Raw genomic sequence first — 136,618 nt, 5'->3', positions numbered from 1 at the left:
TGTCCCTCTCCTCTCTTGTCTCTCAGTCTCCTCACCTTTCTTTCTGTGTCCTGAGTCTCTGTCCCATCTCCCCACACAGATGTGGGAAGGCTCCCCATGGGCAGGGATTGGCCTGATCGCTTGTTCTGTGGTGGTCCCCTCCGCCCTGAAGGCAGTGCCTTCTTCCTGAGAGGGTGTTTATTGACAGACCTGCTAGAGTAGAAGCTCAGCCTTGATACTGCTCCTATCTTCTTTCTTAATTAATTTGATGTGTTTGGCATCAGCTCTGCTGCTAGAGTGGTATTTTCTAAGAAGCAGAGGAGTGTTGGAGGCCTTGCTCCTGTTCTTTCCCTTCCCAAATAGACTAGTATTTCAACCTGACAGCTCCCAGCCGGTCCTCTGGCTATGGAACATTGAATGTTTATTTTCCTGATGTTTTTATTCCAAAGTCTTTGCTAAGGTCATGTTGTTGAAGTCTACCAAATGACAGCAGCCCCTGACCCTGCTACTCAATCTGACACATTTTACAGGTACAGCTGTTGTCAGAAAATTATAGAAGCCAAAGGCAAAAGATGGTTTCAAGAGGTCATCTTGGACACGCCCCTGTCTCTGGCCTAGTACCTATACATTTCTGCACAGGTGAATCAGAAAGATCTGGGATTCAGAGGGTAATAGATGTCATACTCTTCAATTCTCATTCCATTATCTAACAGACTTCACTGTCATTTTCATTATATGGACCCACAGACTCTCCTTTCCAATGTCAGGCCTTTCCTACTTCGACTGCTCCCAGGAAGTGGGTGATGGTGAGCATAACCTGCTGTACACTTGAAAAACTGAGTTAGAAGATGGGGCATAATCCAGAGAAAGTGGACCAAGTTATCACCCTTGATGAATAATTCAATCTTTAACACAATCTACATTCCTTGCAAAAACCAGAGTAATTTTCACACTGATTTAGCTGTTGACTAAATGCAGACATCTGAAATCGTTCCTAGATCAACCATGGTAAGCAGGTTTCCAAGTTTAGATTAGCCTCACCCACAGATTTCAATGCTTTTTGTCTACCCACATCCCAGTCTACAGCCCTTCCCACAGCTTAGGCTCACAGAATGCTGGTGTCAGCCAATAACTCACACACGCACTTACCACAGACCTATGTAATATCAGGAAACTGGTTGTAAGCATGAGGAAAATGTCATCTAGTTAATCCATCCACTCATCTCCATTTATCTAGGTATTTAGAACTGACCAAATGAAGGAATAACCCATTGAACTTTTCCTTCATCAGCAGGTCGATAGCCATAAAATTCTGTAGTCAGGCAGTGCCCATGGACAAAGTTAGTTGCACCATTAATATTTCTTTTCTCCACTTGGCATGTTGTGGCTGGACAGGCTTACTCCCCACTTGGTGACACCAAGGCTGGCCTGAGTGGCTTGGCAGTGGTAATCAAGAGGGATGCCAGTATCTCAAATGTGCGAGAGTCTGGCAGGCATCCTCACTATCAGACAGCTGCTGTCATTTCCATAAAAGAAGAAGTAGAAGGCAAAATAGAACTGCAGGAAGGATACTGTCCAGTTCCTAGTGTTGGAAGGGGACAAAAATTGGGAACTTATTTCTTTTTTGGGGGGAGGTACTTATTTCTTGAGGGTGAGTCTAGTCTATATATTTTGGGAAGATAATGGGGGTAGGGGGATTTGGGTGAACCAATTCAAAGCAATATATTCTCATTACCTTTGGAGAAAATGGTTCATACTAGCCACCTTTGCAAGAGACTGATTGGGGTCAATTCTACACAGTCTAGTGAAGCAAACAGTGATTCTAAATTTAGATATGGAAATATATGAAACCAAATAATTCATAAAATCTACTTAAAATCTTAAATCATCTAGATCTACACTCTCTTGTCTATGTCAGATTAACTAATTGCCAAAGTTCTGCTTCATTTGGTGATATGTAGTTTCTGCTACAATATCCCTGAACTATTTGGTTTATTTCCACAACTCCAAGTCACAAAAACATAGCTTGAGCCCATCCTGCACTCTCTCCATGTCTCGAACTGCTAACAGCAGCTGAGGATACAGAAAGAGAAACTCAAGGTTAAGACATAGAGAATGTTGGGGTAGCTGGGTGGCTCAGTTGGTTGGGTGCCTGACTTTGGCTTAGGTCATAATCTTGGGGTCCTGGAATCCAAGCTTGAGCTCCATCACTGGGGCTCCACGCTCAGCAGGGAGTCTGCTTCTCCTCTTCCTCTGCCCCTTCCCCTGCTCCTGCATTCTCTCTCTCAAATAAATAAGTAAAATATTTTTTAAAAAATATTTATATATTTATTTGACAGAGAGAGACAGTGAGAGAGGGAACACAAGCTGGGGGAGTAGGAGAAGAAGAAGCAGGCTTCCCGCAGAGCAAGGAGCCTGACTCGGGGCTGATCCCAGTGGGATCATGACCTGAGCTGAAGGCAGACGCTTAATGACTGAGCCACCCAGGAGCCCCTAAATAACTAAAATCTTAAGAAGGAAGGAAGAAAGAAAGAAAAGAAAGAAAGAAATAGAGAAGGCAAGGGACACCTCACTGGCTCAGTCTGTGGAACATGAGACTCTTGGTCTCAGGGATGTGAGTATGAGCCCCACATTGGGTGCAGAGATTATTTAAAAATAAAAATCTTTGAAAAAAAAAAGAGGGGCACCTGGGTGGCTCAATTGGTTGAGCAACTGCATTCAGCTTAGATCATGATCCTGGAGTCCCAGGATTGAGTCCTGCATCCAACTCCCTACTGAGCCAGGCAGTCTTCCTCTCCCTCTGACCCTCCCCCTTCTCATGCCCCCTCTCTTTCATTCTCTCTCTCAAAAAAATAAACAAAATCTTAAAAAAAAAAACTCTTCTGCATTAAAAAGGAGGGAAAAAAAGAGAGAGGAGACCAAATCATCTTCCTTCCCCCTCTACATGTATCTGGGCTAAAGCAAACCTGAGTTAGGGAGGGGAGAAGATTTCACATTAAATCAAACTCAGAATCTTGAAGATAAATTGGACTGGACATTCTAATTACAGATTTGAAATTGTGTATATGACTTGAAGTTGTTATAGAACTATCTGTTACCTAAGAATGAGCAGAAGAGTCTTGGAGGCTCCTAGGGTTTTAATCCGAGGGTCAAAAAGAATTACCTAACAACCATTGACATTTATAATGAGTGATGGAAGATAAAAATCAAGTTGCATTTTGTCTGTTAAAGGGTATGTTAGTTAAGGATGGACTGGGTGGCCATAATATACTTCAAAATGTACAGTGGCTCAAACACAATAGAAGGTTATTTCTCCCTTAAGTAAAGTCCTAGGCAAATGCTTCTTGTCAGTGGAAAGCTCTTCTCTACATGTGGTTCAGGGGTTCAGGCTCTTCCTGTATGAATGTCCACTTTTCCTCGGACCTAAAGCCTGGTGTCCAAACTGAAGAAGGAGACACAGAGCATGGGAGAGGAGGATGGGGACGCATCCACTTGTTAAAACCTTTAGCCAGGAATTGGGATATATATCCCATTGACCAGAACTCAGTCACATGGCCACATCAAACTGCAAAGGAAGCTGGGGAATGTAGTCCAGCTATGAACCCAGGAGAAGAACGCCCAGGTTTGGAGCAGTTGCTATAGAGACCCACCTGGAAGATCCTCATGGAGAATCAATGGTTCAACCACAATAGAGAGCATAACTGTGAGAATATTTTTTCCTTCAAAAAGATCATCGCTCCCCAAAAAGATTTTTCTCCAGATGATGTGCATTGATGCATGGGGGAGGGTAAATATGGAACGGGGGAGAAATTGAGAGGACTTTCCTGAAAGAACAGAAACAAACGCAATCAGGTGTCATGAAGATGGAGGAGTTGGTGTAGCTTGACTACTGAGACCTTCCACCTCAGGAGACTTGTTCCTTCCCCACCCCCACTCCCATGGAACTTCTGGCCTCCTGTGTAGTGAAGAAGTGCATGAAATCCCCAGATCTTGAGAAGCCTGGAAGTAGAGAGTCCTCTTAAAAGAAAACAATGATACCCTTATTGCTACTGAAAAGAATCTCAGGTAAAATTTGCCGGCGAATACAGAAGTCAGTAAAACCCAGTGAAGGCAGTACTGCCTGGCCCTTCAACCTTAAACAAAATCACATTTTACATTAGATTAATCATAAAACCGAATTTAATTTTTTAAAGTGCCTCATTTTGGTGAGATCAGAAGGCACATCTAGCAGGGATGAGGTCATCAGAAGAAGAATTTGAATATTTGCAATAAAAAAAACCCAAAAACACCCGCCTCTTTTGGAGTCTCAGTCGAGGTGGGAACAAACAGCTTCGCAGGACCCATCGCTAAAGACCAAGTTTCCCGAAACTCAATCTTCTCTGTTATCTATATTCCGGGCCTCTAGCCCGCTATTAAAAATAAAGGGCATCTCCTTTCTAGCTCAGATGCACGGTTCTGCAGCGAGGCTCACTACCGTATTCATACCTGTGTGAAGTTTCACTGGATTTATACATTAAGTACCCTCCCCTGCCCGGTTTCTTGAGATGAGCTGGAACACACGCTAGAAAAACAAAACGGGGGAGAGGAGGAAGTCTGTCTAATCCCAAAGCCAAGAGCAGCCAAAGCTTCCTAAGGAAAGGCGAAGAACTTGAGGAAGAAATTATCCGTTAGCGTGGGTACCGCGGGGTTGAAATTACTCCCCCTCCCTCCAATGCCACCATTAAGAAGGACCCAGTCCTCGCCTTTAGGAGTGAGCAGCTCTGGGGGGTTACAAAGCTGCAAAGATTGGTCTTTGGAGGCTCGGGGAGTCAGCAATCCCTCAATTTCCCAACCCCCTCCTCCTCGCGGGTCCACGCGAAAGCCGGGTCGGAAGGCTTGCACTGTCCGGAGCCCAGCGTCCCGGGCTCGACCGCTGGGCTGCACCCCTGCGCCCCCGTCGCCTGCAGCCCGCCGCGGCCGCAGCTGCGACTCTGCCTGCAGAGGGGGCCGCCCCTCTCGAAAAGCGGCTTTGGGGAGTTCTGCGTTCCTGACTGAGTACCCTCAACATGCAGACGCTGCCGACGGACCCAGTTCCTGGAAGGCGCGAGGAGGCTCTGGGCGGCTGCCCGGCCCTAGTGCGGCGCCAACGCATAGAAGTTCTGCTAGGAATGTTTGAAAATCAAGTTTCTCCCCGTTCGGGTTTTTTTTTTTTTTACCCCCTCTAAGTCTATTCCCTTCAAAAAACCAAAGACGTGGACGTGCAGGCGCCACCCGGTCTGGGCACTGAGGTTCTGGCTGGGGCAGATTTCGTTTGGTTCAGATTGAGAAAATAAGGGTCGCCCTGTCCCAGGCTGGAACGTGGGCCCTCTGTCTCCAAGCGGTGCAGACCTTCGCAGCTCCCTCAAAGAGGAGTGCTCTCCCAGCTGCCCAAAGCCTCGGAAAGTTCCGTGGAGACCATGCGCACCCCTGGACCCCAGCTCCCTGCGGGGGTGCGCCAAGGGGAAAGCACTGAGCGCCGTTGCTTGTACCCCTCGGAAGCCGTCGGCCTGAAAGCGCGGTCCGACGCACGCGGCTGCGAGGCGAGAAGGCGGCGAGAGTCCTCAGCCTAGGCTCGTTGCTCGGCTTCTGCTAGGCCCTCCGCCTGATTTCGGTTGGAGGAGGTGGTCTGTTTTCGAGGGCAGAATACGAAGCTGCTGGGGAATTAGACGAGAAGGCAATATTCCTGAGCTCCTTGAACGGCCCTGGAAAGAAGAAAAACAAAGAAGCTACTGATCTTGAAAATAAAGATCTGGAGCGTGATTATGATCCCACTGGCTTTTCCGCTGAGGCTCGCCCCCCAACCTTCCGCCGTGCACGTCCGAGCTGGCTCCTTACGGGATACCACGGGATAGCAGGAGCTCGAAAAGATGCCTTTTGGGCCTTGAGAAGGGGCCCTCTCCTCCCCCTCCCCCAGCTTTGGATCCTTAAAACTGAAGCTGTTAAATAATGGTTGAGGAAATGGGGGAGAAGGAAGCGTTGAGGGGGGTTTCTTCACTATCCTAGGGGTTTGTAACAAAGTAGATTTTGAACTTATTACAAACAGGTTCCCTGTTCACATTAGCATAGACCTCATTCTTCAGGTCCACTGTGCGGGGCGGGTCGCAGCCGCAAGGTTCTCCGTTCCAGCATTCTAAAAAAACATCATCACAGCGAAATCGTGGGAATATTCAGGCAACTCTTCCTCTCACTTACCTTTTGATTAGTTGAGTAATTCAGGAAAAGGAGAATTTTGGTTGCTTGTAGAGACCCATCATCGCTGGAGAGGAGAGAGAGAGGGAGAGAGGGAAAGGAAAATAGAATAGAGAACTGTGGAGTGTGCGCTGAGATGGTGAAATGGGTCCTCTGTACATATTTTCTGGTCAGAGTCTGCCTTTCCTGGGCATCAGTTTCTGGAAGGATATTGCTTCCATTGTGGTAAAAGGCATTGTACTAGATAAAGTTTCTAAAATGTGCGGGTGTGTATGTGTATGGAAGCAAGAGGTTTCTACGTATATCACTGGAAAACATCTTTCTTGGTGGGAATAACATTTGGGCTCTAGTTTTTTCCCACGGTGATTGAAGCTGGGTCGGACCAGCCTCCTCCACATAATCCTTAGGCTGAGTGAATCTGGGTTATAACTCTGCCTGACTTGAACCGGCAGATTCAGATCCATATTCCAAGCTGGGCAGCATTCCCTGCTGAGGCCAGAGCGGGAGGAGTGAGCCCTGACAGGCCAGCATGAAAACCAAGAAGAGAGTTTCTCTGGACCTAGCAAGGAGCTGGGCTCTAATGGCTGCACCCAGGGAGCCGGCACCCTGAGACCAAGAGAGCAGTTACTTTGGGGAAGGGGGGGGTTGGGGTGGGGCTTTCTTCTCCCTTGGATAAATCACTTTTGGGAAATTTTTTTCTCAAGGGTGGGGCTAAGTTTTGACCGTTGTGAGCCCACTTTTCTTACTGGCAATGTTTGAAGAGAGAAATTCACCCTGCTTGTGATCCTACTATTTAAAGTATAAAGTGTTCTAAAGACAAGATTTAGTAGGAAATTTGTAGACCCACAGTGCCCCAGATTTAGAAGTACATTTGAAATATGCCCAACCGGGTTGCCATTCTGGGTTTCTACACAAAACATGACCATGCCACATGTAGCAAATAACAATAAATACGTAGCCACACCAGAATTAATGCTGAGGTTTCTATCATGTGAATAATTTGCCATTTCTCCTTAACACTTATGGCAGCTAAGATTTGCCCAGCTTTGCAGAAGTCTTTTCCCATGGCTTCTCTGCCTCTGTCCTCTTCTCATCCACTCCCCCTCCACTTTTTTTTTTTTTTTTGAGCCAAGAATTCTCTCACAAATTTTCTTAGTAGGTGCATGATCAAAAAAAAAAAAAACAACACTTCCCTATCCCACGACTGGAGATAAGGAAAACAGCTTTTCTTTTCTTTTCTTTTCTTTTCTTTTCTTTTCTTTTCTTTTCTTTTCCTTTCTTTTCTTTTTCCTTTTCCTCTCGCATTTGGGAGGTGCCCTCTTCCACAGGAACAAGCGGACAGGCAGTGAGAAAGAAGGAAAAGCTAGCTGATTCTTGGTCTTGGCAGTGGTGGTGGTCAACAGAAATCTGCAGTCGAGATGTGACCCTATAGATCAGCATAGGAGTCCCCAGAAGCTCAAGGATCTGACTCCCAACCCCCCACCGAGGCTCACAGGAGCACACCCAAGAATGCCCGGGCAGTCGGGTAAACCCCCGCCTCCCCCCACACCCAAAGCTCCCAGGGACCTCGTAGATCTTCTCTACCCCACAAATGAACATACCCACCTGTGCGCTCAGCTATAGGTGCCCAGCGAGTGCACACAAGCGCATCGTCCAGGATCCCGGGAGCGACCGGGAGCGGGGCTCGAGGACTCTGCCGAGCGGCCTTGGGGATTGGATCAGGCGCCTCCCGATGCGGGCGCTCATCCCGCTGTCCTCCCCTGTCGGCCATTTATTGTCTCATGTGGAAGCGGCTTTCGCCCAGCTTAAGCTCGGTCGGAGTTAGTGAAATCAAATACTCAATAATTACTACATGTAAAACAACAACAACAACCCCCAAATCAGCCTATTAAAATAAACGAAGGACCTCTCCAAGTCTTGGGAGCAATCCAGAGAGAAAAGGGAAAGGAGTCAAACAGAGGCTGGCGCCGAGTTTTCGGCGGTAGCAGGAGGTGGTGACTGCTCCGGCTGGGGGTGGGGGGGACTCGCCATCCAGGCTCCGGAAGTGACCCGAATCTCCTAAAATTCGTGCCCAGAAAAAAATTGCGCGGAAAGAACGGTGTCAACGCCAGGATTCCTCCAAGTTTGGCGAGAGGGCAATTTGGTTTCCCGCAGGCGCTCGATTCCGCTAAGCGGTATCTGGGGAGGGGTGGGGGGATGGATCTGAGAATTACACACCGCGAGTTACTCCTGCATATTCTCAGACCTGGTGTCTTTATTCTTTCTTAAAAATAAAATTGTAACGAGCATTTCTGCTTTGTTTATGATTGAATACCATTTCCACGTCACAGCTCACTGCGTCAGAGAAAACACCGGTGGAGGTGAATTAATGAACATGTCCATCCAACGTGTATCTTCATCCACACAACTGTAAGTCCCCCCGCCCCCCACACACATGTCGGCATGGGCATAAAGACAGTGAGAGGCTTTACATTTTAAAAGTTAAACATGACTGTGTTTCATATTCAAGGAAAGTGTTTTTAAAGTTTTTTTTTAAAGATTACCTAATTATCTGAATATGTGTATCCGAGGGCACATATCTTCTGTTAATATTTATCTAAAGTTCCCTTAACAACCAGCAAAGCATATATTATACACTTATTTGTCTAGAGATGATAGGTTGTAGAATAGATGAGAGAGAAATAAATCTGTATTGCTTCTTTGGAGGGAAATTCATTAATAAGCCAAGCACTGAAAAGAGAGTTACAAGTATTTTAAATCACAATGTAGATTCTGGCAGAAAAGGATTTTCCTAAGAGTTAGAGCAGGCGAGGAATTGCACAAGGTCCCTTCTCCCCATGCCTTAAGAGTAGCAAGTCTGTAACGCTCGAGGATGGTCTTTTCTCACATCCATTTGCTTAGAGTGGCTTTGTGGAAGAGAAGGCCACCTCTGGAGACAGCTGGAATTGGCGGGTTCACAGAGTCTCCCCAAGCTCCCATTCTAAAAGTGTCTCCTTTCCTTTCATCCCTATCCATTCTATCAGCCTGCCTCAACCAGCACCCCTGTCATGACCAACCCATAAATGTCTCCCAGCTATACAAGCACAATGCATACCCATCGCAACATGTGTTCCCCAGCATGGGCACTAACTCTCCAGGAGTGTCCAAAAGCCAGGACTCAGCGATTATGCTCTCTAGAAATGCAGAAGTCCATCAAGTGTGAGGAGCCTGGGGTGGTCTCTATGCCTTGAAAGATACTTCTTATCTGAATTCGATTTTCTCTATGTAAGTGAGTGTGGTAATCTTTGGGAAGAGAAAAAAAAAGGATGTCCCCCCTCCTTTCTTCTAGTTCTTCAGATTTCATCTACTTTGCTGCATGTACAAGGCAATATCACAACGGAGAGAAAAAAAGTGTTCCTAAATAACTCCCTAGAGAAGGGGAATTTGGGTGAGAGGAAGGAGGCAGTGAGGGAAGGAAAGTCTAACACCCCGTCCCCCAGGGTATCATAGGGATAATTTCCCACCAGTCACTAAAACTGCACCAAATTATATCTTTTAAGGAAGATTGAGTTAATTACCAAACAAACTCCCTCCTGCCTTTTTGTTCCACAGATCCCAAGCCAGTTTGGCTGTTTTCACAAAGAGGGGTTTATCTGCCACTCCGCAGTTTTAGTTGAGTCTTGGGTCTTTGCTTCCCTCTTTTTTTGGAGATAGGGAAATTAAATTTTCTTTCTTCTGATAAAGCATCTTCTGATGGTCCTTCAGTTACTTGTGTCCTGCTTGGTTATTTTCAAACTAGAATAATTAGACTGTACCTTCTTCTGTGACTTCTGAGGGTGTCTGGTCATCTGGAGAGCTAGGCTGTGTCATTTCCCCCCTTCCTCATGATGAAATGTACATATATCCTCCACCATCTGCCTCTTGGGGTTCTACAAAATTCCAGTTCCCAGCACCACGGGGGCATTAAAGGGGTCTCTCATCTAGTTAGAAATGGAATGTCTAGCCCTTCAACTTTTTTCTATTTTGCCATTCTTTGGGACAGGTTAAACAGTCCTCTTTGATACAGAAGAATGATGTATTGGGGTCCACAACCCCTCCTTTTCCTGAGAAAAATGTTACTCCTCATACCCTCCTTTAAAGTAACTGGAAATCTGAAAGAGCAAGAGAGAGAGAGAGAGATTGGTCAGCCTTCTTCCTAGGAGCCCCAAATCTAAACTTTAAAAGATAGAGGAAATGATCGAAAGTGATAAATGCCTTTTCTGAGCATTCAGTTTGTTGGCTTTCTGACCAAAAGGGGCCCTTGTCAGATCTCTGCGAGAAAGCCAAAACCAGCTCCCAGCAAACACTCCTCCACCTCTTCCCCACCCCCCTCACTCTCTTGTCTAACTTGAAAATGAACTTGGACTTCCCTCTCAGACAAGCCCTAAAACCAGGAGAGATTTTATTTGTCTGTTTCTGAAGGGCTTCCTAAAAGGGGGAGGTGTTTTGGGGGGAGGGGACAGAGGGCTCTCACCCATAGCAGAAGATGGGGTAGGGGTAGGGGCTCCAGCGAGGCAAGAAGCCGGAGGATGTACTTGTTAATTTCCAAACTCAGTGTTAATTCTCTGAATTTCTTTTGTCAGTGGAGGGTGAGGAAAGGGCAAGTGACAGGCTGAGATGTTGCCAAGAGAAAGAGAGTAGGAGGGATGTGATTAGAAAAGGATGGCGCTGGGGAAGGAGAAGATGAGGAAGCTGGGAATGGTTCTGTCAGGAGCTTGGCCAGGTCCCAAAGCAGTGGAAGAAAGAGGGCTGGGGTAGGGACCCTGGAAGCCAATGGAGGAGGCTTCCTGAGAGTTCCCATGGCAGGGGCTGATCTCTCGCCAACCCAGGGCACCACCAGGCAGGGCCTGTGATTATGGGCAACCTGGAGGAGAATCCACGAAACGATTGGTGCTCACAGCCTAAACCTGAACCCTTCTGAACCCCCGTGTGGATCCCTGCAGAAGCAGAAAGGAGAGTTTGATGTGGCTCCCCAAACTCTCAGCCAGCACCGCAAGTCCTAAGTTGGCAGCAGAAGGGAGTAGATTTCCCTGATATCTAAAAGAGGGAAGTGAATGGGGTCTGGAGGAAGGCAAGTTTGGGTTTGAGAGTGGGAAACTCTGAAACTAGGAGCAAAGTGCTGCATCAGCCATCCTGGTCGCAACTTCCCTCAAGCTGGGGACACGGGGAGGGAGAACAATAAAGGTGGAAGATGCCAAGAAGGCAGCCGCTGTCCAGGAGGTGAGTTCCAAGGCTGGGAGGAGAGGTCTGGATGACCCTTTTCTGAGGCCAGGCGGGGGGGGGGGGGGTATAAAGTAGAGCAGGTTCCAGAAGGTTCAGGTGCCTGGGAGGGGGCATCTGTGTCATCTGTGTCTCCACACTCCTTGGGTCATCCCCAACCTTCCAGAGCCCAGAGAGGGAGAGGGAAAGAGGAGAAGGGGAGACTGGGCTAGGTCAGGGAGTCCCATGGTCAGTCACTTTTCTTTACTTCTTTCCCTAGGTCACCTTTGCAGTCCAAGAATTGGCACTTAGTGTGTGGGAGGCTCTCTCACTCAGACACACTCTCAGGCATGCCCTCTCCTAGGCCTTCCCTGAACCCCCAAACCCTTCCTGTATGTGGCCTCTCCATCCAAAACATCCCTTTCTTTCCTGGATAGCTCAAGCCCTACTCCTCTGTAATCCACAAATCTCCTTTTCCATTCTGCAGCCCTTGCCCCGGACAGGAAAGGGCCCCCCAAACTATGCCCGCCCACCAAGGTCCCAAGTCTGGGCCAGAATCCAGACCCCATGGTGGTGAGGCTCTTTGTTCTCTAGCAGCCTCAACCCACCCCCTCCTTTTTTTTTTTTAAACTGGAATTTCTCCCATAAAAAAGGGGGGGGCAGGAGCTTAAGAGCTTCAAGCTTTCTCTTTTTTTCTTTTCTTTTTTTTAATCCTGGGAAATTTGAAGGAAGAAGAAGAAATTGTGGGGAAAAGAAAGGGAAATCAACTGATTCTTAATTTCCAGAGAGAAGAATCTGGGAATGGGGGACACACCAACTTCATTCCTCTTCTTTCATAGCCTGGTGTTTAAGGTACACCCAGCCCTCAGACCCGGCTCATCAGGCTTGCATCCTCCTGCTGCAGGCGCTGCTAACTTACACCTCTGAGTTTGTCTTTAATACCATGGGCCAGGAATTCCAGCCCTTGCCTTCAGAAAGGTGCAGACAGCTGCCTCTTCATTTTCTTAGTATTTTCCTGGGGGAAGTGTAGGTAGATAAGCTGAGTATGTAAATTAAGAGTGTACACAAAGAGATAAAGAGACAAAAAGACAAGCAGAAATCTTTATTTGCAAAGAGAGGATGTCAGCCTAGAACCAGGTATCTTCAGGAACACACTGGGCTGTGTCCACAAGGGTATGTGTTGGGACAGTGCAGGCAGCCTGCACACCATCCCAAATCCACAGGCTAGGAGCCAACACACACACACACACACACACACACACACACACACTTTCAGTGAGAAGGCAAGCTGAATATCTCCTTTGTATGTTGGACACTCACAAAAGAAGAATTTCAGAGTTGAACTTAGCCTGGAACTCGTTCCGGAGAGGAAGCTAAGGACAGAGAGGCTCCGCCGCCTAGCCTTTGCAAGTACCCTTTTGAGAAAGGAGCCCAGAGCCCAGAGCAGAGCCCGGTCTTCCCGAGGTGGCTGAGGGGTTATTTTCCATTTTCCTTTGATATAATGAAATGCTGCGTCTTCACTCCCACACCAGCAGCTCAGCTAGAGACCAAGGAGTCACAATCCTTTTCCTTTCTCTTGATTTTCTCTAAACTTCCCCCACAGTCAAGCTTCAGCGCCCCATCCGCGAAGCCCGGCCGTTGAGGTGTGGCGGGTTGGTGGGGGGCGAGCGCTGGGCCGCGGGTTTCAGCGCCCAGCTTCCTAGGGCGGGTTCGCCTCGGAGATGTAATTGCTACGTTTCCAGTGGTGCATATTCTCCTGGATGTTTAATTTGGTTTTGTGTCTCAGCGAGATCCACATTTTTTCGGGGGAGGAGAGAGAAGCGACCCCAGGCTTAAAGTTAATTAACTAACCAGGCTTTACTTTCGGCCGCCCACCCGCCAAAGGCTCTTGCACTGCCACCTCCTTCCCGGCTCCCGGCGCGCCCCTGTGGTGGAGCCGGTTTCAGGCGCGTAATGTCTCGGGAAACCCAGCGAAAGGACCGGGAATCGTTCAGAGTATGCGGACACGTCTCCAGATGCTTTCAACGCCCTTAGCCCTGAACTTTCCCCTCCTCCAGCCTTCCCACACCCCCAAGTCGGGGGTGGGGGCGCTACATCTTTGCTGGCTGGTCTTCTTGATGAAGGAGACTTTGGTTCCCTCTCCTCTCGTTGCTAAATTTTGGCCGCATCATGCCCCTAATAAATGGAATTGTAAAATTGCCGGGTTAATTAAATCTATATCTCATTGCAATAGGAATAGTTAATGTCCTTACATAAACCTGGAAAAGAACATACTATTAATTTTATTTATTGCTGGGTCGTCCTGCACCCAGATCCTTCCCGCGGCTGTGCCCCCTACTCCCAAAGGCTGGGGGAAGCGTGTCTTTGGGTTCGGGTCCGCGGTAGACGCGTCTGGCGTTGAGCTCCAGCGTTCTGGGCCTGGGGAGGGAACCCCAGGAATGGGGTGGGCTGTTCAGGCCCTTTGTTTCTCCCGGCGGCCCCACAGAGCCGGGTCCACGTAGCCCTGGGTTCTCCATGGAGACCCAGCACTTCACAGTGGGGGAAGTCAGGGCCGGGCAGCTCCTTACACCTGCGGCTGGAAAACCTCAGACCTTCTCACCACCTAACCCCGCCAGCCAGACGGCAGGCAGATGGGGGCCAAGGTCACACCATCCAGTCTAGACTGGCCAGCCCCTGTTTGTTCTCCCTGTTTTACCTTGACCTTGGACTCTGAGGCAAGGAAGCCAGTTTCCTAGCCAAAATCCTCCTCCAAGCAAGCAATACCCCCACCAGCCGCCCCCCCCATCTTATCTCTTCTCCCTCCACCATCTTCGCCCTAACACACTTTCATGCTAAGTCGGCTTATGTTTTAAACCTTTCTGTTGTATTTTCTTCCTACCGCCAGCTGCCCAAAGCCTGCTTTACAGATTCTGAGGTGACCCTTCCAGATGAATATCACACTAATAAAGATGACTCGTTTTTTATCCTAACTCACCAACACCAGGATGCTCTCCATCGTCAAATACCATCGTCTCCATATCTGGAGAAGGGAGGTGGCCAGTGGGCCACATCTCAGTACAGACTTGGCATTTGCTCTCAGGTTTGAGGGATCCAGTGGGTCCGTAGCCTGGTGCTACTGCGTGGCCACCGCCTGCGTGCTGTCTGGACAGGAGCACCCAGCATTTAAAATCTGCGACAGTGGCAGGAAAGAGGGAGAGGCTGCAGCCCCTCTCCCCTCTTTTTTTCCCCTCTCTCTTTATTACCTCTTCTCCTCAGGGAGGCCCTGTGCTGAAAGGGAACTTGGCTCAATTCCATGGAGATGTGCTCTGGAAAGGGGTGACTCTGGTGACTCTATTAATGAGGTCAACTGGGCATAGAAACCCATGTCTGGAGATCGGTAAGGAAGAGGGGGACTTTTTCCAAAAATCAGTTAATTGGTGTTAATTTTTTCTTTGACATATGCGGCAATTTTACGCTCCACACTAAAAGGGAGTGACCCCAAGAAAGCCCCCGGAGCTAAACTTAAAGAACCGTGCTGATTCTGGCTCTGCCCCTGGGCCCTCTTAGGCCAGATAAGCCCAGGCTGCAGAGGGCAGAGGTAGGCCCACGAGGCTTAGGTCGGTCTTTCTGGGGTCTTACAGGGTTGCACCTGGGAAAGGTCCCTCCAAAGGGACAGATCGGGCGGACTCTCATTCCACGATTCCTTTTGTACACGGATCTGAGAGCGCTTGCTCTTGTTTGCATCAAGGGCTTTTTAGCTTCCCTACACCAAATTCTTTCCCCATCTCCCGCCCTTTCCTTTGAAAATCTTGCTCCGAGGCTTTTTATTTCTATTGTACATTGAAATATCAGTCTATTCTATTGCCCTCATTTTCCTCCTTTTATTCTTTCTCCATTTTTCACAGAGCATAACTCCACCCCCTCCATGTATTGGTGTGTGTGTGTGTGCGTGTGTGTTTGGGGGCTATCACATCCTTTCAGCCCTCTTTGCCCTGCGGTGGAGGTGGAGGAGCCGAAAGGGTCCCTGTCAGACAACTGGTGCTTTGGAGAAAGTGGCCGAAAGTCTGAAATGGAAATGCAATCCGGACATCAAAGTGTCTCGCTGCGCGGCTTCAGGTTCTTTCCATCCACGAGCTCTAGGGGATTATGCCAGGGCCAGAACCAGGGCTCCCGACGCGTTGCCAGCACGTTTCCGCCTGCTTTCTAGTTTATTTATTAGGAGATAAAACAATCCAGTTTCTCCCCCCCCTTAGCCCCAACTCCAATCCAGTCACAGCGATCGTTTTTTGGGTAAGGATCTGACTCCCCCATAGCCAATCTAAACCCAAACCTAGAGGGAGGCGCCCAGGAACAATCTTAGTCTCTCTAGACCCCTTTGCGTCGGCCAAATTCAGCCTCCCCCTCCTCCCTTTGCCTCCCTCGGGCCTGTTGGGGGGGCGTTGCCCTGTCCCTTTAAATCTCCCAGCTCCCTCCTCTTTGCCCCTCCTGAGAGCCAATCAGCAGAGATCTGTTTCCTTTTGCCCCGCCCCCACGGCAAGGGGTGGGAAGCCCAGGAGACCGGGCCTCAGAGTCACGTGAGTTGGCTCGTCACGTGGGCGTGGGAGGGGTGTGGAGGGGAGCCAGGCGGGAGACCGCGGATTTCTTAATGAAGTGTCCCCGCATGCGTAGAGGGAATGTAGGGAGGGAGGTGGAAGCACCCGGAGGAGGAGGGGAGGGGAGGAGAGGGAAGGGAGGAGGGATGGGGGAGGGGTAAAGGGAGCGAGGTGTCTCCCTAGCTCGCTGCCTCTGGCAAGTGGAGTTTTTAAAAAGCTCGAGCAGATCATGTCATGACGACTTCGCTGCTCTTGCATCCGCGCTGGCCGGAGAGCCTTATGTACGTCTATGAGGACAGCGCGGCGGAGAGCGGCAGCGGAGGCGGCGGCGGGGGAGGCGGCGGCGCGGGCGGCGCGGGGGTCGGCTGCAGCGGAGCGAGCCCCAGCAAAGCCCCTAGCATGGACGGGCTGGGCAGCAGCTGCCCGGCCAGCCACTGCCGCGACCTGCTTCCACACCCGGTGCTGGGCCGCCCGCCGGCTCCCCTGGGCGCCCCACAGGGCGCCGTCTACACGGACATCGCGGCCCCGGAGGCGGCGCGCCAGTGCGCCCCGCCGCCGGCGCCCCCCACCTCGTCCAGCGCCACCCTGGGCTACGGCTACCCGTTCGGTGGCAGCTACTACGGCTGCCGCCTGTCGCACAACGTGAACCTGCAGCAAAAGCCTTGCGCCTACCACCCGGGCGATAAATACCCGGAGCCGTCGGGCGCCCTGCCCGGTGACGACCTGTCCTCCAGAGCCAAGGAGTTCGCCTTCTACCCCAGCTTCGCCAGCTCCTACCAGGCGATGCCCAGCTACCTGGACGTGTCGGTGGTGCCTGGGATCAGCGGGCACCCGGAGCCGCGTCACGATGCGCTCATCCCCGTCGAAGGCTACCAGCACTGGGCTCTCTCCAACGGCTGGGACAGTCAGGTGTATTGCTCCAAGGAGCAGTCGCAGTCCGCCCACCTCTGGAAGTCTCCCTTTCCAGGTAAGGAAGGGGCCCGAGCGCCGCCGCCGCAGCAGCAGCAGCAGCTGCAGGAGCAGCCAGGGACCCCTCCCCGCCCCGCCTGCCCCGGGGCTCCGCGCCTCAGCCACCCCCGCCGTCTGGCCCCGGCGCGCCGGCTCTGCTGGGCTGCCGATGGAGCCGGCCGGGCGAGCTGAGCTGAGGAATGCGCCGGGGAAGAAATCTGCTCCGACACGTTCCCCGGAGCTGCCCGGCCGAGAGTGAAGCAATCACAGGCGCCCGAGCGCCGGGCTGCGGGCTCCGCTCGAGTCGGGAGCTCGCCTCCTCCTCCCCCAGCCCGTTCCAGTCTCACGCGCGGCTCTTGGCACCCCCAAGCCCGATTCCAGCCAGGAATGGGGGTGGGGTGGGCCTTGGGTGCTTTGGAATCCGAAACCACGAGGACAAAACCCTCAACCCACCGATAATTGAAGAAAAAAATAAGAACTGTCTTGCCTGAATTTTCAGGATCGTTGAAGCACTAGATAGTTTTTTTGGTTTTGTTTTTTGAATAGAGGTCTAATTTGCCGGGTCCAAAGAAATGCAGAATATTTTCTTTTCTTGATTTATTTTAAGAATTCGGCCACGAATTTCCTGATCGTTAAAGGAGCAGAACTAAAATCTCTGAAAAGGATGTGGTAAGAAGGGAGTTTGCATCCCTCTCCTGGGTATAAAATTTTATTTGCTTGAGCTCAAATCCTGTGGGTGTTCCCACTGCCAACTTCCCCAAATCTCGGGGAGAGGGAGAGTTTTCTATGTATCCAACACAGAAAAAGGGGTATGAGAATGAGAAGTGAGGGACTGAAGACCTGTTCTGGATACATCTAGGATCCCGGCCCAGGCTAGGGACCCTCAAATATTTGCCTATGTGTGGGGGGAAGCGGAATTCACGGATGTCCTGTTCCTTTTCCAACTGAGGCTGTTTCTGAACCAGAGGGGATCCTGCAATCCCACCATTCTCCAGAGGAGAAAGATCAGTCCCAGGTTTGTCAAAATCACATCAGGAGCTTTGGATTCAGCACAGGGCTGAGAAATTACGAAGCCAAACCCTGAGTCTGCTTTGGTTGTAAGCAGAACTCGGTGGGAGAGGGCTGACTGGCTCCATTCTAATGCCTACAGGAATCCTGGGGAGGGGGCATGGAAGCCACAGATGTCTCCCCATACTACCCAGCGAGCCCCCAGCTCTACATGTGAGCCCAGGGACATTTTCACTGGGAATTAGAGATGTGAAGACCTCCTAAGGGTGGGCCTGAAATTCCTCTGCATCCGGGACTGAGGCAAAGGCAGATGGTGAAAAAAATCACTGAATGATGTTAGAAAGTGCAGAAGATAACATTCTTGCAAATATGAGATTACTTAGTATAACACAACTGAATATCAGGGTGGGAGCCACACTAGGCACCCTATTTCTGGCTGCCAGAAGATTCCAGGATGATAGAATTGTAGTACATGGTATCATGTGTTACCTGTTCTGAATTGGCAATAATATTTTTATATAATAATTTGTTATCAACTACCTAATATGAAACACATGATAATACATTTCTAGAAGATAGGCAATTCACATGTAAGTATACAGTAATGTATTATAGACAGATGGCTCTTTAATTCACCATCTCACCCAAATGGAAAACTCGTTTGGAGACAGGGGTCCAGCAGGAATTCCTGGAACAGGGGGAGGTGTTAGGCCATGCTGCTGGGCCGAAAGGCAGGGGAGCAGATGCCCACCTCACCCACTGTGGGCGGAGGCACAGTTCTAGAGCAATGGGCAATGGGTTTAGTGTGGAGAGGTGAAGAAAAGGAGTTGCTTTGGCACCCCTGTGTATGCATGTAGAGCAAAGTGGCGGGGAAGGATTGGAAAGAAGCTCAGAAATATCTTTGAGCAAAATGAACATCTTAAAGTTTCCCAGAAAAAAAAAAACCTGCTAAAAATAAACACTTTTGGATCATAGCCTCCTAGAGAAAAATAACTTTAACATAAAGAAAATATAGCCCAATTGAGATTTAATACACTTGCAAATTACGGCATGGAGATGGATATAAAACCCACTAGGTCTCAGCAGCTATGCGCTCACACACTCCCTGTGTGGAAACAGACTCGGGCTGGTAAATCTCAGTGAGTGCAGATGTCCAGGCAAAAGAGCAGATGAAAAAGAAATTATCTTCAGACACCCTGCGTCTTTCTACCCACACAGAGATCTTTTAGAAGTAGTGAGATTTCCAGATAACTCTGTCTATGCACTTGTGGTTTGTTCGGCAGCATCTGGGCATAAACACTCCTGTCTCTCTTTAGCGCCTCTGGCTCTAAGAAACCTCACTATGGCAGTCTGGGCTGGTGTGGGATATGGAGGCAATTGTTCAGAAAGATCCAGATAATTAGGGCCAAGATGTGTTGTGGCTTCTTCCTTCCCCCAATTATACAGACCCTTGTTTCATTGCTCTTTTTTTTTTTTTCCATCCTATGATGAGTGTAGGCACCTTTTTTTTTTTTTTTAACAGAGAGAGACAAAAATTCTGAGAGAGAATCAGCAGAAATTCTAGGAGAGAGAATCAGAGCATGGGGGTGGGGAATGGGCAGGGTAAGACAGCATCAGATAGGCTTGGGGGAGAGCAATAGAATGAAATAGTGGGTTCTTTGGGCCATACTGGAAGTCCCTACCGACAAATCTTTGGATTATGGCTGAGAAGAACAGCTAGGATTTCTAACTGGACAAAGTCCTCTTCCGAACACAGAGCCCTGTTGTAGGAGCAGATGGATGGTCATGAGCAAGTGGGCAGTGCGAACCTGTGCACAGAACCCCAAGAGAAGGCTACAGCTGATCATTGATCTGATTTTTCTTCACTTCTCAAAGGTGTCTATTAGGTCCCCAGGTATGAAGTGGTTTGTGTGTGTATGTGCTCTGGAGGGATGTTAGGGAAGGCTTGATTGTAAAATCAATAAGCAAGTCCCCTACTTACTTTAGGCAGTATAGACACTACTCAAGGTCTAAGCTTCCAGATGTTTCTATAACTGTAGATCCCAATTCCTTTCCTGGCAAGACAGCAGGCAATGAAGGGGGACTTCTTTGAGAAGGCAAGACTAAAGGTATTTTCCCAAGAGGCCAAAACAACCAACACTTTGGTCAGATCCATTAAAAACTTTGGCAAATCAATCCTTGGCATCCTATAGAGAAAAATAACCAGTTTAGACCAGGTATCTGCTTTTTAAAACCGAATTTTAAGGATTTAAAACCAATTTTTAAGAACTTCTAAATTCATTGGGAATTTAGAGTTGAAGTTTAGAAAATCCAAAATTTGGTAGATAACTGTAGCATTTCCAGAAAATGAGATAAAAATCAGGGACAATTAGCTGGTGAATTCAGGAACCAACCCCTTTATCTCTTTTTGCTTTCCAGGGAAAAGGAGGTATTTTGTACCAGATAGCCTATTTCCATTTTAGAACTTACTGTGTCATTATGTTGAGTCAGAAAAATCTCGTTTTAAAATCTGGCTCTGCCACATAAGTTATTTTACCCACTCTGAGCTTCAGATTCCTCATCTTATAAATTGGGTTTAATAAAATAAGCCTGAAACAATGTTATGAAGATTTAAATTAAAAAAAAAAACAGCAAACAACAATGACAACAACAAATACCTCATGGTATTACTACTTACCCTCTTTTACTCTTGTCCTGGAATCCTCAATCTCCTGAATCATACCTAAGTCTATAACAGTAAAACAAATTTGAGAACTGAAAGATTTTTTTAAAAATTGTCTTGTACAAAAAAACTCTTCTTAAGCTAAAGGATCTTTCTTCTCTGTGAAAGTGAAGCTGTTTTGTTTTTCAAATTAAAAACAAACAAAACAAAACAAAACAAAACAACCTTGGCCTATTCCTACACAGACAGAGAAAAGTGACAAGTTCAGTAATTTTCCTGAGAAATTGTCATCATGAAGACAACCAAACCAGGCCATTGGAACCCTCTCCTTCACATATTCTTCCTGAGCACTTTATTTCCTACTGGCATTTGATTGTGACCTCTTCTCTTTCCAGCCTGTATAGACAAGTATTCCTGGGTGAGAGCAGACCCAATGGGAATGGTGTCGGGAAGGTGTTTTTTGAGGGTGGAGTGAGAACAAGCACTTCAGGAAGAGCTTCGTGTCTGTGTTCTGGGCTGCCTCTTCATTTCCAAAGGGCAGTGAGAATGAAAGGGGAACCCCAGACATTCTGTCCTCATCATTAGCTTCTGCCTGAAGAAGTCTAACAATTACATTTTTTTAAACTGAGGGGTGAATTATTCAGCTAATCTCCCTAATTCCCCACTTCCCCCTTGAAGGCATCACAATGAGTGATCTTTGTTTTAACAAAGGCGAGGGTGAAATGGAAGGGGGATATGAGTGACATATATTGTTCTTAGTTCCTGTGAAATTCACAGAGCTTAAAGAAATTGACCTAGTAGTAGTTGGGTTAACAAGGTATTTAGGGTGGCTAGGGTTCCTATATGCGATGGAGACAGTTTCTCTCAGCTTTGAAGGAATGAAGAGGAGAGGGGGTGGGAGCAGCATTTGCTCTGTTTTGGTGAGTGGACACTTGGTTGGGGGCGGGGAGGAGAGGCACTGAATTCTTTTCCTAGAAGACTTATGTCAACAGCTGGTTTTAACCCAAGAAGGGTTCTCCTAGAGCTTCCTTTGGTGAGCAGACCCTGGAGCATGGACTCTACCTCCAGGGGTCTGACTCCCTATATCTCCCATCCAGGACCCCTCAACTTGGATGTTGTTAAGTGGCTCACAGCACTGGACACTTAGAGTGATTGGCTCCCAAGCAGGCTGGCTTCACCTGGACACTTTTCTTCTGTAGCTGTTGGTACAGGTCTCAGATTCCTAGGGCAGAGTCAGTGACCGAAGGCATGAGGCCCCACTCAGTGGCCAGTGCCCACCGAAGTTCTCTCCCTTCCTGCCATGCCTTCCCTGAAACATAAAAGAGAACACCTTCCCCTGATAATGGGACACAGTTTGTGCTAATGGATGCCCGAGTGATCTAAGCGTAGGAAGGAGGAATTTTCCTGAATACCTACAATCCTTTAGGTCCTCAGACCAGGGCAAAATTTGTAGGGATCCTTTTACGGGTGCAGGATTCTAATAATGAATGCTGTGCAGAACTATATTGGAACCTGAGGCAAAAAGAAAAATCAGTACTACTTGCCCCATGTTTATTTTAAAATGTTTTGTTTATCATGCATTTTTTGGCATTCATTTCGATTTTTTAAACATTGTATTAAAATATTATTTACCTCCATTCCCAGGTATCAAGGTCCCCCCCACACACACTTTTTAAGTTTTCACCAGAGGCAACAGATCTGCGGCCTCACCTTAGTCGTGGCCTTGATAATAACAGAGGCGCAAGGGACTAGGGGGCAATTGGTCTGTGTCCCTGCCGGAATCTGGCTCCTACAACGTGGTGCCGCCTGGGGCGCACAGCACGGTTGGTCCAGGCTCCAGGCATGCTACTCACTTCGTGCTGCCCGGCTTCTTTCTCCCCCCAGACGTGGTTCCCCTACAGCCCGAGGTGAGCAGCTACCGGCGCGGGCGCAAGAAGCGTGTGCCCTACACCAAGGTGCAGCTGAAGGAGCTAGAGAAGGAGTACGCTGCCAGCAAGTTCATCACCAAAGAGAAGCGCCGGCGCATCTCTGCCACCACGAACCTCTCCGAGCGCCAGGTCACCATCTGGTTCCAGAACCGACGGGTCAAAGAGAAGAAGGTGGTCAGCAAATCGAAAGCGCCTCACCTCCACTCCACCTGACCGCCCATCCGCCACCCACCCCGTCTATTTATGTCGTCGCTTTGTACCATTACCGAACCCAACGAAGGACGCTTTGCCAGTGCAGAGGAATATTTAATGTTAACAAGAAAGAGGGACTGCGCCGCGGGAGGCGGAGAGGATTGGAGGGCGCGCTCTGCAGCCCCCTACTCCCCACCCCATCCTCAACCCCCAACCGCCATGCAGATGGGAACTCGCAGGCCTCAGCAGCTTTGGAGGTGGGTTGGGGTGGGCTGTGGGAGGTAGGTTCACGGCCTCTACTGTCCTTTGCCCTCATCCCTCACCCTGCCAGAAAGCTGACTGGTAGGGGGCAAAGATCCCGATCATTCCAACCAAAGCAGGGTTGGGGAACCCTATTCTTGCCTCATCCTTTGCCCAGGTAGGTTGATGACCCTCCTGAGGGTGGGGCCCCTGTGCAGGACCTGGCAAGCTCATACTGTCCTTCCAGTTCCTCCTCCTGTTCCCTGTCCCTCCCGCACTCCTTAGTTAGCCAAGATTTCCCAGGTAAGATTTTCTGTGCATATTTTAAAAGTCACGTTAATATTAATGATAACTGTTAGGGATCTGGCATCGTGATTGGAGTACAGACAGCGCATAGGTTTTCTTTCTTTCCTGTTTCAACAAAAGCTGGAATTGGTGGAGGAGCTGCCTACCCTCACCTCAATCAGGAAACTGAATATCTCCAGAGCCGACTTTGCCCCTACTGCCTCCTCTGTTCTGCTCTCTCAGTCAATGTGCAGAAATCCATGGAGGATGGAAACTCCAACCACGCTGCTAAATGTCTGTCTACTGTCTGTCTCTCTCTCTCTCTCTCCCCCCGTCTCCCTCCCTGCCCTTCTCTCTCTCTGCTGGGGATCAGGCCAGGCACAGAGGCAGAACGTTTTTCTAAGGAAAGGACAAACTTCTCTTCTATGGGGATGGAGAGTGGGTCCCCCAGCAGAGCCCCTCTCCAGTTGCTTCTCCATGGAGGCGGTCACTGAAGAGAGAGCCTCACACTTTCACTTTTACTGATTGTTCGGAGGAAAGCAGTTTTCTTCCAGGAGGCCAAAATACCCAGCCCCCAATTAACCAGCTAATGTAGACGTTGCCTAACATATCCCTCCTCAAAGGCCGACTTGCTGCTGAGGGGGGAGGTCCCTCACCTTCTCCCTTCCCACTGGTGCATTACAAAACAGTGTTCTTTTGAAATGTTCATCAGAAATAGGCTTTTTTAAAATGTTGTGTATCTGTATATAGTATTGTGATGTCTGAATGACAATGTACTGAATGCAAAAAGGAAAAAAAAACACAAACCTGTTTTTAAAATAAAATCTTTTTTTTTTTTGCCTTGATTTTATTACTCAGATTCCTTCTGCAGACCCTTCTGTCCACTGGCTTATCAGGGCCATCTTTGCTGCCCAGACTCAGCCAGAATGGGCAAGGGGAAGAGTGTAGACATCACCCCCAGCTGCATAAATTTCAAACTCATATTTTGTTTCACTCACGTTCTTAAAGTGAATTATTTGCATTATTGTGATGATCTAACTACGAGAAAACTCCTTTAGAATAGAGGAGTGTATGTTGGGGAGAGAAGGATGTAATCTGCGAATGGGAAGGCCTGGAAGCAGGTGAGTGAGAAAGTACGTTGCCTGTGGACTTCAGTTACCGGTTGGGACTCACATCCAAATTTCGGAGCTAAGAAGGCAGCACCCAGCCAGCTGGAACTGGACACTGTGGTGGTAGCAGTAAGGCCCCAGGAGTCCAAGATTAGCCATGTGGGGAGCTAATCTTGGACTCCTGGGGCCTTACTGCCCCCAGATGGTCTGCAGTCGCTCAGGCCAGCGCAGGGCTAGGACTGGGGCAGGGAAGGCGTCGGCACAGCCTGTCCTGCTGGGTGGCAGCCGCAAACTCAGCACTCCTAGGCTGTTCTCTTTTCTTCTCCATCAATTTATGCAGAGATATCCAGCAGCTAGGACCCCTTGCCTGCCCCCTGCCCTGTTCATAAGCCAAGCCCACCTTTATTTTCCAGCATTCCTGGGGACCACAGACTTCTAGGCCGCCAGGAGCCATGTAGACTCTGCCATTAATTTGTTTTCCCTGTCGCGTCGGTCGTGCCTATCTCCCTATCTGGCTGAGTTAATGAGATCGTTAAGTTGTCAGGTTAAGAGACTTTTAAAAAGCAATATAGCCTAAAACAATGTTATCTCAGATTAAATCTTTACTGCAGCAATTTTTATTTATATATAATATTTTTCCTCTCCTGAGACACAGAAAGACTGGAGGCATTGGGTTGGAAATCAGAGCTCTCCGGTCCCACTTTGCCTGATGGCTGAAGTTCTTACAAGCTTATTTAAATAAACATTTCTGGGGGTGAAACACACACACACACACACACACACACACACACACACACGCACACCGTGCAGTCTGAAAGAGAGACAACCTGAAGAATTTATCCTCCATAGAGATTCTGCTACTGTTGTGCCTGCCAGTCCCGGTTTACTCCATTTCAACTCTATTAACTATCAGAGAATCACAGGCTGGGAAGTGAGGGGTTAGGGGGTATAGGTGAACCTCCCAGGAATAAGGTTCATTCTTAATTCCATCTTCCCTTCTCTCACCACCTGCCAGCTTCACCTCTTCCCAAAACCCTGAGTCTCTCCTAGGATGGAAAGAGTTGAAAATTAACTATGTGTGTCAGAAAAAGAAACTGAGCAGAGCAGAAGCCTGGGGCTCTCTTGATATGGGCCCCCATCTCTCTTCACTCGCGGGTACATTGGCTTTGTCCCATGACAGCTGTCGATAAAGAGGAAGTTGGAGACTGTAGGGAAAGACAAGTCTAGAGTTCTCCAAGGGATGGGCTCTCTCTACTTCTTCACACAAACTCACAGAGAGTCTAATGAGCGAGTCTTCCCATACAGAAAGACCCTCCCTAAGGCCCCAGAAGGGGGCGATGGAAAAAAGGAGAAGGCTCATGCAGGCTCCTTGGAGTTGCACTGGGACACTGAAAACCCAGGCAAAGACGGCAGTCCCTTTGAAGTCCCTGGGAGCCCTGGTGTGCCAGGGGTGTTTAGGACCATCTCTTACATTGGATTAAGTATGTCTGAATGGTTTTTGGAGGATTATCATGTCTGGATCAATTCTGGAGATTCCTCTCCCATAAGAGTAAGCAAGCACAAGAATCAAACTCTTGTATGAGACAGGTAGTGGGCGAGTGTGTATTCTGGGGAGGCAAAGATGGGAAAATGTATTATTCTCATTCCTGGTTGTGTTGGTCCCTTACCTTTCCTTCCTCCAAGAGCTGGCATTCTCTTTGGGGACTCTGAGACATTCCTGTGATGGTTTATCTGTGCACGTGCACACCCATGTGCGTGTGTGTGTGTGTGTGTGGAGAGAGCTTTCGACCAGTGGAGATTTTCCCATGTGTGTGTAAGCATGTAAGTAGGAACGTTGTCATCTCAGGGTATAGAGCGTATTTACTTTTCTTCATTCAAATATGTGAGAAGATTTTCTCTCCAAGGTCAATCTTCGAGCACTGATCTGAGAGCAAGACTCCACTGTATACAATGGGGTAGGGGGACATAAGAGGTGTGAAGGGCTAAGAGCAGAGGCCCTGGAAACAGATGGTCTTTCTCCTCTGGGACTGGGGCTCCAGTGATATTTCTCACAATCCAGGTCACTCCCCACACCCCATGGCTACCCCCACCCACCCCAGGCCAGGACTGAGGGACCTGGCTGGGCTGGAGACTCATAGGACTCTCCATCTGGAGGTCACTCTACCAAGCTGCCAGGGAGAGCTCAGATCCTTTCCTGGACTTGGGGGAAAATCCCTTCCCCACCCACATCTTAGTCCCCAGACCTAGGGCAGGCAGAATGGGCTTTTCAGCCTGTAGTCCCACGGCTAAGAACCCACCTGAGGGAGCAAGGCCAGCAGTTCTCGGGGAGATCCCTCCAGGACTGTCTCCAGACCGTCTGCTCCTGAGGCTGATCCACAGGCCAGGGGATCAGCAGGCCAGTGTGGGTGTGAGGCAGGGGCAGGCCCTGGGACATTCTCCATCTCTCGGAGGACTGGACCTGGGAATCCTGCGGCAGGTTCCCCAATTCAAAACCGAGCTCCCCACCCTAGGATCCACCTGTGCGGAACTTGGATGGTGCCGGGAGCCCACCCCTCAAAAAACTCCAAGTGCTGGTTCAGGCAGATGTGTATCCAGACCTGCGCTGGTGGAAGATTGAGGGGCCTTGGGGAGCGAGGGGCTTCTGGGAGGAGGAGGGGGCCAGAGTCTTTTCGCAACCAACCAGGCTCTTCCTCTTTTAGCCTTGACCGTGACTAGGTCTTTCTGACCTTGACATCACAGGGAGCACAGGGAAGGGGGGCAGGGTGGAAAAGGCCTTGATCTTCCGGTGGCCAGAGAAGGGGAGGGCCGCTCGCCCCCTCGACGCGCCATCCCCCTTCCCGCCAGAGCCCGCCGCCTCTGTTTACACACAGAGGAGGTGTCGTCTCCAGTCTAGACAGGGGCGCTAATAACGCCCATAAAAGGCGGCCTCTCCAGAGATGTTCTGTAACTCGGCTCCCGCGCGCCTACCGCTGGCGGCTCCCTCCGCCTCCTCCGCCCCGCCCTCCTCGGATACCGAGGCTGGGCCTGCCGCGGCCCTGGGGAGGGGGCACCCAGAGGGTTTCTAGAGGCTAAGAAACCCCGCCCCGCACCCTTCTGAGCCTCTTCTGTCTCCAAAGGTAAGTAGACCCCCGCTCTTCCAACCCAGCCTCAAGGTTAGCCGCACATCCTCCCACCTCCACCCGCCAGGCCGATTGCCCCCACTTCAGTCCACCCGCGCCCCGCCTCCCCGGGAATGGGGGCTTGGATTTGGGATTTGTAGAGGCTGGGGAGAGTAGACCCCAAATAGATCTCAGCCTCTCCCCAGTGCTAGGCCTGGCGACAGGCCATGGTCACAGCGAGCCTCTGGCTGTGGGGCAGAGGGCACTTGGGCAGTCTCCCCCCATACCGAGCTTCGAGGTCGCAGAGACCAGGCCCGGGGCTCCCGGATACGGTGCAGGCGGCTGTGGGTGTGGCGTTTGATGTGTGTGTGTGTGTGTGTGTGTATGTGTGTGCGCGCGTGTGTTTTAACTCGGTCCCCACACCTTTCCTGACACTCAGTAATTCACTAGGCGGAGGAGATCCTCTGCTGGCGGAGGGGGAAAATGTCAGAGTCGGGAAACTATTTAACTATTAACGCGCTGAAAGGACAGAGAAACTGGGGGGAGTGGGCCCATTTAGGGATGCTCAGGTGGTCTCCCAGATGTTCCCGCCTGGGACCCCCAACCCCACTCCCTTCCGGAGTGGCAATCAGGCTGGGGTCTTATGGAGGGAGGGCCCCAGAGATGCCGCAGAAAGTTTGGAGGTAAGGACGCTGCAGACCCCAGGCAGATTGTGTGAGCCTGAAAGCCTGACTAGACCCCCCACCCCAGGTTCTTCTGACGCACCCCCTCCCCACTCCAGGCTGCAGATGCCTAGAAGGCAGCACCTGGAGCAGGGATCTCCCATGCTTCCTCTGAAATCCCCGGACACCCGGAGGGGTGGCTGGCAGCCAGGTGGGCTCCAACCCCTGGAGGAGTTAGCAAAGGAAAGAAAAAGGTGGCGGAGCACCCCTTCCCACCCCTCAGCCTTGTCTGAACCCAACAAAGAGGCTGTACCAAGCCTGAGCTGCCTCAAAAGAACGAAACAGAGAAGACTGTAGGGTCGGGCGGGGTGGGGGGGGCAGTCCTTCCTCATCTGCCGCCCTTCATCTCCCCTCTCAACGTCTGCTCAGTTCCTACTCACACTCCGTCAGTGTCCCAGGCCCTGCCTCATTTGCATACGGGGCAGAACCGCTTTCTGCAAACTAGGCAGTGACCTTGAACTGGGCCGCTGTGGCCTCTCCACTGACCATGGAGAAGGCAGCACCGTGTGGAGTACTTCTGACCTGGGGTCCTCGGGGGAGCCAACTCCCGGCAGTTCACAGCCTCTCCATGGTGGCCTGAGCCTCCCGCAGCCGCCTTGCCCCTGCCACCAGAGCGGGCATGGATGTTATAATAACTCCTGCCGCCGGGCTGGGCTTGGCAGGGACTCGAGGCCTCTCGCAGAGGCCGCGAAGATGCGGGAGGGATGAAGGCACAGACAGAAGGTGCAGGAGAGGCGGTGGGACAGCCAGCTGGTGGGTGTGCAGGAGCAGGAGGGCTGCCTCGGGTCTTCAAGGAAAGCCTGGGGCCACATCCTAGCCTTCAGTTTTAATTAACCCCTGAGTTAATGAGCGGGGCATGGTTGAGCCAGGCCAGCTGCAGCAGGAGCTGGAGGCTCAATGGCCAGCAGGCAGGCCGCCTCTTCAAACCTTGGGATTTGACGAATGTGCGGGAGAGCAGACGCACAGAGCTCTCAGCAGTTCCAGAGCCTGGATCTGGCCAATTATAGTTTTGCGTGTGGGCTGCGAAGTGCCGGTGGATAAAACTCGGCTAGACGCGGCTGCCCAGCGCTTTGGGTTGCGAGTCCCTCCCAGATCCCCTTCCTGAGCCCCAGTAGGTTCTTGGCAGGCGGCTCCCGCCGTGGCCGGATTTAAATTTGAAGCTTTGCACCCGAGCCTCCCGCCGGCCCCGGGGACCCAGGCTGGGCGCCGCGCTCGGGGGCCCGCTTGTGGGCGCCCGGGTTAAAGAGGGGGCTGAGCGGCGTGTGCGGTGCGGTGCCTTAAAGGTGGACAGATCCGCGGTGGTGCACTTAGATTGCCTGTGTCCGCGCCGGGATTCTGGAAACCCCTAGGCTCACAATGGATCTCGAGGAGCAGAACACTGGGGATGTGAACGTTGCTGAAGGTTCCCCGCAGCTCTCACTGAGCGGAAATCAGGGTCAGCTGCACGCTGCGAAGAGGGGTTTGTGCGTGTGCCATTGTCCACAGAGTGGCAACCCCTGGGGGAAAATGCCCTTTTCGGATGGGGCCAAATCGGAGGGGGAGAAACTGTGTTCCTGGAAGAAGAAAGCCCTCCCTCTGTTCTCAGTTTCCCGGGCATTGCCTCTGCCGCCCGGTGGCCGCTGCTCTGTGTGCTCCGGGGCCTGGCTGGAGGGCAGTGTGCTGGGCTGTGGGCTGAAGGTTCTCTGGCTAGAAAGGGACAAGGAGAGTCAGGGACCTTCCTCCTGGGGTCCCCTTTCTGGGAGACTGGAGTCATCTGGAAGGGTAAAAGAGGATGGGGAGAAGCCTCTACCCCACGAGGACTAGGGATGACTGTGCACAGCCCAGCTCCGCGACCCTCATACCAACAATAGCCGCGGAGCACAGAGGCCTGGAGGCCCGGATACCTTGCAGCCGGTGCAGTGTTCTGATAGAAAACAGCAACAATATTCAAGTCACACCCTGTTTATCTTTATTACCAAAATAACCCCCAAATAAAATTTTTAAAAATTAAATTTTCAGTGGTGCTCATTAATGCATCTGGAAACGGGGGCATGCATAAGATGCTAGAGATGCTGTGACGTGGAATTTGCAGCTCAGGGATGCTCCTTTCTGCAGCCGCGCAGCCCCTTAATCAATTAAGCACAAAAAGGCCAGTCCAGGCGGTCTCCTGCCCGCCGCTCGGCGCCCTGGCTCGCGCCGTTCTGACTGGAGGTGACTGCGCGGGGCTAGCATCTCACCGTTCGGACTCGGTTCCGGCAAGTTGGCCCGGCGAGTGCCTGGCGCGGATCGGGCTCCCAGGGGCGGGGGCGCCCTGGCCGGACCGCCCGGAGGTCCGGGCAGGGAAGGGGAAGTGGAAGAGGGGCGGGCGCCGCGCTGCGAGCCCTGAGCTGCGCCGGGCTGGGCGACGCTCGCTCGTGCGGACACATTTCTGTCCGAGGGAGCAGTTCTGGTTGGGGATATGAAATCGCCCGGCGAGCTGTGGAATTTAAAGAATCTGCTTTTCTCTCTGCCGCGTTCTGCAGAGGAGAGAGAGAAAAAGGGAGATGAGAATCTTCGGCTTCGGTTTGCTTTTGTAGCTTCGGCTCATTCTCAGATACTTAACTTTCACCTACATGGGTTTCTTTCTGCCATATTCTTGCGGAGACTCTCGGTTTCTCCAAATTTCTCTAGGTTTTCTGGTGTTTTCCGCATTTAGACGTTTGCTGAACTATCTACTTTACCCTATATTACTCAAAGCCATGCATTGTATAGGAGCTTGGAACAAGCAAATAGAAATCTGAGTATTTTGCCTACCAGACACCAATAGAATACATCTAGTTTTGAAGGCTTTGTTTTGGTTTTCACTTTAATCTCCTTATCTGTGTTCTGTGGACTTGCTTGGGATGGGTTTGTGGTTTCCAGGTGTCGATTAATCTCATCAACGGCCAGCGTTGAATTCTCAACCTTGTCCGGAAGGAGCTGCTGAGGTTAGCACCATAAATATAATTTTAAACCCCAACAAGGTAATTCTCCGGAGTCCTCTCCCTCACTCCCAGCATACCTACAGGGATTGGCACTGCTATCTGATGGTCCCAGCAGCAGGCGGGGCTGGTTCTGGTGTGTGGGGGTGTCTTCTGCTGTGGGAGTCCTGAGCCTCTCAGGCCAGCCAAGCCCTAATGAGGTCCCAGAGCCTCTTGCTGCAAAGACTCTGGAAGACCCCCAGAAGCCCATCTGACCCACAGAAGTCAAAGGCAAGAGTAGTTCAGGCCCCCAGATTTTCAGGAGCAGGTAGTCAGGTCCACCTAGAGTCAGGCACCTCCTTTTTTTGGCTTCTTCTGCCTCCTTTCTGCGTCCCTCCTCTAAGGGTGAGTGAAAGTGTGAGGCTGGAGTGGCTCCCAGCTCCAGGGGCGAGGAATACCCAGCATTAATAATTCTCTCATAGTCCTTCCTAGAGGAGAGGACCCCAAGTGCCTCCCAAAATTCCTGAGGAGAAAGAGCTGAGGAAGAGGAGCACAGCAGCGGCAGGGCTGGGAAAGACAGTGGCAGGAAAATCTGTCCTTACCCCCACTTTGCCTCTACTGTAAATAAACCCAGAGCCAAAGGGCTCATCCGTCTCCTTAAACAGCCAGTAAACTTTATATGACACAATATCTAATAGTAATTTATTGGGGAGATATTGTAAATTCCAACGGTTTTAGTTAATAAAGGAGCTAATTAAAGAGGGACAGGCTGTGCTTGGCCAGCTGTTGGCGAGAAGATAATACATCTGGGGGGGGGGGAGTGCATGGTGCAGAAGTGCAGATGTGTGGGTATTTTTGGTGTGGCTTTTTCCCTCTTGCCCCGTGTCCGGCGATTGCCTCACTCTCTGCATTAGGTTTTATATGATATTTTTAAAAACCAGAATCCAGCGAATAAATCTGCCCCAGCATTTTGTCCCCCCCACCCCGAGTGGGGAAGGGGAAGTTGGAGTTGGTGCGGGGTGTGGGGGATTCGCTGTCCCCACCCATCCCCCTGGCGGCGGGGCCCACGTGAGCTGGATGGCCAATGGGTGGCTGGTGCAGGTTTAACTATGTTTAATGTCAGATAGCAATAAAGTAGAAGCTGCCGGTCGGGCCCCGCGGAAATGGGCGAGCATAATCTCCTGAATCCCGGGTTTGTGGGGCCGCTGGTGAACATCCACACGGGAGACACGTTCTACTTCCCCAACTTCCGCGCGTCCGGGGCGCAGCTGCCAGGGCTGCCTTCGCTGTCCTACCCGCGCCGCGACAATGTGTGCTCGCTGCCCTGGCCGTCGGCGGAGCCCTGCAATGGCTACCCGCAGCCCTATCTCGGCAGCCCGGTGTCGCTCAACCCGCCCTTTGGCCGCACGTGCGAGCTGGCGCGAGTGGAGGACAGCAAGGGTTACTACCGCGAGCCCTGCGCGGAGGGCGGCGGCGGGGGCCTGAAGCGTGAGGAGCGCGGGCGCGAGCCGGGCCCGGGAGTCGGGCCGGGGGCAGCGTTGCTGCAGCTGGAGCCGTCGGGGCCGCCCGCGCTCGGTTTCAAGTACGACTACGCGGCCGGCGGCGGCGGTGGCGACGGTGGCGCGGGACCCCCTCACGACCCACCCTCGTGCCAGTCACTGGAATCCGACTCCAGTTCGTCCCTGCTCAACGAGGGCAACAAGGGCGCCGGCGCGGGCGACCCGGGCAGCTTGGTATCTCCTTTAAACCCCGGCGGCGGGCTCTCGGCCAGCGGTAAGGACCCCAGCCCACTCGTGAGGCGTACTCAGGACCGGACAGCTCTCCGGGGGCGGGCAGTGTAGGACTGAGCTAGGGCCGCCTGGGGTGACAGAATGTGTGGTGAGGAAGGGCTTCCTTTAAAAAGAAGTACGGGGTGGGGGGGCGCCTATAAACATGTAAATATCCCCATAAAAGAACTGCACAGAGTCCCCTTTTCGCCGACCTGCGGCTGGAGGGGGCAGGGAACTCCGGAGAAGGGGACTCTGACCGACATTTCCCCATGCCTGGGGTGGGGACTGAGACCTTGGTCCCTCTCTTTAGGGCCTCTCCCTCCGCCTTCACACAGGCTCCGTTACCTACATTTTTCTTTTCAAGAAACGCCAGTGGACCCGGTTTACTCTGGCCACTTGCTCCTATCTGTTCTAGCTGATCAGGGACCCCATCCTGGAGATTGTGAAAAGAAGGGGCCAGGATATCCGAGAGAAGAAGAGGTTTGGGGAGAAATGAGGGGATCGGAACCCAGAAGGGTCAGAGATACTACAGTGGGAGGTAGGGTTGAGGAGGCAAGGATGAGTGAAAGGGGAAAAAGAGAATGATGAAGGTGGGGGAGTTGATGGGGATGAGGATCTGTGTACAAGTGAGGGGATGAGACAGAAGAGCCAGGGCCTAGGGGTGGGCTGTAGGCCAAGGTGAAAAGGGCTGGGGAAGGACCGAGGGCACTGGGCTTGTCACCTCTTGGTCCTCTGGCCAACGCTGCCGGTTCGTCTCCACCCAGGCGCGCCCTGGTACCCGATCCACAGCCGCTCCCGGAAGAAGCGCAAGCCCTATTCGAAGTTGCAGCTGGCGGAGCTGGAGGGGGAATTTCTGGTGAACGAGTTCATCACACGGCAGCGCCGGAGGGAACTCTCAGACCGCTTGAATCTTAGTGACCAGCAGGTCAAGATCTGGTTTCAGAACCGGAGAATGAAAAAGAAAAGACTTCTGTTGAGGGAGCAAGCTCTCTCCTTCTTTTAGGGGGCAAGACACGGGCACCGGCCCCGGACTGAGCCTGTCTCTGACAGAGAGCAAGAGGGGGCGCTGCCTGGGACACAGTCCCCGCTTAGAACGCCAGGCATCTCTGGCAGGCGCTCCTTGGACATCCTCTTGTCTGTTTTGTTTGTGGTTCCCTCCCACACACCCCTCAGCAGGCCCTGCCAGGTCCCAGAGAGAAGGGAAGAACCCAACCAGGGAGAGAGGAGCTGCAGGCTGGGGATAGGGACAGGGAAGGCTGAGGTGCTGGGGAGGGGCTGGTTTGCAGTGGAACTGGGGCATTTGGCCTCCGTCTGAGGATCTGGGGGAAAGGTAATCTGCCCCCCAACCCCTCTCCCCCGATCTCCTTCCTTGGTCTTAAGCCAGCCTGCGGTAGGCAAAAGTGGAGACAGTGAAACCAAGTCTCCCCAAAGTCCCAGTAGCTGGGGTTAGGAGAGGGAGAGAGGAGGCAGCAAGAGTGGAGGGTCGGTGGAGAGATTGGAAGGGGTTAGGGTAGCTCTGGGAGGGTAGGAGGAAGTGCAGTTTGGGAGAACAGAGTGATCAGTAATGCTCAAGTCCACTGGGGTCTGGTCCTCTAGGCCTGGAAATGGAACAGGCAGAGGTGCAAGCACGTTTGGCAGACCTGGCTGCGGACAGGGAGATCATCAGCCTTATGTCCCCTCTAGGGCAGCCTGCTGGAAAAGTCTCCTGGTTCCTTCTCCCGATGGCCCTGCCCTCCCATTCGCTCACAGGTGTGCAGCCATCCACTCTTCCTGCCGCCTAGGCGGCTGCGGACCGGAAGCCGCAAGCACGGGATTGCGAGCTGAGCGGATGCAGCCTCAGGGTTAGTAACCACCCCAGGGACCCCCACCTGGCCCACCAGGAAGCCCAAGAGGCTGTGAAAGAGGCTTGCGAACCTAGCACTGATTGGCCGGGAGAGTTTCTGGCAGCCACGGCTACCGCGGCTGATTCTCCCTTCCCCGCTGGCGTTCACGGTCACGGCCGGCCAGAGGCTGGACCGGCATAATTTACGAGGCAGGAGGAGAATCTGCCCCTAAAGCGGCTACCGGCCACGGAGGCCCCAGCTCAGCCCGGGTTTCCCAGGCCGGTGACAATGAAGGAGGGGGCGCTGCTGCCCCCCACACAACTCCTTTCTCTCTTTTACCCACCCCCACTCCACCCGGCCCCAGCGTTGCCCTTTGTCTCAGGATCCGCTGCCTGGGCCTCACCCTAGATGGCGAGCCTCCTAGTAGGAGGACCAGAGCAGGAGGGGCACATCCCCAGAACTGGTTGGAAGCCAGAGTGGCTTCTTCAGCCCAGGACATTTTATTCATAGCCCCCTTCAGGCCCCAGCCCCAGTCCAATAGATCTAGGCTAGCTTAGGAGAGAGAGGCAGTGAAGAAGCCCCGCCGCACCTTCCTGCACTCTTGGTGAGAGCCCCTGGACGTCCCCCTCTGCTGACTCACCCTTGCCAGGAGTAAGAAGGTGAGAAGAGGGGACTGATGGGAGTTAAGCCCAGCATGCACAGTGTGAACTGGCCTGCTAGCTTGGAATTCTTCCTGCCTGGGAAGAGTGTCCCCTAACCCACCCTCAAAAGGCAATCCCCAGAGCCTCCCACTCTCCCACCAGCACACAGCTTCAGGTCCCCCATACAGGATTGTGCAGAGGCATGGGCAAACACAGGCACAGCTGAGCCCAGCACTCCCACGGGGCCTATGCCACTTTCCTGACTGTACTTGTAAGCAGGCAGCCTCATGTCCCCAAATACAGCCCTGCAGAGTGGCCATACAATCACTTGCCCTCATCCCCCGCTGGGCACCTGACACACTTCCCTACTGACGGTAAACTTGTTTCACCTATGTACCAGTTTGCAGAAATCAGCATCATTCCAGCTGTCTGCACAATCCCTTCTGGGTTGACCCTGGGTACGTGGCACTCTACCCTTTGCCTGGTCACCCATTACCCCTTCATGCAGCGCCCCCCCCCCACATTGTGGGCTCTGGGGTGCTGGATTCAAGCTTCACCACTCCAGCCTGATTCCTACAGCCTGGTAGAAAAAAGAGACCAGAACACTCCAAAAGGGGTGGGGGTACAAAGATATGCAATATTCTCTTCCTGTCGCTTTAAACTTGACTTCTGTGAGCTTCTCTGTCAATCTGTGTCCTGTTCTCTGTATCCGTTGCTAGTACCTAGTGTAGTCTCTGTGGGTAGATGCCCTTCCCAGCTCTCTGTAGTGTGCCCTCCTATTCAAACGTCTGTCTCTAGCACGTTTTCCCTTTATATAGTCCTTGTACAGAGTTGCTTCATCATATTAATATTAATAATAATAATTAAAACATGACCGAATGATGATGTGATTTTTTTGAGAAATAATTTTAAACTGAGTCCCCACACATGGTCTCCTCTGCCCAGAAAGAAAAGAATGGGATCCCCATTCCTAGCAGCTCTCCCATTTGATTGTCTCCAGCTCAGGTGAATAATAAAAATAATAAATGTATAATGATAAAGGAAGAATGGTGCAAGGGCAACAAAAATATACGAGCAACAAAGATCTGTTGATGAGCTGCCATCTCTGGTCCCAAGCAATTACTAGCAGAGAGAAAATTGGGGGATAGAAGATTAGGGGGGAGGAGAGGGATATCTGAGGAGTCATGGGGCCATAAAAATAACATAGACAGCCCAGAGGAGGCTGAAACCACCTTCAGGGCCTGAAAGAGGAAGTCTGAGCTGCAGGATCTCCAGGAAGTGAAACCAGGGTAGGGGCTCAAGCAGGTTGGGGCAAGGATGGCAAGAATGCCCTGGGATATGGGGCAGGGGCTGGTGAAAGCACACTTCTAACCCCATGGCTTAACCCCGAGAGCACATTCTGAGCACAGCAAAATGACTAGATATGGGACTAAAGGCCCCTTGGAGCTGGCGAAATAGACTTCCTCTCTCTCGGCCAGATTGCCTCTGGGCCTACCTTGCCAGAGAGAGGCCCAGGTGGAAGCCAGAGTCTGGGTTCCAGCAAAGCCCATGGGCCCTCTGCACCTCCACTTCACCCTTTCATTCTGGGTGTGACATCCTCCCTCTGCCTCTACCCTTGTGCATCTGGCCCCTGAATTTCCCTTTCTCACAGCCTGGTTCCAACCAGGGAGTCTCCACCAGATTCCCTCTCCACCCTCCTGGGCCTGCTTTGGAAAAGCAGAGTCCAAGCCACAACACCTGGCTGGAAATCTTTCTCTCTCTCCCTTTCTTTCCTTACTCCTGCAACTAGAAAAACTAACAAATTTAAATTGAATCCCACTCTCCTTTTGCTCCTAACACACAGCTTATCTGGTGAAGTTGAAGGGTTTGGGCAAGAAGGAAGATCCCAAGCTTTGGGGGGCTCACCATACAAAGGTCCCCACAGAGTATAGGCAAAGCTGGGAACAGAATAGCTTCTGGCAGCCATGAGCTGGGGAGGGACTGGGTGGGGGCTGTGCCTAGGTCTGAATTAATTTGGCGGGGGGGGGGGCGGGGGCAGGAGTTGAATCCCAATGAACCCAGGCATGAGACTACTCTATTCTTAGGACACATCTATATAGGAAGAATTAACAGTGAAGGCATTTCTGGCTAAAAAGAAAGGAGGGAATTTAAGGAGGTCGGAAATAACTGGCCTTTAATTTATTCCCTTGATTTATTCCTGAGACACTCTGGATCTGAGAGAGGAGGTACTTTGCTGGGTCGTGTCTACACAGGTCCCCAAACTCAATAACTGGGGAGACTGTCAGAGAAGGAATGACACTATAACTTCCTCCTAAGGGTTGAAAAACTTATTGTTGGGTATCTGGGCCAAAGAGAATGTCATGGTTGGAGCCTCCATCCAAATACTCAGGGCAAGGCTGTATTCAGCATCTCGGCAAGGATTGCATGTATTTTGCAACTATTTTTCTGGCTTAAACCCTCAAACTACAATTTACTCCATGGACTTTAAGACAAAGAATCTCGTGTCTCTAATTGGGTCTTGAAGAGCAAGAAACGGAGACAATTATCTGGATAATTCAGGTAGAAAATATTTCTGCTGTTGTGTATTTGTAAGCTTGTATCATCTCTGGCCCCTGTTGTCCACCCAGTTCTACTCCACTCTGACCTGCATAGACACAGCTACGGTATTTAAAGCCGCTATCGAGCGGGCGGGAGATGGGTCCGGCAGCCGGGGTTCTGTGGATGCTAATGCAGCCGGAAACCCGGCGCGCGATCGATGGCTCAGACCCGGAGCCGAGCAGGGACCGCCAGCCCCATCTACGAACAAAGCAAACCCCCCGGGGCCTTGGGTTCCGGACAGGCCGGAGCTCCTGCCCACCATCCTCCCCGCCATTACCAGGAAAGTAGGAGCGGTTTTTAGGCCCCGGGCCGGCGCGGGAAACACACCCCAGAGCCCCCAACCCTCTCTGCGCGGCGGGCACATGGAGGCGCCGGAGGGTCGGGTGTAATTCATCGCGCGGCGGGCTGCAGGCGCCGGATCCCGCAGCCGCGCGCCTGCCGAGCCTTAGGCCGGCGTGGCCGCCTTCCGGCGTCTGCCTCGGTCGAGACAGAGCTGCGGGTTTTCCGTCAAGCGTGCGGCCGGCACCCGCCGCCCCGAACGCCCCCCACCGCTGTGGCCCGGCGCAGCGCTCGCGGTCGCCGCTCAGGAGGAGGCTCCGAAACAAAGGCGCGGCGGCTGCTGGTGAGGACACGGGCGCCTGGAGCCCTCCGTGGCCTGGCCGGGTGGAAAGGGCTCTGGGAGGTCGATCCGCGTCCCCGGCCGGCCCCAGCCCCGGCTCCCGTCCGCTGCAGGGCCCCCGGGAGGGGAGACCCGGCGCGCCTCTCAGCCCTCGGCTGCCCCGCGCAGCTCTCCGCCCAACAGCCGCCAGCCGCTCGGGTCGTCGCCCGAGGGCCGCGGGGCCCCCGCGAAGGACGGGATGACCCCTGCTGGCGGGAGCAGTGGAGGCTGGCGAGCGCCGCCCCGCCCAGCCGCTCTGCCCCGAGCACCCCGGGCCTGGGCGGGAGTGCTCCCAGTTTGTGGGAGCCCTGGAAAACAGCCCGAGTCTCTGGCGCTGCCGGGCTGCTAAGCGCCCTCCCTCTGCTGGGCACGCGGCGTCCCCACAGCGGCGGTCCGCTCTCCCCAGCTGGGCTTCTCACCGCCGGCGGCGGAGGCTCCTAAAGCCTGTGCCGCCTCCAGGAGCCTGGCACCGGAGACGAGGAACTGGTCTCAGATGAGACCAAACACAGCCGGACCTTTAGCCAATGTGACCCAGCCGGCTGCGGGTGGGTGATCCCTCCTCTCAGAGCCAGAGGCACTTCCTGGAGACTAGGAGATCAGCCTTCACTATGTCAGTTTCCACGTCTCGGAGTGCAGAACTTCCTTCGAGGGCAGATCTGCGCGGATGGAACTCTCCGGCAGTTCTTGCTAAGAAAGCTCCTGTGAAAGATGCATAGTCCGTATGCGGAGCACGGGAAAGATGTTTCAGAAAACGCACACTTGGCGGGAATGCCAACATAACCGATATATTGAAACTGTCTAAAATGCACAGATAGCTCTATTACATGTACATACTGGGCATGGAAAATATATTTCTCTATAAAACATACATACAAAGGCACTTTCATTTGTATGGGAAAGCAACGTTCTGGGAAAAGGTTACACACAGCATGGATAGACACCACACGTAATTTACATAAACAGTACACTTGCATGTATATCCTACACAGGAAATATACAGTCCTCATCTGTTTAGCTACATAAATGTATACATTCCATAGGGCGTATAAAATCATGCATGGAAAATGCATCCAGATATTAACTGTCCACATAAAAAGCACATGGAAAATACATCATATTATTATACACACATAAATTGAGTATCTATCCAATGTATGAAAAATATGTTCTGTAAATTAGTTTGTTTACATGGTGTGTGCATACCAAATACATTGCAGTACATTCTTTGAGCTCACATAGTATTGCATTTATAATACACATTTATTTGGCTGTCTTACAGACAGAAGCGGGAGGAAGCTCAGGCATTGGCATTGACAGTCTCCAACAGCTGAGCCTCTTTTCTGTCTTTCTGTTTTTCTATTATTTCTGTCTTTTAAAACCCCTTCTATGTCTAATGGATTATTTATATAAGTGGTCTCCTATCTCGATTTCCTTAGTCCCTCTCTTGCCGAAATCAGCATCTATATTTAGAATCCCAAGTCCTGTTTGCAGCAGGGTCTGACTGCGTAAACACAGCCTATATGGAATGAGCATTATATAATTAAGTTACCTTGTGTCTCAGGACTTGTTCTTCTAGACCTAAGATAAATATATTAGAACATTACTCTAGGCTGTGAGTTAAGAAGGGAGGGGAGGAGAGGGAAGTGCAGTGACTTGGCAAAGTTGTGTAAGAGGCAGGTTGGGGTAAAGGCAACTTCCAGGTGTATGCTGGGCACTCAGAGTTCCTGAAAGCCAAAGTTTGTTTAAATTTTTTAAAATTTATTTTTAAGATCTCCAGTGGAGAAAGATGGCATGAAGTAAGGGCTGGACCTGGTCTTCTACCTCCTTCTTATACCCCAAAGCTGCTCCACTCCCTCTCAGCCAACCCAGGAGAGGATTCTGGCCCACCCAGTTCTTTAGCAGCGGGTTAGCATCCTTCATGCTGGCCAGGTCTACACAGGCAGCAGGGAAAGTTTATTCTGGAACCCAAGTTTTTCTCAACAAGATCCACTCCTAACGCTTTCAGAGAGGGAATCATAGCTTGAAGCATTTTCGGACACAGAGCTAACTGTTTCAGCCCCGGAAAAAATGAATCCCAGTTGGGTCTTTCTTTAGTAGCTAAAAATCCGAGACTACCTGACACACCCTATGGAAAAATTCTTTAAAAGACAATGCACTCATACCCTGCACAGATATTGTTCATGGGTTCCGTGTAGACACTGCCATATTTTACTGTCCAAAGGAATCAATTAATTAGTGCCTCGCCAGTCCCAGAGCCGGCCGCTGCTTGGCTAAGCGAGAGCGGCTGAGATAGATGCGCGTGGCCAGATCGCTGGTCTTGTTAACAAGCCTCATCATAAAGATGGAGATGATAAGGAGAGCGAGGAAGCCCTGGCGGCCACGAGGGGGGGCTTCGAGGGCCAGCTCACAGCGTGTGGGGCAGCGGCAGCCCGGAGTCGGAGCCGGAATTCGGCTCTGGCATCGCTCCTCGCTCGCGTTTATCCAGTCTTCTCCCCTTCTGGAGCGTTCATGCTGGAACTCGGATAATTCCCTCCCCTCTCCGCTCCTCTGAATTTTCCCTTTTCTTCATTGAGCCCCAAATTAAAAAAAAATTGTAAATAAAAATGTATAAACCTGTCTGTGAGTGCCTGTCTTGCTCTCTGCCACATTTGCTCGTTCTGAGACCTGCTGCCTCCTCCTTTCTCTGCATTACTCCGCATCGTTCCTTTTCATCTCTGTCTGGAGCTCTCTTCCCTCTCTGGCTTCATGGTTGCTTTTTCTACTGGGTTGGTGCTGGCTCAGGCCCCAATGAGCTTGTAAAAAAAAATAATAATACAAATAACCCTTGGTTATCTTGCGGCAGAGTGAACATCCCCTGATAAGCCAGACCCCATGGAAAAAAAAAAACAACAACAACAACCTTGAATGTAATTGCTGGTTTGGGTTGCAACACTTAATTCTGTTTATTCTCACCAATGTGCATACTTAACGAAGAGATATTGATATTAAAGGGCAGGGGGGAATTAATTTTACTTTTATAGTCATCTATTAAGAGCACAAGATGATCTGAGTCTCCTTTAAAGGGACCAAAAAGGGGGGAGGGAGAGAGAAAGAAAGGGAGGGGGAAGGGAGAAATATGACTGAAGGCAAACAAAGATCTTTGCCTGAAGAAACAATGTAACACTAGACAGAACTATAAAGTCTGGGAATGTAACAACGCAGGACCCTCTCAACTTCCCCCATTTGGAATCCTGTCCCCTGCACTTCCTGCTGAAATCCCAATCCCAACTACACAGCAGTATTCAAGGAAAAATTCATGCAATTATCTGGATAATTGTAGGGAGAGGGAGAGAGAAAGCATTTCCTTTTTATTGTCTGATCCTCTCTGGTGTCAGTGCAAGGAGAGGGGTGGCTATATGGGATATGGAGGAAAAGGAGGTAGTAGGGTCTCCCAATGTCACTCTGTGACCTACAAGATGGCTACTCCTGAACCAAGAAGGTCCTAGGCAGGAGCTCAGATATTCTTAAGAGATTTTGAAAGCCTCAGTGATCCAGTTTCATTTTTCAAAATATTTGTTTGGTTTTACTTTGTCTGTATAGACCTGCCTCATCTAGTATTGTAATTATCACAAGTAAGCGAATAATAGATAATTATAGGGGTGTCGATAATATCATTTATTTTACAGCTGTGCAAGATATGATTAGAGTTAATGTCGGAGGCTCTGTTGCAGCCTGGAAGGCAGCAAGAGGCAAGGTAGAGAGAGAGTCCTGATTGTCTTTCTCTTTCCTATTTTATGTGTGTGTGAATCTCCAGAAATCCCCAATTCTTTAAATTCCCTCCCCAGATGTCTTAAGGGAAATCTCTACAATTTTAGGGGTTGGGAGCTCAGAGAAGGGCAAACAACAATTTGGTACTTAAATCTCCCCCCTTAGTCTCAGGACCAGTAGTCTCTGTTCTCCCCATGTCCCCCCACAGTGAAAGACTTCAACCTTATTTCAAGACTCCTAAGGTCACAGAGATTTGGCAATTTAGGCCAGTGAGAAGAAGGCAGGGTCTTACCAAAACCAAGTTCATTGTCATCCCCAAGTGGGCTCTAGGTTCTCAGTGAAGCCCCCTTTGATCCCAGTTTGGCCTTCCTTCTTGGACCTCTTCCCTAGGGACACCTGGATGGGGGTAGAGGTCAGGCTAGGACTGTGGAGGTTGGTTGGGATGGGGATGGGTAAAAAAACTGAAAATATGCTTTCTTGTTTCTGGGATTCGGAAGACCAGAAGCCAGAAGCCTGGGGGGAGGGGAGAGGAAAGAGGGAGGGAGACCCAGGCAAGAGAGTCAAGAGAAACCATGAAACAGGAAGACAAGAATAAAAGGAACAAGTGAAAGAAAAGGGGCAGGAGGAGAAACCACAATAAATAAAGGAAGGAAATAAAAAGGAAAAGGTAGAAAGGAAATAAAAAGACAGAAGGAAAAAAAGGAGGGGCATTTAAAAAGAAAGATTTGAAAGCAAAAGAGAGGAAGGAGGGAGACAGAGGCCAGGGTCCCACCGGCCGCAAGATCTGCCAGGCAGCCTGCAGCAGTCTGGGTGGGCGGGGGTCGCCATGACAAAGTGAAGGTCAAGTTAGCATCGTACCTTATAAGGAAGGCTTCGGTCCTCCATTTCAGCCTTTCTTTCTGCCAGGACATGGCCGTAGCATTTCTAGTCTTGTAAACACTGGATTCTTTGGGGCCTTAAAAAAAAAAAAATAAAGACCCCCTTCCTTCCTTTATTGGGGGTGAGCTCCGCCGGCTGGGGGAAGCAGTGGACAGAGAAGTCAACTAATGAAGACTCCGGGAAACTTTTCTCTCCTTTTCTCTCCCTCTCTGGCTCCGCTCCCGCCAGCTGGGACTCCCTCCCTCCCTCCTTTTCTCCCTCCCTCCCTCCCTCCCTCTCACCCTCCTCTTCCCAACCCAACGCCTCTTTTGCTCTCTCTATCTCTTGGTCTTCCGTGTTTCTCATCACAGTCTGGGCTCCGTCTCTCCACACTCCCCTCCCCTACTGCAGACTTCTAAATCCGTTCCACTCCACCAGGAAAAGGAGCAGGACTTAAGAACTGGAAAGAAAATTAGCCATCACAAAGAAAAGTTCATTTACAGCCTAAATGTCTAATAAGATTTCCTTCTGAAAACAAGGCGGTGCACTCCGTAAGGAGGAGGAGAAGTGAGGCAGCGCCAGTGGGGAGGGCTGACGAGGTAGGAGGCTTGGATTTATTTATTTCGCAGATCCAGAGGCGGAGAGAAAGGAGGAGAAGCAGGAAAGCGAGAGAGAAGCGCTTTAACCCGGCAACTAGCAAAGGAAGCTGCAGCGGGCGGGACTGGGAGCCAAGCGCGCGGACTGGGAGCCAAGCGCGCGGGCCTAGGACCCGGACCTGCAGCCGCTCTCCTAGAGCACGGAGCGGGCTCAGCCTAGGCCTGAGGTGCGGAGAAGCGAGCATACCCAAAATCGGTTGGCCTGAGAAGTGTGGGAGACTCAAGGACGGAGGGAGGCAGGGAGAGACAGAGGAAGGCGGCGCCCCAACGGGCCAGCCAGAGGGAAAGTGAGTTCTGGACCCTGGGGGCAGTGGCGGTGACCCGGCTGGCTGCGGGCTGGGGGCAGCGGGCGGCTCAGCCGAAAGCCAAGGCGCCAGAGAAAGAAACCTGAAGTGGAATCTTAGATCTTTTCCCTGCAAGATGGCACTGTGGGGAGAGAGGGAGGGAGAGAGAGAATATAGCATAGGGGTGTCTGTGCAGGGTTCACCTCCTTTTTCCTGGCCCTGTCAGCGGATTTCCTCTTGCTCGGTGCCCATAGAGCCCTTTTTAGGCCTATCTGTTACTTTTAAAATGGGAACTCTAATGGCGAGGGAAGGGAGAAATGCTCGGAAAGCAATTCTGGGGACTTCTGGTTCAATGTGATACTCATCAAAGGCCTAATTTTGTCACATCCGCCCTTCTCAACAGGAAACCAGCCTCTAGGATCAGTACCCTCCCACTTTACCTACCTGGCTAAAGTGCCTAAGGGCTGCTAGGGACCCAAAGTAGGACCTGACACCCAGGTGGGAGTAGCCGGGAGCACTGGGGGTGGTCAGTAGAGCTCCCAGGCCTCAGGGCCTAGAGCCCTCCCACCCTGCTTCCTGATAATGAAAAACAAAGAGGGAGGACTTGATTATTTCTGATGGTGTTAAAGGATCCAAGCTTAGATAAACAGCACCTGACCCGGAGATCTAAGGTGATAGGTGTCTCTCCCACAGACATTTAATCTGGGCAAATGTCCTACTGCTTGAGCTCCAGGGGCTGAGGAGGTGAGCAGGGTGAGGACATTTGCTACCAGAAAGTCCCAGGGAGGGCACGACAGGCCCGCTTTCATATTATCTCCAGTGGTGTGGAGAGTGTTTTAAAAGGTTGGAATGAACTGGGGAGGCCCTTTCTGATGTCCCTCTCAGCTCTGGGAAGGGGAGCCCCAGGAAGTGAGGGAGTTTATGAGCTGGGACATTTCCCCCTAATGTGGGAAAGACAGAGATAGCCAGACCTCATCCTGCAAAAATGTGTTTCATGCCTGTGACAGAAAATTGGTAGCTGCTTGGAAGATTTCCGGACTTTTAGGGAGTAGAGCAGGGCCAGACACTTGGGGGAAGGCAGAGGCTGAGGTGTGATTTAGAGTAAGTAGAGGAATCTGAGGGAGCAAGACTAGAAAGGTATCACCCAAATCCATTTTCTCAGAGAAGCCAAACACACACACACACACACACACACACACACTCACACACTGGGCTCCAATATTGAAAAACACCAGATGATCTCCTTCGAAGGGACATAAACAGGCCAAGCGGATGCAGGTTCATAAAACCTGCAAAAACCCAGACAGGAACACTTAAAATGCCCCCAGAAACAAAGCGCACCGTGACAAATTCTCACCCAACACACAAGTCCATGCACCAGAATGTTCCCAGGCACAAAGAGACCCTCCTCACCCTGGGCCTCCCCACCGGGACACTCAGGTGTACCTGCCCAGCTCCAGAAGCACACACAAATTTGTGCACTTTCCTAAACCTACCCACAGCAACCTTTGGGGGGGCAAGGGGCAAGCGCTGGGTGGCACACACACTCCCCCCACAGAGCCAGACCCGTGTCCCCTGAGCCTCAGTAATGCAGGATCCATACCCGGAGATAAAAGTCTAGACAATAGACGGCTGTTATTGGCAACGGGGCTCTCCAAGTTTGGAGCCAGGCGATAAATCTCTGGTGAATCTTCCTGTAACTCAACTTCTGGCTGTAGAGACAAGAGAACCACGGAGACCGCAGAGAAAGGAGGAGCAAAACGGGAGAGACTTTGAAATCCTGAGCAGAAGGCGACTTCCCCACTGGGGCAGGAGAGTGCAGGCGGCCACGCTCGCCTCACATGGCACATCCACACTGTGGAAGCTTTCGGATCAAGCTCCAGCACACAGGCGAGTCAGGTTTCCCGGCCCCCCGGAAATCGGGGCAAAGTGTACAGGCAGATGGAGGGGCCTGGAGGCTGGAAAAGACCCACAGACCATTTTTGCTGCAGGCAAAGGGTCTTTTTTTTTTTTTTTTGGTGGTGGTGGTGATCAGAATCTTCCTGCTGCTATGTGTCACCTGAATGTTTTCACCCCAGTACCCCTCTTCTCCCTAGTGTTCTCTTTCTCTCTTTCTCTCTCTCCACCACCACCCCTTTTCCTTTTTGGATTGATGGGCTGTTCCCTTTTGCATTTTCGACCCAGGCGTCTGATTACAAGTAAAGAGCCACTGAAGTTCATCTCATAAAAATGCCGTGAGCTCACTTTGATCTGCGCGGACTGGGTCCGAGCCTAACTAGGCGCTAAAGCCAGGGAATGGCGGCTCCGGCCAACCGGCCTCTGCTCGCTGGCGGCGGGGAGGCCAGAGATCCGGGTGGCCCAACAGGGCAATCCCGCCCAGAAAAGACATTTCTGTGGGGCTGCAACCGGGCTTGGACACCAAGGTCCAGTAGTAGCGCCTCCACTTCAGACTGCTTTTAAGACATTTCCTTCATTTTAGAGCATTTGGTGAGGGGCCCAGTGAAACTGGCTCATAAAATGGGACTTTTATGGGGAGAAATGGGGTCGCGTTCCTAGCCTCCTGGGATAATCCCTCAGCGGAGGAAGGTGGGTGGGGCTGTGGGGGCGGAGAAGCTGCCCTTCTCCATCCCCCTGTCACTTCCAGGGGCCCAGTGGCCGAGGAACCTCGGAGCAGCAGCATCTACCGGCTTGGGTGACCTGACTTGGGCCCTTGGGTTTGGGACGATGGCCAGGGCTGAGGAGAGGTGGGGGCCAATAACCAGTAGTCCCCCCCACATTTCTGTGGCTGGGGGTGGGATGTGTCCTGGGTGCAGGGTAAACGGCTGACCTGAAAATCTCCAAGCACACTAGAGAGGTTATTAAACGTCTCGGATTGCTCTAAGGGGAGAGAAAGACGTACAAGAAGGTGTGAGCCGATTTCTAGTGAGGGCTCATCCTTGCGGGCCAAGCCTCCAAGCACTGAGGTTGTTCACGGCCTATTGCTTATCTTTTACTAACCCCACACAAGACTGTACTTAGAGCCCAAGCCCACCGGAGCTCTAACCGTCCCTCTTTCTCCGCTCTGGTTTTGTCCTCCCGGTGCCTGGTCTGTGGGATGGGTCCCTTTCCCTGGTTACCCCAATCTGCTTTCTAGAACCGGGAGGTGGACAAGCTGCAAAGCTAGCCAGCGCTGTGTGTGGGGTCTGCCGTGCGTGAGGGGATTCAGAATTCAGGAGATACTGCCCTCTTCTGAAGCCACCTCTAGTGTCTGTGTGTGGAAGGGAGTGTCACTGGAGTCTGTTTTGGTCCTGGCCAGAATACCATATCAGCTGCCCGACCGCAGCTGCCTGGAAGCGGCCAGGCAGGCGGGTGGGCTGGAGGTGCTGTCTGAGGCCACCAAGAACCGGTGAGCTAGGCAGGATAGCCTTGCCCTGGAGGAATTCAGGTGAAAGATGGGACTCCAGGATTGTGGAAGGGCCACAGGCACCCATGAGATGGGGAGGGGAAGCCACCTCCTGCCAGGGAGTGGGGCTTGACAGGGCTCTTAGGAACTGATTTTGGACCACAGCTGAGTCTCCTATTGGGGGATGTACTGATGCCCCGGGGTGCACCCTGGGGTAAGTGACCCAGTCTATGCTTTGGAGTGACCTTGGAGCAAGGGGTGGGCAGGGAAGTGGCCAGCCCACACTGTGGGCATTTTTGCCCATCAGGGCCTTGCTAACCTCAGCATCCAGGGCTTTCTTTCCTTGACCCCAGCAGCAACCTCCAGTTGCTGGAATTTTTAAACAGTTGTTGAGAAATTAACAGTCAGACCAAAACTAGGCAAAATAAAGAAAGAAAGAAAGAAAGAAAGAAAGAACTTCATGTCTTTTAGGGGGAAGAATATTAATTCTCAGAAGCCTCTGTTGGGAGACCCTAGAGTTTCCGGACATCAACTTCTTTGACATTCTTTTTTGTTTCAAGGAAATAAAGCCGCCAGTGGCTCCTTGCAGCCGCCTGGCTCACTTTTATGGTGGCCCTGGAATAAACTTTGGTGGTCAAATTCAAGTGCTCAGGCCCACAGCTGGCTCCTCACAGGAAGCGTACCCCTCCCCACTGTCGGCACTGGCTGTACAGAATTTGCCTTAGGGGCTCAGGCCCCAGAGTGCCCTGAAGCAGGGCCCTGGGGGAACTGGGAAAAGCCAAAGCTGAGACTCTGAGCCTTTATCCCCACCTCTGAAAGGGATGGGGTGCCTCGCACTTCCCTCTTACTGGTTCCTATCACTGTTTGGGGAACATTTTGCCTCCAATAAACTTGAGTTTAATGAGGTCAGCACGAACCCCATAAAAGCCATAGTCCTTAGTTCCCCATCATTATAATTAAAAACGCTAGCCCCAGGTCACCCTATAAAAAGAGGTAGAGGAAGGAGGAAAAGCAACAGATTTTTCTTCTTGCAGCTCCTAACTGATAGAGAAGTTCCACACTTTAGCAAAGCCCCAATCTAGTTCCTATTTGCCATCATTTAAGATCTGGCCAGGACTAAAGAAGGGTTCAGGAAATATTGCCCAACAAATAATAATGGGTAGAGGGGTGCTGAAGGTCTATCCTTGGGTATTCCAGAGCCTGCCCAAGAATAGGGCTGCCAATGCGGCTCCACTTCAGGTGATGCTCTAAAGGCTGAGCAAACTTGGGGATGCAGGAGGATTGAGAAGGAGTGGATTAAGGGAGTTGTATTTGGGGGACACGATATGATTTTTTTGTGCCTCCTCCGCCTGGTTTTGGGGCCTCAGTACCATCCCTAGCTCGGCAAGGAAAATCAAATCCAAATAATATTTTTAAAGTAGAAATCAGTTTTAACCAAGAGTTAGGGGTAAAAAGAAGGTCTGGGTCATTCTGGCTTTCCCTGAGTCCTTTTGGGGCTTCAGTCTTCTCCTCCTACTAGAGCAAATCACGACCTGGCAGCTCCTCCTTGGATCCAAGGTTGCTTTCTGCTTATGACGATTGCTCTGGCCCCCTGGATCCAGTCTGGAACCTTCCAATAAAGTGATTCTCAGCTGCCTAAATGTGCCCCATAGTGCCCAGAGAGATGGAAGGCAAAGGAGGGCAAAACCACTGAGTCCACCTCTTGGGCCATAGTTATCTAGGAAGCTGGTGGACATAGTAGAGGGCAGGAAATGACTGAGAAATGGGAAAGAGGTACCAAGGACTGCCTACAGCCCCCTGGGAGCAGGGTTGTGGGCCTCCATTAGGGAGTGGCCCTTGGCCTTGCCCTGTACACCCAGGTTCCTCAGCTTCCTTCCATTCCCCTGCTAGTCTGTCCAGCAGACCCACTGCCCACCTCCCAGCCCCCAAATTATTCAAGGATAGGAGCCCCAAACCCAGTACCCCCTCATATTCTTCCTGGACCCTGACTCTGGGCTTCTTTTTAGCTCCCAAGCTGAGGCTGAACCCCCGACCCAAAGGACCACAGACAGAGAAAATACATAGCTCTCATTCCGATCTTTATCTTTGGGGTTTGAGATTTCAAAATCCACAGTGGATGTAGCTTTCTGCACATTGATTGACAATAAAGGCAGGCATGAAATATTCACCCAGGGCCACTCTCTCATACTAAATATTTAACACAACATTAGAGAAGGTTTTTCCCAGACTTCGCCAGGCACCGGCTGGGCGGCTGGCTCACTGCTTACCACTCGTTTATGACTAATCTGAGTCCCTAGCCACAGGCAGCACAGCAAGCCAGACAAAGTTGGGACACTGGCTTGCTGCTGGGCTGCCTCACCTTTGGGAAACTTCACACACTTTTCTGAGGAGTCTCTCCAAAGGGGAAAGGGGGTCTTGACATACAGCCCGGCCAAGAAAAGAATGGACTTCTTCAAACTCTTGTAAGCAGGCGCTGGCCCTCTGTGGGTTGGCAGGGTAAGAGATCTTGAGAGTTGGGGGGAAGGATTCACATCTCCCGCGGAACCAGGTGGTGGGGAACTCAGTCTTCCTCCCCACCTCAGTCTTGGGCTCATCACCAGGAGGAGGGAAGACCCCCCATATGTGGGAACCCTCCTCCTACACCCAATCCTGTGTGGGGGGGGACAGCAGCAGCTAGAAAAAAAAATACAGTTGCCCCCTCCCAGCCACCGCCCCCGCCCATCCCACCACCCACTCCACCCCAACCCTCTCTTTCCTTTGCTTGCTCTGTGGAATGGAGAGGAGGGGAGTGACGAGAGAAAAACGAATACAAATCTGCAATTGATTTTCATAATGTTTCTGCGGTGTTTGCAAACCAATCGCCTGAACGTCCCCATCTTACCTAAGAGAGAACCCCTCCTACGTCTGCGAAGTGCTCCGAACTGATATATGACAATATCTACTTTGGATCACGTGCTCGGGGAGAGAGACTAAGACGGATAACGCGTCATCTCGCCTTCCCAAATTTTCCCCCCTCGCTAGATCGGGTCCAAAACCTCCATCTGGAGCCGGCAAGAGAAGAGAACGATGTTTAACTCGGTCAACCTGGGCAACTTCTGCTCGCCGTCGCGCAAGGAGAGGGGCGCTGATTTCGGCGAGCGAGGGAGCTGCGCCTCCAACCTCTATCTACCCAGTTGCACTTACTACGTGCCCGAGTTCTCCACGGTCTCCTCCTTCCTGCCCCAGGCCCCCTCTCGTCAGATCTCCTATCCCTACTCAGCCCAAGTGCCCCCGGTCCGGGAAGTCTCCTACGGCCTGGAGCCATCCGGCAAGTGGCACCACCGGAACAGCTACTCCTCCTGCTATGCAGCGGCCGACGAGCTTATGCACCGGGAGTGCCTGCCTCCTTCCACGGTCACCGAGATCCTCATGAAAAACGAAGGCTCCTACGGCAGCCACCACCACCCCAGCGCACCGCACGCAGCCCCCGCCGGCTTCTACTCCTCAGTCAACAAGAACAGCGTCCTGCCTCAAGCCTTCGACCGTTTCTTCGACAACGCCTACTGCGGTGGCGGCGACGCGCCTACCGAGCCCCCCTGCCCAGGCAAGGGCGAGGCCAAGGGGGAGCCTGAGGCGACCCCGGCCTCGGGACTGGCGTCCCGGGCTGAGGCGGGGGCCGAGGCGGAGGCCGAGGAGGAAAACACGAATCCCAGCTCGTCCGGTTCAGCCCACTCCGCGGCCAAGGAGCCGGCCAAGGGAGCCGCCCCCAGTAGGTAGCCGGGGCCGGGATACTAGCGGGCAGCAAGGGAGGGAGCGGGAGAGGGAGGGCGAGAGCAGGGGGGAGGTGAGGGGAGCGGGGACGGCCTCGTGTTTTGGGTCAGTCCGATTTTATGTGGAGTTTTATAAGCATTCAAAGGATTTTATTATAACCTACAAAGCCCTCTCTCCCAACGACTCGACTTTTTACGATGGAGAAGGGGTGGGGAGGGAGGGGAAAGGGCTCTTTGGAAAAGCCGGGTGAACCCCCCCTCCCCGTTATCTCCCTCGGTCTGTGAAATTTTTAAAAGCGCCACCATTGCGAGCGATATTAACTTTGATCGTGAACTTAGAAGAGCATTTAAGGAAGGATGGGGAGCCGGGCTGCCGGGGGGGTGGGACGGAGGGGAGGGGTGGAGGGGGAGTAAGGGGAGGGCGAGGGAAAGACTGGGAGAAACTCAGAGAGGGGGAGTGGTGGGGGAGAGGCAATGGAGCAGAACCTGAGACGGAGAGGCCGGCCAGGACTGCTCTGCTTCTTTTAAAAACTATTTTTGAAATGTTCAAACTATGTGTTCACGGGTCCTTGAGCAGAACCCCAGCAAGCCAGGGGTCATGGCGACAAAGGGTGGGGAGAGCCAGCTCAGGGCTCCACGCGGCTCCAGGCCCGGGTCTCACTGTTTCCCTGCGGTCCGCGGCCTCAGCGCCGGCCTAGCCCGGTAGCTTGGAAGGCGCGGCCGGCCGGGCGTCCCGGGGCGCCAGGGCCCCCGGAAGCGGCTCTCCGGTGTCTTTGGTGCTACTCGCTCGCTTCCTTCCCGTCTCCCCACTGCTCTCGCCCGCTCTCACGTCTTCGTTCCTGTTCTCCGCGGTCCCCCAGATTTCTGGAGGAGGGGTGGGTGGGTGCTCAGAGCCACTGGGAGGGCAGCGCAGGAAGGGGCCGAGGACGGCGGCTGAGCCTGCGGGTCCCCGGGACGCACTTGGCCCTCGCGACTACCTTCTCCCCCAGACTCCACCAGCCGAGGGGAGGGGCGGCGACCCCGCGGTGGCCCGGGAGCGGCCGAGCCAGACCTGTCAGGGGGTCCCGGGCTTGCCCCAGCACTGCGGCCCGAGCGAGGAAAGCAGGCCGGCCTGGCGGGAGGGCTGCCTGGCGGTGGGGCTGGTAGAAGGGCCGCTGAGCGCTCAGCGGGCTGGGGTCGCCCGGGTCTCACGTGTCTCTCTCCCCTCTCCTCGCACTTGCCCCCTCCCCTCCCCTCCAGACGCCCCCCGCACCCGCAAGAAGCGCTGCCCTTATTCGAAATTCCAGATCCGGGAACTGGAGAGAGAGTTTTTCTTCAACGTGTATATCAACAAAGAGAAGCGGCTGCAGCTGTCCCGCATGCTGAACCTGACGGACCGACAAGTGAAAATTTGGTTTCAGAACAGAAGGATGAAAGAAAAAAAACTAAGCAGAGACCGGCTGCAGTATTTCTCCGGAAATCCTCTGCTGTAACTGCAGACCGGGCCCTTCACGGGGATGGGGGGGCGGGGAAAGGGGAAAATTATTTTATTTTATTTTTATTTTTTATTTTCTAAACTCGCCTTCTTTCCGCGGGTGGAAAACTGGACTGTGGCCAGGGCTGGCCCCCACTGCTGATGCCCGCACTTCTTTCTGGAACATCCTTCACCTTCCATCTGACTCGCTGTGGGACAGGGACCGGGCCTGGAAAGAGGGTGAAGGGAAGTGTCTAACCCACAGCGAGTGGACTTCGTTGGCGCGGAAGCCAAGACTCTATTTAAAAGAAAACACACCGCGCGACAATGTCTTGCTGCTCCGATTGGGTGGGGGAGGGGCGAGAGTAGTGGGCGCCTGAGCGAACAATCCTTGAACTAAAAGCCTTCCCTTGTCCCAGTGATAAGATCTGCTAAGACACCGTGTCTGCAAGGGGAGACTTCTTGCGCTCCCCACCCCTCCCCCACCTCGCCCCACTGCTAGGGGGCAGCTAAATGTGATCCTGCCTTGCTGTGAAATTTCTGTACCTTCGACCTGGTGTTAGGTGTGCAAAGTCCGTGTCCTACCTCCGTCTGCGCCCAGGCCCCGCCTGAGCCTAGTTGTTCTCCCCGTGACCGTGTAGAGCCCTTCTTTTGAAATTTCTTAACTGGTGCATTGAGGTTTCCTAACCTATTTCCCAGCCGTGCCCCACTCCATGGATTTATAGCTATAGTCTATGCAGTTGTTACCTCCCTTAAAAAAAAAAAAAAGAAAAAAAAAAGATTAGGGTGGAGGAGGCAGGAGGGAGGTGAGATTGGACGCCTCCCCCATGCTGGGGCCTGAATTTTTGTAAATAAATTTCACTAGCGTTTCTTTTTACCCAGAGGGGATGGGGTGGGGGGGGAGGACTCTCCTGGAATGAGATTCAAATCACCCATCTCTCTCCATGAGTGTGAGTGCGCGTGTACGTGTGCAATCCCCACCCGGCTCCCATCCCAGAGGGATTGCTGTGAATTTTTTTTTGTGGCAAATAAAGATATTTCATTCTGTTCAATATTATTATTTTATTTGACCCTTTTATTAGCCCCTCTCCTCTTAAAATCCTCAGTGCTCCCAAGGCGGAGGAGGAGGCTGGAGGGTAGGGCCCAGCTGGTGAGGACAGGCAAGGGAAGGTGAGGTAGGCCAGGGCTGGTGGGCCTGCCGGCTCTCCCCGCTGGTAGGGGAAAGAGCGTGGTGGTAGCTTCCTCCTGCTCTCGAGCTGAGGACATTCCACCGCGACTCTTAAAGCTCTCCTTTCTCACGTGCAGTTCGAGCTTCGTCCAAACGCCCAGCACCGCTTTCCGTTTAAGTACACGTTTGTTGTGGAGTTAATTGTAACCATCATCGAATTTAAATTTATAGGAATTTTCTTGGCTCCACCGCCCTCCCGCCAGATGTCTCCGTCTGTCGCAGTTAAATGTGCAGGGTTGAGGGTAGGGCTTTCGGGTTTTTTTTTTCCCCTCTATGAGAAGACTGTATTGGAATTTTTATATACAGTTTTGAAGGAGGGAGGGGAGAGGAGGGGAAACCAGCCCCCTCCCTTTCCTCACCGAGGCTGGGCCCCTTCCCCTCAAGCACAAATGGCCAGGCTCCTCCAGACACAACAAGACCCTATATTGGGGCCACCCTGATGTTTGTACATTGGGTCTCCCAGAGTAGAAAGCCCCAGAGCTTTGTTTTGTAAGGGGTGGGGATGCGGTGGGGCCCTGAGTAATGGGGTGATCCATGGGGACATTCGCCATACCCATCTATATTTCCTGCATGCTCTTTTTTTTTTCCTCTGTAAAAAGATAACCATAGTCCTTTCAAGCAAAAAGCAAGGGCGCTCTGGCAGTCTTGGTTCCAAATTCGTTATTTAGGGGCAAAGATTTGGAAACAGTCTCTCTTCTTTTCCCCCTTTGGGACTGTTCTTACAGAAATCAAAGAAAATGGTTTTGTCAATATGATTCTGTGGAATGACAGGCAAAACGCCCTGATAATGGACAGTCACAACCAGGCTCCGCCGTTGTTTTCGATGACAGGGACCTGTGCGGCTTAGCTATCTGAATCTGTAATTTGTCAATGTGAGTCTTGAGATAAAATCCGAAAGCCAACGTGTGCATACAGTCCCACAATTCCCTTGTGTGCCCCCACCCAGGTATTTTAAGTTGGTGTGCCTGTGTGTACAGAAGAAGGAATCTTATATGTACATTTCTGCCCGTGCTGTGGAGTAAGCCTCACCCCACGCACATCCAAGGCTTGTGTCCTCTGTGGTGTGTAAGCCTTGGCTGTGTTTATGAGTGTCAGCAAGAATGAAGCTGAGGGTGCTCTGTGGGTGTGTATGTGTGTGTGGATGCACAAGACCTCATTTATCCCCTAGTCATATCAAGGAATATTGACATGCTGGCCATGTTTCCAATAAAATAAGGTGGGGATAACTCTATTGAGCAAACCTATTTATAGAGCGAAATGTTGATCTCCAAATGGATTCCGATTTTGGAGAAAAATATTTGAAACCTATAGCTACCCCTTGCCTGCAATATGCAGCCCAGAAAAGATCCCGGGCCCCAGAAGGGATTTCGGATGGCCGGGGGGTCATAGTGAAAGAAAAACAAAGCCTTTTGTGACCCAGGCCCAGAAACCTGCCTGTCCTTGGCAACCCTCTAAAAAGAGAAAAAAGGGGTCTCTGTCCCCCAAACGAACCCATCTTCTGGCCCCTGGGATGTCCAACCCCCCTTGTGGGTCAGAAGTACTCTGGGCTCAGCCTTTCTGGGTAATCCCCTCCAGCCGAGGCGCTGCCAGGGAACAAAAGATCTTCGTCTAGACGCCGCCATAAAGCACCCCCCCGTGCCTCTAAACCCAGTTTCATTTCGCCCTTAATGACCCAGTCTGGCCTGTGTTAGAAAATGCTTCCGCTCTAAATAGTAAACAAACCCACAGCGGATGGTCTTGGCTCCCCCAATACACCCCAGACCCCCACGCCATTACCCTCTTGCCCCGCATCTTCCCCCTCTTCTCCTCCAGCTTTTCTCAGCTCCCAGCTCCCCAACCCCCTCTTATCCCCCCCCCCCAGTAAATAAACCCGAGGCCGAGTTCAAAGTTTCTTGGAGCTAAGGAGGAATGTTGGTTGTAAAAATCCAAGTTTATAGCGCACGTGGGAGTTTACAAGGGTATTAAGTGGTGTGGGCTGAGAGAGAGCACTCTGGGCCCCTCCCCCTCTCGCTATGGGCTTTAGGGGTACAGAGAGAACCTTGGGGACTTGAAAGGAGAAATGGCTTGGGGCCAGCCTTGTGTTGGGGTTTCTTTGTCCCTCAGACCCCTGTGTTGCTGAGGAACGGGGATGCAAGGGCCCCTTAGAAGACAGCTCACACAGGCACCTCTGAAAGCAAGCCCACAGGTTTCAGACGTCCCAGATGGAGAGGATGGGCAGCTCTGCTTTGAGAAAGCAAGAAAGTGACAGACCAGGTGTCTGAAAGGTGCACAGACATGGGGATACCTAGAGCCCCTTCTCAACCAGAGGGAGAAAAACTAGCTGGGGCTAATTTCTTGAGTGCGCTGAAGGCAGAGGGGGATTTTCTCACCAAAGCAAAGAAGAACTTTGAACTTCAAGAAGTCAAGGGCGCCACCCCTTCCCTTTCCCCGCCCCCCTCTCAGGAATCTGTTGGACAATTCGTTTCTGGGCCACTATTCCTTCAAGGGGGCTGTCCCTGGGGTTTCCTGGTGCCCCAGGGCTGGATAACACTGTTTGCTGAACCTTCTCTGCTCGGAGCCCGCCAGAACCGTGTGCACGCGACTACACTCTTTATTATTCGTATAAACCTTTGGAAAAGGCAACGCCCGGGAAGTTTTTATAACTTTGTTTGGCATAAAAGTTTTACAAGATTCCTCCTCCCCTTTTTAAAAACTTTAAGTTTTGGTCTTTTCACGGAATGAAACCTCAGGATCTTTAGGAGGTTGTGGGGAGAGAGGTTCTGGGGCCCCAGTGGGGGAAGTGGGGGCGTCTGAAGCTGACTCCGTCTGCCTATGGCAGAACAAGGCTGAAGACTGTCGCCAGTCTTTGCCTGAGGCCCAACTTAGACCGAGCTTTGGGGGCTAGCGGCTCACAGCCACTACAGGCCTGCAAGACAGTGCTGGCTGCTCCGCTCTGGACGCAGGCCCTTGCAGACTCCCAAAGCTGGGCAATGTCAGCAGGGCCAGACCTTTCCCTTCATTCCCTCTGTTCTCCTGCAGGCATCATTCTCTCTGTCTCTCTGTCTCTGTCTCTACACACAACACACACACACACACACACACCAAACACTCCCTCAACCCACTACACAAAGTGGAAACCCATAACCTTGACTCAGACTGCGGATTTAGGAGAGTTACACACACGGCCTTGCATCTCTGTTTCTTGCAAAGTCTCCAGTGGGTCAGAAGAAAGATGGAATTCAAAACACCGAGGAATTCCTGCCCAGAGGTTCCAGAGATTGCAAGACTGACAGAGGAGGGCCGGCGGGCTGCAGTCCGGAAGCTCAGAGAACAAAGGTGCCCATGTGGGGACATGGCTTTGGGTTGCTAAGCCCACGGGTGGCCCCTCGGATCTTGACCCCCATCTGGGACTGACAGAGCCCCACTCCTTCATTTCCCCTGACTCCAGCCTTGGGGATTCCAGTTCAGCTCAAACTGAGGCTATTTTAATGTTCAGCTCTGGACGACAGGACAAAGATGGAGCGACTTCTCCAAAGAGGCGTCTTGGAGGCAATGGGACCAAAGGTACCTGAGCCCTGGGACCAGGCATGTCAGGGAACCATCAGGGCCAGTAAGAATGTGCCCCCGCGCCAGCTTTTCCTTCCCTCTAATGGCGACTGCTGAGGCCTGGCCGCTGGCCGCTGGCAGCTGTACACTTCGCCTTGTGAGGAGCCGAGTTATTAAGGCTGAAGGCCGGAGAAGGTCAACTCCAAGCCTGAGTAGTAAGGCTGGGAAAAGACGCACCCGAGCCTGCGGCTTTCTCCTCCCTGAGCTATGCATCAGAGAGAAAAACAAGAAAGGCTGGGGAGACCGAAAGTCAAGGGGGAAGGAAAGCACTGAAGAGGAAAGAAAAGAGCAAAGAATAAATTGTGTCCTAAAGAAAAAAGGAAGAAGGAAATAAAGAAAACAATGAATTAAGAAAGAGAAAAGGTCAGGAAAAAATGAAGGGAAAAATGAACTGCAGGAAAAAAGAGAAGGAAAGAGAAAGAGAAAGAAACAAAGAGAAAGGAGGAAGAAGAAAAAGAAAAGAAGGAAAGCAGGAAGAAAGGAAGAAACAGAGAGAGAAAGAGGAAAAAAAGATGCAAAATGGATCTTTGGAAAGGAATTTAGCCGGTAAGGGAGGAGGGGGGGTTTCCTTCTCCGGAGCCAGTCGGCCCAACCACAGCCCTGACTCCCCACTGGAAACCCAATCTACTGGGGCAACTTGGGAGCAAATCCCTGAAGTGGGGGGCCAGATTTCCCCCCACCAAGACATCATCCCATCTGTTTCCTTCTCTCAAAGCTTCTTTCCGAAGTGTTTGCTGTCTGGTTTCGATTCAGGAGGCAAAGTTAAATAACTGGCCGCCTTCGGTAGGGCAAAAAGGCCGTTGTGTTGGCTCAGGTTTATCGGACTTCAGGATGCGGGGATCCTGGGGAGCACGACTCTTAGGTAGAGGTGAATATTTGTTGCCATGTGCGCACAATGGAGCACAAGTTAGACAAATTCGTAAATGGTAAATTCTGTAGCATCTGGGTGCGATCGTGTCCAGATGTGAGAGGGACTCTGATGGCCGGGCTGCCAGGGTGGTTTCGAGATCCCGAGTAGACCAGAGGCACCTCCAAGGGTCTTGGGTCTCCTATGTCTCTCTTGTATCTCTTTGAAAATCTCTGTCTTGGGCTTCTGAGCATTCTGCAGTTTGCCTGGTAGTTCAATGTTCCCAACTCAGCCTGGGCAGAGCCCTGTGTTTGTGAAGGAGAAAAGCAAAATTTTCCTTCAAGTTTTGGGATGAGAATGATTTATCTGGGTCTCCAAAACAAGAGGAAAAATGCCTGTAACTTTACTCCCTGGTGTGATTTTGTTTGCCATTTCACTTGGAGAGATTTCAATACACCAACTTTACTACTATTTTATTTTATTATTTTACCCCAAAGGGAGAGATGCTCTTCCTTTTTTCAATCCACCTTTGAAATTTCCCAGATGATTTCCTTAAACTGTTGGGGAAACTCTCCTCATTTTCCTTGGAAAAATCGGGGTGTTTCTGGGGCACGTTGAGGGCTGGCGCCAGGGAAACAGCCCGGTTCCTTTATGTTCGTTGAGCACTACATTTTCCTTCTTCTGTTTTCACAGGGGGACCCCTAGTGCCCCAGCCCTCGGCCTGCCCTCTGGAACCACAGGTCTTCCTGGAATATGCTAGGAGCGAGCAAGGGGCACCCTCCTCCGCTCCCTGGCTCACAGTCCCACAGGCAGCAGGAGGCTCAGTGCCCCGTCCCTGCTGCCCTTCCAGGTTCAGGGTACCAGGAAGAAGCGACCAGAGTGAGAGGGCTCTCGGGGTGGGTGGGATTGGTCAAGATGTACGTGCAGCCTGAGCCCTGCTCTGGCCTGCCACCCCTGGATTTTCACAGCCCCGAGTTGAGGCAAGGGAGAGCCCTGAAGTCTCTCAGCACTCCCAGAAAGTTGGGGAAATGGTTTAACTGGCTGAGCGTAGCCACACAGATTTCTCTTGACCCCAATCCAGTTCCCCAGGGGTGCAGGCCTGAGGGTCTTGGCTCTGTGGGGCAGGACCTGTGGGTGCCTGGCAGCGGCAGCAGGCGGGATGGCCGTGGCAGCCCGAGTGCCTTTGAACGCCAGGCCCGGACAATAGGACTGAAACGGCCTTTGCTCGTGGCCTCGGGAAAGACCGAGCCCAAGGGGGCAGGGCTGGAACACACATCCGACCGTACTTTCCTGGACCCGCTCAAATGCTCCCCTTGCCTCGTCCTCACCCTCACATCTTCCTCTCTTTCTCCTCCACTGGGGCAGAATCCCAAAGTCTGCAAAAACCCAACAAGTTATTCGAGTCTGCGTCCGCGCTTGGGGTCTTGTTTAACAGCTCCGGGTTTGCGTTTATCCTGCGTAATTAAGGGCAAACATTTGTCCCACCGGGGGTCCCACTTAGGCTGATGAATTTGATTTCTTTTTTCATTAATGGGCCATGTTTATCATACTTCTAATTATTTCAACTTTAAACACTATCCGTTCTTGTGAGGAGGTTAGAGCTGAGGCGGGAGGCTCCTTTTCCCCCGGGGGGATTATTTCCATTAATAATGGCAAGAATTCTGAAGCAGCTCCAACCCCTCCTGGGGCTGAGGTAAGGAGTGAGTTTGGGATGGAGGTCGCTGGTAGGGAGAGACAGGTCCTGAGGCGGAGTGACTCTGTTCCTCTCCCGTTGGTTCCCCAGCTTAAGTCTTGGGGCTTGCTGTTTTTTGAGAGGTAATCTGGAGTTTGTCTTCTTCACCCTCCGCCACCACCCTCGCCCCCTCCCAGCCTGGGCTCAGATCCTTCCCCTGTGAACCTCTTGGCAACCTTCCACCACCCCAGCCAGATCCCAGCCTGGCTGGGCAGAGGCTCAAGGAGCCCTATCCCAGCCCCGAGCTGCTAACACCGACAGAAAAGCCAGGAAAAGTTAGGGTTGACCAAGCGGTACCTGGGTGTGGAGGAGAGGGCCCAGCAGACCCCCAAATGGGGGGCAAGGGCAAGGGACTGCAACACCAAACTCCACGGACAGGCACACCAGGCGGGAAAATAAAGGAGATGTGAAAGAGTGGGGGAGGGAACCCCCCCAAAGCCATATAATTCTCAATTGCTTTGGTCTTTAATTTCATCGCCCCATAAATGAGGAAATATCAGTTCCCATACTAAATTTTTATCCCCGGCTGATAAATATGACGGGGAATTTTCGTTGGGTCCTCGTAAAAGCGAACAGTTTCGATCAAACTGGTGGGGAAAGACTTATGCAGATAATACAAACAGAGTGGCCATAAAGTCTCCGTCGTTTCCCGCGGGGTGGGAGGTGGGACAAATGGTTCCCTGGATTGACGGCTGCCCAGGCTGTCCCAAGTCTCGTCTGGGGCCTAAACAGCCTAACCTTGCCCCGGCCAACCCCTGTGCCGAGCCCACTGCGACCCCTGCAAATGAAAACACAAAACCATTTCTAATCTCCCCTGGCTGACTCTGCAAGCGAGTCACAGATTACACATTTTCTGCCAGTGTTCCCGGGGTCCATGGACCCCTGTGGTCTCCTCTCTCGCCCCCTGGCTGAGGGACTTCCTTGGATTTCTTTCTGAAGTCCTTTTCTAGCAGCCGCGGGCTGGGGCCTCTCTAGAAGCGATCCAGCCTCCGCGCTCTTCCACGCCAGGGCGCCCGCAGCACCCGTCCTTTCCCGGCCAGGCTTCAGCCCTTTGGAAAATCGAAACCCGAGGCTTCATCCAGGGGAAAATGTGGGGCGACCGGAAAGACAAGTTATTTTCCAGATTCCGTTTCCTGAGGAAGGGGTGGAGAGTTTAGTTCGCTTTGGGAGAAAGGCGATGGAGAAACGGAAAGAACTATTTAAAACATACCTTGTCCCTTATTTCTCGTTTTCCTTTATTAAAAAAATAAAAACCACACAAAGATGCTGGTTCCTCTTTTCCGTTAAAAAATGCCCCCCAGCTCATTCGCTCTGTAAAGGACACTTCTCTGGGTCGAATTTTGTCGCATCTGTGTCCTAGTTTCCCGTGTGATACGTGACTCCCACAAACCATCCGAGGCCCTGCAGGTTCCCTCTTCCTCTCTGGGAATATTCCTTGTTTTAGTGGGGGCAAGGTCAATTGGAAAGCGAGGACCGCCGAGGCCTGGAGCAAAGCACCCGAACCGACTCCAAGGCCAAAGCCTTCCAACCCCTGAGATGGTGACCCAGGGGCCGCCCACTCTGCCAGGCCCGGACTGCATTCCCTGGTCCGGGAGCTGGCGCCTCTGGTTTCTGGCTTCCTTCTCTCCGGACCCCTAGATCCACTGGAAACCTCCTTTACCCTCCTGGAACAGCCCTGAAGTGATGATGACCCCCTCCCTGGTCCACTCCAGACTCTGAGGATTCCCCCATCAACCCCCACAGGGAACTTATAACTCAACCAGCTTCCATTGAGCGTGGTCCCCAAACTGAGCTCCCAGGCCAAGCCCCGAGAACCGGGACGCAGGAGAGCAGAAAGTTTAGTTCTGTTTGGGATTCCTTAACTTTTTCTCCCTTTCTCTGCCCACTGGAGCCCTCCCTCCAAACATCACCCCACACCCCTCCCAAGGGAAGAAACGGGGCAAGGGCACAAAGAGAGGAAAAGAAGAGGTAAAAGACAAGGGAAAAAGTACCTGGATCGTGTCTTGACCTTTTAATTTGAATTTGACTGTTTTGAGCCCCGAGTTGCCTTGCTCTCTCCCTCTCTCCTGCATGTCCCCCCTCTCCGCCCCACTCTCCCCAAGAGTTACAGGCTGGTTCCCGGGTAAACAAACCCCGTTCTCTCTAGAACCCCCCACCCACCATCCTCCACCCCTCTCCTGCCCCTGCCGCCCCCGGGGCGCTTCCTTTGTTCGCGGGGAAGGGCTCCGGCGCCCCTACCCCGAGGCGGCTGCTAGGTGGCGCTGTTACTCCACGCTGCGCGCTCCGCCTGCCGACAACTTGACCCCGCTGACGTCACGGCCGTCTGAATCATCAAGGCCATTTTCAAATCCCATTGGTCTAGCCGTCACATGGTGAGGACCGAATGCGCGGATAATTATGGAGCTGATATTTCCCCCCCCTCCCCTTCTTTTCCCTCCCGCCCCTCCAACCGCCCCCCCTCCCGGATGGGGAAAAAAAAAGATGTCAGCTCCTCCGCTGTAGTATTGCTCCTTAAAAACCCCTCTCTCTGAAAATGACATGCCCTCGCAATGTAACTCCGAACTCGTACGCTGAGCCCTTGGCTGCGCCGGGCGGAGGAGAGCGCTATAGCCGGAGCGCAGGCATGTATATGCAATCTGGGAGTGACTTCAACTGCGGGGTGATGAGGGGCTGCGGGCTCGCGCCCTCGCTCTCCAAGAGGGACGAGGGCAGCAGTCCCAACCTCGCCCTCAACACCTACCCGTCCTACCTCTCGCAGCTGGACTCCTGGGGCGACCCCAAAGCCACCTACCGCCTGGAACAACCTGTTGGCAGGCCGCTGTCCTCCTGCTCCTACCCACCTAGTGTCAAGGAGGAGAATGTCTGCTGTATGTACAGCGCAGAGAAGCGGGCGAAAAGTGGCCCCGAGGCAGCTCTCTACTCCCACCCCCTGCAGGAGTCCTGCCTCGGGGAGCACGAGGTGCCGGTGCCCAGCTACTACCGCGCCAGCCCGAGCTACTCAGCGCTGGACAAGCCGCCCCACTGTGCCGGGGCCAACGACTTCGAAGCCCCCTTTGAGCAGCGGGCCAATCTCAACCCGCGCGCCGAACATCTGGAGTCGCCCCAGCTCGGGGGCAAAGTGAGTTTCCCTGAGACCCCCAAGTCCGACAGCCAGACCCCTAGCCCCAATGAAATCAAGACCGAGCAGAGCCTGGCGGGCCCAAAAGGCAGCCCCTTGGAGAGCGAAAAGGAGCGGGCCAAAACCGCGGACTCCAGCCCAGACACCTCGGATAACGAAGCGAAAGGTAAGGCTGCCTGGGCCGCGGCGGCCGGGCTGGGACGCTCGGGTACTTGGTCTTCGTGGCCGGGGCGGGGGCAGGGGGAGGGTTGGGCCGAGGAGGCCCTGGACAGTCCCGAGAATGCGATCCCGGCTTGCGACTCGTGTCCACTGAGCGCCAGGCTGGTGGCGCGTCATTTGGCTAAGGAAGGTAAGCGGCAGAATGGAAGGGCCAGGCCGCCAGCGGCCGTGGGCGCCGAGACCCGGGAGTGGTGCGCACCGCGGGCAGCCTGAGGGCGCCTTGTGCTGCCCAGGGCTGATGACGGCTCCCGCGTGCTTGCTGGCTTTGGTTTGCTTGCTTTACGGTGGTGGCTTGGGGGGCTGAGGTCCCTCGTTCAGGTCAGAAGCTTGCAAAAAGCTTAAAATGGCGATCTTGGGCCAGGGACTGGGGAAGGCTTAGGTGAAGGGGGATTTCGCTTTACTGCGCTTTCCCAGTTGAAAATTGTTTCCTTCGAAGCGCGATTTGTTATTGTTTGTGGGTCTGATTTGTGTGTGTGGTATGGGCTCCTGCGGTTTGAGCTCGGCCGGGGGCCCTCGGGCAGCGGGGGCTGGGGCCGAAAGAGGTGGAGGTGAAGGGCTGATCTCCATGTCCCTCCCTCCCCCAGACGCCTGGCTAGGGGATGGCGTTGGAACAGGGCATTTGGAATGTTGTTAGTTTCTTGTCTCCACTGTAAAATTTCTTTTTCTTTTCTAGTTAAATTTAAAAACATATTTTTTCGTTCTTTTCCAAAAACAGTTTACAAATGAGTGGTTGGGAATTTTCTGTGTGCGTGGCAAGCGGTTTTCTCCTGAAAGGGAGTGTTGCTTTAGTTGGATTTCATTGTGATTTCCGCTGGAGAGAGAAAGCATAGCCAGAGTTCAAGCTCAGGGTTCAAGATTCATTTCTGCTGCTGGAACTGGGGTCCTCCAGGACCTTTCTCTGACACCTGGAGAAAGAATGTGGAGGAAACGGGAGCAGTGGAGGGAACTTGAGGGGACCCACTTTCCTTGAAAAGTTGGAGCAAAAATCATCCAGAAAGGCCCAACTGGGAGGAGAGGAATAAACCTGTGTCCCCTGCCACTAACTACTGGAGGCTGTGTATAAGTGGGGCTCGTTGGACGCAGAGGCAGATGAGTTCCTGAGAGCTGAGCAGCCTGGGGGCGGCCTGGATCTTGTGGTGCTTTGTATATGGATACGGTGCACACGCTTGCCTGGCGGCGACCTGTGTCACACTCACACTCACACACATGCCTCTCTCATGCTTCGCGCACACTCACGCATGCCCCCTTGTGCACGCGCGCACACACGCACACACACACACAAACACGAGCACGCGCGCGTGCGCGCGTACCCGCACTGTTTTGGCGGGCAAGGGCAGAGCCTTGCCCTCTTGGGTCTCCTCTGCAAAGATGGCCTTGGCAAATCATCCCATAGAGACCCCAGCAGAAGATGTGCACCAGTGTGTTCATGAGGCTGAGGGAGAGAGTGAGGTACCCAGGAAGGCTTCGCTGTGACACATGTGCTGCAGGAAAGCTTAATTTTGTGCCCTCTCCCCAGATCCTGAGCTTTGTTGGGAAAGAATTTTAGGATAGGAAAAGCTGCGTCCTAGCCCCACCAAAAGCAAAGTCAAGGTTAACAAGTCCACCTCCTAACTCAAACTGCCCCCATTCCGGTAGGCTCCCTTTTTCTCTTGCCCTCCTCACAACAACCTAAGCCCTTCCATCCCACCCAATCCCTCTCAGTCTGCACTTTGCCTGTGCCCTTCTTGCCTCCACTCCCCCCCATATGGTGTCTCCACCAGGCCAGAGGCGAGAGGGCTTTTAGCCAGACTTCCCCATTTTTAATTTCTCCCTTCCCCAAAACCCAGCAATCCCAATGAGAAAATAAATAAGGCAGAGTTAGATGTGGAGAACATTTAAACAATTTGTCAAGAGGCTGCAGGTGCAGAGGTGGGAGCAGAAGTAAGGACATTCAGATGTCTTAAACTATAGCCTTAAGTTTGCCTTTTTTTTTTTTCCTGGTGCCTCTCAGTTCCCCAAGGGCCCCTGCCTCACACCCCATCAAAAGAGGATCTAGGAATCTGGCAGTTCCATTTGGCAAAGCGGGGGGCGAGGGGTGAGAGTACAGAGCCATCAGCAACCACCTTTGCTGAGTGCCCTTGTTGGGTCTCTGGACTCTGGGTTTTTTCCCTAGAAAGGATGGCCAAGGGCTCTCATGCTGCTTGAGGAGCAAGGCTGGTCCATTTCAGCAAGAATGTGTACCAAGGAAAGAAGCTGTCAATAAGATAATGGGAATTACACACTCTATCTATATTATCTCCTTCTATCAGTAGACACATGTGTACGTATCTGTGTGTGGACATTTGTGTAGGAGTGCGCACCTCTACAGGAATACACGTGCACACACAGGCATTCACATCTATATAGACTAGATGGAGACTTCCAGGAGGCTGCATTTCTTCAGGATATCTCTCTCCCTTGACCTTAGGTCCTATGGCTAGGACAGTTGTCTGAGGACCCCTCAGCATGCCCCAGAGCGGTTGCTCCTGACCTCTGCTGCCTTCACAAGCAACCCTGCTTCAGCTATTCACACCTGGGGGAAATGGCCAGGAGAGGAAGAGCTGGCAACGGGAGATTGAAAGGGGCAGAGTTGTTCTGTGGCACTTCAGGTGGGAACAAGGGCTGGGGGTCTGGTACAGGGACAACTGCAAGGGCCTCTGGCCACAGGGACTCTAAGGCGATGTCCCTCTGTCCCTCCACTGAGTTGAAAGGGGTCAAAGCTCTCTGGGAATTGCTCTGGGCAGCAGGGTGGACTCTGCAACCCCATCTGGGGCCTGGGAAGCACTTTCCCTTCCAGTTGGATTTTTCCAGAACTGGAATGGAACCTAGAGGAGGGAGGGCCTGGTGAGGTTGAGCACACGCCCGCCAGGGTCAGTCAATAAGCTGAAGGAGAGTGGGAGTACTCAGAATCTGCTAGGTCAAGGTGGATTGGGGTCACTTAATTAATAAATGCTCCCGAGGCAAGAGCTTTCTGTCTTTCCCCATGGAAGTCTAAGCCCCAAAGAAATTCTAAGAGCCCAGAGCCCAAGAACACCCCGCCAGCCAGGCCTGTGGGGTGAGAACAGCTCCCCTCTGCTCCCTCAGCCGCCCCCCACAGCAGACTGGCAAAGGCTGCAGCGGGCTGCGAGGGTCTGCCTCTTCGAGGGATACTTATGTAAATAATGTTATTTTTAACAGAGGAGATAAAGGCAGAAAACACCACAGGAAATTGGCTGACAGCAAAGAGCGGAAGGAAGAAGCGGTGCCCCTATACTAAACACCAGACGCTGGAATTGGAGAAAGAATTTCTGTTCAATATGTATTTGACGCGAGAGCGCCGCCTGGAGATTAGCAAGACCATTAACCTTACAGACAGACAAGTCAAAATCTGGTTTCAAAATCGCAGAATGAAACTCAAGAAAATGAACCGAGAGAATCGGATCCGGGAACTGACCTCCAATTTTAATTTCACCTGAGCGCGCGGCCTCCCCTCCCCCTCCCCTTTCTCCCTGCTCCTTCCTTTCCCCGCCCCCTCCTCCCTTTGTGCCTGGTGCTATATATTTTTTTTTCCTCCCTGAGTATAAATGCAACGCGCCTGCCAAAAAGGCAAAGACCTCAGACTCTCCTTCCAAGGGACCTATGGTTCGTGCTGCGAAGATGCCTCCACCTAAAGCATGAGAAACGGGGTGCCGGGGTGTGGGGTGTGGTGTGCCCTCATAGATGAGGGTGGGAGTGTGGCTGGTGTGTGTGTCCACCCCTCACTCACCCACGCACTCACACACACCATCCTGTCCTCCGTGCAAAGTTAAGGTCGAACCCACCCGATCACAGGGGGAAAAAATCAACCAGAGAAGGTCTGTAATCTCGCAGAGCACAGTCAGAATCGCTCCTTCCTTGCTGCATTTCCTCCTTAGGATAATAGACGTTTTGGAAAGTTCGGCTAGTGTTTGTGTGTTTGTCGTAGCGCCCAGCGCCTCCACGAAACCCTCTCCATGTCTTTACCTCTGAGTCGCTCTGAGAATCTGCTTGAAGTCTCGTATTTGTACTGCTTTCTGCTTTTCTTCCATCCTCCCAGCACCCCCCACATTCCCCCGCCACTGACACCTCAGAAATTCCATCCAGAGGAATACAAAAAAATTTAAAAATTATAAATAGAACATAGTGAAGCAAAGACAGACTGCCCCCCCCTCCTTAAATATTGCCCTGTCCCTGTCTGGGAGTTGTGTTATTTAAAGATATTCTGTATGTTGTATCTTTTGCATGTCGCTTCCTTAATGGAGAAGAAAATCCTAATAAATTTCCAGAATCGTAATCCTCAAATGGGTGGTTTTTTGTTTTTAAGTGTTTTTTTTAGCAACACCCCCCACCCCAGAAAGAGGCTGAGTGTGTGGATGTGTGTGTTTTGTGTTTGACTCATCTCCTAGAGCCTTTCTAGAATGTCTCTTGGCGGGTTTAATGTAAGTGAGAGACCATAACGTTGATTTAAATATTATCCAGGTGACCACAATAAGTCAAGGTCATAAAACAGTAATGTCAGGACGGTCTTGGTGCGCGCGAGAGGTGGATTTTATGATCTGCAAATATAATGTGGTGCTGCAGTAAAAGATGCATTTAAAGGTGACTGGAGGAGGGAAAGAGGCAGAGAGCAAACTGCAATCTTGAGGAGCAGACGGATCTGATTGCCTGGGGTGCTGGGCCAGGCGCACCCCACCGCTGCTGGGGGAACCCCAAGAGCCCCCCACCTATCCAAAGAGAGGAATAAACTTAACCGCCGGAGGGGGACAAGGAGCTCAGCCAACCCCCCCCCCAACAGCAGCAGCAGAAGCACGGGCAGAGGCAGGAGGAGGAGGCGGCGACAAGGTAAGAGAAGCGGTTTCTTGTTCTTCTCTTGGCGGCGGAGTGGGGACCAGCGGTGTCCCCAGGTGCCTGGCGTGCAGCAGGCACAACAGGGAGGAAGGTGTTTTGGGCATCTGAGCTTGCTGAGAGCCCAGGCTTGTCTTGTGGCCGCACTCACAGCGGAGGGCAGTGGCCGGGAGCTCCCTCTCCACCCCTCCCCGACCCGTTGCCGTGGGGTTCGGTGGGTAAAGGGGTAAATTGGTGATTTTTGGCTTCTTTCTCTGCGCGGGCACTTAGGGTTGCCTCGAGGTCGACACATGGATGTAGATGTCGCTCCGTCTGGTCATCTGCTGGGGGAAGAAGAGGGAGGGTGGGCGAGAGAGGGCTGGAGCTTGAAGCTTAGGTTTCCTGCTTTCTGCTGGTTTGGATCCGAGCCTTATTCAAGCTCTCGGTCCCCACGTTCTCTGGCCGTGGGGTTTTGCCAGGCAAGTGGCCTGACTGGAAGAGGCTCTGGGGCACAAGAGCCTTGGTTCGGCCACCCATAGAGGCAGGGAAGCAAAGCAGAGCTGAGACAGGGAGAAGACCAGAGGGAATCCAGGAGGAGAGCCAGATGGACAAGACAGGGGACCCAGCTCAAGAGTGGAAGGACACTCCAGCTTCCCCCAGGGCTAGGGCCAGAGGCAGGGGAATAGCTCCACTGCGGGGCTGGGGGCGGGGCGGTGGTTTGGCGGCTGGAGGTCCCATTTCACCAGAGTTTCCCTGAGCAATTTGCTTAGACCAGAGGCTGTTGAGGCAGTCAGACCCCCTACCCACCCAGCCACCCAAAGTCTACTCTCTAGTCCTTAGGGAGGTTGTGGGGGCGGAAAGGGGGACGGGGCTGAATTTCTTCCTTCCCCAACCCCCTTCCCTTCTCCTCCCGGTAGATGCAAAGCCGATCCCGCCCTGCTCGCTCAGCTGATCTGTGGCTTAGGTAGTTTCATGTTGTTGGGATTGAGTTTTGAACTCGGCAACAAGAAACTGCCTGAGTTACATCAGTCGGTTTTCGTCGAGGGCCCCAATCCACCTACCCTGCTCCTTCCCTCCCCAGTGGGACTGCCCCACAGCCCCCTCCCAGGTAGGGCAAAATGGGTACAGACTGAGGAGGACAAGCTGTGACTGGGACTGCAGGACAAGTCTGGGGAGCCCCGCTTCATATTGTCTACTCCTCAGCCTGTCCCAATCCCTGTGACTGAGGGAGAGGAGTTTTCCCAGCAGCTATTGTTTCCTGGGCCCAGCTGATGGAGACAGACAAAGAAAGTCTAGCCAATTCCAAGGAAATTGAGGAATTTGAGTAAGAGGTGGCCTGGTGGGCCCTCTCAGTTGGACAGCAGGGTGGGGCAGGATCAGAAGGAGAGAAAAGAGCACTGAAAGAGAAGGGAGTCTCTGGAAGGGCTAGCTTCTCTCACCTGCCAACCTCCAAAGACAAAAATCTACCTCCAGTCGGCTGGGGCTGGAGCTTCTCCCTTTACAAGTGGGGTGTCTGGGGGGGTCCCAAGAGTTGGGGAACTCTGAGCTCCAGCTCAGCCACCTCCCCTTCCCTTTCTACAGCTCCAGCCCCATGAGAAGGGGATATTTAGGGTGTTAGTATGTTAGAGAAAAGCCATCAAGTCCAAGTAGAAACACCCCCCCCCCCCCGCCCAACACACACACACCCTACTGGGAAACATCAGGGCAGGAACCTGGTTCTAGTTTCGGTCTAGCTCTCTGTGGCCCATAGGCCTTGGTCTGTTGTGTCTGTGGCTGTCAGGCAGCTGCTTGTCTTTGCGCTGTGTGGAAATGTCTGGGTGAACGGAGGCTGCCAGCGCCCACCATTACCATATTGTTGGGAAGGTTGTTGGCTGATGCCAGGGGGAGGAGGGGAGGATAATGGAGTAGAGAACCCAAGCAAAGTGAAACTTTGCAAAGCTTCTTCCCTTCCTTTCCCTACCTGGCTCCTCAATTCTGGCCCTGGTCGCTAGAGAGAAGGCTCTCAAAAGAGGCTTCTCTGCCTGTGGAGAAAAATGGGAGGGGGGTCAGGGAGAATGGGGAGATACACCCCTGTTCTCAGAGAGACTGGGGAAGAGAAAGCCAAGAGGAGAAGGATAGGCTCCTGGTTCTCTTACTTTGGAATTATTATGATTATTAAAGTATTATAAACTTTGAGACAGGGGAATAAAATTACATCTGTAACAGAATATATACATGGAGTTCTATTTTCTCACAGTGGGCTGCTGGAGGGATATATCTAACCTTGTATATGAGTGTGGGTCCCTTTTTCTATATGTCTGTCTTCTCCAGACTCTCTCAAAGCCCTAGTATATTTTTCCATGCATACTTCGTGTATTTCTCTCTCTCTCTCTCTCTACAAAGAGATTTCTTTTGACCCCAGGGAAGCTAGAGGAGAAAATGGGAATAGAGCCTTTCTTCTCCCTGAGTTTGTTAGTCTTTCTGTCTATCCCCCAGCCCTTTGTGGGGGAAAATAATCTCTTTTCCTTGAAGGAAAGTGCTCAAATCTCTCTATGGTTCCTGGGGAAATAGGGAGGTTTTCAGAGAGGAAGGCCAGCTGGTGCGAGGCAGGCAGGGGCTCCCCTGGTTTGGGAGCCCCTAGCAGTCTCTGAGTTTTCAAGCTGTCAGAAGCACAGGACCAGTTGGAGTGAAGGGAGTCCCAGGCAGGGGCGGGGTGCTCAGGAGTGCCTGGCTTGGAGAGAGTGTCCCTGATGGGCCGAAATTCACCAATGAACGACTTTTGCACTTTGGGTCTCTCTCTGCCCCCATTTCCATTTCAGAGTCGGTGGGCTTATGGGGGGGTGGCCACAGAGCCATGAGTCTGGGGTGTTCCCCTTCCCAGATCCTGGGGAATGGGGCGAGTCCTCACCCCGCCAAGGTGAGGGCCAGCCTGGTGGCCAGAGTCCACCCCCACGGCCCTGGGGCCGTAGATTATGGCTGAGGCGATGGTGATTATTTATTCGCTTCGCTGGAAGGGAGTCTTCAGAAGAAACAGCGTGAAGAGGAGGGAAAAAATTATCTCTCTCGTCTGCGGATATTAAGATGGATTTTTATTTCTTAAAGGACCCTCCCCGCCGAGAGCGCATAAGCGTAAACTTAATATATGCTCCGCAGCCCAACTCCAGAAATCGCAATAAAAGTTAAAACCTCCCCTACTGGTTTTTTTTAATTATGATATGGGAAAGAGGAGCAGGATTTATAGAGCTGAACTCCCGGCGTGTGAGTGTTTAAGACTTGCGGGAGACGGAGGAAAAGGCAAGAGCTCGTCAAGGAGAGCCTTGGTCTCTGAGATATCTTGCTGGCTGCGGGGGCTCCGGCTTAGCCCGGCCGATCCTCTGTGGCCTCCATGGGACCTCGGCTCCCCGGATCCCCGGCACCCTCCGCCCAGGCCCACGGCCTTGCCTCGGCTCGGAGATGCAGCCTTTCTCGGTAACAGGTGAAGGGCAGCGGCGGCTGGGGACTGGGGGGCTGCGGGTGGGCACTGGGCTTTGTGTGGGTCCCGTGCGGGGGAGAAGGTTTGCAGTCCCGGGCAGGGTCGCGGCCCGAGGGTGGCCCGGCGGACGCCTTGGCTAGGAGGGGTGTCCGGCCCGGTGCGAGGGCTCGGACAAGGTGGATTGTGTGTGGACTTTGGCCGCAGACGGAGCAGAGCGGGCTCCGGGGCGGAGGCCAGCCGCAAGGCGAGCAACCGGATGTTGAGTCTGTTGGAAGGACCTTGAGGTCTGTTTGGTGTTTGGGCTGCCGGGGGGCGGCGGCCCAGAGTGTGGAGCGCGCAGTGCGCGGGGCGCGGCGGTCAGCGTGGGCGAGGCAGCAGGCCCCGCACACCTCTGCAGCTGCCGGGCAGTGTCCAGGGCGTCTGCACAGAGGCCGGCCAGTGGTCAGAGCATGGAAAATAAACGCGGTTAAAGGTCTTTCTTTCTTTTTCACATAAGAGGTCCTTTTTTCTCTCTCTCTCTCTCTCTTTCGGAGATACCTGGATTTGGTCCAGAACAGGTTGCCCGCGGGAGGGCCCCGCTAGCGGCAGCGCGCGAGGGAGGGAGAGAGGGAGGGAGGGCAAGAAAGAGGGAGGGAGGGAAGGAGGGCGGGCAGCGGCGGCTGCGGTGGCCGGGGCTTCCCTCCCCCGGCGGGAGGCGGCTGCCCTGCATCTGTGGCCGTAGGGAGCCGAGGAGCAGGTAACGAAGGCGCTTCCCGAGGCGGGATTGGACCAAGCCAGAGGGACCGAGTCTTCCGGGTCTCTGCCCAACGCCCTGGAGGGGAGAGAAGGTAGGGAGATCGGCGCCCGCCCGGCCTGGAGGAGAGGCCTCGGGAATGTTGAACCTGTATTTGATTTTAGGCTCACACTCATGTTGTGAGTCTGTCTGCCTCCGGAGATGCGGTTTGTCTGTCTGTCTGTCTGTCTGAGACGTCCCAAACCCTAGGCTCTCCTTCCAAAGGCTAAAAAAAATCGGGAAATTTCGTCGGAATGTACACTTTCATTCATTGGATTCTCTGCAACTCAGCGGGGCTGGCTGCTGCGCCCCCAAGTTGGAAGGGAGCTTTGGTCCAGCTTTCTGGATGCCGGATCCTCTGGTTCCCTCCGCCATGGGCTGAGTTTCCGGCTCCAGGTTCGCGGGTTGCCCTGAGGTTTGAGGCCAGACAGCTCCCAGTCTGGCAGGGAGGGCGGGGGAGAGACTAGCGGCTCTGGCCCCTTAATTGTACTTCGGACCCGTATTGTCTCTCCTTTCGCCACCTCGGCTTCCTCAGTCTGGGCTCCAAAGTCACTGCAAATTTCCTTGCGACACACACATCACACAAAGATCAGGTAACAAGGCTCCCTGAGCCACGGGGGCTTCAGGCAGAGAGCACCCCCAGTTCTGGGGCCGCTCCTCCCTCAGCCACTCCCCAGGCTGGGAAACCAGACCCAGTTGGGGGAGCCGGAAATAGCCCCGTTTGCTGCGGGGCGACAGGGCGGGGGGCCGGCGGGAATGCAGGCCGTGGCGTTGAGAGGGCCACGTTCACAGGCCCTGGGGGTTTCACTCCTGCTGGGCTTAGGGGCCTGACTCCTGGTGTGTAGGGATCCCGGATACCCACCTGGGGTGGGGGCAGGACGCGGTCTCTCCTCGCGGCGGGCCAGGAGAATTCAGTGTCTGCTTCCAGCGCAGGCCTTAGCTAGGAGGAGTTGTGTGTGGGTGTGTTTTTTCCCAACAAAGAGGGATCAGGAGCGAGAAGGGGGGAAAGTAGAGGGGAACCGAGGAGGGGGCGGGGAGGGGGAGAGGGCAGCCGAGAGGTGAAATGAGCCCATTTCAGGGGGAGAAGGAAAATGAAAGCAAATGGAGCACGGCCTCCTCCGCGCGGGCGGGTGCTGACGAGCCGGGGAGCGGGCTCCCTGCCTGAGGCTGCTGGGGACCGGGAAAAGCCTGTTTTAAATTTAATCCGAACTTGACGGTGTGGATTGAACCGGAGGGAATTTAAATCACTAAGAGGGAGGCGCAGGGCGAGGGGAGGGGGTGACTCTAACCTGTCTGTCTTTTTGTCTGTCTGTCCTTCCCATGGTGGTGCTATCTTGGTTGTGGTCGCAGCTGTGCAGGTCTGAGGTGATGGAGTCAGGGTGCCCCTCCCCCTTAGGGGGTCTCCTCTGCCCAGTGAATTCTTTTGGGGTCGAAGGCAAGCTCTAAGAACCAGAGTGAATGCAGAGCTGCTGGCTAAAGCTGGGGTTCCCTCCACCAACAGGGACTCCCAGTGTCCTCCAGTCCCTCGGGTTTGCCCCATCCGAGCTGAGGAAAATTGAAGGGAGTGGTGGGGGTTGAGAGGGAGTGTGGGAATCTGGCAGGAGATTCAGCAGGAGTAGGTGAACCTGGAAAGACAAGCCCCTCTATCAGTGCCCCCACAGCCTTTGTGCCCCCACATCCACAGGCTGGGATTTGTGGGGGGAACCTCAATTTCTGCTTCAGAGCCCTGACCTGCCATCCCACCTCTAAATGCAGAGACTATGGGTACAGCCCACAGACAATTGTGGAACCCGAGGGACCTCGGCCTGGTGAACTCAGGGACTCCCAGCCTCTTCCAGCCCCCCTCCTCGTGGCTGCTGCTCTCTGCAAGGCCTAGGCAAACCCGGGCATTGGTGGGGAGGGGGCTGTGGGCGAGGCCTGCTTCCTGATCCACAGCTGTGTCTGTGCCTGAGTGGGGAGGGTCTGAGTTCACGCTCTCAAACGAAGGCAACATCTCCCATCAGTTTCACGGGGAATTTGATGGCAGCAGGGAGCCCCGGCTGGGTGATCAGGTCTGCCCCGCTGTCGCTGCCTCTGCTGGGTGGGCAAGCAGGGTGGGCAGGCAGCTCCAGAGTTGAAAAGAAGGTAGTGGCCAAAGAGGGTAGGACAGAAAGGGGCGTCTGTTTACAGCCGCTGTGTCTGAAGGGCTCTCCCAAATAGTAGAGGCCCATAGGAAGAGGTCTTTAGGGACGCCTTTCTTCTAGGAAAACTGAGGTGGGGGTACATAGGCCCTGTCGGCTGGCGAAGATGCACAGGGAGGAGCGGTGCATGAGACCTTCTCCTTCCTCATGTCTTCTTTGCTCCTTGACTGGAGCGTGGCTCAGCCCCCAGATGCCTGGGGGGGCTGCCTGGGCTGAGATGGGGTTCTGCATCCTCCAGAGGCCTAGTGTACCCACCCCAGCAGGTCACCCGGGAGGGACAGGAGAGGAGGCCTCTTCCTCCTTTGTGTCCGGACAGAAGTGGCTGCGGCGCCCGGAGCCGGTCCCGCGGCAAAGGCCCGGAGAGCAAGCGGACAGCACAATGCCACGGCTGCTCCCTGCTCGCGCCCTGCCCGTCCCGCCTGCCTATCGCCAGCCTTCCTCCCTCCCGCTCTCTGCACGCCTTCCTCTCCCTGCTCTCCCATCTCTTTTCATCTTGCCCCCCTCTTTCCTTTAATTCTCCCCTCTCCTTTTCTTTTTATCTCAGTCCTCCGTTTTCTTCTCTCTTTCCTTCCTTCCTTCTTCTCCATGGGCCTGGCGCCGTGTTGCAGTTGTTATGTCTTGGGCTCAGTCTCTCTCAGGCTCTGTCCCCTGATGTCCTCTAGGTCTCTGTCTGGCCCCGGGCCCGCTGAAGGCTAGCTACACGTCTCTGCTCAGTGCTGCCAGCAGCCGCCCCAGAGCCAGGCAGGGTCCCCAGCCGCCAGGGCTGGGGGAGGTGCTGACGGTGCTGGGGATTTGGAGAAAGCCTCGGCAGGGGGACGGGAGGGAACCTCCTGTCTTTTCCTTGAACTAGTGAGGGACAATTTTTGATTGACAGCTAACCCGACTCCATCAAGGCCAAAGAGATATTCTGTTTCTTGATGTAATTTGGATTTCCCACACCAGTCCAGTCTGGGGGAGGGGAAGACAATCAGAGCTGAAGGCGAGGAGGCTGAGGCCCCGGGTTGTCTCTCCCTAGCCAGGCACTTCTCACACACCCCCCATGCGTCGAAATCCCAGCCCCGCTAGACCGAAAAGGAAAGAACCGGAGAGGGGGAGGAGCGGGGACCAGGGAGGGGACTTGGAAATCTGGGGTCAGTGCTGTGGGCTGCAGATCTACCCTTCCCCCCTCAACTTTCCCCCCCCTTCCACAACACACTTGCTACACTCTCTGGGACACCTCTCTCCAGCCCTTCTCCACCCCAGAGGAGACAGGTCGACAGAGATACAGGAGAAAACCATCCTCCACCCCCACCCCCAACGTTTGGTCCCCTCCTGGGGACAAGAGTGGGAAAGAAGGGCAGGCGTCTCCTGTCTGGGAATCCTTGTCCTTTCCTGCTGCCTCAGAACCTGTGTCTCAGCCTCAGCTCCTGCATATTTCCCATAGCACAAACTGGGACTCTTCTCTTCTGACCCTGAAATTGCACTCCTCCTTCAAACTCACTCTGCCATGCCTAGGGTGCATCGTGTCTCTGGGGGACATCACCTGCCCTTCTCTCTAGCCCCCCCAGCCAAACTCCCTGCCCCCCTCTCTTGCACCCACTGAGAATTTCCTGTTTGCTAAAAGCCCACCTTTACCAAACCACTATGGGACAGTCTGATGGAAAGCCCAGGGCTGGGCGACAAACCCCAAATTCAAGGAGGAGGGTAGCAACCAACTTATTGGGGGGAGGAATCCAAGTTGTCTGATCTTCCTTACAATCTCACTGCCCCCTCCAGAATTCCTGCGTCCGACCCCAAAGAAATTGCTTTCTCCCATCCCTCCGTTGCTTTTTTCCCGTTCCAAAAACAGCCTACAATTTTATTTAATGAAAGACACATTTATGAACAATCAAATGATCCTCATAAAAATTTTATTGAAGGACGTAAAAACAAGCTACTTGCCCACGACCGAGGTCGCTCTCTCTCGCCTTGCCCGCTCTCACCCTGGCTCTCTGCAGACAGAGCCCTGGAGTGACTTCTTTTGGGGGGGCAGGGTGTCGCAGAGATGGAGTTGGGGGCAAAGGAGGGTGAGCAGGAAGACAGGACGGGGATGCCCCACTTGTGCTGATCTCTCCTCCACTTCTTCAAGCTGGCAAAGAAAGATAAATAGATATAGACAATAAATTTAAAATAAAGGAGCTTGCATATCTGTGCCAAAGCAAAGAGAGGACTTCTGATGATAAAGGTGTATGAGGTCCGGAGGTCCTACCCCTCCCACAAGCAGACCACCTTCCCCAAGCTGCCCTACCCCAGATTTGGGGGGCTGAGTTGGCCAGTGGCAGAAGGACGCTCCCCCTTTCCCTCCTTCCCTCCCTCCACCCCAGCTTCTCCAGTCCCCTCCCACCCTCCCTCCCTCCCTCGCTGCTGCTGCTCCTGAAAGAAATACATACATACACACTATTTAAAAACGCATTTTTAAAAGCCACGTTCCGAACTGACAATCGCTGATCTCGGCTCGCGCAGAGACTGCGGGAGCGTCGGGGCCGACAGAGACGGATTACGTCAAGAAATAGTTCCTCCACCTACCTCGGCCGGCCTCTCCGCCCCTGCGGGGCTCCCGCGCCCAGCTCGGCCCTGGGGGTCCGGGAACCCTGGCTTCGGGGACTGGCATTTTCACCCCATTAAGAAATCCTCCAGGGTGTGTGGGGTGGTGCGGGAGGCCATCAGCTTATGGGTGGACATGGGCAAGGGGGTGTGCTGATGAGATACGAGTTGTCCTGAGGGGGTGGCCGGTGCCTTGGATCCAGAGTTCCGGACCCCCAGGAAAACGCAGGTCGCGGGGATCAGCCGAGAGAAGGGGGTGGGAGAAGGGGAAAAAAAAAAAAAAAAGGCAAGGAAAAAAAAAAAAAAAAGCCCCTGCGCATTGATCCGCGCCGTATTTTTGGGTAAATACGATCACGTGGGGGCCGGGGAACCAATGAGCTGCGGGGAAAAGGCTGGAAAAATAATTACCTGCCTTGATTGTTCTGTGAGCAGATAAAAAGTACATATACAGTTCATACAATAATCTTATGTATGTAAAACCCTGTTACGATGTCGGCGACGGGGCCCATCAGTAACTATTACGTGGACTCGCTCATCTCTCACGACAATGAAGACCTCCTAGCGTCCAGGTTTCCGGCCACGGGGGCTCACCCCGCCGCCGCCAGACCCAGCGGTTTGGTGCCGGACTGTAGCGATTTTCCGTCCTGTAGCTTCGCGCCCAAGCCGGCAGTGTTCAGCACGTCGTGGGCGCCCGTGCCCTCGCAGTCGTCCGTGGTATACCACCCGTACGGCCCCCAGCCCCACCTCGGCGCGGACACGCGCTACATGCGGACTTGGCTCGAGCCGCTGTCCGGCGCCGTCTCCTTCCCCAGCTTCCCGGCCGGGGGCCGTCACTACGCCCTCAAGCCGGACGCCTACCCCGGGCGCCGCGCCGACTGCGGCCCGGGCGACGGCCGCAGCTACCCGGACTACATGTATGGCTCGCCCGGGGAGCTGCGCGACCGCGCCCCGCAGACACTGCCCTCGCCCGAGGCGGACGCACTCGCCGGCAGCAAGCACAAAGAGGAGAAGGCCGACCTGGACCCCAGTAAGTTGGGAGCAATTTTCCTTTACAACCGGCGCGGGAGGGGAGGGGAGGCAGGGCGTGGGGAGGGGAGCCGGATTACAGCCCCTCGGAGCAGCGCAGGGAGCGCGGGAGAGGGGCGAGGGCGAGGGGGCGAGGACTCAATAAAAGCGAATTACCTTGGGGAGCTTTCAGGGGCAGGAAGGTCTGAGAAGGGAGCCCAGGGAGCCAGGTTGGGAGAGGGCTGAGGGGGGCTCCTCTCTCCCTGGTGCTGGCTTTGATGAGACACCCCCCACCCCACCCCACCCCCAGCCCAGGCTTTTTTGGCTCAGTCGCTACTTTCCAAGAAATGCACACAGGGCCAAGGGATGGGGTGGGGGGTGAGGTTCATTTTATGGTTTGAGGTGGGATAGGGGAAGAAACAAGGAAGACACTGCGGACAGTGAGGAAATACCCCAGGGAGAAGTATCACCCCTACCTCCCAGCCAGCATGGGGGTCCTCACCCCATCAGGGATTCATTGAACAGAAGGTGCCTGGACTTCTCCCCTCCAGGAGCACTAGGTGAGGGGTCTGGGGGATTTCACAACCTGGGAACTTGGAGAAATCAGGACTTCCAGAGTTGGGGAAGAGAAGTGGGGTCCTAGTCTCCTTAAACTTGAGAGCCCTCTTCTGAGGGTCTGCAGGAAAGAGGGTTGAGAACAGGGCTCAGGAATGAGGAATGGAGGGGGAGGCATCTCCCCAGACTGAGAATTATACCCCCCCAACACACACACACATATACACACACACATACTCCCATCAAGGAGACTGGAGCCTTAGAGTATTGCAAAGAAGGGCAGGGGTGGGGGGGCAGGTGGGAGCTGCTGGGCCAGAGAAAGGGGAAAGAAGGGGAAACAGCAGGGGAGGGGGTGCAGCCCCTGGGTGTGAGGAAGTGTCTGGGGGAGTCCCAGGAGGGGGCTGCAGGAAATCCTTTCCTCCAGCTCCATAAGGGGCCAGGGCCTAATTATACCCCTCTGAAGGCTTCCCTCCTTGCCCTCAGCTACTCCCATAAACCTGAAATTGGAGGCTTGGCTCCTGCAGAGCCTGTCCTGGGGCTGGCGGGAGGGGGGCACTGGAAGCCTAACAGGGAGGCTAAGATATGGGGAGCCTGTCCCAAGGCTAGCAGCTCTCTGGGGAGAGGAGAAAGTCTTTCCCCATTCTAGCATCACTCTGAGAATTCGCCTCAGCAGGGTTGAACTCCGAGAGAGAGCCGAGCCGGGCGCTGAAGAGGGTAGTGAGGGGCTTAGGGACTCTCAGGGTCAGGAAATAGAACTGCTGAAATTTCAGGACTTGGTCGTGGGCTGGGAGGGTGGGAGGGGGCAGAGGAGGAGGGAAGTGGGGAGGAGAGAGACCTCACTATAAAAATAAAAAACAAGAGAGAGAAGCGTTTATGGGCCTATGAAACGGTTGGGAATTTGGACTTTTTATGAGCATATTCTCGAATTACTACTCTTGAAGCTGAGGACCAGACTGTAGGGGCTTTGATAGCCTTGATTTCCTCTAGTTTGAGGTGCTAGAAATTGAAGAGAGGGACGATGGGGAGAGGGCAGCATGCAAAAGGAGACAGGGCGAAAATTCCCAAAGCAAAATGTGTCCAAATTCAGGTTCAATTATTGCATTGGGGGAGCCTGGCTAAGCCTGGGGGTAGGGTGGCAGGGGTCCTGGGCTAGAAAGGGGCTCCACTGACCCCTGCCTGTGTTTGGCCCTCCAGGCAACCCTGTGGCTAACTGGATCCACGCCCGCTCCACGAGGAAAAAGCGGTGCCCCTACACCAAGTACCAGACGCTGGAACTGGAGAAGGAGTTTCTCTTCAATATGTATTTAACCAGGGACCGTCGGTACGAGGTGGCCCGGGTTCTCAACCTCACCGAGCGGCAGGTCAAAATCTGGTTTCAGAACCGCAGGATGAAGATGAAAAAGATGAATAAAGAGAAAACCGACAAGGAGCAATCCTAAACCTGGCCCCAGCCTGCTGCCTCGGCACAGCCAAGGGAAAAACAAACAAACAAAAAAAAACCCCGCAAAAATACCCCAACCCAGGCGGGAGAGAGCACGAAAAGAAAGGGAAAGAGCAAGATAGAGAAAAGCCAATCGGCTTAAAAAGAAAAAAAAGGAAGGGGAAAAGGAAAACTCTTGCGATTTGGGAGGGTTCAGTGTTGAGAAATTGGTGTTTTAGAGTTAGTTCTACCCAGCGAGGAGGAGGAGGCGGGGAGAGAAGCCGCGTTCTCTTCTCCCAGCGCAACTGAAATAAATGACACACACAAATGTGATTTTTCCCCTCCTTTCTCCAGAGAAGCCAGTACTTGAATCGCTATATTTCTATTTTTTTTCTGTATCGTATTTGGTCCGGGCCATCCCTCCCCAGGCCTGGGGTGCTCTGCGTGCAGATTTTGTACAAAATAAGACACACACACATACACAATATTCCCAGCCCAGGAGCTGAGGGGCGAGGGCCCAGACCGTGCTGTAGGCTGGGTCCGGCGGCGCAGGCCGATGCCTCGGGCGTGTGTACATAGCAGTGTTTCTCCTCATCCCCAGCGTCCGTCCTGTAACGTGCTTCTGTTTGTTATGGTAGAACAGCTCTGTGTTAATATATCGAAGTCACTTAAAAAACCAGAAACCCAACCGCATCCAGTTCTCGTTATTTCTCCTCCTTGTGGCTCCCAGGCTGCTGTCGTGGAGGAGGCAAGTGCTCGGTGCCTTTGGGGCCAGCCGGAGCCAGGGAAGGGGCTCCCTCTACCTCAGAAGGGCAAGTGCCTGCCGCTGCTCTCAGGGCAGGGTGGGGTGGGCGTGAGAGCTCCAGGGGTGGAGTGGAGGCTGCTGAGGCCCTGGCCCAGCTTGTGCCTGCCCTGCCAGTGGCCTGTGAGTTTCCTGGTAGCTCCTTGGAGTCCTGGGCCCGGGGGGGGGGGGTCATGGCATGAATGGTTTTCCCTGGCTGTAATTAATTGTAATAATTTATGAGTACATGAGATCGGAGGGAAGAGATAGGTGAAGATGAAAGTTGGGTGCTGGGTGAGGGCCCGGGCTGGATTCTTGCCTGTCTGCCTTGGTGCTTCGAGGGATGGCTGGAAGGGAGGGAGGGTGTGCGGTGAGCGGTGAGGGAGAAGGCTGAGCAGGCCTCAGGGAGCAGAATAGGCACTGGGGGCTTCGTTGAGAGTAAAAGAAGGGGGCGAGAAGAGGGAGGGAGAGAGGGAGAGAAGGAAGGAGAAAGAGGAAGTAGAGAGGGAAGAAAGAACGGGAAGGAAGGGAGAGAAGGAGGAAAGAGAAAGATAGCAAACAAATACAATCAGAATTAGATTTAGTTTCAACTTCCCAATGCATTCTCAGCTTCTGTCTCGCTCTCCCTCTCCCAGTTCTCTTTTCTTCTCAGTCTCTCTCTCTGTCTCTGGTGGTTTAGTTTGAGTGTTGGTTTGGGGGCGACAGGGTTATGTCAGTGGCTGCAGTGTTTCTGGGGAATAACGTGGCCAAGGCCTGAGGAAGCTGGTCAGGGAGTAGCCTGGAGTGGGGTGTTCCCTGATGATGGGGGTACCCCAGGCACAAGGGTAGAGGCCCGCATGTGCAACAGCCTATTGGGGCTGGTCAGTTGCACTGCACCCCAGAGCGCCTTCCCCAGCACCGGTCGTTTTCATCTGCTAATCAGAAGCAGACATGAGCTGCTGGATATGCCTCGGCCCGGCGCCCCCTTTCTCGGAAATCCCCCAATCTGGAAACTATTAAACTCAGACGTCTTGAAATATAGCGCTTTAATATCTCAGGCTGCCCATTCTGGCGAGGATGCAGGGTGTTGTTCTGAGTACTTGGGGAATACCACCATAAAAGAAAATCATTGGGGATCCCAGTCCTTCTGCAGCTTCCTCCATCGCTTGGCCTTACAGGATTGGTGAGGCCCTTGGAGGGACCAGCCCCTTCCCCATCATTTGAATCTCCTACCCCCTCCTTCCATCCAACACTCCAATTTCGGGGGCTGGAGGAAGGTAGGATCCTGGCACAAACATTTTGTTTGGATGATATTTTGAGGGGGGCAACCAAAAGTCGCAAACACTGGTTTTCCCTCTCTTTCCCACTGAAGAAACCTCCACCCTAATTCCGGAAGCAGTTGTTTTCTTGGTCCTTTTGAAGGGTGCTTTGCCTGTCGTTTATCCTCTTTTCTCAATCCAAACTCCCCCCTTTGGCCAAATATCTCACTGTTCTGGGACCCTGGCCCCAGTTTCGCACTGGGCGGAGGCCAGGGCACCCGTGTTCCTGGGTCCTGACTGCCGGTCCTGACTGCGGACACTCAGGCTTTTCTCAGCCCAGGCTCCGCGGCCTTTCCGGGCCTCCACCCCGCCCCTGCGTCAAGGCCCAGTCGCCTCCCCTCGTCCGTCAGCGCGGCCTGCTTCCTGCAGCCCGCTTGATCCGGCCTTACTCCGGACAGGAAGGAGGGCCGCAGGGCTCAGGGCTCCGAGGGCCCTGGCGAGAGCGTGGGATCTAGAGCAGGCCCACCCGGCCCAGCCCACTGTTGAGTTCCAGTTCAGCCTTCAGCCTGCAGGTTAGGATTGGATTCAATTTTTTTTTAAATTTATTACAATTTGTGAATTAAAACCACAACACAGGATACATCTAGGGAAAGAAACGAAAGCGGGCGGGGGGCGGGGGGGAGAGGCTAGCAAACGCCCTCCTGCCCTAATCTTCCCCTCCCACCTCTCCTCTGCTCCTTTGTCAGAATCACAAAACCCTAAAGGTTGTTCCACTTGGGAAGGCAGCGGATAGGTACATTTCCGCAGCCCCGAAATGCCACTTTTATGGCGCTGTTTGTCTCCCTGCGCTGGATTCTGAATGGGGCTGAACAAAACAGCAGCGCGGAGCTGGCTAGACGTCTGGGCTTAATTGTTTTATGGTTTAAATAAGGTGGACACTCTTTCCTTTGAAATCGGATTATAGAAATGTTTTGTCTATGGCCCACGGAGAACAGGACCTCACTGGCTGGGAGGGAGAGGTGGGGAGAGAGCGCGCGTGAGGGGGGGCGGGTTGGGCTACAAACCAGGGGGCAAACAGTCGGGAGAAGGGAGAAGTCAGCGTCCCACCCCAAAGTCCTGCGGGCGGCAGCGGAGTAGGCGGTGCGGAACCAGCGGCAGGGTAAGAGGATCGAGCAGTTTTGGGCGCGCGCCGCGGGCAGGAGGTCGCTGGAGCCTCGGAGCGTGCATCTGCGCGAGCTGAGGTGTTCCGAGCCCAGAAATGCGCCTGAATAGGGGGGAGATCGCGGCAGGTCCTTTGCGCAGCGTCTCTTAATGCGGCAAGGGAGGGTGAAAGAAGAAAATAGTGCGAAACCTTTGAGAAGGTTATTCGGAGAGTTTGGAAAACAAAAGGACAGCGGTCCCGGGGGAACTCCCTTCCGGGGACCCCTCGCTCTCGCACCCATTTGGAAACTACTTCCTCTCACTTCCCACCTTTGGGCCAAGGCTGGGACCTGCCGGCTCTGTTGGCATTTTCCGGCAGGACTGCATTGGAGCAAGTGGACGCGAGGTGGCGCTGTTGCTCAATGTTAGAGGCGGCGGCGGTGCCCCTGGCCGGCCTGGCCGCACTGACATTTGAGGCACGGCCGGGAGGAGCGGCGGGGAGAAGGCCCCGCGCCCCGGCCCAGACCGGCCCCGCTGGCTCTGAGCAAATCAATCCTCTCACCTGCGAGGTGTAAATAAATCGCGAGTGGCGGCGGGAGATGGGCCCTCGCTCTGGCGGCAGGCTCCGGAGGCTCAGGAGGGCGGGCGTCGAAAATAATCGCTTTGCGAAGGAGATAAGCACCAAGCAGGCAGCTCGTAATTAACACAAAAAGGCAGAATGACCCGGACAAACGAACGTAAATCCGTGGTACCTAGGAGGGCGGAGTAGGCCTCGGGGCGAGGGGCAGAGATGCCCCAGCGAGGATGGCTGCTTGTGGTTCCTTTATTTCCAAGCTCCGGGAGCGAAATCAACCAGATACGTGTAAAAGAAAAAAAGGCAATCCAATTGGGGGGCGGGAAGAAAAAAAAAGAAAGAAAGAAAAGGTGAGGGACCCCCAAAAGGGGAAATCGAGTCCAGCCAGGGTTTTGGGGACTGGTGGGCTCTCAGAGCAGACGGTGGTGGCGGCACACTCGGGACAGTCACATTCCAAGACACAAAGGCCTGGAAGAATAGCTCTGTGGCAGGGTTTTCGCTGGACCATAAAATGTCGAGATATCCCCCCCCACCCTCTAAAAGATAAGGCGCAGGCCCCAGAGCGGATTTGGCCTGCCGAGCCTCCTCCTTCCAGGCAGGAAAGGGGAAATATTTATGACAGTCCCCAGTGACCCAGATGCTGGGAACCCAGAGCCCATCTCCTTCAGCTTGGTACTCTGAGCAGAGGAGGCTCAGAGAAGGCAGGGCTGAATCCAAGGCTGGAGCTTGCTCTAGCAGTGGAGGAGACCCCTGTCATGTCCCCAACTGTCCTGGACCCTAGGGAGACCTGCGGTGCTGGCACAGCCCTCCTCTGATCCTCCCCTCCTGCTGCTCCAGGGCCAGAGTTCTGGACGTTGCAGAGTCTGGGCAGTCCTTAATTCAGGTGGAGGTGGGTCCCTCCATATTCAAGGGATCCTGGAAGTGTCTTTGGCTGGAGCACCAGTGACTCTTCTTTGGGAATTTGGCTGAGAGTGGCCATTTTCCCAGCAATTATTTAGATATTAGAGGGACTTGGGGGCTGGTGTTATTCTACTCCATCCTTTCCTGCATTGCCGTTCCTTCATCCATCTCCAGAGCTGGGCTCCAGCTGGGGAAGAAAAAGATCTGGTTTTCCAACAGCCTCCTTCCTCATCCAATCCTGAGACCCCAGGATGTGGAAAGAAAATAAGGAGCAAATTTTTTCCTGATGCAAACAGCTAGAGATGCACGTGTATTTGTCAGGCTTTGGTTCCCTGTGTGCCTGGGCGAACAGTGTCTGTGAGGTGACAGGGGTGCTTCCAGGCACGCATGATAGTTGAGGGAGCGTGCGTTCGATGCGTTTTTGGGTGGGAGGTGACATATCCAGTGTGTGTGTGTATCCTGAGTGTGCTCCACTGTTGCCCTGTGTGCACCAACCTCACACACTGTGGAAGGGGAGGGCTGGAAAAATCCTTCTAATTCCTCTTCCTAATTCGTATGCACACAGCACACGTATTCACAGCTCTCTCACTTTCTCTCTTTTCTCTCTGTCTGTGTTAAGCCCCACATAACTGTACACGCTTATGGTATGAGAAGGGTGCTGATGGACTAAGGTTCTTTTATCCATTGAATTTACCTAGTCTTGGGGATGGGGGAGGAACCCCCTAGAGAAACTATGGGTAAATATTTAAAGAGTGCCTGTTGACAGTTCCCATCCACATCCTGGCCTGGGCATCCTGCCTGGTAAGTAAGGGGTGTAGTGAGGCCAGGGGGCCCCTCCAGGTCGAGCTGGCATGTCCTATAGGGCTAGAGTGTGTGGGGACAAGTAAGAGGCCTGCTCCGGTCCCATCCGACCCAGATACAAATAGTCTCCTGAGAAGAAACATCTTGGATCAGCCCATCCAGAAGCCAGAGACCCGCCAGCTGCCCTGTCCTCTGTCTCCATAAACTGCTTTGCTCTCAGAGCCCCCAGCCAAGCTTCAAGCAGGAGCTGGTGTCTGAAGGGGCCAGTGCAGCCCTGCCTGGGTCTATACAGTGTGCCCCACCTCCAGCCCTCTCCTCTACCCACAGCAGCCAGGCAAAGGATCTTAGGAATAGGGGAAGATGGGGTGGCTTCCCACCCTGAGGAGGGACCGGAGACATGGAGGGTTGGGGTTCCTGAAGTACTGGGGGATATGCTGTACTGATGTGCTTGCCCCTTCTGAGTCCCAGGCTTACGGACCCCCTGGGGAACCCATCTTTTGGGTTAGGGGACCTGCTCTCTCACGCTGGCATTCAACACCCCCCCCAGGGGGAGGGTCTTATACCTGTTGAGGTAACCTGGGTTGACCTGCTGGCTCAGGTATCTCTGTCTGAGAGGAAGGAAAGGGGAAGGGGGGGAGAGGCACCTTCAAATCGGAATGCGCACCTTGGAGAAGCTGGCCCCAGCCATTAGCTGGGGCTGGCTCACCCCCCACCACACACACATATACCACACCCCCTCCCTCCCCCTCCCTCCCTTCCCCTTCCTCCAGGTCCCCCCAGCCCTGAACCCCTCAACCCTCCTCCATCCCTCCTTCTCTCTCTCCCTCTCTCTCTCTCTCTCTCTCTCTCTCGCCTGTCTTCATGTCGTGGATTGATGAACGCGAATCGCGTGTAAGCGCCGCCACCGCCGGGAGTCTGAGGAATTCGCCTGGGCTGTTAAAGGAAAGAGCTAAGTGCGAGAGCGCGAGCTCTACCTACCGACAGTGAAGAGAGCCGCCGCCGCCGCCGCCGCCGCCCGCGCCCGCCGCCGCCGCCCGCCCGCGCCCAGCCCCGGGAGCCGCGCCGAGCCGGCCGGGCCCGGCACCCAGGCGCCCCCCCACCTGCCCAGCCCAGCCCCGGGGAGCCGGCCGGCCCGGGGTTCGCTCCCGGGGGAGGGGACTTTCGGGGGTACCGGGCGGGGGAGTCGCGAGCCAGAGGGGAGGGGGCGGCGGGTTTTCATGTGCCCAGCATGAGCTCCTACTTCGTCAACCCCCTGTTCTCCAAATACAAAGGCGGCGAGTCCCTGGAACCGGCCTATTACGACTGCCGGTTCCCCCAGAGCGTGGGCCGGAGCCATGCGCTGGTGTACGGGCCCGGCGGCTCGGCGCCCGGCTTCCAGCACGCCTCGCACCACGTCCAAGACTTCTTCCACCACGGCACCTCGGGCATCTCCAACTCGGGCTACCAGCAGAACCCGTGCTCGCTGAGCTGCCACGGAGACGCCTCCAAATTCTATGGCTACGAGGCGCTCCCCAGACAGTCCCTTTATGGGGCTCAGCAAGAGGCGAGCGTGGTGCAATATCCCGACTGTAAATCCTCCGCCAACACTAACAGTAGCGAAGGACAAGGCCACTTAAATCAAAACTCGTCTCCCAGCCTCATGTTTCCATGGATGAGACCCCACGGTGAGAAGCCTTTTCTCTTTCCCCCTTGGTCTCCCGCGCTCCGGGGTCTTCCCCCCCCCCTCCCTTGCCTCCTTTTTGTCTGCCCTCGCTTTCCCTCCTGGCTTTGGGGTCTCTGCGGCCCCACCCCCGTGCCTGAGTGGGTTTCTCGAGGTGGGGAGGTTCAGCTGGGGGTGGGGCGCGGGGCTCGCCTGGGATATTTGGGGAACTGGGGTGAAGGTGGTGTCTGGGAGCAAAGGGTTAAAAATCGTTTTCTCCACCAGTCTGTCCACCTCTCTCCCTCTCTGTCTCTCTCTTCTTGCCATCCCTAAAGTCAAAGTTGGGGAGGTGGCTGGGCAGGGGCCCCAAGGACCCTGAGGTTATCAGCCTTTAGAGCAAACCAGTCTTTCCAAAAGGCAGAAAGCCTCAGTCCAGAACAGTGGCCAGGCTGTCTTGGGGCGAAGTGAGACCCCTGTTTCCCTCCCCCACCTGGACCAGAAGGGTGACAAGACCCCAAGGACAAGTGTCCTGACTCTCTGGGGTACCCACTGCCTCCTCTCAGAGAACTAGCCTTAAGGCTACTACCCCAACTTTGCTTTAGTTCCCTCAGTTGGAGAGAAGAGAGGGAGCCAGAGAGAAGAGAAAAGAGTGCAGGAAAGGAGAGGGGCCATGCAGATTAGAGGGCTCTGGGGTCCAGAGGACCCAAGCTGGAGCTGCCCCCAGTCAAAGGTTTGTGGGCTTTCCCTGAGACCTTCAGAGTGGCTCAGGCCATGAGCCCCTCCAAGGGTGGCCCCTCATGGCCCAATTTCGAAGTAAAAGGGGAAGCGAGAAAGCGACAAGTTCCAGCGGGGATGGCCCGTGATTTATTTGCTGGTCTCCAGTTAGCAATCAGGCCAGGCAGTGATACATTCCAGGAGATCAATTATTTTTCTTCCTGGCAAGGCATTAGGCAGAGAGATTCAAGGAGGGGCCAGTGCGCAGAGCCCCCCTTCTTTACCCCCAGATCTTTCTCCTTTCTTTTGGGAAACAGACTCTATCCCCAGCTCTGCTCACCAAATGCCACTCTGCACTTGTAAACAAAGCTGCAAGGGCCAGTTTCCTGAGACTGCAGGCCTGGGGGGGGGGACTCTGCAGTGCTCCCCCTGGCCCCTGCCATCCCCCAGTTTCTTGATAGACCCCAGTCCCTGCCCCCACCCCCATCCCACCTACAAGGTGAAGCCAAACCAAAGCAAGCCCCCAAACTTTCCTGCCCTTGTCTGCTCCCTGCTCCTGCCTGGTCTTCAGGAGGGAGGAAAACTGGGGAGATCACAGGGGGGACTTTAGGGGAGGAAGAATGGCGAGGGGAAAGCCGAGCCCCCACCCAAACATAACCAGACTGGGGTTCTATTCTGTCCAGCTCCGGGGCGGCGCAGCGGAAGGCAAACTTACAGCCGGTATCAGACCTTGGAACTAGAAAAGGAGTTTCTCTTTAATCCTTATTTGACACGGAAGCGCCGGATTGAAGTCTCTCACGCCCTGGGACTGACTGAGAGACAAGTGAAGATCTGGTTTCAGAACCGAAGGATGAAGTGGAAAAAGGAGAACAACAAGGATAAACTGCCCGGAGCCCGAGATGAAGAGAAGGTGGAGGAAGAAGGAAACGAGGAAGAGGAGAAAGAAGAGGAGGAAAAGGAAGAAAACAAGGACTAAGCAAAAAAGAAAGCCCCCCCTCCCTTAGCAACTCCCTTGAAGTTTCGTTTTATGGTAGCGGATAAATTGAGAAGTTTACGACTGTCATTTGCTTTTATAGAGAATAGAATGACACTCACAACTCTAACTACCTGTCAGATACTTGCAGCTCTGGTTTTATTACCTTTGGACTTCCCCCGATCTTTATTTGTTTGGGGGCTGGAGTGGGGGAGACCGAGACACAGCGAAAAGTTCGGACTCTGTCTCAGTCCTTGCCCCAACACACACACTTGTCCCTTCCCCCACCCTTTGGAGTCCTGCCTGGATTTTAAGGTCTGAGACCTGGCCTCTTCGCCCCTCTCTCACCCCTTCTTGCCACACTCTCACCCCCCTGCTTCTCTGGTATTTATTTTAGAGGGGAGCCCTCTCAAAATGCAAAAGACTTCTGGCTTTGCTTTTATGCTAGGATTAGTGTATTAGATTTATTTCCTTTCAAAAGAAAGGAAAGAAAAGTGAAGGAAGGAAGGAAGGAAGGGAAGGAAGATGTTTAAAGAAATTTTTTAAATGATAGCAAGGACTATCCCTTCTCCCTCTCTGGGGCTCCCCTACTTAGAAAGACTCCCTTGACTTTCTATAGAAACCTGATGGAAACCTGAAGGAGATGCGGGTCTCTCCCCTCCCCCCCCCCTCATGGGGTAGATAGGAGCCTGCAATCCTGGCTAAAATCCTACCTAGCCATCCCATGGTCACTCGGGCCCATGCCTTCCTCCCCTTCGCTGTCTGATTTCTGTTGTTGGGCCCAGCTTCCTCTGAGCTACACTAGTATTAGTGCTCAGATATCACCATAATCATGAAAATAATAAGAATGGTAATAATAATAATAATAATACTGATAATAAATCTTTAACATACTACCTAAAGGGAACCTGCAATAATCTTGAAAAAATAAAAAAAGAAATTAAAAAAAATCCTAATATGCAAGAAAAAAAGAGAAAAAGGTGAAAATTAAAAAAAAAGAAAGAAACCTCCAACGTATTTTATCACTACCTATAGAAAGAAATCCTGCTTTGAGAGTATTCGTAATGCGGTTTTGTTGTCGTTTGTTGCTGCTTATTTCACTAAGAAAAACCCAACAACTGAGACTGCCTAGCCCGCCGGTCCTGTGCGCTTTTATTGTGCTTCTAACCCCAGTAGAGTAGAACTAAATTGCACTGAATGTATAGTTAACTCTGTCTTGAATTCTCTGTTTATGCAATGTGCTCGAAAGAAAAAAAAACGTTAAAATATATCTATAATAATAATTTTGGGTCATTCGTCTTTATGTCCAGCTATGAATGTAGATTTTGTGTCCCGGCAGCCCTGTTCCTGGTCCAAGTACTTTGTATTGTATACGTGAGTCATAATAAAAAAAAAAGGAGAAAAAATATTTGAAGCTGGAATGACTTGCTTTTTCTCCAACGCCCCCCTCCCCCCCCTCCATTCTCTACTCCTCCTTCCCTCCTTATCCTTCTTTCCCAGCCCCGTGGAAAAGGTCTCCGTCACTGATCTGAGTTTGAGGTGGGGGAACTCACTAGGAATTGAGAGGGCAGTCTGGGCAGGGAAGGCAGGTGAAAGGTGGGGGAGGTGCAGAGGTGGGGCAAGAAGAGCACTGTGCTCCAAGCATGCTCTCGGGAGAACCTTGGCTCCAAACTAAATGGGTTTCTAAATACCAGGATCCCAATGGGAAGGAAGAGTCTCCCCACTTATTCACCTTCCTCCTCCTCAGCCTCGGGCTGGGCCCAGACAAAGAATCTGCCCCTGTGCCCCTCCCACAGCCAGACCTTTTTCTTCCAGGGACTGAGGATGAGACCATGGGGGGCTTTCTGGTCTCCACATGCCCCTCATGGTCAACCCTGGGCACCCAGCACAGAGTGGGGAGAATGTGAGGCCCCGGGCAGCCTGGAGGACTTGGCTGGGGGGAAGATGGCTAGGAGTGTGGGTTAAGGAAGCTTCAGCCTGGGGGAAAGGAAAGGAGAAGGGGAAGGTGAGTGAGTTGTACACCAAGCAGCCTGGGTCCATGTTCTGAAATTCAGATGCCATCAGCACAGAGCCATCCCTGTCACCCAGGCCGCTAGCATCAAACCTAGCCTCTGTTCTGGCGGTTACAAGCGGGCCTGGCTTCACCTTGGCAATTGGGCAGCTTGCCTGCCCTCATGGTGTGGGCCATTGGCCTGGGGGTGAGGACATGGGCCTGCTGAGTGGACAGTCCTCCATCCCAGCCACAGCAGGGTAAAGAGAATCTTCACTGGACTCCTCATTCCCCAAAATAAGGGATTGAAGGCTCAGGGACTCAGGGGGTAAAGGGGTGTCTTACTCTTCCCTGGACATCCTAGGCAGAGCAATCTGTTCATGCCAGTAAGATTCTGGTCAAATAATACCAAATTCCAGAGATACAAGTCATCTGGCTCAGTCAGGAGAAGGGGAAAGGGAAGGAGATGGGATCTTCTGAAGGTCCTTAAAACCAGATCCTCCAAAGACTGAAATATTTTTGAGGCCAGATCTCTCTCTCTCTCTCTCTCTCCCCCCCTGGTCAATGATTTTCACAGTCTTAGGCCCAGGCTGACTCTTATTTTGTGTAATTTTACCCGCATCTGGGTCCCTGGCTCCCACACAAAGTGGTAGTGAATACAGGATTGGGTCAGGCATCCTTGATAAGGGACTCCTGCGGCCGAGAGAGAGGCTGGCGATTGGAAGCACAGGCTGCAGGCAACCGGGAACAGCTTTGAACAGCTCTGGGGAAAATCTTTAGAAACCTGGGGTCCCTGCTGTGACCCGCTGAGCCAGCCAGGTAACCCTGTTTGCTGCCGGAGGCACTGGCTACCCGCCGCAGGGGAGGCCCGAAAAGAGAGCATTTCGCTCCGACCTCAGGCCTTCCCACGGGCATCCCTTCCAGACTCCAAGGGCCGGCCGCAGGTCGTTTCATTTTTTAACGTGGAATTATGATTGCTATTAGTAAACATCACGGACCTCGTAGCCAAGTTGCTTGAACCCTACACTACGTGGCTCCGAAGGACGTCGCGAATTTCCCTCACACCCAAATGCCCCATTCATCCCTGGCCCTGCTCAGCAATGCCCGTGGCCCCAAGCCGGGCGTCGGAGGGCGGGGTGCGTCTGGCGCCCAGCATCGCTTGAGATGCGAAGCCCCGGGTGGGCCAGACCAAGACAGCTCCAGCCGCCCCTTCTTGCAGCACCCGCTCCCCCACCCCTTCTGCCCACCGCCTCTTTTTTCTCGTTTGGAGAGAAAAGGAGGTAAAACCCGTTTTATGGGGGAACTTAATTGCGAGCGGGATGCGCTCTCTTTAGAAACGCGTCCTCCCAAATGCTCCCGCCGTCCCATTACCGGAATGGGGACCATTCGGCGGCAGCAGATAGGACTTTCTCCCATTCTTTACTTTTTTATTAGCCAATCAAAGTGGCTTCCGAAAGCTATTTGTGATTTGTGAAAAATAGTATCTTTCAAAATGCTGAGTAGAAGCATCTCGCTCATTTCGCCTTGAATTTTTCATTCTAATCTCAAACGTAGAGATGGGATAATTTAGCTATTTAGTTGGGGGGCAAATTCGTTTCTTTCTTTTTTTTTTTTAATTTCTGCATTTTATCTCCCTCCCCACTTCATCGCAGAGGCCAAGGGAGGTGTGGGCCTGCAGGAGACCTGTGGGTGAGGGAGGTAGTGAGTCGTCTAAAGGGCTTTGGGGGGGACCCTAGGATGGGAGAGTAGATTGGCCTCCCCCCAGCCTCATCTTCCGCAAGTGAGATGTCCCACCGGCTTCCTGCCCGCTCCAGAAAGTTACCTCATCCCAATTACACCGAACTCGGGACAGGTTGTGCCACAGACGAGAAGTAAAATTTCCGGTGAGCAGCCCGCAGTGCCGTCCCATTCTCCCAGCAGCCCATTGTGAAAAGCTGGGCCAGAGCTTCCTTGTCGTAATTTTTAACTACCTGTTATAAAATTTATGGGTGGGTTTGTAAAAGAAACTAGGTCTCTGCATCCGGCTGAGGGAACTGCTTCGCTTACTGAGGGAGGAAATTTGGGGAGGGAATGAGGGACCCCCTATGGCTTGGGGTGGGGCACCCAGCCATGGATGTCCCCACACCAGCCAGCTCCGTGTGGGATCAAGGGGAGTGCTTTGGGCTTTCAAATCTCCAGCTAATGGGGAGTGTTGTGCTGTGACTCGGCTCTGCTGTGACTGGTTGGCAAATAGTCTCTATGGGGGAATTTATTCTGGGCTCCCCCACATTGAATTCATCGTCAAAGTTAGGGGTCTGGAGAAAGGTGGGGGACACCTCAGGTGCTCAGAGTTTGGTATAGAAGGTGGAATTTGGGGAAGGTATGGTAAGTTTCTTTTTGTGGGGAGGGCCTCCAAGGTGTATCCCAGCTGCCAGGATGCCAGAATTTTTCTGAAAAAGGCAGGTGGGTGCCGGTCACCTGACAAAATAGAAAAGGCTTCAAACTGCCTCGCATCCAAAGGGGTGGGGGGAGTAGGAACCAAGAGCTTGGGCCTTCATTTTATTTTTAATTCTAAAAAAAATTGGGAGTTATCTGCCATCTAAACCTAGGAATTGAGGAGACTTGACACTAGCGATGGTCTTGGAGAAGGATAAATGTAATTTTCTCTGAGAAAGGAGCCTGAGGATGATGGGTACTTTGGGGGTTCTGGAGGCTGCCCCCAACTCCGCCCCAGCTGCCTCCGCAGGGTTGCTCAGTAGGGGTCGAAGCGCTTTCAGTTATTCAGACTACGGCCAGGTCAGGCTTGGTTATGAGGCTTCCAGAGCGTGTCCCTCCTGTCTAGGGCTGAGTGGGGGGCTGCCAGGGCTCCCCACTGGGAAAGATGTAGTTCTTTTCCTAGAAAAATAGGTGGGAGTAGGGAGAGCATCCCTTCTCAGTCCCTTCACACCTCCAGCCGTCACTGCACCAACCATCGCCACAAACCTTTGCAAAGCCTCGCTTCCCCCAGATCCAACCTTAATACCCCATTTATTAAGAAAAATATTTAAAATTCGGTATGGCAGAGGGAGGGGGCCGACTCCCGGCCAGAATCCTTCCTTTCCTCCTCTTGCGTTCCCCCTTTGCCCTTTCTGAGCTAGCTTGGAGCAGCCTGGCCGGTTGGGAGTGGGCGGTGGGCAAGGGTGGGGTGGGGGTCGGGGGATGCTCCCTCTCCGAGAGAATTGGGTAAACATGGCGACCGCGGCGCCCATTTGCACACGCTACACAAATGCATCGCATTCCCGGTTGTTTGCAGAAAATTTACAGCTGAGTAATAAAAGTTTACGATCGACTCACAAGTTGGATTGGCCACAAGAAGTCATGTGGATTCCATCCATGAACGTGAACTTTTTATTGTGGTTTGTCCGTTCGGAGCGCTCCGCAGAACAGTCCTCCCTGTAAGAGCCTAACCATTGCCAGGGAAACCTGCGCTGGGCGCTCCCTTCATTACCAGTATTTTTTTTATTAATCTGATTAATACTTATTTTCTCCCCCCATTTAATTTTTTTCCTCCCAGGTGGAGTTGCCGGACGCTGGGGGGCACCTGGGGAGGGGGGATGTGGGGGAAGGGGCAGGAGTTGAGGGCACCCCTCTCTCCCTTCCGATCCTTTAGCCCCCCAAGGGGCAGGAGGAATGCGGGAGCAGGAGTTGAGATAGGGAGCTGCAGATGCCTCCGCCCCTCCCCTCTCCTAGCCTCTCCCTCCTGCCCCTTTCTTGCAACTCTCCTTAATTTTATTTGGCTTTTTGATCATTGGGATTATTCTTTTTTATTTTTAAATTTATATAAAGTGTATATGTGTGTGTGAAGCTGAGACAGGCTCGGCAGCGGCACAGAATAAGGGAAGACGAGAAAGAGAGAGTGGGAGAGAGAGAGGCAGAGAGAGAGAGGGAGAGGGAGAGTGACAGCAGCGCCCGGTAAGTGTTTCCTTATTGGTTCAAATATGTAACTAATGGTCCGTAGCTGGGTGGCGGTTTCAAGATAAGGACAGCAGCGGCTTGTCTTGGTTAGAGAGGAGAGGGGGGCTGGCGAGAGGGTGGGCGTGCGGGGAATTAAGGGGAGAAAAAGTGGGCGGGGGGGAGGATTGGGTTAAGCTGTAATACGGTAGTGTGGGAAGAGTGTTGTCCTGATGTCACTGTGCGCCGAAGTTGGGGGTCGGGGGGCAAGAGGACTGCGCCTGTGGGGCTCAAGGCCGGGGTCTAGTGCGCTGACGCGCTGCCTGATGCCCACCCTGTCCTTCCTATTAAGAGATCTGTGGCCTCTTGGCTAATGGGACTGGGACGGAGGGGGCCGGGAAGCTCAAACTCCAGGGCAGGAGAGAAAATTATAGGCTGTAACCATTGTCCCCTGAGCAAAGTCAACCCCCCCAACCCCCAAACAAACTTTCCAGAGCCCCCTCCTTGCCCGCAGCCCCCTCCCTCCCTGAGAGCGCCACCGCTAGAGCTCACACATGCGCAGTGCGGGCCCAGAGCCGGGCGGCCGAGCAGGAAGAGAGCGCAGCTAGGCGGCCGGCGGGCCCTGTTAATTGGCAATTAGGGGGGAGGCTGTTGGCTGTTGTGCGTCAGCAGAGGAGAGTGCGTCTGCCCACCCCCAGCTCCCGCCCCCACTCGAGCGGACGGAAAGATGGGAGGTGCCCAGCACTGCGGGTGGATGAGTGGGGGTGGGGGACTCGGTACTCAAAAGCCATCTTGTGCTTGGAGAAAAGGGGCCAATCTGCCTTCTCTCACCGGCCCAGAGTCCCCCACCCCCAGCCGCGGCTACTGTACCCGGGATACCCACTGGGCTGCTTCACCCGCCTCGCCCGGCCGCTCTGAGCTAGGATCTGCCTCGTCGGAGGCGGAGGTGGGAATTGGGGAGGCCCCAGGCTGGCTGGGGAGAGGCCCAGGCCTCGCTGGCGGGGCCTCTTGGGTGAGTGGAGGCAGTGAGGACTCAAGGCGCTGGCTCCTGGGGTAGGGACGTCAGAATCAGGCGTCCCGGAGGGTCCTGGGCGCTCGGGATCTTCCTAATAATTGGTGCTAATGGCGTGTTGTATGGTCTTAACCCGACACATATGGTTTCATAACACAGTGGCTTAATTTCTTCCAAATGTACGTGGCCCTGAATGTGTTGCAGTTTGATATATGACCCCGCCCTGCTCCCTGGCCTGGGTCCGAGGCGGCCCCTATATGTGTGAGCTTCTGTTTGTAAAGGGTGATGCACACACAAGCGCTTACACACCAGGCAGACACACCCCAGAGCTGGGGGAGGGGAGAGCATACTCCTGGAGAGGTCTGAGAGTCTGGGGGCCAGACTCACCTTCAATCCGAGCTAAGAGCTGCCCCCCACCTCCAATCCTCTCTGGAGGCGCGACTGGGCTTCTCCGCCGAGCCCGAGTGGGGGAGGGGAACGCTCCTCGATTTCCTGTTTAAACCCTGACCCGTCGCCTGGGGGTCGGGGGTTGGAGGGTTGGGAGGGAGAACCTGTTTTTATCAAATTCTCAAAAACGTAATTCGACTGCGTTCAAATCAAACCCCATTGGGTCCGAGTTGATGGTGAATCTTCTCTCCCCTCCCCCACAATCCCCTTCCCTTCCTCTCCTGCCCCCCCAAAATTCCCGTTTCATATCTGACATAAAGGCCTCTGAGGTATTCTCCCGGGGGAAGAAATGGCATTTTCTCTCCCCCTTCCACTCCCCCCCCCCAATAGGACTTGTGTGTCGGCAGAGGCGTCTGCCGAGGGGCTAATTTCGCGTTCCTTGTTTACGATCGAGAAAAGCGCTTGGCTCTCCCCAAATGGGCCAGCCCGCCGCCTGTTCAGGCTGCCGCGCGCTCTCCCGCAGCTCCAGCGCGGCCCAGGGTCTGACGCCCCGGGTAGCCACGCTGCGGCCGCCAAGACCTCGAGTCTGTGCGACCTGAGAAAGGCAAGGGGAGTGCAGTGGGCCAGTGGAGGGGCCCCCGGAGGCCTGAAAATGGGAGCCTTTCTCCTGGCGTTTTGTGGGAACCGCCGACCGGTGAGGTCTCTATTTCTCTTTCGCCTGTATTTTGTCTGCCCCCTCGTTGTCTGCCACCCCCCCCCCCCCCCCCCCCCGGGCCCTGCAGATGGCCGCACTGACTTGGTTGGGGGTGGGGGGGACAAGTCTCCTTTGTTTGTCCTCCCCCGAAAGAGTTTCTGGAGAAGGCCACTCAGGACAGTGGGTATTCACCTGGAATATTAGAGGGGGCCCCTCCCTTCGGAGGGGTGGGCCTGGGGAAGGCTCCAGTATTTATCTCGGCCTCCAGGGATCTAAACAGATATACTGTCTGTGAGATTTCAGGGTGCTCTGTTCATGAGTGACGGGGTAACGGCACCATCCTGAGGTGTTCTTATATTTTTATCAACTGATTTTCTGTCCCTTTCTGGCTAGGGTCCTGCAGGCCCCCACGTACTTCACCCCCTAGATCCTCCTCATGAGACAGAGGGATGCAGAGAAAGTACAGCAGCAGTGACTGATCCTGGTTTTCCAGTTTTCTAGCCTGGCCAAGGGATACATCCAGCTCCAAACGCCAGCCCTTTCCTTCCTTCCTTACTTTCGATTTTCATTCCGGTCTTCCTCTCCCACTCTGGTGCTCAATTAGAAGCACAAGAGGGGCCACCAGGGGCAACCCTCAGCCTCCTTGTAGGCCAGTGTCTCTGTAAATGTGGTCCTCAGTGCAGGGTAGCTCTGGCGTGTGTATCTAATAATAGCCAGGGTAGCTGAGAATAGAATCTGGCCTTAGGACTCTGCACGCCCAGGGCTAAATCTGGGCAGATGCACCGAATGTGTCCGTGGGGTTCTGGCAACACTCCCTGGAGCGCAGGGCTCTCAGGGTTCCCCTCTGAGTCCACTCTTTGGGCACCTCGGCCCTGCCCCTTACAGGCTTTGTCAGTCCTGCCACAGACTGTATTCCGAGCTCCAGTTCCTAGCTAAGGAGAAAATGGGCAGAGCAAGCCCTTTCTCTCTCTGGTCTGACAGTTGTGATCCCTACGAAGAATGCGCCCTTGTTTGGAGAAGGCGGCCTTGTTGGGTTAGCTGTTGTGTTCCAAAACCAGCCTTGGTAGCTTTATACACTTATTATATACGGGCTCAAATGTACAGACTCCGACTTATGCATGAATATATACAGACTCGGATTTCCTCGGTGGTTAAGTGTATATTACCATGCTTGTACTCGCTCAAACACCGTTTTATGTGCATGCAAAATTTTGTTAGATGGAATTGGGCTCAGGGAGGCACTCGGTGCACCAAGAAGGCACTCTGTGCATGCTCTCCTGCAAACGTGTGCGTGCTGAAATCGGACTACGCGGGTTCCAGGAACCGACTGATGCCACAAAGTCTTTCTCAAGATCTTATTGCCTTTACTGTCCAGCCAGCTGGGCTGGGGAAATATTGAATCCCTTCTGCTTTCTCTCCACACCTCCCCTCTAGACTTCCCCAGCTCAGAGGCTGTTTACCAGGGAACACTGTGGTGTTGAAAGTGAGTTTTGTGGGAAGCTCTTTTTGTGGGTAAGGTGGACCTTTGAGCAGTTCTGAGCAATTGGCTAGGCCTGGTGCTTGCTGCCTTGCTGGGACAGTGAAGGAGATCTGAGTGGTTAATAAGGTGGCCTCTGGCCCGTGGTCTGAGGCAGCTGTTTGAAGAGGCTGGTGGAGAAGGCGAGACAAAGTGGGTAGGGGTGCGGTGAATATCTATCCCCAGCTCCGGTCCCTGCTCACCACAAAGCCCAGCTTTGCCTGCGTCATCCTCTGTGGGGCCGATTAGGGGCTCTCTAGGCTCGCCAACTACCCAGATCTGGTTACTGGTATGACTTCGTTTTAATTCTCTCTACTACCGAAGAAGCTGGGGAGAAAGCTGACAGGCAGGACCGAAGAAGAGGCTGGGTCTAGCTGCCTGTGGGCCTGGAACCCTAAATGTGAGCCAGGGCTGGGAATTCCCAGCCTCCCTTCCTAGTCTTTCTCCCATTTGGGGCCATGGAAAGCCAGAGCAGGGGAGAGTGTACATGTCCTTGAACCGCTCCTGAAAGAAAGTAAGGACAGGAAAGGGGCTCCTGGGGTTTTCCTCAACTCCCTAGAAAATCAGGTTCCTCCAAAGACTTTCCTGTCCAGACTCGCTGCGGGTGCCGGGACGTGCGGCTTTCTTCCAGCTCTTCCCGCAGGCACTGGGGGCAGCCTCAGGCTTTTGGACCTGGGCCACGCCTGGGTGCTGGGGTGACATTACCCCCAAATTGTGCTCCTCACCCAGCCCACGGCCTCTGCCACGGCGGCTGCGGCCGCCCCTGTTTATTGTGTCTGTGAGTTGTTTACTTGTTTTGTCTGCTGCCACCCTGCGTCAGAAACCCGCCAAACCAGCAAACTCACCCAGGAGAACAAAGTGCGGCGCTCTCCTGTGCTCCCTCCCCTTTCCGGCACCCTGCTCCCGCCATTACCTCTTCCTTCACTCTCCTTTTCCCAGGGGAGGAAGCAGAAATTGTCCTAAAGTAGGGCAGCTGTTTATGGGGTTGGGGGAATTATGGGGACACCATAAACCTCCGGGTGTCCGGGTGGTAGAGAGACTTAGAGCTGCCCTCCCCTTGCCTCGGGCTTTTCTTCCTTCCCCCTGGCAACTGCTTGCTTAAGGGGGTCACAGTCATTGAGAAAGCTGAATCCCCCTCACCCTACTCCTCTACTCCTTTCTGCAGGAGTTTTCCCTGAGACACAGGTTGTTGGGTTTTAAATCAGAGTAATGTTGGCAGATTCATAAAACTAGATAAAGCATGTCGTTCTCCCCTCGCCCTCCCTTTTCCTCAGCCCCCCAAAATAGCAGTGAATTTAAGCAAATCCTACAAAATTAAATTGCCCCTTCGCTAAAGATCCTATAAATCTCCAATCCCGCCAGGTGTAGAGTCGAAGAGGCCGCTGTTCGCCTCTAATTTTGCTCCTGGCTATCAAATCTAAAAGAGTATCATCGAAGTAAGTAATACTCTTGTTTCTGAAATTAATTCCCCCCTCCCCGTCTCTCTCTCTCTCTCTTTTCGCCAGTGCAGATTAAATGGTTCTCTCAGATCTGCAAACAATAAAGGATGAAATTATTTATAGGGAAATGAAGGTGGTGTTTCATTGTTGGCTTATTGTTCCAGAACATAATAACATTTTATTTTCAAGGGGGAGAACTTAGGCTAGGGGAAGAAATGGGGAAAGGAAAAAGTGTGAGGAGAGGCAGGGCACCCCACCCCAAACTCCTACTGTATATGACTTAATATGACATTTACAATTCCCTCATGACAACTCGCTGTGATGTCATAAATGCCCTGCTCTTGAATTTTATAATTCTCTTAAACCTCCAAAGTAGGGCCAAGCAGTGCTTAGTGTGGAGGGGTAAAAGAAAAGCCAGGAAGCTGGGGATCCTTTGGCCCCATTTTGGGGGCCAAAAATATTCTAAATATTTTAGATTTTCAGTTTTTTCCTCCTGGGCCAACCAGGGCCACTTGCTTTTCCTCCCTGAAATGTCACTCGGCATCTGAGTTTCCCTCCCCATTTCCAGTGGGGATGATATACTCTGTCCAAAGGCTCTCTTGTATGACCTCTCCTCAGCTGATATTCAGCTGTTTGGGACAGAGGTGGGATGCTTAGGGGCCAGGTCTCCAAAAGCCAGAAATGATTTCTTCCAGAAGTGAGCCCAAAGGATCTCAGGGCTGAGTGGGATGGTGGGACAGAAATGCTTGGGATCTATTTTACTTTTTAACCTTCAGTTAGTGAAGTGAATTGAGAAGCTAATCACATGCCATTGTGGGAGTTTGTGTCCGCTGGTGGTAATAGCATCAACTAGAGTGATGGTAAAGAAAGGTCAGGCAGAAGTCTGGAAAGAGAGAGGGAGGAGAGAAGATATGAGGGGAGTGAGCAGAGCCTCACCATGCACCTTTCTTCTCTGTTTAATTGCAAATAAAGCAAAAACAGCTTGGGTAGCCTCTCAACCTCTTAGCTAAAGGGAGAATTTGCCAGCCCAGGCCTCAGAGGTGTTTGGGTGTTTGGGGGCAGTTCTCAGGCGCTTGACATGCCCCATCTGGCCTCGTCCTCCTTCCCCCCCTCCCTGCTGAGCCCCAACCCCATTCATCTGGCCAGCCTGGCCAGCCTATCCCCAGAATATAAGCACCCCCAAATGGGATCCATTTCCGGGTTGGATGTGTCAAATTTCACCTTTCTCCAAGTGTCTCCATGCCTGAACTTTGAAAGGAGGAGGAACATTCTGTTTTGGAATGCAATGTGTGTATGGGGAGGTATGTGCTCAGACAACTTCCCCCACCGTATCTATAAGAAACTGGAGGCTCCTTGGGTGAGCCATGCTTTGGTGTCCCCAGGCAGACCTAGTTCCCTGCATTCAGGTTCTCTGGTGGACTTGGAGACTCTCTTTGCAATCCTTTGACTCTGGATTCTATGGCGATCAAAGGAACTCCTACACAAAACACTGGGCATTTGGAGTAGGATTTATTTTTTAATTTTTAAGTTAAAAAATTCTAATCATAAGCCAGTCGGGCCAACTGAGCAGTCGCCCTAGAACAGCAAAACCTTAACCAAACAGTGGGATTGTAAGGTGAGCTGAACAATTATTGAAACCGCAAGAGGGATTTCAGCCTTTGCCCAGTGGCACAAAAGGGGCTGGTGGGGCCACCACTCTCCCCCTGCTCTTGAAATCAAGAATTGGCAGGGGTGAGTGGGGCAGCTGCAGTGACTGCCGGGCAGCCAAGCGCCCAGGCCGAGCGCTGAGTCCTGCGGCTCCCGTGTCCAGGTCCTTGAGCAGCCTCCGGAGGCGCCGAGCTGTGGTTGGTGGCGCCGGCAGCCAGAAATGGAGTGTGTATCTGTGTGCAAGGCTGGGTGGGTTACAGACGTCCGCGCAGAGTTGGGGGAATCTAGGAAAAGAGAGAAGATTGGCAGAACACAAACTAGCTAGGACCCCTAGAAAAGATTGTCCCCCAATAAATATTCCAGATCTCAGCCCTCTCACTTCAGATACCCTTCCCCAAGAAATTAATATATTTTCTAGAGCAAAGTGGAAAGCAAAGGCAGGCAAGAGGAGGCCTGCCCAGGAACCCCTTCCCAGCCAGAGTTCAGTCACACCCACCATCTCCCCAAATGAGAGCTGCACAGGCTCCCAGCCCCTGGCCTGGAGCAGGTTAAGGCTGGGGCAAGCGTGCTTGACTCATTCTGAGTAAACCTTCAAGTACCCAGCCTCCAAAGCACCCCTTAGCCTTGGGGACTCCTGGGCAGGGACTGCCCCCCATGCAGGCCCATGGCGCCTGCAGTAAGTTCCTCTCCTATAATTAGCATTCATGAGAAGCATGTGTTTTGGACTGGGAACATGGGGGGACTGGAGCAGCAAGAGGCAACTTTCCCCCTTTATTCCTTTTCTGTGTTTTTCTGAATTCTGTTTTCGAATCCCCTAATTACAGCTCCGAAAGCGAAAATCTGCTCTTGCTGCCAAACCCCCTCGGAATGCCTGATTCCGGAGGCCCAAGGGGCAGAGCGACTCGGAGACCTGCGGGCCTGATGGGGGTGTTTCTCTGACTGCTCTAGGCTTGTTTTATAGAAACAAAGAACAAGTCCCCCCTTTCCTAGGACTTGTGCATATTTACAGAGCTCAACTGCAGTTTTAATAAAACATCTGTTCTTGCTTCTGCTGATGAGTTTCCATAATTGTTTTCAGACAAATTTAACAGGAAAATATAAATATATTTAGAAAAACCCAAGTCCCAGCTATCCCCCCATTGACACTCGTTGTTTCGCCCAAAAAATAAAATTAACATAAAATGAGAAGAGGAAAATATAATCCAGTGGAGGGAAGATCGGGCTCATCTGACGTGCTCTCCCCCCTTGGAGCGAATCCTTCCAGCAATTTCAGCTGCATAATTAAAGATCTGACTGAAAGAAGGAGGCTTCTTTTTTCAGGAATGGAAGGTGATGGGGGAGAGTATGTTGGAAATTAATTTTGCCGAAAATCTTTAAGCAGTGGGGGAATTTATTTGTATTTCTGCTTCCCCTTCTCTCCCCCTTCCAGCATTTCTGCCTTTTCCCCTCAGCAGCTGGTTTCTGTTCATTATAAGTCGGCGAGACCTTTCAGTCTCTGCCCTCTGTTTAGGGACGTAATAAAACACTTAACTTTCCGGGGCTGAGACTTACATTCTGCTCCTCAGGTCGCCTACACCCGCGCCCACTACTTTCAGGCCCCAAAGGAGACTATCCCCAACTTTAGGGCCCCTTTCCCCTCCAGACTTTGTTTAGGAGGGGCTCAGGGAAACCCAGGCATCCTTGCTGGGGGGAGCCTCTTCTTTCTCCCAAGGCCCTTCCTTCCCCCACCCCTCATAAAAGAGATTTAAAAATACATAGAAAATCAACACTCATTGAAAGTGAAACCTCATTAAGACATCCTATCTTCCCATCATTCAATTTGTTGTACATTGCAACAATTTAATATCTTGAAGGAAATATCACTGACATGATTTATCCCTTTAGCAATCTCTCTGAAATGGGGGGGAGGTGGAGGGAATTTACTCTCTCTTCCGGCCTGTTCTATGTGTTACACTGCTACCCTTAGGGCAGAAATGAGGCTGGGAACTCTGAGAGCGGCTGCTTATGTCCAGGGGTGCGCTGACTTGTTTCTTAGCTCAGCCCCCTGGGTCTCTCCCCTCAACCCCCAGTTCTTTCTTGATCTACCTCTTGCCCTCCAGGGGGCCTGGAGCCCCAGCCAGCTGTTGAAAACCTCTGTCCAGGCATGCCATGAATTGGAGGACAGCTGGATTCTAGAGCAAAAAGCAAGTCATGCTGGTGTCTGTGTTTAGGTACCTGCCATATTACCCCAAACCAGACAGCTCATCTCTAGATCTCTTTCTTAATTTGGAACCCTCCTTTACCCTTTCACTTTTATCTCCTTGAGCAGAAGAAAGTATGGTCCAAGAGGGGGAACCTTTATAGTGATAGGGGTCTTTCTCCCACCCATTTTAATACCAACAAATTTCCCTCCTTTCTGAAGGATTGGGGCTGTATTTTTAAAAGCCAACACAAATTGCCCGGCAGGAAGACTCTTCAATCCCCCAAAGAAGCTCATGTATTAGCTAACATGTTGTCTCCACCAGCTCCTACACACTGTCTGCTTTTGGGTTTGAAACTTTATTTTTCCCCCCTAGCGACACTCCAGGGAAACCTTAACGTTACAGAAGATGAATAAACGAGTTTTTTCCCAGTGTAGTCCCGTTTATGGCTTTATTGCTACCCATTGATTACTCCGCTTTGTTACACAGAAGGAAAAGATCATAAAATCCGGCGACATCCGGGTTCTTGTTATAGCTAGCCCCCCCAAAAAATGGTGAGGAAAAAATATGAGCTTCCACTGCTCCCTTCGCTAGCCCCACTGCCCCCTCTTCGTCAGCTCAAAGCATTTTCAGCCTATATCACGATATCAAATTAAGTTTGGATTACTCAGGAGAAAAACCCCATCTGCACACTTTCCGCTGTTTCACTTCACCCACTGAAGCTCCCTCAGAAGCCTGGAACTCAGCTGCCTTTTCCTAACCTTCTCTTCCTTTTTCTCAGCCCCAAGGTGGAGAGAAAATGGGGATAGGGGCTGCTGGGAGGCCCCGCTCAGCCAGGTGTGGCTGGCCCTTGAGTGAGAGCTCCCCAGGAGACCTTTGCTGGAATCTCCCAAGCCTCAGAGCTCAGGTCCAGGGATGCCTCCCTTGGCAGGGCAGAGTCCGGAGGGGGCTGGGGGCTTCTGACTTGTGCAGGGGCTTGAGCCTGCCAGACGCTAACTGTCCTTCAGAGCTCCACCAGCCTTCTCTTTCTGCCTGGATCCTATGTGAATTACCCCACCGGCCCTCGCTGGCTCCAAATCATAAATTCTCACCAACATAAACAGGAGTTGATGTGTCTAGAAAGACTCTCAGAGTTCTTTCTTCTTCCTTTCTTTCTTCCTTTTTCTCTCTCTCTCCCACCTTTTACTTCCTTCTCTCTCTTTTCTGTTGTATTTTTATATTTTCCTTTTAGGGAAAAATGCTGCAGGATTTTCCCCCAAAAAGGGTGTTCTGAGAGGCAGAAGGGGGCTGAGAGGAAGAGGAAACCCATGCATGGCCCCGCTGCTCACTTCAGCTCTGCCACCGTGTCCTGAAGTCTCATCCTTACCCCTTTAGACCTCCTTGCTCCCTACATCCCCCTTCCACCTAAGACTATCAGCCACACTTTCCTTCCTCTGAGCACTATGTTTTATGCAGTTTCTTCCTGCTTTTGATTTTTTTAATTATTGGGGAAAAATATTGGTTTAGTGATGAGGACTCAGTCCATGGAGGATCAAATTAAGGTTTCCTGTAGGCTTTCTGGGGGATTCCCCCCTGAGCTGGGGTGGGGGGGCTCATCCCATAAAGAAATCAGGATGTAATTTTAGAAGGGGGGAGATATAAAAGATGAAATCGGATTGAAAATAGAGGGATTTCTCCAGACCTGGCTCTGCACAGCACAGCAAAGTTAGCTGGGGCTGAGAGATTTCCTAGCAGGGCAGCTCTTCTTCCCTGGGCCTCACGGCCCTGCTAATGCCTATTCACCCTTCTTCACCTCCAAATCAGTTCCCTAACATATATATATATATATATATATATATTTTAAAAGAAATCCAAGTCTTACTTTCAAAGCACACACTTAGTCTCAACTAGGGAATCAACAGAAGCAGAAGCGATTTTTTTCCCCCTTCTTGACATCTGGCTTGCGATTGGCTGGAAGAGGGTCAGCTGACTTTGTCATTTTGTCTGTCCTGGATTGGAGCCGTCCCTATAACCATCTAGTTCCGAGTACAAACTGGAGACAGAAATAAATATTAAAGAAATCATAGCCCGACCAGGTAAAGGCAAAGGGATGAATTCCTACTTCACTAACCCTTCCTTATCCTGCCACCTCGCCGGGGGCCAGGACGTCCTCCCCAACGTCGCCCTCAATTCCACCGCCTATGATCCAGTGAGGCATTTCTCGACCTATGGAGCAGCCGTTGCCCAGAACCGGATCTACTCGACTCCCTTTTATTCGCCACAGGAAAATGTCGTGTTCAGTTCCAGCCGGGGGCCGTATGACTATGGATCTAATTCCTTTTACCAGGAGAAAGACATGCTCTCAAACTGCAGACAAAACACCTTAGGACATAACACACAGACCTCAATCGCTCAGGATTTTAGTTCTGAGCAGGGCAGGACTGCGCCCCAGGACCAGAAAGCCAGTATCCAGATTTACCCCTGGATGCAGCGAATGAATTCGCACAGTGGTGAGTTTTACAGCTCCGAGATATAAATTAAATAAACTGAACTGGCTTTATGACCGGCTTCCCTAGAAGAACGGGCGGAGAGAGTTTTTTATGGCCCCATAAAAACAATCACGCTCGTCTCCTCGCCGACGCCGAGACAGGGCCCCCTCTTCTGCCCCCTCTGCTCGCCTCCCGCTTGCTCGCAGGGGCCTGGCCCCCTCGGCCCCTGACGGGTTGGAGGGCTCAAGGCAAGCTGAGGGGGCAGGAACAGGGCAGGGTATGAGGGGAGGGGGTAGTAGGTGGCGGAGCCCCCCAAAGTCGAGTCAGGCTGAGGAGAAGGGAGGGGGGAGAGTAGGGGGCAGAGAAGTGGGGAGAAGTTTCCAAGGAGCTAGGGTGCTTGGGGGAGGTGGGGGAGCCCAGTTGTTGAGAAATAGGGCCCTCATCCCCAGTGTTTGGGATTTTTCAAAAACCAGTTTTTACACTTACAGCTTTCTGCCTGGTTCTTGGCCGCCCCCCCCCCCACCATTATTTGGGACACTCACCTACCAGCACATGGTGGGAGACTCAATGAAGTTGGAATCCTGGCTGTACCCCCAGTGGGGGTGGGGCAGGGCAAAAGGGAGAAGGCTGGAGTCCGAGGGGGCCCGTGAGCTGCTGGCCAAGTTGGGAGGGTCAGGACTTTGCTAGGCTAAATCGTCTATGGAGGATGCCTCGCTGATTGTTTTTAGTGTGTTTTGTGCCCGGATCTCTAGGGGTCGGCTATGGAGCGGACCGGAGGCGCGGTCGCCAGATCTACTCGCGGTACCAGACCCTGGAACTGGAGAAGGAATTCCACTTCAACCGCTACCTAACGCGGCGCCGGCGCATCGAGATCGCCAACGCGCTCTGCCTGACCGAGCGACAGATCAAAATCTGGTTCCAGAACCGCCGGATGAAGTGGAAAAAAGAATCTAATCTCACGTCCACGCTCTCAGGGGGCGGCGGAGGGGCCGCGGCCGACAGCCTGGCCGGAAAAGAGGAAAAGCGGGAAGAGACAGAAGAGGAGAAGCAGAAAGAGTGACCAGGACTGTCCCTGCCACCCCTCTCTCTCCTTCTCCCTTGCTACCCTCCCCCCAATTCCCTCCTAATCACACACTCTATATTTATCACTGGCACAATTGATATGTTTTGACTCCCTAAAACTAAATTAGGGAGTCAAATATGGACCTGAAAGTCAACTCTGGACCCCCTCCCTCACCGCACAAACTCTCTTTCACCACGCGCCTCCTCCTCCTTGCTCCCTCGCTAGCTCGTTCTCGGCTCGTCTGCAGGCCCTTTCCCCTGCCCAGGCCTTGGGGGCTCCGTCCCTGAACCTCGCTTCAGACTCCACAGATTTCCCTCCAAATGAGGACTTGGCCTCCCACCCCCTCGGCGCCTCCACCCCCGCCCCTGCGCAGAGAGCCGGCTCCCGGACCGGGGCCTCCGCTCCGGGGCCTCAGGGCCCGGCCTGGCAGCCGCGGAGGGCGAGAGGCCCAAGGAGGGCGCGTCGTGGCCCCACAACAACCCCCAGGGCCTCCCCGCAGCCCCACACCCGGCCCCTCTGCCCCAGCAAATGCCCAGCCCAGGCAAATTGTATTTAAAGAATCCTGGGGGTCATTATGGCATATTACAAACTGTGACCGTTTCTGTGTGAATATTTTTAGCTGTATTTGTGGTCTCTGTATTTATATTTATGTTTAGCACCGTCCGTGTTCCACTCCCATCTTAAAAGGGGAAAAAAAAGAGGGAAAATTACAAAAAGAGAGAAAAAAAAGTGAATGACGTTTGTTTAGCCAGTAGGAGAAAAAAATAAATTAAAAAATCCCCCCTTGTGTTACCCTCCTGTATAAATCCGACCTCTGGATCCGTTCTCGAATATTTAATAAAACTGATATTATTTTTAAAAGTTTATATCGGGATTTCTGTTAATTCGCTCGTGCGCCGGCCTGGGGTGAAAGTTGGAGCCAGCTCCGGGCGCTCTCGCGTCTTCCCGCCGCCTGCAAGACCCCTGCGCTCGCCTTTCCCGGGAGCCGGGCGCGGGTCCTCCCTGTCCTCCTGGTGAATGCGCTAAGGGGCCTGGGAGGGCTCTCTGGGCTTCCCAGCGGAGCAACACACTCACCCCGCAAAAAAAGGCCGCATAGGATCTCGTTGGGGGTGTGGGAGGGAAGCCTGAGGTCGCTCGAATTGGTCTCCAAACCCACAGAGGCCTTTCTTCCTGCCTGTGGTAGCCTGGGGTCCTCGGCTTCTGAACCCTGAGCCCCCAAGGGCCAGAAAAGAAGCCTTCGCCTGGCACCAGGGTCTCCCCCGTCCACTACCCGGAGTGAGGAGAGGGGCGCCGCGCGAGCAGCCTCCAGCCAGCGCCAGGCCTAGGCCGGCTGTTGCGAAACGTGGCGGAGGCGGAGAGCCGAAGGGAAAGAGAAGACCGCGGGATTTGAGCCTTTCCGCAGGGACTGAGCGATTCAAGGACATCTCGAAAAAAAAAGCCTGGAAACTGAGCTTGCTCTGGGACTCCTGACGGGGCTGGGACAAAATTCCTTCTTCTTCACAGCCCCAGTCGCAGTCTGGTTCCTTACTCCTTGGCCTCTAAAACTCGGCGGGTGAGGAGCGCAGCCAGACCCTAACCCTGCCCCAGCTCAGGCCTTCTCTCCTGAAGCCCAGCCAGAGAAACCTGAGTGGACCTAGGGAGTGAGGTAGTGAGGGGGTCTCCCGGAGGGAAAAAAATCCGCCAGAGTTTTCCAGACCTTCCAGATCCCCGCCAGCGCCCCCTCCAGCGCCTCCGCCGGCGGGGGGAGGGGGGGATAGGAGGGGGGCTTCTCCTGGCAGGGGCGGGGATTTCCTGGGGAGAGGCAGGCAGGGAAGAATAAGACCTGGGGCTAGGGGAGGGGGGTCGGAAAGGGGCCGAATGGCTGCGGAGCCCCTGGCCACAGGCTGTGAAGTTTGCCCAGGCGTCTGCCCTGCCCACCTCCTCCATCCCCCACCCCCAGCCAGGTCTTTTCCACGCCTCCAGATAGCTGAGGAATTGCTCTCCTATGGACCTTCTGTATCTAGGTCCCTGAAAACCTGTTCCAGAGGCCTTTTCCAAAAAGGGCACAAATTAGGCCTTTTCCTCTGTCTTGCTCATATAATATTTGTGGAGGTTTCAATCTTGCTTCTCCATGCCCTCAATTGACATCTATTTTCTATCCCAAATATCTGGCATAGAATACCCCATCAGGGTCATACACAGGGATGCAGAGCAGTCCTCCAAGCCCATTGTGTCTGGCTCTACACACACACACACACACACACACACACACATGCACACACACACAGAAAATTGCCTAGTTGCCACTCTGGGGTCCCAGCATGGTGAGGTTTACTCAACTCCCCCAGGATCCTCACCTCCAGGCTCATCCCAGAGTTCCCAGTACTTTCAGCTTCCTGACCCTCCCCCCTATCTAGTTCTGTCCACCCAGGACCCCCTTCGCTTGTAGCATCCTGTCCACCTCTCCAGGGGCTGGGTTCACTTCCCCATGCTAACAGTCACTTCCTCAGCAGTATCAGGGCCTTGGGGCCTCCAAGGAGAGCGACCTCGATGCTTGGTGTAGAGAACCTGAAGTAAATCCCTTGGGATCTCCAACTTGGCCAGGGACCCCCCTACCCACATCGCCTTTCCTCAGCCATTTTTGAAGGTTGAAAGGTTCTGGGAGTGGAGAGACAGGGCTATCCGTTAGTTTTTGTATCCTAAGCAAGACCTCATCTTTCCTTAAAATTAAATACAGTTTAAAAGGCCATTTCAAGGGTTTGTTGCAGCCGCAACTAGCGTCTCTACAGGGTAGAAAATCCAGCGGTCTGAAGGCGAGCCGACAAGCCAGGCTGCAATTCCTCAAAGTAGGCACCAGGTGTCGCTGTGGGCTCGTTGTCCCGGCTACCCCCCAATTCCAAGAACCATTTTTTTTTCTCCCCCTCTCTCTCTTTCTCTCTCACTCCCTCTCCCCCTTGGTTGGGCTTTGCCAACATATCAAGATGCGTTTCGCCGGCTTCCATCACTAACCTCCCGGAGGTCATCAAGCCAAATTTATGAGTGGCCGCTCCCGTCACGTGACTCTATTTAAGGCTCCCTTATTTGGGAAGAGCGCATAGGATAAAGAAAGAGATATCTCCACCTATAAATTGTGCACTTTGGAGAACAAAAAACCCCTCAACTTCAAAGAGTCACAAATCACCCTTAATCAAAAAGGGTGCAGAAATTTTTTTTGGGCCCTCCCCGCCATGAGCTCCTACGTAGCCAATTCATTCTATAAGCAGAGCCCCAATATCCCTGCCTATAACATGCAAACTTGTGGGAACTATGGATCGGCCTCAGAGGTGCAGGCATCCAGGTACTGCTACGGTGGATTGGACTTAAGCATCACTTTCCCACCGCCTCCGCCTTCCAACTCTCTCCACGGGGTAGACATGGCTGCCAACCCCCGGGCTCACCCCGACCGCCCCGCCTGCAGCGCCGCGGCCGCTCCGGGACACGCTCTGGGCAGAGATGAAGCGGCTCCTCTGAACCCCGGGATGTACAGTCAGAAGGCGGCTCGCCCAGCGCTGGAGGAGCGAGCTAAGAGCAGTGGGGAGATCAAAGAGGAGCAGGCGCAGACAGGGCAGCCCGCCGGACTGAGCCAGCCACCGGCCCCGCCACAGATTTACCCGTGGATGACCAAACTGCACATGAGCCACGGTAAACTTTAGGACTTCATTTTGCGCGCTCGGGTCCGCCTGGGTTTTATAGGCCATGCGGGGCAAATAAAGAAAAAAAACCTGCGGCCATAAATTTTACGATCCAGGCATCAATGGCTCGTAAAACTGTCCACTAAAAGGCTTAGAGGCTGTGTGCGCCCAAATTTACGACGACATAATTGGATCATAGGAACAAAACGTGTATAAAAGGCAATATTCAATTTTTGGGGGAGAGGGAGGGAGTTAAAAAAATAGAGGGATCTGAAGGGTGAGGAGCGCGGGGCTCCAGAGCGGGGATCCCCCCGCGGCTCCCTCCCTCCCTCCCCTGTGAAGCCGGCTCAGCCGGCGCTGGCCGCTCCGGAGGATTCCAGCGACTCGGGAGGGGCGGGAGGGGGGTCCCCGGTGCTCGGATCTCGAGGGTGCTTATTGTTCGGTCCGAGCCTGGGTCTCCCTCTCCCCCCAACCCCCTCAGTCCCTCCGGCTGCTGAGTGAAAGCTGCGGCGGAAAGTTTCCTGCCTGGGCAGAGGCGCTTCTCCCGGGGGCTAGACTGGGCTAGGCTGGGCTGGGCCGGGCCCGCCTGCGGCCCGCTGGGCCTGCCCTGCCCTGCTCGCCTCCTCTCCCTCCCGCGGCGGGTGGGGGCCTGGGCCGGGGTCGGGGCGCTGGGGCGCTGCACGCTATTCACCCCTTCCTGGCTTGCGGGGGGGGGGCTTATATTCCAGAGACGGACGGCAAGCGGTCCCGAACCAGTTACACGCGCTACCAGACTCTGGAACTGGAAAAAGAATTCCACTTTAACCGCTACCTCACTCGCCGCAGGCGTATAGAGATCGCCAACAACTTGTGTCTCAACGAGAGACAGATCAAGATCTGGTTCCAGAACCGCAGGATGAAGTGGAAGAAGGATTCCAAAATGAAAAGCAAAGAGGCTCTTTAGAGGCAGCGGGGAGGCCCGCAGATAGCACCCCGAGCCCGCTTTGGTCCCCGCGCCTTTCCTTTTCGGTTTTCCTCTCTATATTTTGGGGGCAAGGACGGGGGCGGCAGCACCGGCTCCGGGGCCTCACAGACAAAAGCTCTTTCCCTTGGCATTCTGCGTCCCCACCGACCCCAGTTTCCCGAGGGGCTATCCGCGCTGCCTGGACTCCCACCAGTTCTGCTCAGCACCAGGGGAGGGTGGCGGGCAGGGCAAGCTCCGCGGGGGTTCCCCAGAGGGCTGCGGGAGCCGGGCTGGTGCTGAACGAATCCGGGCCTGGGCTTCCTCTTGGGCTTCCAGCCCCAACGCAGCCCTCCGGTTTAAGGTGGGCCCAGCAAGCGCTCCAGGACCCGCGGCCGGACCCTCCGGCTTCCCCTGTCCTTTGTTCCCGGCTTAGGCTGGCCAGGCGGCTGGGGGCTGGCGAGAGTGGTTATGCTTGGCGGAGTCTGGCCCCAGACTCGGGGTGCTTCGTTGTAGCGACTAAGCTCCATGTTTGGCTTTTAAATGATTTGCATATGAAAGGGGGAGATGACTGAAGGTCCGCCTAAGGCCCCCTCGGTGGCCTAGGCTCTCCAAACCTTCTCACCCATCCCTAAGCCCGGTAACCTCTCCAGCCTGAGCCCCCGACCCCGCCCGCATGCCCTCTCAGGTCCCTCCACCTCAGACCACTAGCTAGCTCAACTATGGGGGTTCCTTGCCACTGGACCCCAGCAAGCAGTCCTAGGTTTCTTGGCTGCCCACTAGTCCCTGCCACAACTCTCTGTGCCCTCCTGCCCCATCGCTGTTGTCCAACTATTTATTGACTCCAGGTCTTTCCTGAAACTATATTTTGTCATATCAAATAAAGACAAAGAGAGAACAGGACTAAAGATGCAGCAATGCCTCTCTGTTTGGGGCATGTATTGGGTAAAAGTATCTAAATGGGCTATAGAATACAGGGGAGGCCCACAGCTTCTCTGCCTCTTTTGAAAAAAGAATTTTTAGGAGCTTCGAGAGGGATTGAGAAGAGGATGGTGAAACTGAGCTCCTTCCCAGATCCCTGGTTCCCGGAAGGGCCTTTGGGGAAAGGGGAGGGCACTTAGGTGGTGTGTACTGGCGTTTCCCACACCGTGGCTTGTCCAAGGCTTTCAGGCCTCTGTACCCCACTCCCACCTTGGCTGGGTGAATCTGAGGCCTTTAGACAAGCAAGCAGACCACTGTCTCCCAGAGCTAATCTGCAGGGCCTGGGGGCTCCATGGTGCTCAGACTCTTGGGTCCTTTTGGGTCTCTGAAGATCTCTCCCAGGCCTAGGTGGCCCATTTGGTCCCCAGAAAGATTCTCAGAAAGAGTTGGTACTGCTTGGTGAAGGGGTCTGGGGGGAGTTAAAGGAACTGTGTGTTAGCTTTTTAAGATACCAGGGGAGATGGGAGCGAGGAGGGCAGCCTATAGTGAACCTGCCTGGCCGGCAATGTGCAAACCAGTTTCTCCCACTTCTAGGGCCTAAGGCTACGCAGGACAATTAGCTGGGAAAGGAGCTGTGTAGACTGGTGCCTGAGTCCTGTCTGTTTGCCATCATTTGTCTCAGTCTCTGGGATTTTGTGTGGAGGGGGAGGGTGGACTAAAGGGAAGGGGAAAAGGCAGATAATTCAGGTGGTGCTGAGGCCCGTACTCTGCTCTGCTCCGGGCTCCTGGAATGGGATGGGGGAGGAAGTACTTTATAGGAGAAACAAATGTGGGAAGGGTCCATAAAACTTTACTGCATTTCCTCTCCTGCCTCCCACAACGGGGGTGATTTCCTGGAGCCAAGCCTAGGCCCCCCACACTGGGGGAGGGTGGGGTTCAGGAGCTGGGCTAGAAGGCTGCTCTTACAGCCAAGAGGGAAAGGGAGCAGAGAGACTCTGGGGAGGGGCAAGGGGAATATTTATGATTATTAATGCTGATGCTCCTTGAATTTATTATAAGGACTGACTTCTCTGCATCCCACTGCCTAAGCTATCCATCTGTCTTTTTTTTTTTAACCCAGGAGTCTTTCCTCACCCTGTGCCTAGCACGTAGGAGGTCTCAACAAATGTTTATTGATCTGTGCCCATTGCTGTGCCCTTCCGTTTGCACTCAGGCCAGGTTAGGGTGCCCGTTCGGTCTCTCCCTGACTAGCACACAAGAGTCTGCCCAGCCTAGCACCACCTCGGCTCCGCTCTCAATCTCTCTCTCTCTCAAATAAAATGTGTAATTTTCTTCAGGGAGTTATTTTAATTTTTTCTCCATGCTGAGTAAAACTATTGGGCGAGCGGTGAAGCGTGGAGAAGCACTGACGTCTCCAATGGGTAACGGTTAACTAAGAAAGAGGCCGCTGCGCCCGCCATCACACCCTCCAGCATCCCGGGCTGCAGAGGCCCAGAGCTCCCTCCCCAGGGGATGCACCGCCCCAGGGGTAGAACCAAGGGCTGGGCCAGGGCCAGGGGCCAAGTTGTCAGACCCGCCCTGCAGGGCCCACCAGCCCCTCTTGGCCCGGAATGCCTCCTTCCTGCAGTGTTAAGGCCTCTTTCCCTGGAGGAGCTGGAGGGTTGACTCAAGTTTGCCAGACTTGGGTGGACGCAGCCGCTCCGGCTTGCCCCCACCCTTTCTGTCAGGGTGTAGGCCTGCCCCAGGCCCCGGCCTCTGCTTTTGTGGTGTCAGCTGCCACAACTTTAGCAGAGGGCCCCGACGTACTCCCCTACGCTGGGACTAGGTATGGCCCAGACCCTCGCTTTCTCCCAGAGCGGAGTCTTCTGCTTTGAAGCCTGGGCTGGTTCTCCCAGCCAGCCTCCTGGAACAATCTGCAAGCATCAGGATTTAGCCTTGCCCTGGGAAAGTTAGTGGAGGGGCTTCCAAGTCCCAAGCAGAGACCATGGAGCCTGACTCCCCACTTTGCCCAGAAGCCCAACCCCTCTGGCAGCCAGAAAAAAAAAGGGGGGGGGAAGAAGCATGACTTACCTTCCCGGGGGAGTGGGAAGAGGGGGATATGACCCACTCTGAGCAATTAGAGGAGAGAGGAGGCAAAAAAAAAAAAAGGGAGGAAAAAAATATCAACACGACCTCGAAGGCGACAGGTCCTTATGGAAATAAGTAAGTAAATAAATAAATAAATAAGGATCCACCCTCTCCCCCATCCCCACCCTGCAAGGGGGGTGTGGGGGTGGGGCAAAGGAACAGCCCAAGGGCTTTTTAGTGTAACTGAGCATTAGAGAAATACGCAAGGCTTCTATGTGAATTTAGGAGTTTGAAACTTTTGGAGGTTATTTATGTGAATGGCCCGAAGGCAAGCCCGTGAGTGGCTCTTGGGGGACCACGTGATGTCATTAAACCAAGTTTTATGGTGTAGGGAGAGCTGACAAACCCACAATATATTTACATCATATATAATCTTAACTGTCCAGCCACGCAGCTGCTGGTGAGGTTTAATGCTAGGACAGAGGGCCTGGCAGTTAGAGGGGATTACGGCGCTGGGGATGATGGTGAGAGGTTACATCTTCGCAAATGAATCCCAGGCGAACGCTGTAAGTTAATTTTCTCTCTCTCTGACCCTTTCTCCCGTTTACCTAATCCCCCCTCCCCATGATAGAAGGCAGTTCCCACTCATTAAGGGGAGGGGATGAAGGCCTCCCCAGGCATTCCCAGGCTAGGGTGGAAGAGTAGAAGCCGCTGGGAGGTAGGAGGATGGGGGAGCTTGTCTCCTCTGACCATTCTCCCCTCCCTGCCCTTTATTTACTCCAGCTGCGAGTCAACTGTGGTAGAGAGGCCTGGGTTCTTTAGAGCTCTGCCAGTTCTCCCTGACCCTCTCTCCCTTCTCAGTTGGGAAGAAAGACTGCGGCAGACACATGGGTGTTTGGTGTTTGTAGGAGTGTGCCAACTCTAGGGGCAAGCGCAAAGGGCCTCTGGGCCCCCCACCCCCGACCAGGGAGGGGGCCAGTTCAGCCCTTGAGCCAGTGGTTCAGAGTCCAGGCAGGTCAGGCAGCTGGAGAGGGAGGCCAGGAAGGCAGGCTTTGGGACTTCTGAGTCTCCAGGGTGCGACCTGAAATTGCAGAAGCATCTTAAAGGAAGCTGGCTGAGCCCAGAGAGTCCCAAAGCATTTTCTCTTTCCTCACCACCAGGCCTGGTGGCCAGCTGTCCCAGCATCTGTAATCTGGGGTCTTGGTCGGCCTGGAGCCAGGGTAGTTTCATGCCTCCCTCTAGCTGTTGGGATCTTTCCTGGCATTCCCAAGCCCTTGCCTGAGGCAAAAGTAGGCCCAGGAGGGACTACTTTTAAGAGTATAAATGGGTTGGAGAGTGGAGGCAATGTCTTTACTAGGCTGACCAGGAAAGCCCCCCAGCTCTGGGGAGAGAGTGGCTTCCGGGTGGTGGAGTAGCTATCAGGGCCCGATATGGGCATGGAGTTCTTCTGCCAGTCTCAGGCTCAGGCTCCCTAACGGTGTCTAGGAAGGAGGCTTTCGGCACAGGAGTCGCGTGTCCTCCACACCTGCGAGTGCAGCCCCCTCCCCATGCCGCACCCGGAGCTAAGCCAGGACAGCAATGACATAGAAACTCAGTCTCCTTGAAGGGGCCGACAGAATCCTACTGAATCTGGAGGGATTTGGAATCAGGGCTGAAGGTGGGCCCATGGAGGGCAAGTGGACCAGGCCAAAGAAAAAGGAGAAGAGTGGCGGGGCGAGCCAGGTCTGCACCTTCCCAGAAGGGAGGACTGCTGTGGGGATCCAGGGCACACGCTTTTGTGGAGAAGCGCGGTTGAGGACGGGAAGAGGATATAGTTAGTGTGCCCCTGCCGCCCAAGGGGACTGAGGAGGAAGCAGGACTCAAGCAGAGACAGAGAGCCCAGGCCCGCTCTGAGAGAGTGAAGGGGAACAGAGACCCAAAGACACGCCTGAGCCAGGCGATCTCCAAGCCCAGCTCTACCGGGCTCTCGCTTGCATAAGCCGTGCTGAGGCGGGACCTGGGGGACTCCCTGAAGCCATCACTCTGGGGACCCCTGTCCCAAACCATGATTGGGCCTCCCTTGGTACCATAGTCCTCCCTACTCCTTTATTTCCCAGGGAAGCATGAGGATCCCAGAGGATTTCCCCAGGAGCCCATTCAAAAAATTAACTCTCATATTCTTCCTTTCTCATAATTAGCCCTTTCCACTCTCCCCTCCTCAGTAGTCTGTGATTTGGGGGAGGAGGTTCTGGAAACTTTCCATTCAAGCCTCAGGGAGATGGGAGTTTTCCCTGCTTTCTAACTTGACTCTTCCCCTCCAGCCAGCTCTCCAGGGCTTTAGGGAGTGAGTCTAATGGTCTTCATCCGAGAATTTAGCCAGGGCCAAAGTTCCACACCCAGGCAAACTCGGCCTTCCCGTACCCCTGGCCAAAGCGCAGTCCCATTCCGTTCCTCTCCGTGGAGAAGGGTGTGTGTTTCTGTTTTATAGATTTACACAGCGTCTCTTGGGGGTTCAGTGGCTTCCTCATCTCCTTTTCTGTTCCTTAGGCTCAAAAGTTCCATTTAAATACCACTCCCTCTTCCTGCCCCAGCAATACTAGATCATCCTTCCTCTCAATCTGTCTGGGCCAGTTTTTTGCTATTTTGTAGAACAAATACATAAAGACAAATATAGATAGAAGAAAGACAAATATAAATTGGGCCTGAGATTTTTGCTTTTTCCAACCTGCCCCCACCCTGTACTCGATTTTAGGGTCTTCCTGGAGCAGGAGGTGCGCGATCCATCAAGTGCCAAGGTGCCCCAGTCAACCCGGGAAGCTTTTCATTTTGTTCCTAGGTCTTTAACCCTGGAAAAGGTCAAACAACCAATCAGAAATGCGCTAAGCAGGGTCACATGGCCCCCACCAACCAATCAGCCAAAAAGTACTTGGGTCTCTGTCTCGCCCTTCCCCTCCATTCCTCTTCCTCCATCCCTCCTTTATCGTCCTCTTTAGTCCTGGGTCTGCCCTATCTCAAATAGGAATGGGAAAAGCGATGCTGAGAATATTCTAGACCCTCCCTTTGTCCCTGAACTAGTTCTAGGGACTCTTTGGCTTGTGTCCTGTAGTTCTAACAATGTGCCTTGGCCTCGAGGTCAGTCTCACTTGTACAGGGATCTGAAGTTGTGGGAGTGTCCTCTGGATCATTCCCATTTTCTCCAGTGAGATCCTATCCGATTCATTGGGCTTTATAGATGTGGACTCTCGATCAGGGTGTACAGTAGGTGTGGATCTGAATTCAAATTCTGATGGCGATTATCCCCTAAACACTTACCTTGTACCAGTTTTCATTCTCTTATGATCTTCCTGGGGACGGGTGGGGGCGAGTAGAACTTTTTTTTAAATTTATCTCTCTGGAAGTGCCCCAGAGCCATTTGCTTTGTCAAATGACCTCTGATGTGGGGGAAGGGAGCAGAAGTGGATTGAAAGTTGTGTTTGGTACCTCTAGCTTGTTGAATAGCTTTAAGACAGTTGAAAAAGGGTTTTGGAGGGATGCCTGGGTGGCTCTGTCAGTTAAGAGTCTGCCTTGGCTCAGGTGGTGATCCCAGGACCAGGTCATGATCCCAGGGTCCTGGGATAGAGTCCTGCATTGGGCCCCTTGCTCAGCAGGGATCCTGCTTCTTCTTCTGCCTGCCACTCCACCTGTTTGTGCTCTCTCTCTCTGACACATAAATAAATAAAATCTTTTTTAAAAAAGGGATTTGGAAAAAGGAGTGAGCACAGAAAATCAGGACCCTCCCCTGATATATTATAAAGAATTGATGAATTTAAGTCCCTTTCCTTTGCATTCTAAATAATAATAATGAACAACAAAGTGATAATCCTGTGTCCTGGCCAGTAGCTATTAAAGAACACAGCCACCAAAGGTGTGGCTTCCTGTGTTTGTGTTTACATGGGTCAAGTCAGAACAAGCAGTGGGTGGGAAACTATTTCTGAGCAAGAGCACCTTGATGGCACAAAAGCTGTGCACATAGGACAGAAGTGCTGTGTTTCCTGAATACCTGGGCTGGGCCCTGAGCCAATCCACTCGTGCATGCGTCCAGACCCAGACATTGCTCCCTCCAGTACCCTCCCGTCTCTAGGGCTTTGTTCCATGGTTAATTTTAAGGTTGAGTTCCCCTTCCCTCCCCTTTTCCTCTTGCTCTTCTACCTTCTTGAGCTGACTGAAGGGCAGGAGCTCTGATGGACTGTACCACCCAGACCTCTAAACTCTCTTTAGGGGCATCAAGGGTGCAGGGGTGGAAGGAGTAAGCCAATATGAACTGGGCTTTGCCAGCATGACTCTGCTCATTGGTCTTCTGGGTGGGCCTGATTTTGGGACAATGCATAGGACAGATGGAAGGTTTGGAATGAGAAGTCAGAGGAAGGGCAGCTCTTCTCAGAAACCAGAGAGCCCCCACTTTCTAAGTCAACTCAACCATACTGCACCACTTACCTCTTTCATGTGTTGGAATTAAAGCACACACATTTATTTTTCTCTGGTAGGTGGTGAGGTAGTCTTTGAGACCAACCTTCACCTCCAGTGTGAATTTCTCACATTGGAGTTTCTAGATCTCATGAAGGGTAGAAAAAGAAAGATGGAGGCTTGTTTCTGTCCAAACAGGCACTGAGAAGAGAGATGGTATTGCCTCAATTCCTTCTAATACCCATGTGAACTTTATCTGTCTCTTTGACTCTCCCTTACTGTGTACCAAGTCTTTGGGCTGAGTTTTTGAACTGAAACACCAGGATCCTAGACTTCAGTTCTCTGTTTTCTTTTGCTGGGGGTGCATGAATTACTCTGAGCCTCCTGCTCGCTCATGGGACTGGAGACCCTGGAGCTCTTTGAGATGGAGAAAAGAGACAATCTGGATTTAAGACCCCCAAGCTAAGGCTTTCTGGATTAATTCAATTTAAGAAAGGAACTTCCTAAACTGCTGGAGGGCCAAGAAAATCACATTGCCTTTTATTGGACCCTTGTAACTCAGAATAGTGTGTCTGCATACATCCCTTGCCTGCTTTGATGGGGCTCTAGAAGCTCAAGTTGTCTAGACTGAGGCATTGGGGTGATTGAGATCTCTTTGTCCTTGAATCCTACAGAACCCTGGGATCCATCTTCCTCTGCCATTCCTAAGGGTCACAGAGGGGCAAAAGGAAAACACTCTGTGTGTGTGTGTATGTGTGTGTGTAATGGGGGTGGGTGGTGGGTGGGATGCAATTTGGGACTTGGGAAAGTTGAGCAAGGCAATCAGGGACTTGTTCAGCCTCTGATGACCAGGCCTTAAGATCTACAATGAGAAGTTGAATAGGAGACTTATGCAGGAAGGCAGCTTTTTCTCTATACCTGACACACATACAGAGAAAGTTCTACCATGATCTGCAGCCCCACATGGCCTGGGTGGACTATGTGGGCTCAGTTACCTGGTATTCCTTCAGGACTGCAGGTGTCACAGTTCTCAGAGAGGTAGGGCAGGCCAGGTTCTGCCCTTGAAAGTTCCCTACATCTTCCAGCCCCCTGAACTAGAACACCACACCAGAACACACAGAAGTATATATATATGTGTTCAAGTATGGTATGAAAGAGAAGCCCTGGCAGAATACGGTAAACCAGCCGACTTGAGCTAACTTCCCACTCATTGTCCTACCCCATTTTTCCCACGGGTTCAACATGGAGACCATTTCTCTTCCCCAGCCCACCCCTGCCCCCTCAACCCCCCTGGGTAACTGTTAAGTTTCCTCTCTTCTGCCTCCCTGGAAAACCAAGACCCTGGAGCAGCCCCATAGATGGTGGCACCCAGGCTCTTGATGACCTTTAGTGTCCTGTTGTTCTGTTGGGTTGTGGGGGGTTGGACTACAAGACCAGACCCCTTATCTGATCAAATCCTCCCTTTACTTGCTATTATAGACTCAAACTCAAACTCAGGGCTGCTTCTTTGTTCAGTGGGGGAAATTTTCATCTAGTAAATATTTCTTTAAAAAGTCAACTTCCTGGAAAATCCAATGTGTGTGTGTGTGTGTGTGTGTGTGTGTGTGTGTGTGTGTGTGGTGTGGTGTGGTGTGAATGAAGGGAGTAAGGGTCAGGTCCCTCATTTTAGATTGTCTCTCCTTGTCCTCTGGGTGGAGGATGGGGGCGTGGGCTGAGGTTTTATTGAGGGTGCTTTTCCTGTTGGGAGTAGAGATGGGGTCATAAAAGCCTAGAGGAGGCTGTTTTGATCTGGTGACTTCTCAGGAAGTAGCATCTGAGGTTTTGCTTTGAAAATCACTCTCCCACAAGCTGGCAAGCTAAATTGGATTGCACTTCCCCAAGCCCACCTGGGGCCCCTCCTTACCTCCCTTTCTTTCCCCAGTAAACCAAAGGAGAAAAATAAAAAGAAGTCCAGAGCTTTCTAAATCCTATGCCTCCAATAAGAAAAGGGCTCCTTGGTGATTTCTTCCCCCTCAAAGTTCCAGGTTTAAAAACCATGCAACCTTTCATTTTTCTTTTTGTCCACACAGACCTTGGTTCCCCCCAACCCCTCAATTTAAAAAGAACTAACATAGAAGGCAATCAGCTTCTGAGCCTGGTGATAGTACTGTGACTCCTGGGGACTCTACCATAACTTCTGGGTCTGCTATTCTCCTGTGACCCCTTTCCTGAGCCCCAAACCCTTTCTTTGGAAGGTGGGACTTCAGGTGTATAGAAAACTCTTGAGAAGAGATATTGGGAGTGAGGCATATAGAAGAACCCATCTAGAACTGAATGAATGGAGGAAACTCTCTACAGTGACCAGGTTTTATGTAATTAAAGATGGGTGCAGGGGTGTGTGTGTGTGTGTGTGTGTGTGCACGTGAAAGCCCACAGCCTTCTCACATCTCGCTGTAATCACACTATCTCCAAACTAAACCTTATTTTACCTGAATAGCTCCATTTTGTAATGTTAATAAGTCTTCCCCCAAAGACACCCCAACCTCCCACTGGTCCCTCCAACCCCAGCCATGGGCTAAGGAGCTGAAGGGAATGGAAGTAAAGAGCTCTCTACCTCCATCTCAATTAGGGACGCTTTCAGGCCCAGGGATCAGGGCTCTTATCTATCGCTGGAGAAATGCCCCCATAAGCTGGAAATGAGGCCACAGATGATATGCGTTCGTGGGCCTCTTAGACCTTATGCAGGCTCTAGTTTACCCTCACTTGTTCCCCAGAGAAGTCTGGACTGGAACACCCTGAGCCCACAAACACTAGAAAATCTCCCTCATTCCTAGGACTCAATGCAAATACACCTCTCGTTATAGAGAGCTGCGCGGTCGAATAGCTACCCTTGTGAAAATGTATTTATGGGTCTATCTATGTCTATATAACAGGATGTATGTTTTCTTTCACTCTCTACTCCACATTTAAATGCAGGTGTATAGATCTTTAGATTTATAGATCCACAGTGAACATACCAGTCCTCTGTCGAATTCCTGTGTGCGCATTACCAATCTTTCGGTAGTGGTTGGATGTATACGCTGGGGTGTATTGGTACGGCTCTTGCTAAACATCTAGATGAATATTTGGGTTTTTTCCCCCGATTGGAAAGAACTATGTGTGTGTTGCTAGATAAAACTATGTTTTATCTAGATTTATGCAAGGGCCTCAATGCATAAAATAGCTACATATTGAAGCTACATATTTGGAGATCTTTATGGTCTTTGCAGTTTTGCTGCAAACTTAAACATTTAAGCATATGTTTAGAGATGGTTCCATAATACGTATATCTATATGTAGGGGCATAGATCTCCCTCTGAAAGGGTTCAAACTTACTGCATCTCTCTGTCTATCTCTGTGATCAATAGAGACATCAGGCAAGTGGGCATGGAGAACAAATACCTTTTGGATGTTTTGCTTATTGAAGTGAGTGATTCTGTTGCTATCTCTAATGCTATCTCCAAATCTAGTCCACCTGAGTCCTCTGCCCCCTGGAAAAGCCACTGTGGGGACCATAGCCTCTCTCTCCAGGCTGTCCCTGTGCCCTAAAGTCCCAGCCAGGCTCCCCATCCTGCAGTACCTCTCAAGACAGCCACTAAGGAGAAGGGGAGAGAAGAAGGGGAGAACCCTTCAACCCGGCTCCTCTTGGATCCTCTTGGCTCTCAGGGTGAAGAGGCTGACCGGGGCGTGAGAGTCCTCCCCAACCCCAACTGGACCTTTGGATTTGGGGGAAAGGGGTGATTAAGTCCTCGACCGTTTTTTTGGAGGGTGCCCAAATGGTGCCAGGGTCACCGCCCGACCCCTAGGTATCCCCTCCCCTGTTGTTCTTGGTACCCAGGGCCCAATTAAGCGGCCGCAGCGCTCCCTGCAGCCGCGCTCTTATCGGGCCGGGATTGATGCCTCCGCCGCTCCTGTATATCATTTCCAAGATTTTTTCTGTCCAACTCCTCGGCTCCTTTGGCTTCCGCGGCTTTGACTAATGATTGCTACAGATGCCAACGTCTCCAGAATCCTAATAGCCAGGCAGGCGGACTCTTATTTACCCGGCAACATTGCTGCGGGGGGTGGGGGGTGGGGGGGGAGCAGGGGTTGGGGTGCTGTAGGTCGGAGGACAGGGAGAAGGTTGTGACCAACTCAAGTTTCACTGAACTTCTTCCCCAGTGAGGAAGACATCCCAAGTCCCTCCTCTCCCCGAGGGGGAAAATATAATCAGAAAATACTGCTAATAGTAACTCATTGCTTGCCTCGTTGGAAGGGGTCAAAGAATAAACAGGACGTGGGAGAATAATCAGAGGAATGTTTATTAGTTGTAAATAGATGAGAGAGTAAGCGGAAAACCAGCGGTTTGGGGAGGAAAGAGAGTGTTTTCTTCCGGAGGAAGAGAGACGGGAAAGAGGTCAGCCACGGCGGGCTCAGGGGCTCCTTTTCTTTATTCCATGGCTCACCCATCCCCTCCCCTCCCCAAATCCACACTTCTTCTAAATGAAAGTTCCTTCCCTCTTCCCCGTCCTTCACCTCACCTTCAGTCCCACCGGCGCAGGGGCCGCTGACCCGCGTGTTGTCGGACGCAGGTGCCCGCAGCCCAGAGCGCTGGCGCTGCCAGGCCGAGGGGCCTCTGTCTGGGGCCGGGAGGCAAAGGCAGAGTCCGCGGCCGGCTGCGGGCTGGGGGGGCCGCCCGCCCTGCGGTCCCGTTGCCGCTCAGGGGCTGAAAGTTGTGGACGATTTTGCTGGTCCTGGCGCTTGTGGCCCTCCGGCGTGGGGCGGCTCTTTGGGGGAAGCGGCTGGAGCTCCCCGCCGAGCCTGGAGCCGGGTGTGGTTCTGCCTCGGGTCCCCATCCAGACCTTCTAACACGCCACATTCGGGTGAAGAGAAAACACAAAAAGGCGGAGCAGCGCAGCTCGGGGCCCAGGCATGGAGTGATAACTCAAACACGGAACATTTTTCTATCAGAGGATAATGGAGCACAAAATAATTCAGGAAGGCGAATGGGCAGGGCCCGAGTGGCAGAGCCCGGCGGCGTGGGGCGGCTGCAGCCCGGGCTGCGCGCCGAGAACCGTGGGAGGACCATTTCGTTGGAGTGTAGGGCGAGGCAGCAGCCGGGACCGGACCCAGGCCACCCGAGGGGCAGTCTCTAAATTACAGCCCGTCAGGAGAACTCGGAAACACAAAAAGAGAGCCGAAAGATTTAAACAGTCGGAGGCAGAGGCGTCCCGACGCGACCAAAGCGAAAATCAATCACGTAATTAAACCGGGGCGAGGGCGAGGCCCGAGGCTGGGGGTCCAGGGTTCGGAGGAGGTGGCCAAGGTGCGCGCCGAGGCGGGCGAGAGGCCAGGGGATGGGGGCTCGCCCGCCGGGCCGGAGCGCGGAGGGGCTGCGGGCAAGTTTAGAGCGGATCGCAATGGATTCCCGCTTGGCTGGGAAGAACAGGCTGCGTATCTTCTCCCAGGCCAGATCCAGAAGCTACCGATGGCCCCTTCTCTGGGCCCCCCATTTTTATGGAGCTGTGGTGCGGGGTTAAAGGTTGCTCCCCATTGTCCAGTGGTGCCAGGGATGTGTCTAAGGAAGTTTGTCTGGGAGCCCAGGGGGAACCAAGATGCTGCCTCTGGGTTTGAGGGGATGGAAGGGGTTGGCACCCCAGTTTCAGGCCCTTGTATAAGTGGCCTGGGCCTTGATTGCCCCAACTCAGAAGTCAAGGCAACCTTTGGAATGACTCCCATCTGTGGGCCAAGGCTGGGAAAGTAGGGGGCAAGTGGGCTTTATTAAAGGAGAAACTCGGGGCTGAGCAAACTGGGCCCCTTTGGGCAGGGAAGGAGAAGGGACAGTTCCTGGGAGAGGAAAATGAAGCACATTGGGAGCTCTGTTTAGTGAGGGAATGATGCTCTTGTTATTATAGAGGTTAATAATGGTAATGATCTTGTATGGCTGGGTCAGTCCGGAGAGACCAAGCTCTCCACAATCCTTTCTCACAGAGATTTTTTCTGGATAGTCAAGGGGGCCCCAACTTGGTTGTGGTTGGGGAGAATAAAATAAAGACCTTCCTTCCCTTCCCCTGCCCTTTCCTCTCTGACTCCTTGAGGACTCCAGAAAACAAGGGAATCTTATAAAAAATCTCCATCACTCCCCCACCCCCATTATTTTCCTCTGTTCTTTCCAGCTCACTAAAATGCACTGTCTCTGGGCGGTGGGCTTTCCTGGAGTGCCCTTCTCGTGAAGAAAGCAGTTCCAAGTCCCCAGGAATTCTGTCTCTGACCCTGGAGGAGAGACACCCAAGATTTTCTTGCCTGCTCCATGGAATTCTCCCTCTCTCCTTAGTCTTTCCCAGTTTCTGCCTTTCTTGGTCCTTGGGGCCTGATCCCATGGGTCCGTGGCAGCTCAGAGGCCAAGAAGAGATTGGGCCATTTTGAGATGCCTTCATCAGCCTCCTATCATTTCATTAATTCTGGAAGCACAGGCCAGGGAGCCCACCATAAGCTACTCCAGAGCCAGCCTAATTCCTAGAACTTTCAAAACTACATTTCACCTCCTTTAAAAGTAAAAGTCCTTTCCCCCCTTAACAGGAAAGTTAAGGTTACAAATCTCCTGAAGCCTTAAGTCAGAATTTTTAGCAGCAACAGCAACAATATTAATAGTAAAAAGAATTAAAGCTTGCATCAAAGGCAGAAAGGGACACCCTAGCTCAAGTTTTAAAGGGGATATAATCCAGCAGCCTTGGATGAGAGTGGGGGTGAGTGAGGCCAGGATGACCTGGAAAGGGGGTGAGGAACCCAATCTCTAACTAACAATTTCTCCAGCATAAAAATGAAACATCAAATTCGTTAGCCCAGGGCCTTCATTTTTCCCCTTCCACATTATAACTAGTTATTGAACTCGCTGGAAGATCTAAAGGCCATTTGCGAAGAGACAAATTTCAATGGAGTTTCCCCATCAATAACCCCATGGCAGTGACCTATTGGAACAAGTCAAACACCCGAGGTGAAATGCAGGTCACTCTGTCTAACCAATATTAAAATGCGGCCACTTTTTAAAAAGCCACTTTAAACGAGATTTGAGGAAAATTGAATTCCAAGGAAGGCAAGGCAAGGAGGGGGAAATCCACGAGAGGACCTTGCCTATGGTCTCCGAACAAACAAGAGAAATTCATCTTTAATATTTTAAAGGGGGGCAAATTAACATTCCATGATTGCTTTTTTTTTTTTTTTTTGAGACTATAAGCGATTCCAGGAGGGGAAAAAAAAAAAAGGTTTAGTATTTTCTGGTGACACGTCCAGGTTATTAAAATCATTTTAGACCAATTCATTACTTTTACTGACAAGAGATTTAAGAAAAAATCAATTAAGCATTTGCATATTCTTTTGCATACATTACCTCTGCCTGCTGGCGTTAGAAAGGGACAAAAACACACATATAGACATACATACAGACATACATATGCCGCAAAAAAATGAGATAAGAGTCTTGCTTTACTTTGGGGTTTTCAGGATGCTTGGAGAAAAAATAAAAATGGAGTGAATTACTTGATGGCATACCATGTAATAGTCCATTTATTTGTGGAAGAGGAAAGCGAGGTGTTGCGATTTTTTAATCTCTAACATAACAATAACAAAACCACATCATACACCCACACAAAATCCTGCACTTCCGAGAGTGGGAAAAGGAATGACCCTCATTTTCCTTCTCTTTGCCCTCCAAATCCTGAGTTGGTTCTCCCATTTATTTTTCTACCTAGGAAAATCCAGGGAGTCTGAGGGGTGAGATTTTGATACAGCACAGAATGTGTGGAGCTGCCGAGGTCCCCCAGCCGGCAGCTTGTTACTGGGGAGGGGAGGAATATGGGTTATCCAACGGTCAGTATGGTAATCCGGGCACAATAAGGCCTCGCACACAATGGACACATATTTTTCTTCAGCGGTGTCAGAAGGGAAGCGCTTTGTACTGAAACGTGTTTCCGAAAGAGAAACCAGATCGAGATTTAGAAAGGAGATGGGGAGGGTGGCATTCAGAGAGCGTTTGGAAGCTGGCAAAGGGTGGTCAGAAAAAATAAAAATAAAATAAAATTGGGGTAGAGAAAGGTGGAGGGTAAGCGGGGGTGGAGATCCTTGGGCTGGCAAGATAGGAGCAGCAGGGCAAAGCACAAAAGGAGAGAGGACCAGATACTAGGACTCATCACAGGCAAGAGCTGCTTGAGTGCCCCCCCCATTAAGGCAATGCTAAGTGCAAGAGCTCTCCAGAGGGATTTTATTTCTGTACTTGTAATAATATCCAGGTGAAATTGTTTGCATGTATGTGTGTGGTAGAGCCCAGCTGGCTTGCTATTTTCCCCTTGTGATAGGCGACTTCCTTGCTATTAAGGTATAGGCACCCCAAAAGGGCTTTTGGACAAACGATGTAGATGAATGTGGGCCCATTTGGAGGAATCTCCCAGATTTCACTTTCTGGAGGTGCATGTTAAATTAGATGTGCAAACCTGGGATGAGAACCCCACATATTTATGGCTGCACAAGGAGGCATTTAATGTATTAATAAGTATTAACAGTATGTATGCATATGTATTTGTTAGGTGTAATAACCAAAGACAGACTTGACATTCAGCTGGAGGCCACTGAACTCTCTGTATCTACTTAATATGTATTGGCCCAAAGTGGGTTTCCTGCTCTGGCTCCCTTGACCCACCTGCAGGAGCTTAGAATCCTGGGGAGTGGTGGCGGAGGAGGGGCAACGCCTTGGGAGGAACTCCCTAAAAAGCCCAAGAAGGTGAAGAGATGGAAGAAAAGAGGGTTGGGGAAAGGGCGGGGGGCAGGGCAGGTAGAAGGTGAGTGTGAGGGCTGGGAGCGGTGGAGCCCCGCCAAGACCTCACCTTTCCAAGGAGAGAAAGAGTATTCTGGGCGAGGATTGGGTGGGGCAGCCTGATCCAGGTGCGGTCCTCAAGGGAGGTTGGGGGTGGGGCTGGAAGGCTTTCTCCTCCTTCAGCAACCCTCCCCCCAACCCTACCTGCAATCGGGAGGTTTGGCTTTCCCTGGGGCCAGTCTGGGGCTGCAGTTCAGACTCTGTGTAGAGCAGCATTCAGCATTGGTTTCCCTTTGCCCTCTTCCACTAACTTATAATTAACCCACCCCTACCCCCAATAATTACAACAAATAAGCCACCCTCCCAGGCTCCAAGCCACTATCAACTGAACCCCAGCCTTCTCCTCCCCAGTTTCACGTTCCTCTTTCAACCAAACTGGCCAGTCCTCACAGGCTGACGGGCCCAGACAGGAAAGGGCAGGGACCCACTGGGAAATTTGGGACACTCCTCTGAGAGACGGTGTACCCCCAGGGAATTCCTGTTTCCTTGACTGCCTGGTGGTAGGGGGACGGGGCATTGTCCTTCTGGGGACGGGGTATCCAAGGGCCCCCAAGCACTGGCTCCTGGTGAGCTGGGGGTGAGCAGAGACTCAGCTTGGAGGACAGAGAGTGGCCAGGGGGCCCAGGCTGTTCTCATTCCTGACCTCAGGGTGAGCCCTAAATTTTGACATGGGGACCCCCTCTCCCGCATCCCTAAGGTGGTGAAAGACAGGTGGGGAATCTCCCGCCTTCAGGCTCCCTCTCAGGAGGGCTTTATTTTTTTTTCCTTTTCCCCTCCTCATTCCCTTAATTGCAGATGTTCTAATTAAAGCCTCAAATAGTTGTTATGCCGTTTTAAAAGGTACTTATTCAAGTGTCAACCAGGCTGGGCTGGGAGGAGGCAGCGTAGGGCGGCGAATTAAAGGTAGATTGACTAATCACGGCGGCGATCATAATAATAAAATCAGAGGGAAAAAAATCACATTACGACTTTTCGTGGAAAGGAGGGAGCAGGCAGCCAGCGGCCGCCAGCCCTGCGCCGCCGCCGACACAAAGAGTGCGGGCGATTCCGCGAGACTGATTTATGACGTTTTACAGCCCTATAAAAGCTGTAGCGACGAGGCAAGCGCTCCTACCACCGCTGGCAGATTTAGTCTAATAAATAAAACATAAACAGTTAACTTTATGTGTCACTTTTATTGTTATCAAGTAAAATATAGCCGAGCTCCGGCAAGCTATGATTTTAAACTATAATTGTTATCAAGTACAACAAGGGGACCCAGCTCCCTCCCTGGGTTCTCCCTTCTGCTACCTCCCCCCAACTCTGAGTTATGGGATCAGCTAATTGGAATTGGTGGCATGACGTGGCCACCCCTGCCTGGGGGTGGGGGTCAGAAAAAGCAACCCTTTCTTGCCCCCTCCCTTCTCCGTGCCCCTGACACCCTCCATCAGGGTATTCCCTGTGGGTGGGTGGCAGAGAGAGGGAAGCTGGTAGGAATGGACGGGAGACCCCCAAGTCCTGCCCAGCCTCCCCGCCTTGGTGAGCTCACCCCTCAGGTTTTGGAAAGCAGCCTGGAGCTGGCCCCTGGGAATGTGTGTTTACATGTAAACACATGTGTTACATGGATACTATCCTTGGCCGGAAGCAGGCTCTACTCGCACAGGCCTCCCTCTTAACTAGGTCGGCCCTCTGTGGGGATGAAGAAAGAAGAGCTCCCAGGGCCTTGGATGGGCACCCTCTGGGGCACTGATAGATCTCTCTCCTCCTTGCCCCACGTCCTTAAGGAGCCAGCCTTAGAGGTAGTTATCAGAAAGCCACAGGCCAGATGGATTGAGAGTAGAAACAGCAGCCAGCAGTAGAAGAGTTCCTCTGCTCTGCGGCTGGGGCAGGGAGGGTCAGTGGGTACCAGGGGAGGAGATCAAGGCTTCTGAACTCTGCTTTTGCCAACCACTTCCTGTCTCTCTTCAGCGGGGGCTCAACCCCCAGACCTCCAGAAATGACGTCAGAATCATTTGCATCCCGCTGCCTCTACCTGCCTGGTCCAGCTGGGACCCTGCCTCGCCGGCCCCGTGGCTATAGGGTTGGGTGAGTGTGTATGGGGAAGGGGAATGGACTCTGGTATCCTTGGATGGGGGGCAACCCAGGCTCTTCAGCCTCCTGGGCTCAGCCTGTGCTCCTCCCCATCCAACCTCCACTCCAGTCCTCCTCATTCAACTTCCTCTTCCTGCAAAAGAGGGGCGCTGCCCAGTGACCTACACAGACCGACACAGGATCGCCATGAATGGAGACCTCTGGAAAAACTCCGGAGCCGAGGCCCAGCGGGCCCACCGGAGGCCCACGGGGAGACTCTGGGAGGGGGCTGAACCACAGCCTCCCGACAGCCCCCCAAAGCCCAGGCTTTGGAAGGGAGCTGGGGGCTTCCCATCTCCTTTTGCAGGGGAGGGCTGTCAGTCGGCGGGGTGCGCAGTGGGGGTACCTCGCCCCCGCCTGCTAGCCCCCCATCACCACCCCCACCACCCCCAGCACCACCACCACCACCACCACACACACAAAAAAATTGGATACATTTTGAATAAAGCGATTCGGTTCCTTATCCGGGGACTGGGTTGCTCCGTGTGATTGGCCGGCGGAGTCACATGGTGAAAGTAACTTTACAGGGTCGCTAGCTAGTAGGAGGGCTTTATGGAGCAGAAAAACGACAAAGCGAGAAAAATTATTTTCCACTCCAGAAATTAATGATCATGAGCTCGTATTTGATGGACTCTAACTACATCGATCCGAAATTTCCTCCATGCGAAGAATATTCGCAAAATAGCTACATCCCTGAACACAGTCCGGAATATTACGGCCGGACCAGGGAATCGGGATTCCAGCATCACCACCAGGAGCTGTACCCACCACCGCCTCCGCGCCCTAGCTACCCCGAGCGCCAGTATAGCTGCACCAGTCTCCAGGGGCCGGGCAATTCGCGAGGCCACGGGCCGGCCCAGGCGGGCCACCACCACCCCGAGAAATCACAGCCGCTCTGCGAGCCGGCGCCTCTCTCAGGCGCCTCCGCCTCCCCGTCCCCAGCCCCGCCAGCCTGCAGCCAGCCAGCCCCTGACCATCCCTCCAGCGCCGCCAGCAAGCAACCCATAGTCTACCCATGGATGAAAAAAATCCACGTTAGCACGGGTAGGCAACTTTGCTTTTTGCTCTCCCCCTCCCTCCCCACTTCCCCAGCGCTCCCCACCCTCCCCGGCCCCCTCCGGCCCCGTCCTCCTTTCTCTCCTTCCCCCTCTCTCTCCAGGAGCGACTCTGGGTTAGCACAATTGAACTGGATTTACGAGCGAGAATGGGTAATTACATCCCCCATAAATTTTATGGCTTAGCTACTCTGGGCAGTCCGAGCCATGTGCTACGATCTGTTATGTATGTGTGAAAACTATGCTCGCTTTCTAAGGGCGCATAAATAATTCAGTGTCGTTACAATGAGGATTCCCCTCTTATTACACTACAAAGTCTCCAGCTTCCTTCAACTTCTTTATAACCCATTTAGCTTGATGACTTTATTTCCACCACCCCCTCCTCCTGTTCCACAGAGCTGAGGATGGGGTGAGGGTGGGGGGCGGGAGCCTGCTGCCTCTGAACCCCACTATTTGCTTTTCCCCTCCTCCTTCCCCCAGTGAACCCCAATTATAACGGAGGGGAACCCAAGCGCTCGAGGACAGCCTACACCCGGCAGCAAGTCCTGGAATTAGAGAAAGAGTTTCATTACAATCGCTACCTGACCCGAAGGAGAAGGATCGAGATCGCCCACTCGCTGTGCCTCTCTGAGAGGCAGATCAAAATCTGGTTCCAAAACCGTCGCATGAAATGGAAGAAGGACCACCGACTCCCCAACACCAAAGTCAGGTCAGCGCCCCCGGCCGGCGCTGCGCCCAGCACCCTCTCGGCAGCCACCCCGGGCACTTCTGAAGACCACTCCCAGAGCGCCACGCCGCCGGAGCAGCAACGGGCAGAGGACATTACCAGGTTATAAAACATAACTCACACCCTGCCCCCACCCCATGCCCCCATCCTCCCCTCACACACAAATTGACTCTTATTTATAGAATTTAATATATATATATTTTTTGGTTCTTTTCTCTCTTCTTTCCACCTTATACCTTGTCAATTCCAAACTGACAAAACAGATAAACAAGCCCTCTGCCCTTCTCTCCCTTCCACTGTTAAGGACCCTTTTAAGCATGTGATGTTGTCTTAGCATGGTACCTGCTGGGGTTTGTTTGTTTGTTTGTTTTTTAAGGCCATTTTGGGGGGTTATTTATTTTTTAAGGAAAAAGCTGCAAAAATTATATATTGCAAGGTGCGATGGTCTGGTTTGGGTGAATTTCAGGGGAAATGAGGAAAAAAAAAGGAAAGAGAGATTTTTAAGCCAATTCTCATCCTTCTCCTCCTCCTCCTTCCCCCCTCTTTCCTTAGGCCTTTTGCATTGAAAATGCACCAGGGGAGGTTAGTGAGGGGGAAGTCATTTTAAGGAGAACAAAGCTATGAAGTTCTTTTGTATTATTGTTGGGGGGGGGTGCTGGGAGGAGAGGGGGGACGACAGCAGACAAAGCTAAATGCATTGAAGAGCCTCTCAGAGCTGTGCAGTTTGAGGAGCCAAAAGAAAATAAAAATGAACTTTCAGTTCAGAGAGGCAGTCTATAGGTAGAACCCCCACCCCACCCCACCATCGTGGTCATTGTGTTTTTGGACTGAATTTACTTGATTATTGTAAAACTTGCAATAAAGAATTTTAGTGTCGATGTGAAATGCCCCGTGATCAATAATAAACCAGTGGATGTGAATTAGTTTTACGTCAATGTCTGATGGTTTCTTTTTATCCCCCTCCTCCTTCTGGCCTGGTAACATCCCACCTTCTCTATAGTTGCCTAAGTTTACTCTAAGCAAACACACAAATCTTAACTCTCAACTCCTTCTCCAACGTCCTTAGGTGCGCCAGCAAGGGGATTGGGACAGGGGATCTTCAAAAAAGGGGATGTGGAAGATTAGTGCTGATTTCCCCCATCCCTTCCCTGAGTCTGCCAAGAGGCCAGACTCTCCTGGGGGTCTTTAGAGTGGAGCTGGGAGGGTCTCACTTTTCTATAGTCAGGCACAGTGTCTTCTTTTTGTTGATTTCCCTCTCCCTTCTTCTCTTTTCTCTCTGCTGAGTAGGCCTGCCTTATTTGCAGACAAGAAGGCAAGTTTAGGGAGTGGGAGGAAGAGAAGAGTTTTTTTCTTCTTTTAGGACTCTTTTGGAATGAGGGATTAAGGAAGATGCCCCCTCAACCTGCCTGTGCTTCTTAAAAGAAGGAAGATTTTGAGCTGGTGACTCTGGAGCAGCAAAGTGACCCCTCAGGGTGGCTTCTCTGTTTGTTTAGACTTGGAAAGAAGGGTGAAGTGGAGGCCAGAGGCATGGGAGGCCCCCTTGCTTGGGTAGGCCTCAAAGCCTGATGCCTGGAGATAATGAAGAACTTTTATTTTTTCCCTTAACTTTTATCATGGACCTGCTAGGTGTTGAGAAAAGCCACAGGGACTACCCCTCTTCCTATAAGCTCCCAGGTCTTGGCAGGGCTTGGAAATAGCTGGAACCAGGCTGTCTGACTGTTTAAAGAAAAAAAAAAATTCATTTGTTTCCTTGGGGATTAAAAAAGAGAGAGAGAGAGAAACAGCAGCAACAAAAACTGGCCTGGATTACCTGAATAATTAATTTAAGCCAAAGGCTCCCAAATCATCCTGATCCTTAAGACCAGGCCCTAAGCGGGGCCTGCTCAAATTTTTGCTTGCTTGTTGGAAGAAGTGGGAGTGGGGGCTCAGTGGGCTTCTCAGACAATTTATCTAAATTTCAGAATAGAAGGCACCAGAAGTTGAAGAGGGAGGGCAAAGAGATCCAGGATTTGTAGCTGAGGATACCCCTATCCCCTCTCCCCAAATTCTGGAGGGAAAGGTAACAATGGGACCAGTTGTGAAAATCTGTTGTTCGGTGTGCTTTGGATTTATTTCCTCTCGAACCACTTGCTGGCTGGTACTTGGAGTGGGGTGCGTGTGTGTGTGTGTGTGTATTTGTGCGTTTTGGGGGATATCACTTGGTCCTATAGGTCTACTTTCTTCTCCCTCAATGGTGCCCTGGAGATAGCAAAACATGCTGCCTGCAGTGTGAGCGAGCAGGGCCAACAATTATCTGGAGTTACTTCATGTAATCAAGTGAATTAGGGGCCAAATCTGACTGTAGCTCCTAGCATCTTGAGGCAATTGACTTTGGGGCAGGAAAAGGGGGTCTAACAGTGCTTGGGAGAAGGGAAGGAAGGACTGAGGGGTGGACTTGGGTGTCTTTGCAACCCAGTAAGGAAGTTTATATGGAGGAAGAGGGGGAAAAAAAAAAAAGAAAAGGATCTTAGGATCTATAGTCTTTTTAACTTTTCTCCTTTGGTTTTAGAGGAATTTATTCCCCTCTCTTCCCTAAAGTGGAAGAGATGAAAGCGAGGAGGAAAATGACTATCTTTTCTTTCTCAAGCTTCTCCCTGAACTTGCCGAAAGGACACTCTAGCCCAGGAAAGCAGCAGGAGAGGATTGGGATGGTTCTTTTATTTGCCTTCTTTAGGGAGTTCAGTTACTCCCTCCCGTCTCACGCATACACACATAGCTGTTCTCAGTGCCTCTTGGTGTGACAAGGGGAAACATCAGAAATCATAATTCTTGACAAATGAAACAAAACTAAACCCTCATTCGTTTGAGTTTTTGAAGATTTTGGCCTCTGGCCTTCCCTCCAGTGGGCTCCATTCTCTCCCCTTTCCCGGGAGCTCTCCTTTCCTTGGGCCTGACCACCCCAGAATGGGATCAGGGTGCGGGAGAGGGACGGGGTGGGGTGGAGTGCGGGAAGTGGAGGGCCGACCTGAGCGGGGCTCCTTGTTCCAGCAGTCTGGGTCCCCCGCTGGGGCTGCTGCTCCATGTGATGCTGCCACAGCCTCATTGGCAAGCAGAGGGTTAGAGCTTTTATCGAAGTTGGGTTGAGCAGAGGGGAAAGGCTGGGGGGTGGGGGAGAACGCAGCCCAGGTTCACGGGGAGGACACAGCATTTTCTCTCCCATCGCCTTTATATTCGGCAGCGCCTCTGACCTCTCCCCCACCCCCATCTTCGACCCTCCCAAGCTAGGCTTTGCTCAGCCCCTGGTCTCCAGATAGGATGCCCCTGCTTTTGAAGGGCTGGGGATTTCTTACCCAGAGTAATGGGAGAGGCAAGGCGCATGAATGCCTGCCAGCGCATTGTATCTCTCTCTCCAATGGCTAAGTTAAAAGAAGACCGGGTGAAAGCGGCAATCTTCCAAGGTCCTTCTCTCCAAGCACCAGGAGATCCCCACAGGTCACAAATCCCCTTGCCATGTAAGTAGTTAGCACTCGATCTGCTCAGGGCGAGGAGCACAGCAGTTACAACTCTGTCTCTGTTTGCCATTCCATTTTTAGCTCAACTCCCGATCTTGGGGAGGGAAGGCGGGAAATCCAATCACGAACAGAGGGCTTCTGCTTGGGGAAAATGGAGTTTCTGTGCTGAGTTGTGTACCTGGGGAGTGAAGAAACTTGGCTCAGAAAGACGGTGGGGAGCGAAAGTGAGCCTGTGGAAGGGGGGAAGGACTGGGGAACTTTACTTCTCTGAGGGCGTCTTGCTGCTGCTTGTATGAAGTTTCCTACAAAGTTTGCTCTGCAATCTGTGCATCAGCTTTTTTTTTTTTTTCATATGCGTGGACTTAGCGGATTGCAGTTCAGAGCTGCCTTCCCGCTGTTAGATGGATGTGTATGTGTGTGTTTGGGGGAGTGGAATGGAAGATAAAACAAGGGGTTCTCCAGAGCTTGGGACGAGGGTACCCTCTGCTAGGCACCATTTGTCTGCTTGTCCAAGATAAGAGAAGACAGACTCCGATGGGGCCCTCAAGATTGAGGGTGCCATGATGGGGAAGAGCAGTGTGCGGGGACAATTCCACCATCTTTTCCTCCAATTTTTGCCCAGTGCTGGGGAAGCGTGCCATCGCCCTCACAAAGCTACTTCTCATAGTTTTCCACAGTTTCTATCTGGTACCCCACTTTCGGAGAGCTAATTCTAAGAGACCCTTCCCAGGCTTGGAAAAAGAGACGGGGGATTCCCCCAACTCCAGTGGCCACCAGAGCAGAGGGAATATTTATTACCTCTCTGGATATCATTATCTAAGAATACAATTTTATGCACTTCCTAATCTGTTAGCTTGATTTATCTGGGTGGGCAGGAGCCCAAAACAAATATTTGGGGGATTTGGTAGGAAAAAAGTCTTTGCCTCTGACCAACCTTTCTGACTGAACTGATCGCCCCCACAACCTCACCAACTTGGCCTGCTTTTTCTACCCCCCCCCATATAGCTAACTCCATTTAAATTTTTTCTCTGCAGCTTGTGGCTATTTGGGGTATCAGAGTTTTAGTTGCCTCTTGGGAATGAAAAATGGCTGA

General features: G+C 52.8%; 9 protein-coding genes and 3 long non-coding RNA genes across 18 annotated transcripts; 9 read left to right on the top strand and 3 right to left on the bottom strand.

Moving 5' to 3' along the window:
- Positions 1–16,208: 16,208 nt before the first annotated feature.
- HOXC13 (homeobox C13) lies at positions 16,209–22,744 on the top strand. The gene is made up of 2 exons (XM_032876540.1): positions 16,209–16,941; positions 22,477–22,744. The coding sequence occupies exons 1-2, from the start codon at positions 16,209–16,211 to the stop codon at positions 22,731–22,733; spliced, it is 990 nt and encodes a 329-aa protein (XP_032732431.1). The 3' UTR covers positions 22,734–22,744.
- A 9,503-nt stretch (positions 22,745–32,247) lies between these two features.
- Positions 32,248–33,856, top strand: HOXC12 (homeobox C12). The gene is made up of 2 exons (XM_032876539.1): positions 32,248–32,857; positions 33,618–33,856. Exons 1-2 carry the CDS (start codon positions 32,248–32,250, stop codon positions 33,854–33,856), a joined length of 849 nt encoding a protein of 282 aa, XP_032732430.1.
- Positions 33,857–41,160: 7,304 nt separating this feature from the next.
- LOC116878799 lies at positions 41,161–43,432 on the bottom strand. Its single transcript, XR_004384884.1, has 2 exons — positions 43,179–43,432; positions 41,161–41,365 (listed from the first exon to the last, which is right to left on the bottom strand). It is a non-coding gene; the product is annotated as an uncharacterized LOC116878799 (long non-coding RNA).
- A 7,123-nt stretch (positions 43,433–50,555) lies between these two features.
- On the top strand, positions 50,556–53,732 carry HOXC11 (homeobox C11). The gene is made up of 2 exons (XM_032876538.1): positions 50,556–51,248; positions 52,489–53,732. Exons 1-2 carry the CDS (start codon positions 50,567–50,569, stop codon positions 52,719–52,721), a joined length of 915 nt encoding a protein of 304 aa, XP_032732429.1. The 5' UTR covers positions 50,556–50,566; the 3' UTR covers positions 52,722–53,732.
- Positions 53,733–60,537: 6,805 nt separating this feature from the next.
- Positions 60,538–62,210, bottom strand: LOC116878797. Its single transcript, XR_004384883.1, has 2 exons — positions 62,086–62,210; positions 60,538–61,227 (listed from the first exon to the last, which is right to left on the bottom strand). It is a non-coding gene; the product is annotated as an uncharacterized LOC116878797 (long non-coding RNA).
- Positions 62,211–62,494: 284 nt separating this feature from the next.
- Positions 62,495–67,740, top strand: HOXC10 (homeobox C10). Its single transcript, XM_032876604.1, has 2 exons — positions 62,495–63,378; positions 66,627–67,740. The coding sequence occupies exons 1-2, from the start codon at positions 62,628–62,630 to the stop codon at positions 66,902–66,904; spliced, it is 1,029 nt and encodes a 342-aa protein (XP_032732495.1). The 5' UTR covers positions 62,495–62,627; the 3' UTR covers positions 66,905–67,740.
- Positions 67,741–72,292: 4,552 nt separating this feature from the next.
- HOXC4 (homeobox C4) lies at positions 72,293–132,963 on the top strand. Of its 5 annotated transcripts, XM_032876600.1 has the most exons (4): positions 129,869–129,921; positions 130,091–130,207; positions 130,356–131,296; positions 131,788–132,963. In XM_032876600.1, exons 3-4 carry the CDS (start codon positions 130,858–130,860, stop codon positions 132,141–132,143), a joined length of 795 nt encoding a protein of 264 aa, XP_032732491.1. In that variant the 5' UTR covers positions 129,869–129,921; positions 130,091–130,207; positions 130,356–130,857; the 3' UTR covers positions 132,144–132,963. The 5 variants fall into 5 exon arrangements, with proteins under 5 accessions (XP_032732488.1, XP_032732490.1, XP_032732489.1 ...); XM_032876597.1 differs by lacking the exon at positions 129,869–129,921 and adding an exon at positions 72,293–72,548 and having other exon boundaries at positions 130,091–131,296; XM_032876599.1 differs by lacking the exon at positions 129,869–129,921 and adding an exon at positions 96,916–96,967 and having other exon boundaries at positions 130,091–131,296.
- On the bottom strand, positions 76,546–77,323 carry LOC116878841. Its single transcript, XR_004384891.1, has 2 exons — positions 77,218–77,323; positions 76,546–76,780 (listed from the first exon to the last, which is right to left on the bottom strand). It is a non-coding gene; the product is annotated as an uncharacterized LOC116878841 (long non-coding RNA).
- Positions 77,097–80,903, top strand: HOXC9 (homeobox C9). The gene is made up of 2 exons (XM_032876601.1): positions 77,097–78,262; positions 79,990–80,903. The coding sequence occupies exons 1-2, from the start codon at positions 77,725–77,727 to the stop codon at positions 80,232–80,234; spliced, it is 783 nt and encodes a 260-aa protein (XP_032732492.1). The 5' UTR covers positions 77,097–77,724; the 3' UTR covers positions 80,235–80,903.
- HOXC8 (homeobox C8) lies at positions 86,845–90,742 on the top strand. Its single transcript, XM_032876602.1, has 2 exons — positions 86,845–87,313; positions 88,686–90,742. The coding sequence occupies exons 1-2, from the start codon at positions 86,878–86,880 to the stop codon at positions 88,976–88,978; spliced, it is 729 nt and encodes a 242-aa protein (XP_032732493.1). The 5' UTR covers positions 86,845–86,877; the 3' UTR covers positions 88,979–90,742.
- On the top strand, positions 96,862–108,146 carry HOXC6 (homeobox C6). 3 transcript variants are annotated; one of them, XM_032876593.1, is made up of 3 exons: positions 96,862–96,967; positions 105,893–106,238; positions 106,970–108,146. In XM_032876593.1, exons 1-3 carry the CDS (start codon positions 96,926–96,928, stop codon positions 107,275–107,277), a joined length of 696 nt encoding a protein of 231 aa, XP_032732484.1. In that variant the 5' UTR covers positions 96,862–96,925; the 3' UTR covers positions 107,278–108,146. The 3 variants fall into 3 exon arrangements, with proteins under 3 accessions (XP_032732484.1, XP_032732485.1, XP_032732486.1); XM_032876594.1 differs by lacking the exon at positions 96,862–96,967 and having other exon boundaries at positions 105,588–106,238; positions 106,946–108,146; XM_032876595.1 differs by lacking the exon at positions 96,862–96,967 and having other exon boundaries at positions 105,589–106,238.
- HOXC5 (homeobox C5) lies at positions 110,487–112,048 on the top strand. Its single transcript, XM_032876603.1, has 2 exons — positions 110,487–110,940; positions 111,659–112,048. Exons 1-2 carry the CDS (start codon positions 110,487–110,489, stop codon positions 111,871–111,873), a joined length of 669 nt encoding a protein of 222 aa, XP_032732494.1. The 3' UTR covers positions 111,874–112,048.
- Positions 132,964–136,618: the final 3,655 nt, after the last annotated feature.

The sequence above is a fragment of the Lontra canadensis genome, unplaced genomic scaffold (assembly GCF_010015895.1).
Source record: "Lontra canadensis isolate GAN:19392208 unplaced genomic scaffold, GSC_riverotter_1.0 scaffold59, whole genome shotgun sequence".
Classification (NCBI taxonomy): Eukaryota; Metazoa; Chordata; class Mammalia; order Carnivora; family Mustelidae; genus Lontra; species Lontra canadensis.
Note: the sequence above shows the minus strand (reverse complement) of the source record. Positions and strands in the feature narration are given on the sequence as shown.

Bases quoted from the DNA above. Each gene is read 5' to 3' on its own strand.
- HOXC13 (XM_032876540.1), top strand. From the start codon at position 16,209: ATGACGACTTCGCTGCTCTTGCATCCGCGCTGGCCGGAGAGCCTTATG. The intron at 16,942-22,476 runs GTAAGGAAGGGG...TTCTCCCCCCAG, and splicing joins CTGGAAGTCTCCCTTTCCAG to ACGTGGTTCCCCTACAGCCC.
- HOXC12 (XM_032876539.1), top strand. From the start codon at position 32,248: ATGGGCGAGCATAATCTCCTGAATCCCGGGTTTGTGGGGCCGCTGGTG. The intron at 32,858-33,617 runs GTAAGGACCCCA...GTCTCCACCCAG, and splicing joins CGGCGGGCTCTCGGCCAGCG to GCGCGCCCTGGTACCCGATC.
- HOXC11 (XM_032876538.1), top strand. From the start codon at position 50,567: ATGTTTAACTCGGTCAACCTGGGCAACTTCTGCTCGCCGTCGCGCAAG. The intron at 51,249-52,488 runs GTAGGTAGCCGG...CCTCCCCTCCAG, and splicing joins GGCCAAGGGAGCCGCCCCCA to ACGCCCCCCGCACCCGCAAG.
- HOXC10 (XM_032876604.1), top strand. From the start codon at position 62,628: ATGACATGCCCTCGCAATGTAACTCCGAACTCGTACGCTGAGCCCTTG. The intron at 63,379-66,626 runs GTAAGGCTGCCT...TATTTTTAACAG, and splicing joins CTCGGATAACGAAGCGAAAG to AGGAGATAAAGGCAGAAAAC.
- HOXC9 (XM_032876601.1), top strand. From the start codon at position 77,725: ATGTCGGCGACGGGGCCCATCAGTAACTATTACGTGGACTCGCTCATC. The intron at 78,263-79,989 runs GTAAGTTGGGAG...TTGGCCCTCCAG, and splicing joins GAAGGCCGACCTGGACCCCA to GCAACCCTGTGGCTAACTGG.
- HOXC8 (XM_032876602.1), top strand. From the start codon at position 86,878: ATGAGCTCCTACTTCGTCAACCCCCTGTTCTCCAAATACAAAGGCGGC. The intron at 87,314-88,685 runs GTGAGAAGCCTT...TATTCTGTCCAG, and splicing joins TCCATGGATGAGACCCCACG to CTCCGGGGCGGCGCAGCGGA.
- HOXC6 (XM_032876594.1), top strand. From the start codon at position 105,839: ATGAATTCCTACTTCACTAACCCTTCCTTATCCTGCCACCTCGCCGGG. The intron at 106,239-106,945 runs GTGAGTTTTACA...GATTGTTTTTAG, and splicing joins GCGAATGAATTCGCACAGTG to TGTGTTTTGTGCCCGGATCT.
- HOXC5 (XM_032876603.1), top strand. From the start codon at position 110,487: ATGAGCTCCTACGTAGCCAATTCATTCTATAAGCAGAGCCCCAATATC. The intron at 110,941-111,658 runs GTAAACTTTAGG...CTTATATTCCAG, and splicing joins CAAACTGCACATGAGCCACG to AGACGGACGGCAAGCGGTCC.
- HOXC4 (XM_032876597.1), top strand. From the start codon at position 130,858: ATGATCATGAGCTCGTATTTGATGGACTCTAACTACATCGATCCGAAA. The intron at 131,297-131,787 runs GTAGGCAACTTT...TCCTTCCCCCAG, and splicing joins AAAAATCCACGTTAGCACGG to TGAACCCCAATTATAACGGA.